General features: G+C 46.4%; 7 protein-coding genes across 14 annotated transcripts; 5 read left to right on the top strand and 2 right to left on the bottom strand.

Moving 5' to 3' along the window:
* Window positions 1-4,447: 4,447 nt before the first annotated feature.
* LOC143426354 (uncharacterized) lies at window positions 4,448-15,835 on the top strand. Of its 3 annotated transcripts, none has more exons than XM_076899770.1 (10): window positions 4,448-4,574; window positions 6,186-6,424; window positions 8,155-8,351; window positions 10,510-10,647; window positions 11,331-11,637; window positions 12,597-12,845; window positions 13,201-13,432; window positions 13,522-13,755; window positions 14,543-14,823; window positions 15,425-15,835. In XM_076899770.1, the coding sequence occupies exons 2-10, from the start codon at window positions 6,323-6,325 to the stop codon at window positions 15,710-15,712; spliced, it is 2,028 nt and encodes a 675-aa protein (XP_076755885.1). In that variant the 5' UTR covers window positions 4,448-4,574; window positions 6,186-6,322; the 3' UTR covers window positions 15,713-15,835. The 3 variants fall into 3 exon arrangements, with proteins under 3 accessions (XP_076755885.1, XP_076755887.1, XP_076755886.1); XM_076899772.1 differs by having other exon boundaries at window positions 15,316-15,432; XM_076899771.1 differs by lacking the exon at window positions 4,448-4,574 and adding an exon at window positions 5,656-5,705.
* Window positions 15,836-20,254: 4,419 nt separating this feature from the next.
* LOC143426352 (scoloptoxin SSD14) lies at window positions 20,255-25,939 on the top strand. 6 transcript variants are annotated; one of them, XM_076899769.1, is made up of 10 exons: window positions 20,255-20,270; window positions 20,724-20,884; window positions 23,168-23,401; window positions 23,486-23,709; window positions 23,790-23,982; window positions 24,062-24,262; window positions 24,342-24,591; window positions 24,672-24,865; window positions 24,973-25,213; window positions 25,427-25,939. In XM_076899769.1, exons 2-10 carry the CDS (start codon window positions 20,832-20,834, stop codon window positions 25,688-25,690), a joined length of 1,854 nt encoding a protein of 617 aa, XP_076755884.1. In that variant the 5' UTR covers window positions 20,255-20,270; window positions 20,724-20,831; the 3' UTR covers window positions 25,691-25,939. The 6 variants fall into 6 exon arrangements, with proteins under 6 accessions (XP_076755884.1, XP_076755882.1, XP_076755881.1 ...); XM_076899766.1 differs by lacking the exons at window positions 20,255-20,270; window positions 20,724-20,884 and adding exons at window positions 22,037-22,204; window positions 22,412-22,608; XM_076899765.1 differs by lacking the exons at window positions 20,255-20,270; window positions 20,724-20,884 and adding exons at window positions 22,037-22,204; window positions 22,409-22,608.
* A 3,947-nt stretch (window positions 25,940-29,886) lies between these two features.
* Window positions 29,887-31,313, top strand: LOC143426370 (nuclear protein 1). The gene is made up of 2 exons (XM_076899805.1): window positions 29,887-30,202; window positions 30,688-31,313. Exon 1 carries the CDS (start codon window positions 29,990-29,992, stop codon window positions 30,197-30,199), a length of 210 nt encoding a protein of 69 aa, XP_076755920.1. The 5' UTR covers window positions 29,887-29,989; the 3' UTR covers window positions 30,200-30,202; window positions 30,688-31,313.
* Window positions 31,314-31,612: 299 nt separating this feature from the next.
* Window positions 31,613-43,137, bottom strand: Mu2 (mutator 2). Its single transcript, XM_076899748.1, has 7 exons — window positions 43,021-43,137; window positions 42,758-42,856; window positions 37,580-37,678; window positions 36,961-37,143; window positions 32,334-36,705; window positions 31,940-32,251; window positions 31,613-31,878 (listed from the first exon to the last, which is right to left on the bottom strand). Exons 1-7 carry the CDS (start codon window positions 43,120-43,122, stop codon window positions 31,667-31,669), a joined length of 5,379 nt encoding a protein of 1,792 aa, XP_076755863.1. The 5' UTR covers window positions 43,123-43,137; the 3' UTR covers window positions 31,613-31,666.
* Window positions 39,833-42,506, top strand: Jhe (juvenile hormone esterase). Its single transcript, XM_076899773.1, has 8 exons — window positions 39,833-40,055; window positions 40,230-40,530; window positions 40,691-40,888; window positions 41,016-41,194; window positions 41,279-41,444; window positions 41,518-41,853; window positions 41,926-42,052; window positions 42,280-42,506. Exons 1-8 carry the CDS (start codon window positions 39,861-39,863, stop codon window positions 42,476-42,478), a joined length of 1,701 nt encoding a protein of 566 aa, XP_076755888.1. The 5' UTR covers window positions 39,833-39,860; the 3' UTR covers window positions 42,479-42,506.
* Window positions 43,138-44,546: 1,409 nt separating the features above from the next.
* On the top strand, window positions 44,547-46,903 carry Est-6 (venom carboxylesterase-6). The gene is made up of 8 exons (XM_076899819.1): window positions 44,547-44,747; window positions 44,813-45,107; window positions 45,200-45,397; window positions 45,456-45,634; window positions 45,847-46,012; window positions 46,086-46,421; window positions 46,503-46,626; window positions 46,705-46,903. The coding sequence occupies exons 1-8, from the start codon at window positions 44,547-44,549 to the stop codon at window positions 46,880-46,882; spliced, it is 1,677 nt and encodes a 558-aa protein (XP_076755934.1). The 3' UTR covers window positions 46,883-46,903.
* Window positions 46,904-50,206: 3,303 nt separating this feature from the next.
* LOC143426371 (uncharacterized) lies at window positions 50,207-100,281 on the bottom strand. The gene is made up of 9 exons (XM_076899806.1): window positions 100,152-100,281; window positions 72,661-72,764; window positions 62,859-62,906; window positions 62,041-62,514; window positions 61,656-61,937; window positions 57,175-61,557; window positions 52,513-57,060; window positions 50,904-52,374; window positions 50,207-50,803 (listed from the first exon to the last, which is right to left on the bottom strand). The coding sequence occupies exons 2-9, from the start codon at window positions 72,740-72,742 to the stop codon at window positions 50,701-50,703; spliced, it is 11,391 nt and encodes a 3,796-aa protein (XP_076755921.1). The 5' UTR covers window positions 72,743-72,764; window positions 100,152-100,281; the 3' UTR covers window positions 50,207-50,700.
* Between the last annotated feature and the right edge of the window lie 2,283 nt (window positions 100,282-102,564).

The raw sequence follows: 102,564 nt of genomic DNA, 5'->3' as shown, positions 1-102,564 counted from the left end.
TCGCATCAGAACCAATCTATTAATCAACCCGTCGGATCGCATCTGAAAATAATCGCGACTGGCTCCTCTAAAATCCGATTCTCCTCGTAGCGGGACATTTGTTAGCACAACCCGTTCTGAGATCGTCTGACAGGTACACATTGTCCTCAAAGTGAAATTGCGTGACGGCACGTCCCCGATGCCGATTTCTGGGTCACGAGGGACGCATTAAGGCTTTCGTATCTCTCGTGACACGATCGATTTAATTCGTCCCAGTCTCGTCCGATCCGTTTCTTCGGATCGGTTTGGGGCGTCTCGTGCGGACTCACCCCCATCGCCGCGACCACGCGAGCCGCGTGCACGCTCGTCGATAATGTCGGCACGACCCTCATCGGAGTTGGTCGTTTTTTTCGTCCTCTCAGCCCGCTAGCTCGGTATAAAAATCCCATCATTCATACACGCGAGGGCCAGTCTTCTTTCCTGTTTCTTCCAGCGTTTGTTTCATTTTTTCTTCTTCTTCTTCTTCCTTTTTTTTTTTTTTTTAGCACCAGCTTGTGTACGCTCGAACGCGATTAATCATGCGCTGTCGTTTTGGGACGATTTTAAGGAGAGGCGAATATAGATACCACCCTCTGGCGCAAAGTGAATAACGAAACAAGATAAACGCTCCTTTCGCGGTTATTTGCCGAGTACTTTGAGTAGGGGTTGTTTTCTCCGCTCGTTCCATTAGTAACGGACTATTTTTACTCTTCAACCCCTTTGGAGCAGAACAGTTTCGTTCCTTTACTTGGATTACAACACGGTTTCAGGAATGATCATCTCGAATGAAACCACTGTTCTACCTCTGTCTAACCAAGGAAAATAGAAATGATTTATCATGAAAGGTGTAACCCTTCGAGTCGTTAATCAAGATACGTGGCAAGATTAGTTTGGTGGAATTTCATTGAAGAATATTTTTTAACTATTTCAAGAACATTTTGAAACTAATTCTTTTTTTAAATTGATATAGCCTGTCCCATAAATCCTCACGAGTCTCGCATCTAGACAGCTTCTCGGATCCATTTCAGTTCATCGTTCCTTCTCGACTCTCGAATAACGAAATCTGCCGAGAAGCTTCATCGAAGGGAAATCGAACGGATCGCCGTTCGTTTCGTTAGTGGAGCGGAAAACGTGGAAGACTGCACGAAGGGAGATATCATTTCGCCCGGAGGAAGCGCGCAGTCTTATTGGAATGCTCGAAACCACGGTCAAGTGTCGTTTGTCGTTGGAGTACTTGTTGCGCGGAACACTTTCAGCGGCTGGCGAAAAGGGTGGAATCGAAGGTGAGGAAACGTCGAGGAAGATCGATAGGACCACTCGACCGCAGAGGCTGCTGATCTTGCACAGGGAAATATTTGTCTATCACTGATAACGTGAATTGGTTCGAGCCGAAGTAGAATATTTGTTACCCGGATCCACCTGTCGAGCTATTGGAGAAAGGGAAAATTCTCCATTATTCCCAAACTTTCCACTCTGAGCAGCGATATATTTTTTTCGAGGTAAACAAACGAAGGTCCAACGCAATAAAATTTGACGGGAGTTTCGCGATGGCTTTCCCTTTATATGTACTCGTGTATACAACCAGCCTCCCTCGCATAATCACACAGGAGAACCCCGGTTTGCTCCCTCCGGTTTCCGCCCAGCGACCTCCCCGCGGAAGAAGAAGAAGAAGAAGAAGAGGCACGAATGAGAAAACTTTCAACGACCAGCGTTCTCGATCTTCCGTTCGCCGTCCCTATCCGACGTTTAAAATTGCCTCCTGACAAATTGAAAACGGCTCGATATTTGCGACACGTAGCTCGGCCTGTCGATGAAACACGAGTTTGCGGAACTTTCAGTAGTCGGGAGGCCATAATGCAGAGAGTGGAACAAGTTTTATCGAGGGTCGTTCTGGGAGCCTTCGGATCGCTTAACAATTCCGAACCCCAGTTAAAGTTTATTCCAAGAAAAATTCGGCTGGTCTGAAATTCGTCAAACTTATCGGGAGATTGTTAATTCCAGCGTAATTAAACGTAAACGGGTTTAGTAACAATTATGCCGGAACTTTACGCAGTGATACGTAAAACTTTGTACAGTGCGGCAGCCTAATGAAAACCAAGTTCCCTAAGAGCAATAATTTTCGTTACATTGAAATTAGCTAAGGTGGAGGAAGGTACGAGACGCCATGATCCTTTGCATGAGAAAAGACACCCCTAAGGTGTCGTTAATACACCAAAATATATCAAGCAGGCAGCACAAAGGAAAAGGGTGGTTCTCGAAGACCTGTCTTAGATTACGCCTCACTGTTAAAATCAAATTAACTTTCAACGGCCGTTGAAACAAAAGCTTTGGCTCGTCGGGAATTCTAATTGCGAGCCATTCAAACATCATTCGAAGGAACGTTCGCCAGTTGGGAGTCCCTCTCGTTCTCGTGTTCTCTTTCTTCGCTAAAGCTGGGGCCAGACATCAACCAGGTTTTCGTCAATGGACTGAAGACCAACCAAGCGCAACGCTAACCGAGCCGAGCACTTTGCATACCGCATTAACACGGTTAATTTCATGGAAATCGCATTCCTTTCATTTCTCGCGGCCGTGCAACCCTGTCTCCGCTGGAACGCACCGTGCGCAATCTCGCGATACTCGAGCATCTATCGCCTCACCATCCCGAAAACGCTGACTCGAACAGGCTTCTTAATTGAAAACCGCGAGGAACGCCCCGTTTACAGCTAAAGTAATTGATTTTTCGTTACGAGAAAGAGAAGATTCCGAGCGCCCACGTAGTTTCAACTGCCTCGGTAGTTCGCTTCCTGAATTGGATAGAACTTGAAAAGAAGGATACAATCCCCGTCGTACCTCTGGAATATATTAAAATTTTTACGATTTCCCGTTTCAACTTTCGAACTTTCCGCGGATTATTCGGTCCCTTTCGGTACGTTCGTCGTTAATAATCGCGAGCCGTATTTTTTCGATGTTCGTTAATTAAAGAAAAAGTGAAAACTCGAATCACTTCGAGGATGGAACAGGGAAAACCAGTTAGGACTTTATGACATTTCGTGTCATATTTATGTATTTTAATCAAGTCGAAATCATTTTCTCTCAACATTTCCACTGGCTTTTATCCCGTTTAATTTGTACGGTTTTCATCGTAGCGCAGTTTTAAAAGTGGCACGTTGCGCGAAGCAAAAATTGTTATGTATTAAAAAAAGAGGACAACGAGGCTCGTCTTTGTTTCGCGAGGGGCGTCGAAAATTTGTTTTCCAGGCGTACAGTTTTCCATGGAAATCTCAATTTTTCAATTTCACGCGCGAGCAACGGTACTTAGCGTGGGGAATGAATGCGAAAGCAAAAGGCGATTAACGCTGCGTGACTTGTCGCCTTCGTCTGGATTTCTCTGTAACATCACCGTTCAAGAGTTTTGTTTATCTAGAAATTCCAGCCGTTTCTGCGCTCGATTAATAGACTTTTAACGACTGCGTTATCGAGCGCGGCGCAGATGTTTCAATTCAGCTACCGATTATAGCGTAAAATATTAGATAAAACGCGCAAATTACAAAATCGAAACGCGTTAACGTATGCTATACCTTCTCGCAATTTATGATAAATTATTCCACCAGAGAAACGTGTAATTCTATTAAATGCGTAACGATCGACTCGTTTCACATCGATAAAAAGAATAAAAATAAATGCGACGATAATTCACATTACGAAACGATGTAGAACACGAACAAAAGCGTAGTGACGAATAATGAAAATAAAAAACGAGACCACAAGGTTCGAGTACGCATTAATGAGCCAGAAATTAAATTGGAGTACTCTGTACTTTCATAAAATATTCAAACACGCGTGTCTAAAAGGATTCAGACATTAATTGCCGTAGCTACCCCCATGCGCCACGCACTTTCTCAATTACAATGGTCTCCAGAAACGGAACAACATGGAAACGTCTTCGCGATACCTGCTAGCCTAATTACTCCAATTGTTCATCTTCGTAGAGTGCGTAAAATTGAATTATCGAACGATATTCATATCTCTTCGTCTAAAGAAAGATGTGAATCTTACTTCGATCTGCTAAACGCGTTTCCTTTTTTCTTCGAACGATAACAACAGACTGATATCAGAATAAGAACGTACATACAACGTGGTATAAGTGAGCGAACAGCTCTATCAGACTACCGCTCGGTTGTACTATAGCACATTAAATCTCGAGGCTGCTGAAACAAGGAACTAAACGATTGAAGTGGACAGTGCCGCGAGTTGTCTCGGTATAAAGGTTGGAACTGGCTAATGGTCGATAATGGAACTGCCTGAATGGCAGCGTAACTAAATTATGCTGCCGACTGGCTGTTCGTGATCCGGAAAACAATATTCTGGAGGCGGTTCAAGGGGGAGAACGCTGGTCATTATGCGTATAATTCAACGGAATCTTCTCCCGTTCCGACTCTTCGTTCTCTATTAGCCTCCCTGTGCCACGCGTGTCTCGCAATCAGTCAGTCGAACGATCGTTCTTCGCGATTTACCACCATCCGTCAGATCTGCCTCTGTATGGGGCTTCATATAAATCGTGTAACTTCACGCTCGTAAGTAAACGTGCGCGTGTATCTTTTTCCATATTTATTTAGAATCGTCCGCGTGTAAATTGGTTCATCATTCGCGCACGAATCCTCCTCGGAAAGAGCAACAAACTGTTGCGTTCATTGAAACCGTGGAAAGATTTTCTAGTTCCCCTTGAACCGTCGCGAAAGTCTGGAATTCTCGTTTCGCTGTTTAGTTCGCGAAACCCTGGCACGAAGTGACGCCGTGACGGACGATGTTCATTGACAAACCGATAGCAGATGCTTCCTACTCACGTCGTGCAACGAGATAGAAGACATTAGCGGATTAGCCAGCATTCGAAATTACCTTGAACCGTCAGTTGTAATTTTCACTGGCGGTACTTATCGCCCCCGAGGATCGACCGTGTTTGTACTACGCCAACCAGGGGCGCTTCGTCTCTGTTTTGACAGTCTTAAAGCGTGTTAGTCGTGGGCTTTGATAAACCGCTATTAACTCTGCTTCTAATCCTTTAATTCGTAGCAGTAAGATTGGCTTTTTACGATGAAAAGAATAAAGGTAAACGAAGGCTCGCGAGCGTTACTTAACTTGCTTGCTCAGAGATCTGTGCTCCCCTCAGTCGCACAATTAGAGAATAATTTACGAGGACTGTGTTAAAAAATGACTAGTTCAAAAATTCCCTCGAAACAGAAGGTAGAAACCTTCCATTCGTTCTCTCAGCGTTGAATTAAGACTGAAGTGGAAATTTGAAAGAAGTATGCGGGCGATCCCTGAAGACGTTGGACGTAATCACGACACGAGCAATAGAAATCAGCTCTTTCCTCGATCCTGTACCACCAGGGATTAACGTCGCGATGCATCCGACCGATCGACAGAAATATCTTTTCCCCGGCTTTCTATCTGAACTTTGATTCGTGCTTCGAAGAGAAACGTTCCCGTAAATCGATACGCGACTGACTTTGCGAGACGCGGAGGATGCGAGTCGGGACGCGACGTTCAACATCCTGTTTCCTTTATCCCGTCGAGTTAACGATCAGAATTAGAATGCGATATTCCGTTTCAATCGTAGACAGTCGTAACGTCACCGTGTTTGTTTCCGCAGTGGCTGATGTAACGACCTTGACCAAACCGATGGCTTCTTTATCAATCGATACCACGTAGTGGTAAGGTAAATGTTGTAAAACTCGAGCTGACCTCCTTACAAGACCTGTCTATAAATATTATAATATAGTATCTCGGAGGAAGTGTTTCGCGCAAAAATTTATAGACAGCTTCGAGGGACACTTTTCCCTCGAATTCATGAACGAATTGAATTTTGAAGTTGTACACAATTACGATATAATATTCACTATGCCCATCAGCACACGTTACCACTACCTACATCCCCAGAAAACAGAACACTGAAACCTGATCGCAACTCTAAAGATTAACCATTAACACTGAAATTGAGAAAAAGAGATCGATCGCCTAACATTCCCAGCGACGCTACTCCATTTTCCCTCGTCGAGATTACACGTCCTGCTTGATAATAGCGTTAACCTAATCGAGTCACCGTGGTTCAAGCTCGAAGCCAGCACGCGTCGCGATCTGGTCCAGTTGTTTCGAAGGGTTGATCGATACGCGTGTCTGGGCGGCAGGTGTTTCAGGTGCGTCCACCGTCATGTCGGCGTGGATCACGGAACAGAGGCACGACACCTGAACAGCCGAGGAGCACGCGTCCTCATCTCGGAGCCAACATCTTCGAAGGCGGCCAAACCACGCGGGAGAAAGAGGAATGGTCCCTTGGGCCTTTGGCGTGCCTCTCGTCCTCGTTTCTGCTTTGGGTCTACTTCTCAACGGTTACGTTCTGCTCGTGGTTCTTGGGCTAGGCAAACAGGTGACTACCAGACCGTTCTCTTTCATTCATTTTTAACGTCGAATCGGGGATTGCGCAGGATTTCAGCTATCAGCGTTCTCAGGCGAGGCGAAGACGATCGTTCGCGGACGATAGATCACTGACACTGCGAGTATTATTCAATAGGCTATCGGTCTTCCCCGATGGTCGCGTTATCGGTGACAAAAGACGCGCAATGAAGGTTGATTGTGTACGAAGGGCTGGAGTGATAAATCGACGCGAATTCATTAGCTCTCCGTGGAATAACGGACGATGAAATCACTGCGATCGGTCAATGAATTTCTGGCTGGTCTCGGAAAGTGTCCGAGGCCATAATGAATTGAACGCTCCCGAATGCAATCGAGGCAATTATATCAGCCGGGAATACACGCTGTTCCGTTAAACTGTTGAACCAGATAGCTGTCACCATCGTTGTATTTGTCTCGCAAACGTTCGCGCGAGCAATTGTCCGATTAATTTTGGGAGCTGCGCCGAGTTGAGATACACTCCGGAGCAATTTCATTTATCTATTATAGAGACTGCAATAAATCGAGTCTCAACGTAAGATTCTTCTTCGAGGAACCAGTTTCAGAAGGTAGAACATTTCTGAAGAAATACGAAATATTACTGAAACAGTCTCGTTGAGAAAGAGAAAGAAACTTCGAGGATACTCTGAAATCGTAATCCTAATTAATAAAGATTGCACGGACGACAGAGTATTATACGTCTAATAATTCGTAACTCGGAAAGGATATAAAATCCATCGCGTGGCTGAAGCCTCCATTAGAGAAATGTATAAGATCTTTTTATATTACACGGAATCCCTTTCAATCTCTCGGTGTGAAATTAATATCGAGGCTAACATCACTCGACGGGCAAGATCCACGGGTTTCGAGCCACACGATTTTTACGATCGCGGTTAATCCCGCCTTTTAAAGCGGTTTCCCTTTGGAGGAGAGATATAGAGGCGCGCCTCTTTCGCAACCACGATACATTTCTCGACGAAGGCACGGGGGTTGTCCACGAGAGGAAAGTGGCCACCGCGGAAATAGCTTTGCGCTTTCACGCGAGCCTTTTTAGTGGCCGCCACTCGCTGACTCGTGGCAGTTTGAACAACGCGAGACTGGTCAGAAGAGATCGCATGCTTTTCGATATAATATCGAAGTCTGCTCGCTGAATGACAGCGGGCGAACTAGGTCGCATAAAATATACTCCCTTTGTTCACGATAGTTCCCGTTAAACGCGCTCTGTCTTTCGAAACAAGGCGAGTGAAACACGCTTTCATCTGAAACGTATCTTCTATTGACAAATTTAATGGGAACTCGATAACGATTCTTCGCGAGAGAAATTGCCGCGAAATGTAAGATGGGATACTCGTTTTATTTCCTTCCGCGCTTAACATATCGATTCTTTCTAATTGAAGTATGTAAATGTAGATTTTTATTGGATACTGTCTCTACGCTTTATTTTTACGTCGCTGTTTAATTTTGTTATCCCTGAAAGGGTTGAAACGACGCGGAAATTCATATTTCATCCGCTGCACTCGTTTCGCACACGACGCGAAGTGACTGGCGATAGATAACCGCGAAGAAACAGGGGGCGAAAGATCGCGCGGAATCGTCGGGAAGTTTAAATTACAAGACCCCCCCAGCTGGAAATTAAGATTAGACTGCGTACAGGAACTTTTGATCGCCGTGGCGAAGTTCAGTTAACGAGTTAACCTATGTCCACAGACGCAGCAACCGCAAACTGCCAATACTTTGTTGCTGATACACTTAGGCGCCGTGGAGGCAGCTGTGTGTCTGATATTACTGATCTTTACCACTGGTTCGTGGCCCATCGCCGGCACCTGGTGCGTTCTCCACGGTTTCCTATTGGCGCTATTGCATCCGGTTGCGCTTTGGACCGTGACGGGATTGAACTGTGACAGGTAAATGACATTCGACATCCCGTTTCTTTCTATCGTACCCTAGCGATAATAAATTTCATATCGAAATCGATTCGTTCGCCGTCAAACGTGGAATAACTTTTCGGGTTCGCTCGAGTCATCCTTTCTCACCGTGCTGAAATCTGTTACGTGTATTTTCGTGTATCGCGAGATTTCGTGCCAAATTTCAACATTGTCATGCACAGAAACTGTAACGCAGGTGTTTCTTTCGGAACAGATTTGTAGATGCATCCTTGGCGGTTTCGGTACATCGGAACGTATTTATTATCACGAGCAATGTAAATGTAATAACCGAACGTTTACGATATTGATCTGGTATTCTTTATTTTCGTTCTTGATTCCATCTGCAATGCAAAGTATCTGGTCCGTACATCTTCGTCTCTTCGATTTCCAAGTTACCATTCTCGTGCTCTTTACCTTTTTCATAGAAAAATTGGAAAACACCAATCAACTATTGTACCAAGATCTCTAATTTTTTGTCAGTTTCTTTTCACGATATCGTCGGTTTCTATGTCTGGTCGCTGATAAGGGAATAAAATTATTTATCAGTTCCTCGTCAGCAAATTCCGTCGAGTAACCACCTCTGCATCCTTTCGCGCATAAAACGGAGGACTGATCGAATCGGAGGTCCTTTTGTCTCCCGTATGTCGCGATCGACAAATCGAGTTCGATGCAGCGCCACAGTGGCATTCGACGCGTCTCACGCAGCACAAAGCCGGCAAGCTTTTCAACGTAAGATGTCAATGGAGACGTCGACGCATTCAGCCCTGCTATCTCTTTGGCCCGATATCAACCGATGTCAGATCTTCGATTCAATCGGAAACCCTTCGGCGGATCGTCCCGCAGCTGCCGCGTCATATCATCCACGGTTCCAAAGGGAGAAGAGGGCCAACGTCCCAACAAATTACACCCTGGAAACGCGTGAATAACGCCGATATCTCCGCTACGCCACGTTCGTCGATAATGAATGCTGCTCGGGACGTTCTACCGTCCCGTTACCATCGCCATCGTCAGCAGAGTGTCTTGCTGAATACGTGATAAAGTCGCGGGACATACGTGGGTGTCATTAACTGTACGGGGAACACTTTCAGTCGTGGGTAATAATGGCTGATAGGAACGTATCCCCGGTGTGGGAGGAAAGTCTACTAATTGTGTAGCGTCCAAAAAATATCGCCTCATAATGTTTCCTCAAACGAGGAGTTATTTAATTAGGTTCTACATTCTGTTTCCACGCTATCAAACTTTTATGGCCACGTCTTATAGCGCGTTAAAATAAATGCAGATTGTCTTGGTAAATACGCCCACTGTATGACTAATTTAACTTCATTGGTTTAAGGCTTTGCAAAAATATCGGAATTTATCATCGTTTCCGATTCAATTTAACATTCGGGAATTATACGGTCCATATTATTCTTGAATTTTCTGGGTATAATCCGCAATTGATATATTAATCCTGTGGAAGCTCGTTGGGATAAGCGGCATTTTACCGCGCAGCACCTATCTTCGCGCGTAGGAATTCCGCGAGAATTTGCAAGTCAAGGGAGCATCGTCACGCCATCCGTGAACTTTACATCAGTCCCTCGACACCGTTCTCTTGATTTCATACATGATGGAAATGACTAGCCAAATATAAAATGACACGATCCTCTGCGTCAACAGCAACCAAGCTATACCCACGTCCGGCAAGACGCAGCCCTACGTCACTGACCAGAAATATCTTGAGTCACGTTTGGCGTAACAATATTTGCCGCGTTCAATAATCCAAGAGAGAGGCTCGTGGCACGGCAGTGGGTTGCGAATAAAAATACAAGAAGACACGGAGTCCCCCCGTGGCGTCCCAATTTCAACCCAATCGAACACGCCCAATATTTTATTCACCGTCCTCACGGATTTAAACCGCCGCGTCCCTCCCCGACGGCGTCGCGACCTTTTCTCTCCGGTTCGACTCCTCTTCACCACCGCTACCCTTTTCATTATTCAACCGTGGCGTGTTGCGTTCGAGGAATCGAGCTTGAACGTTTAAGAACGATCGTTTCGAACGGGACGAGGCTATAAAAAGATTCGATTTGAAACGTAGCCGACGATCTCTCTTCCATCCGACGCTTGCGATCGTTTATTAATCGTGAAATCCTTTCTGCAGGTATTACGCGATCGCTGCGCCGCTGCATTACGCCGCGCTGGTCTCGCCGCGACGCGTGGCTGTTGGCCTGGTCGCATCCTGGACGGGGGCTCTGCTGCTCTGCCTGCTGCCCTTTTGGGGCCTGGTTCCACCTTACAGGTTCGTTTGTCATTCAGGGAAAATGATTAATCTCCGCCGCTCGCTATTTGAATTTCTCACGCTCGTTTTCGAATTCAACGAGTTTTTGTTTCGCCCGGGTGTTAACGTTCCCCGTGTGAAGGACGCGCGGTTCCGTTCGCCGTTTTTAACGAATCAAAGTAGTTCTTTCTTCTGCCGGTCAATTTGCGTGATGAATGTTTCGGTACAACCCAGATTCCTTTATATCGAGAGTAATATTTCACTCGCACTTGATTGTTGTTGGTCATACGTAAAGGTTGCAATCGATTAGACTCCCCTTAAAAATGCGAAGAAACGGTCATATCGTTGGCCATTTCAAGCGTCAAATAGTGTTGCGAGTTTTACAAAATTTAAAGAGATTCTTCAAGTTATACGTCCACGTTTTATGCACAATTTATACCGTAGCCATGAAAATACCACGAGATATTGAATAAACCTTATCGAAAAGTGGCAAGGAAGGCGATCAACGCCCGTATCGTTCCTTCTTATCCAAGCCGTTCGAACGCGCCATGAATCCGCATATCGGTTCCCGGCATAAAATCTGAACGACAGGATCGCGCCGCGTGGCGCTCAACCGACTAAACCCCTTTAACGTGACCTCTTAGAGCGAAGCAAAGTCGCAGCCGGGACTCGTAGCCTTGTCACGCTTGTTCTGGTCACCGCAGGTACAGTCCAGGGTTGGGCTGTTGCGCTCCGGATTTTGGGAACGACTCGTGGGGCTTCGCTGCAGCACTTTACGGGGCGGTATACGCGATCCTGGGCCTGGCGTTGCCCGCCGTCCTCGTAACCGTGTGCAATTTGCGCGTACTAGGCATCGCCCGTTACCACCGTCACCGCATCGCCACAGCAATTTACGAAGTCACGCTGAGCGCCCAGGCGACCATCACCCATCAACGGAATCCGTTTTTCGTCCCAACTGTCACGGCCTCCACGGTCGTCAACCCGCCGCGCTTTCACAGCGCGGCCAAAACGGTTTGTACATTACTCCGACTCGCGTAATTTCTGTCTGCGTTACATAATCCCACTGGCAAATGAGGGTAATGGACACCGTTACCTCGTCAAACAATATCACGCGTGCAAAACCGTGCCAAGCAGGGAGGTGAGTCGGTGTGCGTGGCCATTTTTGCTGGAACTCGCGCGGTTGACACGCGGTGCTTCCGATGGTTCTTTTAACTCTGCGTTTGTGTTGCCTTTGCGATTCTTACGTGTCGTCCTCGATTCTAGACAGTAATTTCTGTAATCGGAGTTAACTTGTCGGGATACTCTGGTCAACGCGAGTCAACGTGGGTATTTAAAACGATTTATGATCCGTTCGATGCATAATCGCTGTCTCTGTCCCATCGAGACGTTAAACGTGAAACGAAATTTATCACGTCGTAAATATTTGACACATCGGTCTTTGGCACACCTGTTTAGCGTAAACGTGATCATACATTGCGCGTAATATGTAAACGAGGAGCACCGCGTGTTTCAACCAAGCATTTCATTTTTGGTCGATCGTTATCGATTAAATTTTCCATTAAAGAGGAACTGATTAGCGAAGTTAAATCGAACGTTGCCTGTCGGATTAAAAATCAATGATTACTGATTGAATACTGATTTAAAATCCGTGCTCGGAAACTGGATTATCAGCGCGAAATTACTTGAATCGAACAGGTCGCCACGGGCTACCACCGACCGATTACTTAGCTCGGTTTTATGTTCGATTAACTTTCGCATTCTGCTCGATAACGCGATTGGCCAGCTGGCATCAACAGCGAGCGATCCATTTATGAATTTGCCCGCGTTAATTCTCCGTGTAATAACCTTTCGATGCCGCGATCAATGCCAGGGGTTGGTCGCGTAATTCCACTCGGCCGTCGACGGTGCGCCCTGTTTTACTGCGATTTAAATGACCCCCAGATGTGCATTCTCCGTATTGAATTTTCCAGGTAATGCAATTGGTCGGCTCCCTCTACTTGCTTTACTTCCCGTACTGCGGTCTGATCATTTGGCAAGTCTGCGACGTCGGGAACCAGCCGCATCTCTACGACAATCCGAAGCTGGCTTCGCTGGCCTCCCTGCTGCTCGCTTGTTCTCCACCCATCAACGGCCTCCTCTACGGACTGAAGTCGCAGACCCTCAGGCGATCCGTGCAGAATTATTGGCGGAAGAAGGCTACTAAGTCGGAACTTCAACAAGTAATCGTCATAGATTCCATATATGTTTCTCTTGAATTGAAAATTCTGTTGAAAAATTCCTTCGCGTGTCCAGTTATCGCTGATGACGGGGCCTTCGGGTGTATATCGTGTCCTTGCGGAAGAATCATTAGCGCAGCATTAATGTAGCTTTCAATACACGATGAAACTGGTTTTAACTTCTTATGCTCACATTTTCTTGTTCCTTTTCGTCCTTTCACTTTTACACATATTTTGGACACAAAAAGAGCACTTTTTTTCACCGGCTGACTCAACCACCCATCGCGTCACCCAAAGATGAATGTTCACCGATGAATGAGACATTCGAAAAACAGCAGAAAGTGTTCTCTAAATTTAGGAGATCCAAGCGAGGACGCCGAGCGTCGCAGGATCCCGAAGACCGTCCGGAAGCGGAACAGGCTCGTTCTTCCCGTTCCCGCCGTTGCAGCGTAGACTGAGCGAGGCGTTGCTGGTGTTGGGCTCCTGCAGAACAGGGAACAACTTCGACAGCAACAACCTTGGCTTTCATCGGAACAGGCTTCAACCAGCCGCTTCGTGCAACACTCTTCGTGTGCCTACTTCCGAATCAGGTTAATGCCACAAACGCGGCGTCGCCTACGATAATGGTACCGTATCGCAGGTCGAGGGGTGCCATTGTCATTTCGATTCGTGTACACAGGCGAGAGCAGCAAATTGGTGAGATCGAGCGCGAGCGCAGCCAGCCTGATGGGTCCTCATTACAGAAGCGACTTTATAGGCGCGGACGTCAGTGCCGGTTGTTCCATTGCGTTGAACGAGACGCCAAGGAGGAGCCCGAGGATACTGATCACGCGGGCGTGCAGCGAGGAGAGCCAGGATGGCGGCAGCCCGTTGCTGAGGAAACCTTTCATGGCGAACGCACTTCCGTCTGATAGTATATATTATTATTCTTTGGAGATTCGTTGAATGTTGTCGTTGAGGGGTGTTTAAAGCACACACTGAGGCTTCTGTAGAATACTGGACGATCAATACGTGTGTGTTGCTTGATGAAATTTGATGAATGATATCGAGGCAATTCTGTTCGTTGTTTTATTCATATCTTTTTCTTTTCGTTGTCTTATCTTCGTGTGCGTCCAGCCAAAATGGTTTTGCTAATTTAATAAAAGACTTTATTCCAATAAATGTTACGGACTTCTATCCTTATGTAACGAATATTATCTAAGCGTTTATTATACTGGCCAACGATTCTCTGGTAGCTCGAGCAATAAATCGATGGTGGTCAAACTTTCGTTTCCCGTAACAGAAACCATATGTCGCCTACCACAAATTGCTGTGGAAAGTGAACATTTCCACTCTACGTTTATACGATACGCGCGTGCCAAGTTTATAAAAAGAATTTGTATAAATATACAGAGACTTGGGTGAAAGTCCAAAGGAACCGCAGTTTGGCCATCGTGATAAAACATAGCTACTTCACCGCGCGTAGATCGAAATAGAGGCAGCGATTCTGGAAACTGAAACGAGACAAAAATCAAAGTGCACTGTAGTTTATGGGCTTTCGGTACTGGCGAAAGCCAGTTTCCTCGCTCTTGCTTTTCGTCTCATTTCACCTCCCAGAATCGCCCTTTCCGCGACTGGCGCACCTGCACGTCCCTGTTCACGTATCGTGCATCGTTAAAGACTGTCCCACCTCACGCTGGCTGTTTCGAATTGTTCGCAAGAGCGAAGATGGCGGCATTGCAGCACCGGAAGCGACAGCAGCACGGGGAGCAGCGAGGCGAGCGTGTGGACCACTGGCGTCGCGCAGAAGCTGGCCAAGGCGAACGCAAAAAGTGCGTCGGACATGTGGCCGGCATCGAGGCGATTCGTGCGTGCAAAAAACTTGGAGGAAGGGGCGCTTTTGGTTGGCGCCAGACCCAGCAATAACAGCGAGAGCAGCGATACCACGGACACCACGGCCACCACAACCACCACGACGATGGCCAGCAAATCCGCGACGGTGGTAAGTATCCGTACACGACCAACGCGCAACCGGATTGAAAAACTTTTACACGATGCCCGACCACATGCGTACAGACATGCTCGTAACCTTGAAGACCGTACGCACAGTGTCACTGTCGGTCGAACCGGTTCTTTCGTTGGTAGCTCTTTAGCGGGGATGAGGGAGGCTTTAGGTATCTCTTTAAATATCTCGCGGGTCAAGAATATGGTACGAAATAACAAGATCTTTTTAAGTCCAAGGGCGACTTAAAATGGATCTTCTTCAGTTCCAGATCTTCGAAATTGTTCGATAACAATGATACTCTTGTTGATATTTCATTTTTTCTGTTCTTGGCAAGATCTTGTTAAAGTATTAGGCAGTCATTTAACGCAGCAACCTTATACATTTTGATCAAAAAGTAGAATCTCACAGTTAGACACAAAATGGTCTCAACTTGATCTTAGAAACTCGAAGATGGCTATGTACGAATACATTTGTTCCATCCTAGTATAGATTAATGAATCAATTTTGAAGGAAGTAGAAATGAATATCTCGCTAAAGAAGACGGCAAAGAATCGGCAGTTCCTCGCATAATATTCACCGCAATAAATGATGTGCGCAGGAAAACGGTGGCTATCGAGAGAAAACGAAGGTTGAATTAAACGGCAGTAAAAAGGTGCAAAATCAGAGCGAGAGCGAGAACAGCTGGAGCAGCGTCGATGAGATCGAGTCGAAGGAAATGGCGGACAAGGGCATGGAAGAGGATAATTTCGAGAAAATCGAAGAGGAACCGCGAGTAGAAAAGTGCAAGCAGTTAAGGCGGAAATCGAGAACGATTCGCAAACCGGACGTACCTCAGGATTGCAAAGAGGCCGCGCAACGCAGGCCCCTCCTCACCTCTTCGTCCTAAGTTCAATCAACGCGAACGCACCACTCCCATCGCTTCAATTTGTTATCCGTACCCTTTCTGTCTAAATGATTTCGAGTTCGACGCAACGATCATCTAATTCCGCCTCCGAGAGCCGGACTAACTCGAACTCTTTCGGCGGATAAACGAATCCGACATCGCTTTAACGAACCCCAACATTTCCAATCATAAGATGAATCGATTTTAACGAGAGAAACGTGCTAATCGCTCTTCTCTTTTTACTCGATCGAAGCGTAACGAAAGTGGGCTTGGCCTCGTTAGTCCATCTCCCGGACGCAGGATCATCGTCGTCGCTCCGAAACGGTCCAAGTGATTTCAGTATCAATCCCACGGCCCTCCCCGCGTCCAGACAGAACGGTTATTTTTTTACGAACCCCAGTTTCCGACCTCCCCTGATCGATTGTCCACGTCCAAAACGTAATACGGGAATAATCGCGGGAACGAAGCTCGACGTGACCCCGTTATGCTCGATATCAACCGCGACGTATCGACATATCCTGAAATTATATTTTTATACTTCCACCGAGCTGGCCAAGCGAGCCAGCGCAGCGTTAACGAAGAGGGGTCCGCGTTGCGAGGAGAGTCGATTTAAACGTGCCACGGCCGGGCTGACCTCGGCGGAAAACTGGTCTCGCCCGTGGAAAGTCCGCGAGCAGAGGAAAAGTCGATCGGCTGGATCATCCGCGCTGGGAGCGTCGCGCCGCTCGCACCGCCTCGGAAAAAGTTTCGTCGATGTAGTAGCTCGTTTCACCAATCTCCCTGGTCGCCTAGCCACCAAGTTTCACCGCGGATTCCGTGAGAATCCGCGACGGAGTTCGCGAGCCGACAAACGACCGCGTCGACACCCGAGAAAGTTCTCGGCGGAACGCTTCGCGAGGACGGACGCGGCCTGATGGTGAACCTGATGTCGAAAACTCGACGATCCTCCCGACGAATCTGCGGGATCGATTCTCCTATCGTTTCCGCTGACGTTTCTGATTAGCGGGTTCGCGGAAGGCCTGAGTCTCGCGAGGGATGCGTCGTTCGTGAGGATCGACGAATTTTTGAAAAATATGCCGTCGAGAAGTCTGTAAAAGAACTACTACGCGTATAGCTTCGAGTAGCGAGCGTGCTACGGGGAGCGTTCTTTGCTTTGGAGACATTTTTTACGTGTACAGAGACTTCCAGCGTGGGAGGTTGTTTTACTTAGAAGTGCTTGAAGATCGCTAAACAATTGATAGGATACAAATCTACGATTTGATATCTAATCTTTTCGTTTTCGCTGTATCATAGTTGATCTAGGTGTTAACGGTGGATCATAAAATTGAGTAGGTTTTCATTTGTTGAACGAAACAACATCCAAATTTGGCTTTAGGAATTGCAAGGGATATATCTACGTCTATTTCGATTCTAAGCTGATAAAAAAATGTTTCTAAGGGAAGAGGACAAAGTACACTCGTCACTCCTACGTGAAGGAGAAGGCATTAAAAGTGGAAAAATCATGCATTGTCGGATAGAAAAATGTTCGCGTGGGAGTCGCGGAAAACTTTTGTTGCTTATATATATAGGGATCGATTAACGTAGACGGCCGTTGATTCGAGTTTATTAATAGTGAACGATGCGGCTACGTGAAAACGATCACGTGGACGAGCGAGGGTACCGTAATAAAGATTGACTCTTGAATGAATCCTTTTTACGCTGGCAAGTTTGTACAGTCGTTTGCGAATCGTGGCCAGCTACCGTGTTTGCACCGAGACGATGGATCGTTCGCAATTTAGGCAACTCTCACCCGGAAGTTAAATCCATATTGTCGTTGGTGGTTATTGGAATTCATGTTCCGAATTTGGTAGACGACGAGTGAACGCGCGTGCCTGTGTGCAATAATTTTTAACGATCGTTGAAATGTAAAGAGAGAAAAGAGAAGTTATTTATCGTTCGTTGGGGCGTGAACAAAAACTGTAGAGAGAAAGTACGGTTCGTGTAACGAATTAGCTTGCAACTCGTCGATGAGATCCGCGTTTGAACGAGTAATGGCCGATTCAGAGTTTCTTTGGCTCGACTACGTTAAGAACAATAAATTCGATTCTGGTATCGCGCTCTTCTCAGAAGATAATTTCCTCGATTTTTCTCAGTTTTACGATTGATCGTGCACTGTCATGCCGCTATTTTATGTAACGAGTCGCAGGAACGTGTTTACGTACGGTTGTGCGTGCTCGAGCTGTTGCTGTTGAATTCGTTAATTAGAACATAAGGGAACGATCTCATCGTTCGTCGATCTCGTTGACCGAGCGCACGTATTTTATCATTCCGTGAAGAACTTTGTCGGGTTCGCGTGTTGACATTAATGTTAGTGATGTTAAAAGATATCGCGATGTCTGAGTGTATGTCGTTAGTGCAAATAAAAATGAAATATGTTCTGAAAAATTAATCGCAACTGTGCAATTAACTGCCTCGCCTCGAAACTTCACCGAACCTGCAACACTTTCGACACTCATATAGAAAATGTATCAGAAAATTGTAATAAGGTGATCGAATTCTAATTAACAAGGACTTTCACTCTCGTTTCACGTTTGCCTGATATACGTAGAACCTTAACTTGTTTCCCGAACGAACGAGAGTTAAACTAGTTAAAAATTCTCAGAATACTCTTAATTTCAGACGCGTGAGGCAGGCTTTTCTGACAAAAACTTCTTCGTTTGAATTATTACTTGCATTCCTTATGAGTGATATAGGAGTACATAGAAATATCACGTTTAAATAGCCTGTGGCTCCAACGCTATCGACCGATTTATTTGCTCACCAGATTGGAGTAGATACCCAGTAGGCTTTTTGCCACTTCTAAAAATGATAAAAAAATCTTTAACTATTCCAAACACAAACATATGTACGCGGACTTTGTCTCGAGTTCAATGAAACGTACAAATATGTGCAGACGAAGATCTAATGGCACCCAACTAAATATGTACACAAATAAGTGCACACGGACCGTGGTGCAACCACACGGGAGTGATCGATACGATATCGTTGGCAAATACTTGAGGAACATCGACGTTCATCATTTAACAGGACGTTTGCGTCAACGTACCGATACCAGAGCACGGGATGAGTAACTCGTAATGGTATTTTGGAGAAAGTTGAGGATCGAGGACAGGACCGCTTTCGTTTCGTGTCCACGTCTATTAGGGATAACTCCCGGAATTCATTTATCCCTAAACAGCTGGGAAAGTTAACTTTGACCGGTGGACTTTCAGCCTGGGAACTTTAAATTTCAATAGGTACCCGAAATATATACTTTCCGAGTAATCTCCAAAATAAATTCTAGAATCGTAGGAAAGTGGATAGAATTTTCATCGACTGACTCGTCAGAAACATTCCAAATTTCGATCGGCAAGATTTGAATTTTTTGCGGAGCTTTTCGTTTCATCTCACGTTGAATCAGAACCAAGAGAAACACGCTTCTTTTATCGTGAATGTTGCGTGTAAAAATAGCCATAAGCTAGTGAAATTAATTTTCAACAGCAGCCTTTTTGCCAACAGATGCTACAAATGTATAACCTTCCTTTTAAATACTACATATCCTTACTAGTCTCTCAAACTATTTTCAGCTGAATAATAAATTAGCAATTTTTTATTTAGTAAGATTCGCAATTTTCGAAGATCCTTTCGTTTCGCTTAATGCTTAATATCGCATGAGAGAGAATCTACGGAAACAAGCTTTTTATCGTGAATGGTGCACGTAAAGAAGCCATAAGCTAAGAAAATTAATTTTGTCCGGCATATTTTTTGCCAACGAAAATGATAAAAAAAGATTGCGCTACTTTTTCTGAACTCCGCTCTTGAAAAAAAAACTTTGTGTATTAATAATATGCTTTCACGTTACGACTAATTTATATAGAGAAACGAACGACAAGCGCAATAAAAACGTGAAGTAATTTTCTCTTATATATACCAATGCAATTGTAAAAATTTGCATTAAAAAAAGTTTAAGCTTTAGGCAGTCAGTGGCATTTAGTTCGACGGCGAATTTCTCGCTGGAATTAAAAGGGGCAAACATTCGTGGGGCCGAAAAAAGCACAACGAGCTCCGAAAAGAAGCTGCACACGTGTACCATATCGTAAAAGAACGCTTTCTTTTAGTATCCACAATCGTTCGGGCCATAAGCGCCATCCCCTGTCGTCTGGAATCCGACTAAGGGGAATTAAATTCGTTGGCGCAGGCAGAAGAAACAAGAATCCCTTCTCTACCTCGCTGTCAGGCCTCACAAACACGTTTCCAGACGTTTTCGTCGAGAGTCGAACCGATCGTAGCATTGCGCGATAAACCGTGCGCCAGAGAGCGACGCGTGCTCGATGCAGCGCGCGACAAGATCCGTTTCGCTCGATCCTCGATCTACTTTCATCGATCGTTTCCACTAATTACGCGTGCTTCCCCTCCTATCGTATTTTCATTTTAAACATCAGTGAACAACCGTGCAACTAATTAAAGAAAGGTGAACAATAAGAAAGATGATACGAGGATTAACGTTCAACGAAAAAAAGAACAGAGACGGTGTCTGATAGAGGTAAGGCTAAATAGATTTTTTACGTAACGAAAGGTGATTCCGCTGGTCACGTTGAAATTGGCGTAGGTCGTTACTGTTATTGTTATTACGTTTAACAGTCGGAATAACGAGCGGGTACCGTCGTGTCGAAGGTTTCATTCAGCCGGTGTTCGCGCGTAACCATCGCGAGATCGTTTCCTTCGAAAAATATATACGTATGCCTTAGTCTTTGCGCGCTAATTGTATCAATTCAAGATCGTGGAAATAATTTCCGCATTATGCCCGTGCAAAATCGTAAGCGCGCGTGCTGTGTACGCGCGCGGGACAATCTTCTAGCTCGAGCCGCGGCTATCTTTCTCATAAATATGTGCGAACACCGTTCGTAATGATTCAGACGTCTGTCTCGTGTTCTTTCCGCCACGTTTCGCGGTTAAATACACACACAGTTTTCGCATCGTCCGTTGGGATTCCTAGGTGGCCACGAGGTGATCAAATGATTCGCATTGGATAACAGTTTGGGAACGTGGGCGTTTTGATACGACGTGGGATTCGAGAAAAAATAATCATTGCAAGAACTTCGCGATGACCAGGAGGAACAGCTTGGTGGAGGTTGAAGAAACGCGGAAGGACTTCTGGTAAGAGCGAAAAACGAATATTACGTTTCTATGAAGTTACACTGGCGATATCTAGGAATAAGAAAATTTTGCTTCATATTGAATAAACGGAGTGCTTTCAAAAGAATTACAATTTGAAAATAAGAATATTTTTGCCTAACAATAAATTTTCAGATAAGTTAATGATTTTGATTTTTTTTTTGTATGAACGAGAGAACGCGATTACGATACAGCATGAAACAGGCAAACCGCGACAGTTATCCAAGCAAAACGCGCGATTTCATCATTTTGTGTGTACGTGTCTTGCTGTATCACGCATAAGGCTTAGCGGTTCCTATAATTGTCAAATATCCGCTATAAATTGTCGCAATTGCATGCCACTTCCCGATAGTTCACCCCGCGCGTACTACGACCTAGATATATAACTCCTCTTAATTGTACATTTCATTGTTTCACTGTCATATCACGTTACTATGAAACGATGTTTAATTAAGTAGTGTAATATTATACGATTTATCCGTTCCTCTGAATACCTTCCGTTCTAATTTCTAGTGACGAATCAAAAATTGAGTAAAAACTCAAAACTCTCACGGGATCTCATTTTTATAGATCCTGATGGTTGACTGTATTTGTTTGTAGTTCTGTAGATAGCAGATACTACCTTTCTAATCTTTGAATGTGTGAATGTGTATAAAAAGTAGCAAAAACCTATTACATAACTATAATTTCTTGTAATCTAAAATTGCTTGGTACTTGAGACCATAAGAAATTCATTTATCGTCAACATTTTTATTGTTTCGCTTGCTGGTTAGATTTGAATATATCGCTCACGTACGTCGATAAATAATCATGAAATATAATTAATTCTTACGATTACTAAAATTACTAAACATTTCGCAACTCAAAGTCAAACCATTTAGATAAACACTCAGTTCTATATCATAATCGTATCACTCGAACTGTATTAAACATGAACCAACGGTGTGGAAAAGTGCAAGAAAAGAGTATAGTAAGAATGTTAGAGAGATCATAATTGAAAAGGAATAAAGATTGCAACAACTGTTCGTTACTTGTCGAATGTTCAAAACGATGCACGTGATCCTGGCATGAGGGAATAACTCTGCGACAGTTGTGTGAAATGCGCAAGTCCAAATTGATTTTTGTCGGTCAGCTGAAGCTGGTCGTCTTCGGGTGATTCGGTTAACATTCCGCATGATTTTCGAGGAATAAATCACGCTGACAACACGAACGATATGAACCAAGTCCTTGCTGAATCGCGACAAAAACCGGTGCGAGAAAAAACGAATGTGAATGGTGATCAAGAATCGTCTGCCTTTGACAGTGAGTGTTCAATGATGCGTTAAACCAAAGAAACTATAGATCTACGTGTGTATGGTAGCCTTGTATCGCAATGGGTTTAGACGAAATGTCCAAAGATGGCGATAGCTGTTCCTTCGACATCTCGATAACGGTTAACGTCGATATTGATGATCAATGACTGATGAATAACGTGGTCGCTAATGATACGATTTTTATGGTCCCTAGCAGAGAAGAAGCATAATTTCCTCACCATCGTCCAGTACCAGCTCCGCGTACGCTAGTACCGACGATGTTCGCCAATACTATAGTAACGATGAACGAAACACTTTCGATTCGGACGACATTGGAACAGCTCGACTATTGTGTTCGTACTCGCCTCGTCGCAACAAAGCGAAAGGGTTTTTCGCGAATCTACGAACCGACAAGTGAGTTTCGCTTTTGCGCGAGCTGCCACGAATTTGAATGACAGGAGAAAACCTAAAATGAAGAAATATATCATAGCAAAGTCGATGTAATTTCCATAGCTTTTAGGTAGTAGATAAAGTAGGTATCGAATCTCCCTCAGGCGCATGTGTCCAGGCACAATGGTCCAAATAATTTAACCACAGACGACGTGTGCGGTTGCATGTATCTCGCCTAAGATTCCGTTTTCATTTTGATGTATAAGAAGTTCACAAAAAATATTTTTTCAAATGAAGCGCGATACCTTCGTCCGCAGATTTTAACAAGTATGTAGGTGACCGATCAACGCTACCAGCGTCAGAATTACAAATGTATCATACGCCTTTGACTTTTCATTAACAACATTATTAAAACTCATGACAATCATTAATAATACATTAAAAAGTAAGTATGAAATTTAAAATTCCAATACTTTTTTGTATAAAGAACACATTGGGAACGCACAATGGGAAAGACACGTTGTTTAATCGGCCCTTGAATTGGTAACACAATCGTAATCGATTATTTTTGTTCCACTTACAGGTCCTATATTAATGCAAAAAGTATTATAATAGCCAGCATAGTATTAGCCGTGATAATACTTTCGATAATAGCGATCTGCAGTGTTTTTGGAGCCAGTAAGGATTTAGAAATTCAAGAGAACGAGGAAATACCACCCGATCCGGAGGAACTATTGCCACCATCATGGAGTAAATTAAGAATCTTTAAGCACGGTGCTGTTTGCGCAGATGGTGCACCATGTGCCGTCATTGGAAAGTATGCAGATGACTATATAAAAGACACATATCTTATCTTAAAATGTACCGTAGAATTACTAATTAAATAAATATTTTTCGATAGATCCATCCTAGAGAAAAATGGCTCTGCGGTGGATGCCGCAATAGCCGCGATGATTTGCAACGGCCTCGTGAACATGCAAAGCATGGGTATTGGGGGTGGATTTTTAATGACAATTTACAACAGAGCATCGAAACTTGCTTACACGTTGGCCGCAAGAGACCGTGCTCCGTTAGCTGCTCATGCAACAATGTACGAAGGAAAACCTAAGGAAGCGTCATTCATCGGTAATGATTGTTCACTTCACCTTCCACTTTCGATTAAGGAATCTGCAAGAAACCGTAAAATTTGTATGTCCACGAATTAGGTCCGTTAGCTATCGCTGTTCCTGGAGAACTGGCCGGTTACTGGGAGGCTCACAAACGTTTTGGTAATTTGCCGTGGATTGATTTGTTCAAACCGTCGATCGAACTATGCGAAGAAGGATACAACTTGACAAAAATACAATACGATGGATTCAGATATAACGCGAAGAACATTTACAATGACCCTCTGTTAAAGTAAACGCAACGTGACAGCATTTAATCGTTTGTAATCTGCTACTATGAAACGGACAAGCTTCGTTTTTTATTGTTCCAGGAAGTTATTCGTAGATCCAAAGACTAACGACTTCTACACACCGGGTACAATTATCAAGCCAGGGGTACTCTGCAAGACTTTACAGAAAATCGCGGAGAAGGGAGCCCCAGAATTTTACAATGGAACGTTGGGCAAGCTTTTAGTTAAAGATTTAGAAGAGAAAGGGTCGATAATAACAATGAAAGATTTGAACAATTATAGGTATTTACTATTTAAGAAATTACAAACGGCACCGTTCTTAATTAATTGGACGTTGAATTTTAATTTTAATTGCTTTTAGAGCTACGTGGGAGGAACCTCTGAAATCTAATCTTTCTAATGGAATAAAAGTTTACACGATGGGTTTACCAGCAAGTGGAGCCCTTCTTACCTATATTCTAAACATTTTTGACGAGTTCAATTTTACGTCTAATAGCATATCTGATTTTAATCAAACCACTCTTACATATCATCGGATGATAGAGACCTTTAAATATGCGTACGCATCGAGAACTGATATGGGCGATAAGGACTACGTCGATATGGGGGAAGTTAGTACACAATAGAATTTAACGAAAACGTTGGACCAAATCAAACGTACAACTCATCATTGTAATTCTACTTGTTTAAGTTGGTGAGGAACCTGACGTCGAGGAGTCACGCGCGTAAAACTCGAATGATGATAGACGATCATAGAACGTGGGATGATCCGACCCATTATGGAGCAACCACATTCAGCAGTGCGAAAGATCAAGGAACTGCTCATGTTTCAGTATTAGCGCCAAATGGGGATGCAGTATCAGCTACCAGTACCATTAACTTTTAGTATGTTTGCTTTCCAAACACATTACAAGACTTCTTCGCAGAATGCAGCTAATTACGTCAAATGAGGACCGTTTATATTGACATATTTAGCAACTGTTTCTTTTTAGCTTTGGAAGCGGTGTAGTTAGCCCCAGCACCGGGATATTATTAAATAATGCGATGAATGATTTCGGCATACCGTCAACACTTAATTATTTCGGAATACCGCCCAGTCCAAACAATTATATCGCTCCTGGTAAGAGGCCTTTGTCGTCCATGGTACCATCGATCCTTGTCGATTCAAATGACAATGTAAAAATGGTTATCGGTGCTTCTGGTGGTACAAAGATCACCACGACAGTATCACAGGTCAGAATTCTTCCACTGATTGCTTTATTCATTCTGAATTGCAGCAACCGATAAAGACTCATTTCTTTGTTTTGTTGTGGCGATGAATTACTATATCGAGATTTCCAATTCTTCTCCTTATTTTCATTTTTTGAAATGATTAGCGTTTGTTAGAAAGAAATTGGTCAAATGCATTATTTTTCATGATAATTTTTGGTCAAATGACACCTCTAGATAATTGCAAAAACTATTTGGATGGGGCAAACGGTAAAAGAAGCAGTGGATGCGCCTAGAATACATCATCAGTTGTTCCCAACTGAGATGGCCTACGAGTACGGTGTGCCAAAGCAGGTGATCGATGGTCTGAAGAAGCTCGGCCACAAAACGGCGCGTTACAGGATTCGCGGCAGCGTGGCCTGCGCCATTTTCACCAAGAACGATACAATATATGCGAACGCGGATTTCCGTAAAGGAGGGGACGTGTATGGGCTCGATTAGATTCTATTAAAACGAATAATTATTGACGAGACGTAAACGGAATCTTCCAGTATGTAAATTCTTGATCTTATATCATTAAGCGTCGATTATAATAAGTGTTACTCAAATCTTCGATACTAAGTTCTTCAACATTTGATGGTGAAAATATAGAAAAGTTGTTTTAACGAGAAAACGTTTTGATAGTGTTGTAATGTTCTATGCTAAATTGTGTGAAACTAAACTTCTTCAATAAAACTTTTGCACGTGTTACTTCTTCATACTATTCTATTTTTGTTTTTTTTTTTTCAGTTAAGTTTACGCGATCGTACACAAGCGATGAAAACTGTTCTCTTTGTATTTCGACAACGTAGTTGTAATCTGATTACGGTTTAATCATTGGCCGAATGAGTAATAGCGATAGAGCAACGTTCCGGCAAACTTTTACTTGAGCAAGTGGGATCCAATCTAGCGCTATCGATCCGTGTAGAAATTTATACGAGAACCTTCTACTGTTGAGTAACCATTAAACTACGCGACAACGAATCCAACATTTTCACAAAGTCCGCCAACACGGACGAGAGAAAAGTATAAAGGGCCACATAGCAGATGGGATTGATCAAAAGGTATCGAGGTGAAAACTCGTCCGCATCCTTTGCCACTGGTACACTCGTTTTGTCGGGTATGCCCAGGTGTGCGCTGCGGTAACAAGATCAGATCGATTAACGGGATTTCACGCGCATACTACATCCTCTCAATCGACCGTAATTTCACGAACTCGACAGTTTTTATAATTTCAACGGGTCTTTCGTTTGGTACAATGCGTGCCAATTTTGTGAACGTACACCAGTATGAATAAATACGTTCGGTACAGGCCCGTAATCGAGTCGCACGACCCATTGTCATTGGGGAAAATGAAACGTAGAAGATGAATTAGTATAGATCGAAATTAAATACCACCACAAATGTTACACGCGAAACATCTGTCAGCAGTGTTTGGACAATTTTTTATTGTCAACCTTGGGAAACATACTGTATTCTTGTCGATAATATTATTACCGTGACTCATGAGTCATAACAACATTTGATAAGTAAAAAATGGAATTTAAAGGTCACTGTCAATTGTAAATCCATCCACTCTAATTGTTTTAAATTCTCTTTTGCCCTTCTTCTCGAATAATGTAAAGAGCGTATCTGTCACGCATTTTAACGTAACGATGTTTGTTTAGAGGAATTAAAAGCTATCCACGTGTATCAAGTATAATAGACACTTAAGATCAAAGAGAACGTATTTCATGACACTTGCAACTACACGCGATGTAATGTGCCATTGTCCACATCGAAAACGTGAGACGTAAATAAACGCTGTCGTGCCACGTATTTTTACGTGGGAAATTTAGTTAGCATTTTCTAACCGCGAAGGATCCTCGATAATTGGAGCATGTCGCTATTCGAACGTCAATATCACTGGTTTGAAAAATATGAATCCGGTTATTCTGGAATGTATAATAGACACATCTTCGGTAACGTGTCATTTTCGGTGACTCGTTAAATCAGGCTACTAAGATGTAGCTTAAAAAAGGATACGTGTATATGCGTATATTTAATATCTATTTCTTCACCACATTCCTCAAAGATATTTTTGCGGTTTGCATTACGTCCTTTGATGTATACCAACAAACGATAAGTGTAAAATATGCATGCAGCAACGTTTTGCTTACGACGATAGGGAGCCTTCTAGAAGTCAATGTAACGAGACGTTGACCGCGCATGCGTAACAAACTCAATGTTTTGTTTGTAACTAGTTGGGAGAGATTTGTTTCGCGTGACAAAAATTTAATACAAAACTTATTAATATTTATCATGTATGCACAGGAGAATGCAGTCTCCACAAGGTTCTGCGTATTATTAGAACTCTTGCAATGCGAAACAATGCCTGAGAATATACAGTGCTGGACAAAAGTATTGGCACAGCATGATTGTTATGATAAAAATGCTTATAACTATGAAACAAATTGTTAAAAAGGAAAAATTTGTTTACACGTTTATTTATTTATTATTCTAGATTATTATTTAACAGAAACAGTAATATAAATAAAGTGATATGCGAAATAATAACAAAAACATATTTATTGAGCGTTTTAAGCATGGACAAAAGTATTGGCACAAATGATTGAAAGTACTTAGAAATTAAAAATTAATATTTGGTTGGCCCTCCATTCCTCATGATAACTTCCTTCAATCGTTTTGGCATTGAAGTTACCAATTTTTTTGTAAAATCCGGCTCTATATTGTTCCATTCTTGTAAAATAATAGCTTTTAATTGGTTTTTGTTTGTTATATTATATTTTCTAATTTTTTTTTCTAATTCATTCCAAACATGTTCGATGGGATTCATGTCTGGACTCTGGGGTGGGGTATTTAATGTATGTGCGGTATTGTAAACGATCCATTGTCGTACAATATAGGCAGTATGTTTTGGATCATGGTCTTGTTGAAAATAAAAATCACGCGGGAGATTTAATTTATTAGCACTTTTAAATAAATTTTCCTTTAATATATTTAAATATACATATTTGTCCATAATCTCATCTATGAATACTAATTCGCCAACCCCAGACGCTGCAATGGAACCCCATACCATGACTCCACCTCCTCCATGTTTCACAGTGGCTTGTAAATGTTGTGGATCCATTTCCGTATTTGGCTTTCTCCAAACTAATACTCTGCCATCTGATTTAAATATATTAAATTTAGTTTCATCTGAAAATAATACGTTATTCCAGAATGTGGGATCCTTTTTTATAAATTCTTTTGCAAATTCTTTTCTCATCTTCCGATTCTTCTTGGATATGTATGGTTTCCTTCTTGCGACACACGCAGAATATCCCGCATCTTTTAACACTCTCCGTATAGTTTTCGAACTTACTTCTTTTTTATTTTCTTCATTTAACTTTGCTCTAAGTTGTGATGAGTTTAATTTACAATTTATTTTCACTTCCTTTACAATTTTCCGTTTTTCTCTAACTGTTAACTTTGAGGGACGTCCACTTCGATTCCTACTTTTGAAATCTGATTGATTCTCAAATCGTTTTACGACACTTCTAATAGTGAATCGACTTCTATTAACACTTTTTGCTATTTCACTATAAGATTTTCGCATTTTGTGCAAATTTAATATTATTTTTCTCTCTTCACTTGTAGTTTCTTTCCCTCTTCTTGACATTGTTGCTTGTTATATTTCCTATGTTGCTAATCGACTGAACTTAAGGATGACTGTTAGAAAAAATGACTATCAGGGAATCCCCTACCTATACCATCAAGTGACAATCGGATTTTTTTCGGAGAGATACAACTACACTAAATTTTGTATAATGTGCCAATACTTTTGTCCATGCTTAAAACGCTCAATAAATATGTTTTTGTTATTATTTCGCATATCACTTTATTTATATTACTGTTTCTGTTAAATAATAATCTAGAATAATAAATAAATAAACGTGTAAACAAATTTTTCCTTTTTAACAATTTGTTTCATAGTTATAAGCATTTTTATCATAACAATCATGCTGTGCCAATACTTTTGTCCAGCACTGTATATACTTCAAGATTGTGATTAACGTGTGTACATATGTACATATTCACAGTTACCAAGCTAAGATGACACGTTATCAGGGCTGTCTACATGCAGTATAAAATTAAGTATTTTAATTTCACACATAAACTCTCAGTAAACAATATTAAAACACTTTCATTAGCGACCGACTTACGTAAGATTTGCGTATGCAATGACACTTACATTCAAAATGGATTAGTATTTAAAAAATACTTGGTTAAAAGTGATATACGATTTTTTAACGAACAAACAGATCGTAAAACACTATGTAGTGGTTGTAGATATTATTCTTAACATCTGCACTCAATATAAACGATGTCGAAAGACTTCTAGAAATTGGCAATTCCAGTACATTCTCTGATACCGAAATTTATTGGAATTTCATTAACTGCCAGCGTTTAAGAATACCAGGAGTGTCGAAATTGATATCTTATTACACGCAAAACAAATGAAATTGGGATACGTGTTATAAAAACGTGTTAACAAAACAGCTTTGCTCATTAAATATAGTTCTTACATCAGGCATTCAAAATGCTAGAGACACTACTGGGTACTGCGCATGTGCAACAGTACTCGGGCAGGCTATATAAGGAGCTGCGGTGAGCGGCGTCCAGGACTATTGAAGCAAAAGTGTGACACAGTGTGAGACACTTCGGCTGCGTTTGAGCTGTTATTATTTTTTAAACATTTTGCAAAATCCAAGAGCTATGTCTGACTACTACGTTGACGAATACGAGCACTTCAATTACGATTACGACAAGCACATTTTCACCGGTCACAGCGGAAAGCAACGAAGCAAACGCGAAGCTCTTGCACACACGAACCACTTCGACCCTTGCGGCCATTCGAGAAAGATCCTGACCAAACTGATGAATTCTGAGCACAACAAACGGAATGCCGGAAAGGGCAAAGCGTAAGCTGTAAGTAACCAAATTTCTCGTAAAATTGCATTATTATCTCTAACGTTTTATTCTATGCATCTGGTTATTGATTTATTTGCGACCGGAAAATTTCACAACCTTGGCCGAGATGTTCGTGTTTACATCGTTTTCGTATCTACGCGCAATTTCAGTCGTAGATACACATATTTGTACTTCTAATCGAAAGCTAGACCGATTCAAGTTAATCTCTGTTTCAAATTAATCTTTCATTTTGTATTATCCTTTGTTTGTCGTTATCGTTTGTTCGTATTACTGTATTTCAGTTTTTTTCTCGTCGCTGCGCAATAAACATTTGATACATGACTCATTTGTACGAACACTTGTTGCTTTTTTTTGTTATTCCGCAAAACGTGAAATATTTTTTTTTTTCGATATCTTGAAATTGTGTATTTGGAAATCTTTGTGATATTGAAATAATTATTTTATGAATTATTTATTAATGGTCATATTTCTGTCTGTTTCAGGTGTTCGGAGTTTTATTACGTTTGAAAGACGGACTTTTCATCTCCATCAGAAACCACTCCAAGAAACTTTTTGAATGTAATAAACAATTTTTTCCATTTCCTACGTTATCAGCAATGCATTTAGTCGCTGAACATAGACCCTTACTTAGGATAAGATGATATAGCTAGTACTTAGTACAAAAATTACATTTTGTAATCATCATTGTTACTCATATCATATTGTGAGTTATAGAGTAAACTAATTTCATATCCAAACAACTCTTGACTACCCAGGATCACCTGAGTTTCAAGCTCTCATGACATATTAGATGTTAAGTAATTATATTCATATTGGATTCATACACAGTGTACAAATTTTCTAGTGATATTGAGCATCAATTTAGACGCGTTTCAGTTAATCGGTATTAAAATAATTGCTCAATTTAGTACCTAGGAACTTAACATTGTGAAAGTATTTTAATCAATATGAATATTCAAAGGATGCATTTGTTTTTCGAGATAGTTTAAAGAACATTTTCTTTTGTAATTCAGAACATTAATTTGAGTTCATTGAAAATCAAAAGTATTAATTAAGACCTGACTGTATGATTTTTATGAGCAATAAAGTTTATAATTACTAAACGGAAGGATGAGTTTATTTTCGAACATCAATTAATAACCCGTCTTCGCGTTTTAAAAAGGTATTAAAAATAGTTATTTTCCTTTATACGAATTATTGTTCAGTTATATCAAGTATTACTTATGTTATTTTAAAAATAAACTGCAGTTTGAATGATGGTAAAAATTCTGATTCATATAAGCATAGTTTATGTGTAGTTTGAAGTATTTGTAATATATATGCATCTAGATAACACAATTTATTTGATTGTGCATAACTTGGATTATATAAAAATACTTCAGAAATACATATAAACAATTTGCACATATAGCTTCTTGCAATGTTTTTGTTTCCTTATTAAAAAAAAGAATGGCGAAGGAATTAAGTTAGCTTAAATTCGGAAAAATCTAATTCTTGCCGTAAAATACCAGTTAACAGAAATTCTGTCGACTGAATAGTAACAGTTTTAGGCGCTTTTGCAAGAAATTTCTTTGCGTTCGCCATATCTTCCATTCGAGATATAATTACTGCTTTCTGAGGCCACGACTGTGGCGGCCGAACCAAAGGTTTGCCACCACATGAAATAATCATACCTGTAAAAAATACACGTATATTTTAACAATAAAACAAAAAATAAGCAGTTTTAGAACGTACTTTTCAATTCTGGTAGAGGTGGTGGTGTTACATTGGAAGTTAGAACAATCGTATATCCTTCTAGAAGTTTGTGGTCTTTTGCTTTTTCTAGGCTTTTGCTTAATGTGAAGCGGAAATTAGCCTCAGCAGTAGGATCTTTTAATATATAACTTTCTAAGTCCATAAAATGGCCACTCTTTTCACTGTCGACCAACCAGTCAATTGAAACTATTGGTATAGATCGTGCTAGAGCACACAGAAATTTGAACGTTCTTCTAACTTTATCCGTAACCAGCACAGTACACTTTGCTGGATCTTCTACTTGAGATGCGCCTATACGAAAAAGCAAATATTAAGTAAAGTTATAATATCTTCCTAAATAATTAAAATTCCTTCACAGGTATCTAAGACGTACCCAATTTTTTTAATAATTTCCCGTAATCATTGTTTGAAATACCCGTAAACAAGACGTGATGCTTCATCTTGAGCGGTGACGCCATTGAAAACGAGGAAGACATACTTCTACGTGATCTGCTAGGTGTTGAAAGTACCGACGCATTTTCAACACTGGAACTCGTTTCTGTGTCTGTCGTCTCGTTTATGAGATCTTTCTGTTTTTCGATCTTAGCTTTTCCCGTTTTTCGTTTACTATGTTTGCCTCTGGTAACATTAGCTACAGCAGTTTCATTAGCAGTAGTTTCCGTGTTTTCTTCCATGGATGAATCCGTAATTGATTTTTGATTATGTCGAGTAGATCTAACTGGAAGTCTGCTGGTTCTTTCGGTCTTTTTAACGGACTCACTTATTGAAGTACTCGAAGTGTTTCTAGTAATTCTCGCTCGTTTGGCTTTCGAAGTAGGCGCCTCGAAGTGTTGATCATCAGATTCGTACACAATGGAGGAGGAAGCGCTACTGCTGTTTTCTGTGGTATCATCTGCACGAACATTCGTGTTTCCGCGTTTTTTACCTCTCGTTTGGGCACCTCTGCTATTTTTACCAATACCCGTTTCAACGTTTGAAGCAATACTTTGTTCTTTAAGCGAATTGTTCATAATCATTTCTACTTCCTGCGATTCCTCGCCAACTTCAGAACTGATGTCTTCCGAGGAGGGCTTAATTCCACTTGTAGTTTTTTGATTCACATTGTTTCGCATTTGTACGTGCTGATCAATTTTCTGATTTCTCTTACTTGCAACATTTGATACAACTTGGGTATTCACGAGACTTGAACGTCGACGTAGTCCAGCTGTTTTGTTACTACCATTTTCTTTAGTCACCAATTCCGTTGGAGTACTTGGAGACATCGACCCTGTTGGAGTATATCTAGGAATTTTTATGACCACCTCTTTATCCAAGTTTGCATTACTCGACTCACTCAAATTCACTGGCGGATCTCCTCGAGTGACAAAGTTCAAGATACTCGAAGACAGTCGTCTGCCAGAAATACCGTTCTCTTTTCTATCTGTACTACCAGCAGATACATCTACCTTAACGTCTTGCTTACGCTTTTTCGGATCGCTACTTTCAATGGTATTCACCATACTGTACGACCGTTTCCCACCGCGTGTCGTTCTTCGTACATTTCTTTTCGCAGGTTCTGCAGCTGCTTTTTCAACCAGTGCTTCTTTCCCAACCTGAAAAACAGATGAACTATCAGCTTTCTCCTTGGGGGAATTACATGTCCCTCGGTTGCTCTCAATAGAACTCCGCGTCCTTTCCTTCTGTAAATCCACAGAAGCTATAGATTTCGATTGTGGAACAGAATCACTCCCTTTAGATTTGCACGAGCTTTCAGGCATCAACTCCTTTACTGATCCTTTCACTATTTGATTTACTTTTTCGTCGACGTTCCCGAACGCGGACATTTTGTTCACTTCGAAATTGTTTGAGAACGAATTCAACAAACTTTTTAGAATGGCGGAGGAATTTAGCTTATTGACGGCACGATAAGGTTCGCTGTTTTCCATGTTCTTACGAACCGCTGATTTCCGCGTCGATTTTCGCGAAGCCTCTCTCTTTGGCGCGATCCGTACAGACACCTGTCTCGGTTGATTGCGGTTAATGTTTATTCTGTATTCCGATTTAGACGAGTCTGGACTCGCTGGGTTCGATATAGTACCTGAAATTCGAACTTCGGGTAAACCAGCTAAAATATCCTCGTCGTTTTCTAATATCGTACAGAGTTGCTGACGTTGCTCACCATCGACCGATCCGCTGGACGCTTGGCCATCTGTATTTTTTGAACACTCGCCAGACTCTTCGTCACGTTTCGGTATATTAGTTTTTTCCGAAGTCAATTCAACTGCCTTTGACTCTTTATTTTTCTTTTTCTTCGAAGATGTAGGCGTTGATAAATGCTCAAGTTCGGTTGATTGGTTTTCGAGTATAGATTTTGGTGTCGACGAACATTTAGGTACAGATTTCGATGATACGTCGCTGATGTTTTCATTATTCGCAGTGTCAATGGACTTTGACGTTGTTTCTTCATTTACCGTCTTCTCGTTAAGCTTTTTTCGTTCATCGGGTTCAGAGGAGTCCTGGAAGTCCAACAAAATCCTTCGCTTTCGCGTTGAAGTAAGAGTAGAGAAATAATTTTCTGAACTTTGCGATTCGTTATCATTGGACTCAACTACCGGTGTTTTCCTGCTTCTTATAGATCGTCTTGTAGATTTCCTTGTCGATGAGTCGCTGTCTACATTGGCTGTCTCCCGCTCTGGCGATTTCGATGCGCTTTTAAAAACTTGGGGCGACTTTTGTGGTTGTTCCTCGACGCGTTCTTCACTTGCGTTCTTTGCATCGAGTATTTTATTCGATATCAAATTCGAAGGAGATTCAGTTGCCGATTGTTTAAGTTTTCTCACTCTTGTAGACTTCCTTGGTTTGTTCTCTGCTGTCGGTTTACCGTCTACACTAGATTCATTTTTATCAGGCAATTTGTCCTTACACTGTGGCGACTCCAACACATTTTTAAGAACCTGAGTAGATATTTGTGGTTGCTCTTCAATGCGTTCGTCGTCCACATCCTTAAACATCGCGTTCAGATTTCTTTCAATACTATCGCTCGACTTAGAACTTTCCGATACATCCTTGCAGGTATCAGAGATCTCTTTCTCGATGTCGCTGATTCGTTGAGTAGACGCCATTTCATAATCGATATCTACAATGCCAGGATCTTCTATTTCGATTGCTTTCAGCGGATCTAAAGTACTGGATGATTCATCGGTCTCGTGTGTAGCTTTTTCCGCAATGTTGATTATTTGAGTGGGCGCGTTGTTATCTATTTCAGAAATATCTTCCTCGTCTGAAGCTCCTTTCTTTCTCGTTAAAGACACAAGGGGATTAATTTCTTTTACAGGGGAATTACTCGACCTACGAATAATTTGCGTGGGCGCCATATCAACGTCTTCCATTGTTCTTGTATCATCGTTCGTTTTCTCATTATTCTCAGGGTTCTTCGCGTCAATCACTTGAGTAGGTGCATCGAAGGATACTTCCTTAACCGTGTCTTTTTTATTCGGCGTCCTCCAATTTACCGGTTGCGTGAGCTTGTCAAAGAGGTCCTCTGAGTCTTTGCTGGTACTGGCCTCGCATTTACCTCCTCTACTTCCGTTGTGATTTGCGAAGCAGTTGGACACGTTCTGCTTTTGCTTCAAAGCGATTTCAGCGAAGCGGCCTTCCTCGTCCGTAGTCGAGTCTTCGCTATCAGACAGTTGACTTTTCGATGACTTTTCACTATCTTTACGTCTGTTATACGAGTACATCTGAAACACGCAGTCTTCGTCCGTATCGTTTGAGTCGTCTACCAGCGATCTAGCCTTAAACGGATAATCGACGCTCTGCGGTGCGTCTTTCGAAGGACTTTCGTTGACTTTGCTCACCTGCGTCGCTGCATCGAATATGTTTTCATCGTCGGTACTTTTGTTGCTCGTGTCGCGGTCGTTCGCATCCGAAACTCTTTTAGGACTTGACGATTTCAAGTTCGCGTCATTCGATGGTTCGTAGTTATCTTCCAGGAACTCTACCAGAGGTTGCGAGCCAAGTAAATTTCGACTTTCATCGCATTCCGTTAAATTGTCATCGTCAGAATTTGTGAGCGACAATTGCAAGTCTTTTTGAGGACTGTCAGCTGTTTCAGTATCCTCAACTTTATCTTCAACCTTATCAGCGTCATTAGGATGCGATGTACTGATATTAATTTCACCCTCTCGCGTTACCGCGTTACGAACGTCGTCCTTCTCATTTGTTAACTTTTTCCCTTCTTTAGTTTCCGATGTTTCAAGGTTCGCGATATTCGACGCACTATCGTCTCCAGCTGTGTCTTTTCGAATTAAATCAATTTGTTTCGATGTTTTCATATCGTGGATGCTTATATCGTGTTGCGTTTCCACATTGTGAATATCAGAAACTTCAGCAGGTGCATCGTCTTCTTCGCACTGCGTTTCTAGATCGTGAATATTAGTCGCCTGGCTGTGCGACGATTTCGCAAGCGCTCGAATCTTTTTGGTCAGACAGATCTTCTGCGTCTCGACGTCGTGAATGTCGTCGTCTGTCTCATTGTGGGACTCAATCGAGTTCTGCGTTTCCATATCGTGAATACTAATTCTGTGTTCACCTACACTGTGCTCCTTTGTCGCGGAACGCGAGTCGTTCAGGCTGACATCGATGGAGGAGTCCTGTAGACTGCTTTTCCGAGTGCTGCCAATGGAAGTTTTGATTGGTAAACTTGGGTATCGAAACATGGATTCTTTATTGTCGCTTTGAGTGGCGGGTATTACAGAGACGTTATCCTGTAAGACGGATAAATTGTAATATGCGCATATATTTAAATATGTAATTGATATACCAAAAGCTATTGATGTAACGGTGATAATTTGATACAAAATGCACAAAATAAATTACAGATTGTAGCAGTTACAGAGCGAAACAAATAAACATTCAAGTTCCATTTTTCAAGTCAGTTTCTACAAGTATAAAGCTGAACGAACAACCACAGTCTAGTGATCGTTAAATGACGAGTGCCTAGAAGAGTAAATAGTAATTACCAACGACGAGTCAGGTGTTGCAGGAATAATTAGATTTTGTTTCTTAAGACGATTCGGCGCTGGAGTTTCTGGGATCAGAGATTCGTCCATTGAACCACAGACATTATAAATTGCTCTTACCATACCAAACTCCAATACGTTTCCATCTTTCAGCTCGTAACACCGATTTGGCCTTAAAATTATCTATGGGAAAAGGTGACATAAAATTAAATTGAAATTCTGTTTACTTAACTATAGCGCAGTGTCGATATTCTGTATAAAGATGAAAGCATGCGGTTTACTTAGTCGAATAAATGCGGTTGCCACAAGAAGAACCGGCAATTATTGCCATTGCACTTGTTTTAGTATTTTTACTAAAATTTAATTCTACAGATATAGAAATAGAATGCAGAAATGGAATGTATGCCTCCATGTGAGAACCTATTTGGCACTTCACTTGAAATTGAATAGTGCACTGAATGTAAAATTCCCAAAGAAAGCCTTAATAGTTCGTTTTAATCTTACTTTACTAGCGAAAGCTTAACAACGATTGGTAGAAGAGATAGTAATCGATTCTGAAGAGATTAAAATTAGATAAACCGATATCGATTACGTATTTCATCCATACGATTTACTTTACATTATTCAGTTTTGTTTTGTTGGAAGAATCCAAATCGCAGATCCATGCTGATGCCTCCCGGCTGTTAGCCTCGATCTCTGCATGTTTCTTAGATACCGTCTGTAAATTAAATTAAGCTCTTTTACTATCCAATCACTTTCATTATAACTTAACTATTTCTGTCTTAATAACTATTCCTTTCCTTAAGCTTCTATTCGATACTCGATATAACCGTTTTTATAACTTAACTGTACACGTGATTCCGATCGATAGTGATTATTTACACACTCTTATTTACTGCACTCGATCAATTTAGATACACGGTCGGTTTGTCTACCATAACGTTCTTATTTTTATCACGCTTATCTAAATGGTATTATTCGAATTGGATACATATACTTCACGTGTCATGTACAATTTTATGAACTCTTCAATATTATTCCACGATGTATAAATTTCGTGTTTGAAATCGGTAATTTCTCTCAATGTTTGCGATTACGATAACTTTAAGGCTTTGCAGATGATTACTTACCTCATTTTAGATACGATTATAAATGCAATAAAAACTACATAAAGTTATGAAATTCTTTTATATAAATACCGACACATGTATACATCAATGCATAATTTTTGAACTTCGTTATCAGTGTTATTCAGAAACTTTATATCTTAATGTGCATCTCGTTCGCTTGCCACGAAAATCGTATCTCGAAATTAGATTAGATCGGACAAATTGTTACGTAGTTATGAATAACGAAATTTCTAGAAATATCACGAGTGATAAAGGGGAACGCAAATAGGTGCTTATCATATGCGGCTACTCCGGAGAAAATATTATCAATGTAGCCACTCTTTTTTACTACGCTTATCATCATACGTAACATCATCGTATCAACTGTACGTAACAATTATATACGTGTGTGAATACATGCATCAAGTCTTTTAGTCTTCACATCTAACTGTCATTAATCGCACACACCTACGACAGGAGCATCTAACTGTCTTTAGCGACGATAATAAAACTTGCTGATATTCTTATTTATAGATTAATTTAAATACGACTTCCAATTGTCTGATAATCGACGGGCATTTTTATTATCTGACATTGTTTACCTATATGTACTTCATTATATCTTATCATTTGCAACGAAAAAATTGCTGAAAAATTGATAATAGCTTTGCTTCTGTTGGTTTAGAAAACGAAGAATAAAGATAAAAAATAAGCTACTCTTCTACTCTCCATTTCCATTCAATTATTCTCTTACGAGATTTTTAAGATATAAAATTATTATATTCTTCTAATATCTGTTGGTCAAAGGTGCTTTTGCAAATTACCATTGTGTAGTTATCACTCTTAAGTTTTTATGTAATGGTTCCAAAGTTTCGCAATAGCGTTGAATCAGGGGTCGAATGACATAAGAATAATCACTATACATAATCAGTTAGTTACATTACTTGCAAAATGTTGGGATTATCTTTGAAGGAGATATGACTTATATAAAAAAATTTAGTTACTTTGGTAAAGACACACCAACTAATTTCTGACAAACTGATATTCAATATCATCAAAAATCTTTGGTAAATGAAATCTATCTAATTTCTTATAATTAACTAATATTTTGTGTTCTTATAATAAACTTAATATTTTGTGTCTCCCATTAGAGAACAGTACACTGTTCGTGCCTTGAATCACAGAGTTATTACGGTAGACAAATGAAATAATGCCACTGCTGTGATTGCAATCTTATCATTATCACGCCTCTTTACTATCCTTGCAGTAACGTAATCGCATCTAACGATAGTGCTTCATTCAAATATCCAAATAATTCCAATGGTTCTCTACAAAAATGACTAATACATTTTTTATCTTTTTCTTTTTCTCCTGTGAATAACATTGTACATAGTCCTATCTTATCATAATCGGCGGCTAAAAAGAAAAAGACCTACATCAACGCACGCACACCTTCTCTGTCTGTGCATACGTGTCGATGACTGAAAATGGTCGCAAACGTCACGTAATCGAGCATTTATTTCAAGTAATTAGACTATTAGCAATCGTCGAACAAAGACTGGACTACAATCGCATATTTCGAACCGTTAGCGATGAAGTTTAATAATAAATTCCTGGATAGGGAGAGCAATCGGTTAATTTATGAACGCGATTATGTTTCTGTATGTGCGCGAATGTTACAGCGATTTGCTTGTGTTGTGCATCTATCTAATTCAACACAAGTAAGTTGGTGTTCAAAAGAAGCGCAATAAATAAGTGGGAGACGATCGAGCCGGTCATACTTCGTCGAAGATGTTGAGGCTACCGGTCCTTCTGCTTCTGTTCGCTCTGGTGACCTTGGCGTGGTCCTCAGAGGACGCGCCCAGAGTCAGAACTCCTTTGGGTGCGGTCAAGGGATACTACAAATTGTCTCACAATGGGAGACAATACGAGGCCTACGAGGGAATCCCTTACGCGTTACCACCGACCGGCAAACTTCGTTTCAAGGTAAAAACCACATGCGTGCTAGATTCTTCAGAGTGGAAAAGTTATGTAACGTTAGAAATTGTTATCGATAGATAGAGAGTATTAAAACGATTGAAATGTGTAAGAAGAAGAAGTCTCGAAGGACATTTGTGTATTTAAGAAGTCGATGGAAACGAATTTACGTATCTTTTTCAGCCTCCTCAACGGCTACCACCATGGATGGGCGAGTTATCCGCGACGAAGTTTGGCTCTCCTTGCCTACAATACAGTCATTTAACTGTAGTGCCAGACGAAAAAGTCGAGGGTGCTGAAGACTGTCTCTATTTGAACATTTACGTGCCAGTAGACAGAAGAACGAACGGTCAATCGTTGCCGGTTATCTTCTGGATCCACGGTGGAGCATTTCAATTCGGTAGCGGAATGCACATGGGTGCAAAGTATCTCATGGATCGAGACGTTATACTAGTCACTTTTAACTATCGTCTGGGAATGCTGGGTATGTCTGTGACAATGATTTTTATTTTGAGTAATTTTGATCGTTTACTTATGTCACTATGATGGTGAACGGACGAAACGATACGATTGTCATAAGTAATAGCAAGAGGGTGGAAAGTGTGATTTGAGAGATGAGAAACGATCGTTCTTTTCCTCCTTAGGTTTCCTCAGCACGGAGGACGAAGCTATTCCCGGTAACATGGGATTGAAGGACCAAAGCATGGCACTGCGATGGGTCTCGGAGAACATCGAATGGTTCGGTGGCGATCCAAAAAAAGTAACTTTAATCGGTTTGAGCGCGGGTGGTGCTAGCGTGCATTATCATTACTTATCTCCCATGAGTGCTGGTCTTTTCCAAGGTATGACGAGAAGTATCTCATAACTTTCGAGTCATACGACTAGAATGTTACATTAGATGATAGTTTGGTTTTGACGATAATTTTTCTAAATATACAGATATATTTTTCTTTATATTGTGTATCGTAGGCGGAATCTCGATTAGTGGTACCGCGTTAAATTGCTGGACACAGACAGAGAACGCTTTGGAGAAAGCCAAACAACTGGGAGCTCTTATGGGCTGTCCTACACTCAATATCAGAGACATGGTTCGTTGCCTCAGATATCGGCCTGGCAGAGTTGTAGTACAAGCTCTTGATGAATTTTTGGTGAATATATATTTCTATTAATTCATTTAAATACTAGCGACATGTTAGTTTAATCGTTATGATCTGAAATGAACTTAATCATAGAAATTCTACTATAACCCATTCACACCGTTTGGACCAGTTCCGGAGAAATTCGGCGACGAACCATTTATCGATCGTACTCCCGCTGAAATCATAAGCAGCGGTGATGTTCACGACATTCCATGGGTTACTGGAGTTACCAGCGAAGAAGGATTATATCCAGTTGCTGGTAAGCGATAATAGAAATTCAACCGGGGTTTCATTTGAGTTTGGATTGCTATGTAATGTCGCAAATTTTATAGATTTCATTGCTAAGCCAGAAGCCTTGAAAAAGTTGGAAGATAACTGGGATCTCCTTGCACCGCATTTCCTCGACTACAACTACACTCTCCCTAAGGAGAAGCACGTCGAAGTTGCTAGACTTATTAAGAATCACTACTTTGGATCGAAAAAGATCGATCAGACGACAATGAAGCCGTTGATTCAAGTAGCCAGCGATCGATTTTTTATCGCAGATAGCGAAAAGGCTGCTAGATTACAAGCTAAAGTCAATCAGCAACCTGTCTGGTATTACTATTACACCTATAGGGGTGCACAGAGTCTTAGTGATGTTATGAGTGGAACTACTGTCAATTATGGTATATTATTTAAGATTAAATTGTTTTAGAGAAGAAAGGAGGACAGTTATATACGTTGAATGTTTTTTACAGGTGTGTCCCATGGAGACGATGCATACTTCGTCGTAGACACAATTTTCATAGATCCGACAAAAACATCGAACGATATCAAAATGCAAAACATTTTAATTGACTTATGGGTATCATTCGCAACTAACGGGTAAGTAACCCTAGTGGTATATATTGAAATAATTTAAAGCTTTTTACAATGTAATAAAATAATAACAAATATCAGAGAGAATTTTTCATATGTAATAAAATTTTAAGTATAGAATTTATGCTACCATATTTGATAGCTTGCACAGATTACTAGTATATTACACTGTGAAATGATAAAATGCCAATGTATATGTTTGATTTTCATGTATTTCTTTTTAATTGGTCCAGAGTTCCTAATGTTGCTAACGCTCAATGGCCAAGACTGAATCCAAATGAAAAGCAACTTCATTACTTACATATCACAGGGCCCGAAAAAATTTCTATGGACAGTGCTACAAATTTTGGCAATAAGGATTTCTGGAATTCTATTAATTTCAATGAAAATGTATTAAATACTACGTCTAGTAAGCTAAGAGAAGAACTGTAAAAATGTTTCATCGTGATGTTTACATACTCATATAAGTTACAGAAATTTTGCTTTTCAACATTTATAAAATTGTACACATTATATTTTTCAAAGCTCTCTTTTTACCTCCAAATTCCCGAAGATATGTAATTCTTTAAAAGTATATAGAAAATAAAAATATGAAATCTTGCAGAGTATTATAATGCAGTGTTAAGAAGTATGGAAACTTTATTTATTTTAGATCCGTTTACTCTCCAGGTATATTACGACATATATAAATAAAATGATATAATCACTTACCTGGTCGTTTAATACTATGTCGCTATGCGGATGCCTACCAATTTTATTAATACCTCTATTAATTGGATACGTGTTGCAGTTGATGGTTAACACACCGATCTAAAACATTTCAAATTAATAAATTACAATTTGTTTGATATGTGATAAACGATAAAAAAAGTAGTACAATCGTAATCAAAATAAATTATTTATAATAAAAGAAAAGTAACGTTAACGCTAAGAAAATGTTCACGTTGTAACGATTATAAGAAAAAGTATCTTACTTGTGTATGTTCTTGTATCGCTTCAGATTGAGTAGAAGGTACAAATCTCTGCGTTGGCATGAAGTCATTATCTTCACACATTTGCGTCGCCAGAATATCCATCACGAAAGTAACTTATTTGTGGGCGACGTATGTTATTCATAAAATTTAAATGTATATCTTTTTCCTTAAAATTTATGTTTACGACGAGATAACCTCATTCTACGTGTAGTAGGTTAAATAATTTAGACGTAACCAGGACGAACGAACAGATTTTTAAATAAATATGAGACATATACGTTCACGCCAATCGAACGAGCAAACACGCGCATATTATTTGTAACAGTTTTATTAAACAAACACTTGAAAACAATTAAGACGAAACATTGCACAGCGACTTATAACATTCTGTCAGGATATACACAGGAACGGGTCACGCAGCGTAACCGACAGCGAAGTAAACTACTGAAATACTAGCGCCATCTCTGTGAAAAGTGCTGAAACTAGTCGGGCATTAGTTTCACTACTTTCCGCAGAGATGGCGCTAGTGTTTCGGTAGTTCACTTCGCTGTCGATAATGCTGAGCGACCAGTTTGAGCACTTTTCGCAGAGATGGCGCCAGGGGTTCTAAAGTAGGGTGGTAACATCTGTCTCACTCTTTCTTATAGCTCTCTTATATATATCTTTCTCTCTCTTACTCCTAAAGCGCTAAATATACAAGAAATTGAAATAAAACTATTAGAACGTACAATTTATTGTACGTTAAAAGCTTAATTCAACTTATAATTAGTACGTTTTTATTTCTGTACTTAATACAATATATTATTACGGTTATGTATAATTCATAATGTATGTAACGAGTAATAAATAATTAATTTATTAATGATTCCTGAAATTTCCCATTGGTTTATGGAATCGTTTATTGACGTAGTCACCGCTATATTCACCAAATAACACAAACAGTACAATGATAATATCTTTCCACTTAGTATATTTTCCATCGCATTAATAACTGTGACGAGGCAATAACTAGATTTTTCTATGTTAGATTGCCTTGTTGTGGATTTCGTTTCGACAATAATAATATCCAGCGAATGCAGATTAAAATATGTATGCACAATCTCATATTATCGAAAAATGAGGCTTGTTATTGTATAATATCGTAATGTAATTGAATCTGAGCGTATCTGTTTGCGTACGATGTAACTTTAACAATTAACTCAAGCGAGGAGGCATGTCTAGATCTTCGGCTGTTATTCATTTCCATAATATATTTCTAGTCAGCAAAATATTTTTCTCGTACCATGGTATTGTGAAAAATTCCACTACACTGATAAGATTTCACCACTCATGTTATTGGGTTAATCACTCACAAAAACTTCAACAGGCGATATCAATGACCGGTTAAATATAAAAACTCCGAAAGCAACTTCACGCATAAAGCAACTTTGCGTGTCTTTACACACAGACGTGCGCGAAGACACACTTAAGTCGCTGAGAATTTTATAAAAGACAGATCGCCAGACGTACTTACACGTAGTTCCGATATGAGCACGACGAAGCTGTTGAGTGCATTGCTCTTTCTGGGATCAGTGAATCTTTCGTGGCAAAATGCAGGAATTCCGAAAGTGGACACACCGCTTGGGAGTGTGAGTGGTTATTATAAAGAATCTTGGCACAGAAAAAAGTACGAAGCGTACGAAGGTATACCTTACGCGCAACCACCTGTTGGAGAACTGAGATTCGAAGTAAGTTTTTGGGTATTTCGTTTATTCGTTAAAGAACGATGCTCGAGCAATGTGCGAATTTCTAGCCACCTGTACCGGTGCAAAAATGGGACGAAGAATTATCCGCGACGGAGAAAAGTTCGATTTGCCAGCAGTTCGTTCCTCCTCATTTCATAGTAAATGGATCGAGAGTCACAGGTTCCGAGGACTGTCTTTACTTGAACATTTATGTGCCAATTGGTAATAACGATTTGTTACCAGTGCTGGTTTGGGTACCTGGAGGAGCTTTCCAATTTGGCAGTGGGAATAAAATAGAGGAGAAACTTCTCATGGATCGTAATGTTATATTGGTCACATTTAATTACCGTTTAGGGCCATTCGGTAAGAATAGAAACTCAGGATCATCATGAATCAGATTTTGCGTAAATTAATGTAACTGCGAGGCGATCTGTTAATTGAAATATTCATTTGAGGTTTCCTTAGCACCGGAGACAGTGTGGTGCCAGGAAATATGGGTTTGAAGGACCAGAGTATGGCTTTGAGATGGGTATTCAACAATATTAGAAGTTTCGGTGGTGATCCTAAGAATGTAACTATATTTGGCGCGAGTGCGGGCGGTATTTCTGTTCATTATCACTATTTGTCACCGCTTAGTGCTGGTCTTTTCCAAAGTACGTCCTCTGCTCTACCGTCTTCTGTCTCGAGTTGGCTGATTTTTATTTTACGCAGGAGGCATATCAATAAGCGGCGTCGCACTTAATCCCCTGGCATTGGTGGAAGGTGTTCCTGAAAAAAGCAAAAGATTAGCGGAACTTGTCGAATGCCCAACGAGCAATGTAACCGAGATGGTTCGTTGTCTGAAAACTCGACCTGCGCCACTCCTATCTCAAGTTCTCAGCCAGTTTCTGGTGAATTTCCGGCTCTCTTTCTTCCTTTTGTTATAACATTGGGTTACAGATGAATCGAAACGAAAATCTATCAATTTTCCTAAGAAACAAACTTGTGCATTTTTTTTATTTTCACTCGCAATAAAGCAGAAAGAATTATTTCTTTCGGTTCGTCTGTAGCCAAACATCGCGCGCAGAGAACTACGTGTCACTTTTAAATACGTGATTAATAGATCTGGATGGAAAATCCACCAACTCCTTTCGGTCCTGTTATCGAGGAGCATGGACCCAATTCTTTTATCTCTCGTTCTCCATTCGAAATTATTAGCAGGGGGGAGGCTCATGATGTTCCATGGGTTGCTGGAGTCGTTAGCGAGGAAGGATTATTTTCAACCGCAGGTACGCGAACTTTTCATTTTTTCAGAATAAAGTGGTTAACCTCAATCGTGAAACAATGATCTGATTTGCGCAGCATTTATTCTCAAGCCTGAGCTAGTGAAGGAGCTAAACGATAATTGGGTTGATATCGCGCCGCATCTGTTGGATTATAACGATACCATTCCAGTTAGCCAGCATAGGAACGTGGCACAAAGAATTCGGCAACATTATCTAGGATCGAATGAGATTACCAAAAACACACTGGTGCCATTGTCACAGATGATCGGTGATCGAACGTTCGTCGTCGACTTTGAGAAAGCTGCCAGACTACAAGCGAAAGCGAACAAAAGTCCAGTGTGGACTTACTATTATTCGTATAAATCGACGCACAGTTTTAGCCAGAAATTGAGTAATTCTACTACAAATTTCGGTAACATTTTCTTACATTTTTGTATGTTAACACTAACAGTGGAATTTCTTAGAAATTGGTAATAATCGAAACTTGTGTCAGGTGTCTGCCACTGTGACGATATACTGACCATAATCGACCAAACGATTTCGAATACCACGAAACCGATGGACATAGAAATGCAAGAGCTGTTGATAGATTTTTACATGTCCTTCACCACTCAGGGGTAAATGAATCAGAAATTTCACAGAAATATCGCTGTCACTTTTCGTTCATACATTTTTCTGTATCAAATATTTTTTAGCGAACCACGTATCGGTGATGCTGAATGGCCAAGACTAAACCCTGACGAAGAACAGTTTCGATATTTGCACATTGCCAGTCCAAAAAATATAAGCATGAGCGGTAACTATAATCTGGCTGAGAAGAGCTTTTGGAATACGATTGATTTTATGGAAAATAAAATTGGTCTTGAAAAGTGATTTAATGGAAATAAAATAATTATATTTCGATCTCTCTATCTCTCTGTCTATATCATTGTTTAGACACTACAAAACGTGTATTATATACAAGTATTTATGTCATTATTCCAAATTTTAATGGCACAGGAGTTCAATTTACTATCAATTATTATACTATGTGTAAAATGCAAATATGTAAAACGAAGCACGAACGAAATATCCTTCAGTTTTGATATCCGTATAGAGGATGGAAGTGAGAATAGGAGTAGATGGATGTTTCACATACAAAATCGTTTATTCATATAAAAGGACACTTTATACTAGCACGTACTGTCAAAACTAGCCTACTTCCATACAGTCGGGATCACCGAGTTATCTTCGGCTCGCTCGTTTCTTTTATGTATCACATATTATTATACGCGGCAAAACGATAACGGATTATGCTGAGAATAAGGGAATAATTGTCATTGTGGCCATTGTAGTCGAATACGCAAAAGTAAAAAAAAAAAAGAAAAAAAAAGAAGAGACAGGGAGGAGGAAAATACAAAAAGAAAAAATAATAGTGTCTGAGAAATCCATCACGAGCATGTTGAGTATATTCGCGTACTGAGCGCCATTATTCGTCTCGCTATTCACAGCATGATCAATTTTAATCCACACTCAGCTTCCGTTTAATTGATTGCTAAATCGAAGGACGCTGTCGCGATGCAATAAACGATCGCTCCAAGAGACTATTGGCACCAGATAAAAATTGGTCATTCTGTGCATAAATATCATGCATTTATATTTATCTATATATATTTATATATATATATATAATATGTATAAAGTCGCGTGGTGTTTGCGCGCGTTGGTAAAATGCACATCCGTTACGGCGGGGAAGATTTTGCCAACGCCGAGCACGCGTTAATTAATTACATGCATCCTATGTGTTCACCATAATTAATATATCTTACGTTAGAGTTATACATATATGTATCATATAAACGTACCATCGTAACACTCGATACATATTACTTTCAGTACGCTATTGTTATGAGTGTGAAATTGATATCAAGATAAATACTAGGCTCGACTCTAAGCTAAGAACCATTAGCTTTACCAAGAGCCGATTCGATTGCGCGTAAGTACAGAATTACGGTTGGCTCGGTGCGCAAATGCGAGAATCGTTATCAACGGAAGTTATTTTAAAACTTCAATCAAGAGTTCCTTCGATTTTCGATACCTCCAATGCTTTGAAAATACGGATCGAGAGAATATACTCTCTCTCGTAAATTGCATATTTTAAAACGAATTACGTCTGGCTCTTCTTTCGACTAAAAATTGTCTGTTGGCTCTCCGATCGTGTGAAATATACAAGCAGTGGCTAAATTGGACTTCCTATTAATTATTATGAACGTCCGTCTGAACTGTCCGTCTACGAGTCGTTTGGTTAGATGTGATTTAGACTTAAATCGAAAACTGCGAGAGCTGCAATTAATTCTGATAGCGTTACCGTTTTTGTATCTCGTATAGAATTTTGAAACTTTGTAAAGTTCGCGTAGCAATACGTTAAGGGCAATATGGCCACTGGTACCACGATCGAGTCGCCATGGAAGCACTATGGTTACACATCGTGTTCTTTAAACCGGGAGTAATCTCCTCTCGTTTAATTCCGCGTTTAAAAATCACTCGCGCTCGATTGCAAAGTATCGTGCGACTGTTTCGTCCGCGTGGACGAGATAAATTAAACAACGAACGCTTACAAAGAGATTCGTCGGGTTTCGCTGATGTCGGGAAGACACGGGACGCGCTCGACACGACGGTCCGTTCGTTCGATTATAAATTACAGAGACAGTATGCGCAGTATTTTGTGCGACCATAATAGCGTTCGTTTCTATTACACCTAAAACAGCCCCCAGTTCCAGAGTCTCAAAGCGTGTATGGCAATGTCCCAGTTTCGGTTCCCTCTCGCTAGCAGATCGAGCAACAACAATTGCCGATCGCTCTCCCGATTTTCACGGCTTGGCAGATGGGACATCGAATTCCTAATTGACTGTGTGTTTACGGATATATAAAGCGGGAGGGAAAGGGGAACAGCAATTTCCCATAGATCAACCGCAGCGATACCCGCGATACACTTTGAGACTGGAAAACCAAGAACGATCGTCGTACAGATAATTAATATACTTTCGTACAAACGTATAGAGCATTGTTAAGTATTATTATTTTTAGGAGGGTACAGTGTGTATAAAGAATCGTATAAATGTATATATTTATATTTATATATATACATATATATGTGTTCCCATATATATGTATATATATACATATATACATATGTATAATGACGCCAGCTCGCCGGAGAAGCAAATTCGCGATCGGTCCTCCGCGCGAGCCGCTGTTTGAGCTTTGAGATACGCGTACCTTTCGTCTTCTTCTTTCTTCTTCGTTTTTTTTTTTTTTGTTCTTTTTTTTTCTTTTAACTTTAAAACACATAAATGTACCATGCACACGCAACATGCACGCACACACGCAGGCGCGCGTGCTCGAATACGATCTCGGTTTATTGCACGGGTTCGCGATAACGGAGCAGAGGTTCTCGCGGGTATCACGTTTGCGTTGATAGGAAGACGAGGATTGCAGAAAAGAGGAAGTGCGAAGTGCGGTTTGAGAGAGGAGTCGCCTTGCAATGTCGGCTGGATAATTTGTTGCAGGTTCGCGACGTTATTGCATCGATCGATCGTATTCGAGCACGCGTGAACGTCAGCAGACGCGAGTAAATGTGGACTGATCGTTAGCGCACGACGCGTGTCAGCCAAGAAACGATCCGGATCTAACACGATCGTGCGATAGACTGCCGTGGATCATCGTTGTTTAGGTTTGTACAGTGGTATTACAAGAGCAACGTCCACGCGCGTTTCTAACTCTCGCGCGTTCGATCGCGCAGGAAAAATCAGCGAGGCTTTAAAGCTGAGCTCTCGTGATTGTCGCCCGTGCCATCCTGATTGCTGTTACAATGTCACTGTACCGGAAATCGCTCCGCTAGTACCAAAGATTTGCATATTTATGCATATTTGCTCGCGTTCGACTGGAACGCTTTTATCGTTTGTTTCCCATCACCACGTTTAGTTCCTAATAACGATTCCCGTGCGTTAAAACCCCAACGACGATGATCGTGGCTAAAATCCACCTTCATTTGGCTGCCACGGGACGTAAATTTAGTGCCGCTGTTGTCGGCACTGACGAAGGCACAGTCATAAGTCTCGTACGTTCAGCAACTTTTTTATGTTTTCTTTCCTTTTCTCATTCGCTTTCTCTTTCTCCTCGTAATCGTCGATTTTACTTGTAAAAAAAAAGAAAAAAAAAAGAAAAAAATGGCGCGAGAACGTGGAACTATCACGAGACATATATCTTCACAATACCCATTCCCGTTCCACCGGTTTGCTTCTTTCCGTTTCACGTTTGGCACCAGAAACGAGCCTTTCCTCTTTACGTATCTAAACTCTTCATCCCTTAGTCCATTCCCCCGGATACACGTGCTCATCGATCGCTCTTTCTCCCTTTTTCTCTCTCTCACTCTCTCCCACCCTTTCGTTCCCTATTTCTTATCTCTATCTCATTCTTCCTCTCATCTTTTTTTTTTCTCTTTATATAACATAATATAATATTATAATATAAACGTTTACGCGGTTTTGGCCACTCAGTTCGTGATCGCGGTAGCACATTGCAGTCTGTGTCTCCGCGGCGTTTAGGTAGTTTAGAATATTTTTCATTCACTTTTATACAACACTGATCCTGCTCTAGACTCCCATCTGCGTACGGTTGTTCGACGGATCCCCGGGATCGTGTTGGCCGGCTCATCTCCTCCTCCTTGCTGTGGCCGCTGCGATCATTTGCCTCAACATTGGCTCCGGACTGCACATTCGTGGGTCGCACTTCATGTTACCGTCACCACCGCAACTGAAAGTATCAAGAAAAGTCGTTCGTTCAGTAATACCGCGTACCTACTAAAATTAGTCACGCGCGGAAGAGAAACGATTCGAACAGGAAAACAACTTACGTGCACTGAAGACAGGGTCCTGACGCGGACCTGATCACTTCCCCGACGCGGTACGCTTGGCCGCGGATTTGGCAGCCGCTTCGCTTCGCGGCACCCTTGTACGCGTGGGCGAGGAAGTGCGGCGGTAACGTGGTCGTAGTCGTGGTCGTGGTCGTCGTGATGTTCAGCGACGTGGCCATCGACACCGGACACTCGTATCTGGGGCAACAGAATCCGTTGATCGGTTCCTCGTGGCAGCCTGGTATAGGCGGCGGACAGCTCTGTTGCAGACAGATGATGTCGCTTCTGAAGCAGAAGCAGAAGTCGCACGGGTCGTCCCTTGGTATCTGCTGCGCGGAGACGTAGACCTTGCCGCCGTATCGGCAGGTGCCTGGTCCGTAGATCTCCCTGTCGTCATCGTATTCCTCCTCCTGATTTATGTGCGTTGGGAAGTGAGGATTATCTTCTTCTGTCACTGATTGCTCGGGGTATTCGGGTACCTGAGGAGCATGCGTGCTCATCGGTTGTACTGGTTTTTCGGTAGCTTCGAACGTTTCGTTCACTGGTTGAAGGTGTTCCTGGATTTCGGTCGTAGGTGTAGATTCTGGCAGTCCAGCCTCGCCGCTGGAAACTTTCTTGATTCCTCCCTCTTGTTCCGCTTCTGTAGATTCTACGACAGGTGTTTCCGTTGAAAGCTCGTGGGGTTTCGTCACGGGCTCTTCAACGGGTGCTTCGGTTTGTTCGGGTTTTATGGAAGTTTTCTCTTCTTTGGGCTCTTCCGGTAATGTTGGTTGCGTGGTACCCATTACTTCAGGATGTTCCGTTGTTGCTTGGACTGGGTGCTCTTCTTCTGGTGTCTTTCCCGTTTCCGGGTACTTCTCTGGCTCGTGTTCAGTGGAGGCTTCCGTTGGAGCTTCTGTGAACGCTGGAGCTTCTGACGCACCAGGCTGTGCTTCTTCCGGTGGTTGGCTTGGTTCCGCTTCTTTTGTCGTAGCTTCGTGTTCTTCAGGCACAACTGGAGCTTCCGTGGGTTGCGCGGGAGATACTGCTGGCTGTTCTTCCTGAGGAGACGTTGCTTCAGTTTCAGCTGCTGATGTAGTTGGTTGCGGTGATTCTTCTTCGCTGACGGTAGAAATCTTGGTCGTTTTTTCTTCTCCTTGAGGAGCCTCGGTCACGCTTGGTAATTCTTCAGGTAGTTGCCCCTTCAATGAAGGACTTTCCGTAGCTTGAGAAGTTTGAACTTCTTCTTCGGGAGAGATTGTTTGTTGTTCGCCTCCAGTAGGCTTTTCTTCTGCCTTGACAGTAGCCTCCTCGATTGTTCCAGTAGATTTCTCGGTTTTCTCTTCTGGGAGTGGAACTTGTTCTGTTACTTCGCTAGGTTTTTCACCTTCAGCGAGCGGTTTCTCTGTTGCTTCAGCAGGTTTCTCAGCAGGTTTCTCAGCAGGTTCTTCTAGAGGCGTGACCTTTTCTGTTGGTTCGGTAGGCTTTTCTTCTGCGGTAGAAACCGTTGTTTCAGCAGGCTTCTCAGTGGGTTCTTCTTGAGGGGGTACCTTTTCTAACATATCCGGAACCTTTTCAGGTTGAGGAACTGCTTCAGTAACTGCAGCAGGTTCTTCAGTGATCGTCCCACCTTCGGTAACAGCCTCTTCCGTTGCTTCAGCCGGTTTCTCAGTGGATGCCGCCAAAGGAGGGACTTGTTCTTCCGTTTCAGTGGGCTTCTCTTCTGTAGGAGTAGCCTTTTCTGTTACTTCAGCAGGCGTCTCCTCTTCCGGAACAATTTTCACCGGTTCTTCCGTAACTTGCGCCTCCTCAATTGCTTCAGTGGGTTCAACTTTCTCCAGAGTCTGAGTAGGATGTTCTTTTTCTGCCTCCGCGCTGGTGACCGCTTCTTCTGGCGCTCCAGTTGGAACTTCTTTCTCTGAAATCTCTGGCTCCTCGGTAACTGGTTCTCCAGACACTTCAGGCTGACGTTCTTCCTCCGGTGCCTCAGTTACAGCCGCCGTTTCTGGTGTTTTCGAAGGAATTTCCGGCGCCACAGATGTTTCCTGTTCCGGTACTTGATCAAGAGCTGTGACTTTCGGTGCTTCGGTGGAACCAGCTTCAACGGGTGCCTCAGAAGCGGGTACAGTCGCCTTTTCAATTTCCACGGCTGCAGTTGTTTGTTCTTCAGGCACTTCCTTCTCTTCTGCTGTCGGTTTTGCTGTTTCTTTTTCCAAAACTGGTGCCTCGGTCTGTTGCGACACTTCAGGTTCTTCGGGTACTCCTTCCTCCGGTTTCTTTTCCGTTGTAGAAGGTTGTTCCTCGGGCGTTGGGCTCACTTCGCTTGACAGAGTCGTCGCTTCTTCCACGGGTGCGCCTTCAGTTGCTGGCACAGGTGTCTGTTCCTCTATTTTCTCCTCGGACGAAGGTGGTACAATTTCAGCTGTAGTAGGACTAACTTCCGCAGCTGGTGAAGACGTTTCGCTAGGTTGTTCTTCGCTTGCAACTGTAACTCCTTCACCTTCTGCAGCTGGCATCGTGGTTGTCTCCGCAGACGGCAAACTTGTTTCTTCGCTTGGTTTCTGAGTTCCCTCTTCCGGTTTTTCTCCCTCCTTTGTTTCCACAGGAGTAGCAGACGTTACAACTTCTTCTTCAGTTGGCACTACTGGTGCTCTCGTTCCTTCAGGCACTTCCGTCGCTTGTTCTACTTTCTCAGTAGCTTGTTCCACTGGCGCTCTAGTCTCTGGTATTTCACCTTCGGTAGGGCCAGGAAGTGCCTTCTCGGTCACTGGTTGTTCCTCAGGGTGTTCCTTAGCTCCTTCTGTAACTGTTTCTTCGGTTGTAGGCGCTGCTGTCTCTTGCTCGACCGCAGGTTGCTCAGCTTCAACTGGATGCGATACAGGTTCGGGTGCTGCCTCCGTGACTGCCTCCTGAGCAGGCGATGTAACTTCCTTTTCAGCAGGCGAAACAGCTTCAGTGGTTTGTTCTCCTATCGACGGTGTTACTTCCGGCTGTTCCTCCTCAGATGAAGTTTCTGCTGATTCCTCTTCAGGCCTTGCTTTAACCGTGATCAATTGCTTCTCGGTGACTCCCTCTTCTTCCATCGTTTCCTTAGTTTCAGTTGGTACCGATGGTTGTTCGGTGCCTACTTCAGCAGTTTCGGTAGAACTTGGCGCTTGCTCTTCGTGTGTCGTTTCAAGTTGTTGCTGAGGTGTTACTGTGTGTTCTTCAGCAGCCTGTGTAGTCACCTGAACTGGACTTTCTGGGGCAGCGGTTTCTTTGGTTTGCTCTTCTTCTACAGTAGTGGGCATCAACGGTTGCTCAGTTCCAGTGGGCTGCACTTCTTCTAGAGGAACTTCTGGTTCCTCAGAAACTGCTGTGCCTTCTGTCGACGGTGCCATCGTTCCTTCAGCAGGTGCTTCGGTACTGATCGGTGCTCCTTTCGTTATACCGGAAGCTGTTGTTTCTTCAACTGGTATAGATACTGGAATTTCCGTGGATTCTCCCATTTTCACCGTTACGGGTGCTTCAACTTCGGTAGGTTTGACAGTTTCCTGTTCCCCGCCTGTTGTAACGCCTTCTTGCGTAGTAAATGCTTCTTCTGTTGGAGGAGATGGTTTCTCAGACTCTGCTTCACTTGGTTGGACAGTTTGCAATCCTCCCTCTGTGGTTGGCTGTTCAGGTTGACCTTGTTCTTCTTCAGGCAACGTAACTTTCGTCTCTTCTTGTTCAGGCTGCGCCACTGTCTCTGTACTTGAAGTGATTCCCTCTTCCAACGGTTTCTGAGTTTCAGCACGCTCTGGACCTTCTGACACTTCCGCCTCTGGCGCCATCGAAGCGCTTGGAATTTCGGGTTCCTTGCTCGCAGCTTCCTCTGGAGCTACAGGGGAAACCGTTGCCTGTTCCTCGCCTTCTACTGGTTTCTGTTCTTCTTCGGATGGTTGTTCGATCGCTGGTTTAGCAGTAGTTGGAGCTTCTTTTTGAACCTCAAAGGAAGTTACTTCTTCCTGGGTTGCAGTCGTCTGTTCTTCGCCAGCAGCTGGAGTCGAGGGTTGCTGTTCCGACACTTCTTCTTCGACTGGCTGTTCGGTCGATGGTACTCTCGTTACCTGTTCTCCTTCTTCTTCTACGCTCTTCATCGAGCTGCTCGGCAATTCTGGTGAAGTTCCTTTCGCTTCTTCTTCAGGGATTTGACTGGAAGACTCGACCTCGACTGGTGGTACTGGACTAACAGTATGCTCTTCGGGTTCTTTGGCAGCTTCTGTCGGTTGTACGAGCTCAGGTTCCGTAGATTTTAGTGTCGTCTGTGTTTCTTCGGTCAAACCAGGTGCAACCGTCTGTTGGCCGGTTTCCTCGCTCGGTACGTGCATTTCCGGTGGTATGGTAGTTGGATGTTCTTTAGCTTCGATAGCTTTCGTTGTAGCTTCTGCAACTGAGATTTCAGAAACAGGAGGCGATACAGTTTTCTCTTCCTTCTCCTTCTCTTCGTATTTGGGCGTCTCGTGATCGATCATGTGATTATCGGACTCGAGACCAGCTGTAGGGACTGACTCGCAAGCGTACATCGGACAACAGGAATCTTTGCCAATGTGGATAGGCATGCAGTTGACAAGTGTACTTGGTGGCGGTGGACACTGTACCAGTTCGCACTGAATAATGCTGCTGGTGCATCGACAAGAGAGTTGACAAGGATTGACAGGTGGGATAGCGGAGTTATTGCTGTAAGATTGTCCGTTCACGAGACAGTTACCCTCTCCTGGAATTGCTGGTGGAAGATGGGGAGGTTGAGGCGATGTTCCTTCGAGCACCTGTTCAGGTATCGTCGATTGCTCTACAAGTCCTTCAGTGGTGACTTTTGGCGAGGCTTCCGCGAGCGGTGTAGTTTCTGAAACTTCTCCTTCCTCTCCAACTGTGGATGCTTCTGGAAGCTTCTCGATAGTTGGAGTCTCGGGAGCCTTTTCTTCTGGTTCCTTTTCCCGTGGAATTTGCGTAAACTCTTCTTCCTTAGAAGATTCCGTTGTCTGAGCTTCTTCAGGAGTAACTACTTTCTGTTCTTCTTCCGGTAATCTCGTTTCTTCGTAAGGTTCGAAGGTTGTTCTGACAGGTGAAGGTTCAGTTGGCGAAACTTCAGGTACTGCAGTCATGGTACCTTCCTCAGGCTTTTTACCTTCAGTTGTTTCTTCACTTGGAACAGCGCCGGTTACGACAGGCAATTCAGGTTGTCGAGTAGTACCCTCTGGTAATTTTTCTTCGAAAGGTTCTTCAGGACCGGGTTTAGTCGGTCCTGTGGAAGGCTCTTCGTAGGTAGTGGGAACCTCTGTTGATGTCTCTTGTGGTATACCAGCCTCTGTACGAGTTTCTTCCGTCGGCGAAACTTTCTCCTCGACTGCTGTTGTAGAAGATTCTGGAGTTTCGCTCGAAATTTCTGTCGATACTTCAGGTACCCCTTTAGGAGCAGACGGGCTTACAGTTTCTTGTATGGCAGGCATTTCCGTAGGTAAAGCTTCAGTAGTTTCAGATGGTTTCCCTTTAACCACGGGACCTTCCGTTGAAATTTCTTCAGTTACTGGTACAATTTCCTGAGGTGGCATGGTTTCGCTCGGTTTCTCTACCAGCGGTTTTTCAGTTATTTCCTCTGCTACACCAGCTCCTTCAGTTGGTTTCTCTTCTTCAGCAGGTCTTTCAGTCAATTGTTCCTCTTCGATAGGCTTCTCTTCCTCTGAAGGTACAGCAGTTGATACCTCTACCTCAACAGGTCCTTCAGTCGGTTTTTCTGCCTCGACAGCTCCTTCAGTCGGTTTCTCTTCCTCAACAGGTCCTGCAGTAGGCTTCCCTTCTTCAGCGAGTCCTTCACTTGGTGTTTCTGCTTCGACTGACTGTTCAGTTGGTTTTCCTTCCGAAATAGGTTCTTCAACAGGTTTTTCAGTTTGCTGGCCTTCTTCTAAAGGCTTCTCTTTTTCTGTAGGTTCAGTTGGTTTTCCTTCCTCCGTAGGTCCTTCCTTTGGTTTTCCTTCTTCTGCAGGCACTTCAGTTGGTTTTCCTTCTTCGATAGGTCCTTCCGTTGGTCTCAGCTCTTCAGTAGGTCGTTCACTTTCTGTGGGTTCTTCGGTTGGTTTCTGCTCTTCAACAGGCTCTTCTTCTGGTTTCTCTTCTTCAATAGGCTTTTCTTCCTCAGTAGGTCCTTCAGTTGGTTTCAACTCTTCGCCTGCTTGTTCACCTTCTATGGGCCCTTCAGTTGGTTTCAGCTCTTCAGTTACCTGTTCACCTTCTGTAGCTCCTTCTGTTGGTTTCTGTTCTTCAATAGATTGTTCACCTTCTGTAGGTCCTTCCGTTGGTTTCTGTTCTTCAATAGGTTGTTCACCTTCTGTAGGTCCTTCGGTTGGTTTTTGCTCTTCAATAGGTTGTTCACCTTCTGCAGGTCCTTCAGTTGGTTTCTGTTCTTCGACAGGTTGTTCTGCTTCAGTAGGTTCTTCGATTGGTTTCTGCGCTTTAGTGGGTTGTTCTTCTACAGTAGGTGTTTCAGTTGGTTTCAGCTCTTCACCTTCCGTTGGTCCTTCCAGTGGTTTCTGTTCTTCAGTAGGTTGTTCACCTTCCGTTGGTCCTTCAGTTGGTTTCTGTTCTTCAGCAGGTTGTTCACCTTCTGTAGGTCCTTCAGTTGGTTTCAACTCTTCTTCACCTGCTTGTTCACCTTCCGAAGGCCCTTCGGTTGGTTTCTGTTCTTCAGTAGGTTGTTCACCTTCTGTAGGTCCCTCGGTTGGTTTCTGTTCTTCAGCAGGTTGCTCACTTTCTGTCGGTCCTTCGGTTGATTTCTCCTCTTCAGCAGGTTCCTTTGGTTTCTGTTCTTCAGCTGGTTGTTCAACTTCAGTAGGACCTTCAGTTGGTTTCTGCTCTTCAACAGGCTCTCCACCCTCTACTGGTTTCTCACTCGGTGTTTCTTCTTCAACAGGTTTTTCAGTTTGTTGACCTTCTTCAACAGGCTTTTCTTCTATCGTTGGTTCTTGTCCTTCAAGAGGACCTTCTGTTGGTTTCTCTTCTTCTATGGGAGCTTCCGTTGACGCCTCAAGTGGCTTTTCCGCTTCTGATGGTTTTTCTTGTTCGCTAGGACCTTCAGTTGGTATCTGTTCCTCTGTTATTTCTTCTTCTACCGGTGCTTCCGTTGGTTTCTCCTCTTCTTCAACTTTTCCTCCTTCCAAAGACGTTTCAGTTGGTTTCAATGCCTCAGGACTTTCTGTGATTTTTCCTTCCTCGATTGCTTCTTCTGTTGGCTTTTGTTCTTCTTCTTCTGCTGGGTTTTCAACAGGTTCCTCCTCCTCAGTGAGTCCTTCAGTTGGTTTCTCTTCCTCAGTGGGCGCTTCAGTTGGTTTCTCCTCCTCAGTAGGCCCTTCAATTGGCATCTTTTCTCCACTAATTTTTGCTTCCTCCAGAGGTTCTTCAGTTGGTTTCTCTTCTTCCTCAGGTTTCTGCTCTTCGGTAGGTGCTTCCGTTGGTTTCTCCTCTGCAATTTGTCCTTCCGTAGGTTTCTCCTCTTCAGGAGATTTCTCTTCTTCACCAGGCTTTCCAGTTGCTTCTTCGACTACTGCCGGCGCGACAGTCGTTCCTTCTTCTCGTTCTGCGGGCTTTTCAGTTGGCTTCTCTTCTTCAAGAGAAGGCTTCTGAACGCCTCCTATTTCTTCCTCCTCAAGCGGTACTTCTATTTTCTCATCCTCTTTCCGTTCGCTAGGTAATTTGGTCGGCACTTGTTCCTCAAGCTGCGCTTGCGTCACTTCTTCTTCTTTTCCCTCAGTGACCGCCTCTTCCGTGGACGGCGACACAGCGACAGGTCCTTCGGTTGGAGCTTCCTCCTTCATTATCCCCTCCGTTCTTAGTTCTTCTTGCACCCCTTCCGTCGATGTCTCTTTGGTTATCGGTGTTTCAGTCTGCCCAACAGCTGATTCTTCTGTAGCTTCTGACAAACCACCCTCCGTAGATATCTCGGGTTCCACTGCCTTTTGAGTCGTTGGTGAACTTTCGACTTCCGAGACGGTTACTTCTTTCGGGATCTCCTCGGTGGCAGGTTTCTCGCTTCCTTCAGCTTGCTCTGTTTCGCTGACAGACACTTCTGGAGTGCTCGTCTCTTCAGCCTCAACTGCTTTCACAGTGACTGGAGCTTCCTCCTCGCCAGCAATTGGTTCCTCAGTAGCTTGCTCTTCAGGTGCTTCCGAACTGACAGCAGGTTGTTCTGGCGGGACTGTTGCTTGTTTCTCTTCCTCAGTGGCGGGTTGTTCCTCCGGAACTGCACTAGCTTCCGTCGGTTCTATTTCAACGTGAGGCGTTTCCGTCGAAGGAGCCATCGCAGCAGCTTCCGTTGTCGCTTTCTCAGTTTCTGCCGTCTGTTCTTCGACAGTCGGTTGCTCCGTAGGATGTTCTTCGGTCGCAGGTACCGCGGCAGGTGCTTCAGTTGGCGCTTCAGATGGGTGCTCGTATTCTTTTCCTGTTTCCTCCTCAGTCGGTTTTTCTTTCGGAGCACTGACTTCCTCGCTGGAATCAGTAACTTCTTCGGAAGAAGTCTCGCCAGATTCACCTATAGGCAGTCTCTTGGTTGGCAACCCTTCCTCGAAAGCCGTTTTCGGTGGAGATACTTCAGATGACTCGGTAACTTGTTCTTCCGATGAACCTGCTTCTTCAGTTTGCTGTGTCTGCTCCTGCGAAGGTTGCTCCGTTGACGTGACAGTCTCGACAGCAGCACCAGCCTCCGTACCTTGAGGCGCAGCTTCTGTTGCTCCTTTCTCTTCACCAGGAACTGGGCTTGCTTCAGGAACCGAAGTAACGCCCTCTTCAACCTTTTCTGTTTTCGCGCCTACTGTCGTAGGACCTTCCTGCGGTAACAGTTCCTCAGTCGCGGCGCTTTCTTCACTTGGTACCGTTTCCTGTTTCGAAGCGATCGTTGTTTCTTGCTCCGAAGGTGCGTACGTGGTTGGAACACTCTCAGGAGGTTCGGTCACCAGGCTACTTGGCACGTGGTACTCTGGTGGTTTCATGTCAACGTAGCCTTGAGTAACGTAAACCTCTGTCACTGCATCCTTATCCTCTGCTTTGCTTTCAGGCACGCGTTCTGTAATTGAAATACCTGGTGGACCTCGTTCCGGTATCACAGGAGCTTCCTCTTCTTCGTGCTCCTCCGTCACAGCCGGTTGCGCAGTTGTTTCTGGACCTTCGACAGGGATCGTGTCTGCCTTCTTGGGAAGCGGAGGAGGTAATTCTTCGGGAACTTTGTGTTCGTGTACCGGCAATTCCGTTTCCTGTTCAACCGCACCGGCTGTTGTTGCCTGTTCTTCGTGTTCCATTGGGATACCAGCTTCGGTGGGTTGCTGTTCCGTGCTGACTTCTACTGGCTTCTCCTTTTCCGCTGCTTGTTCTGGAATTTGTTCCGTACTGGGAACTTCTTGAGCTGACTTTTCAGTAGTCATTTCTGTTTCAGGCGTCGCAGCTTCTTCTGGTCTTCCCTCGATGGGTGTTACTGTCGTCAGTTTTTGTTCTGGTTCCGAAACAGACGCGGGAGTTTCTGCTTCTTTGACTGCTTCCGTCGCTTCCTCTTCGCCCAAACTCTTGACCGTAGTGATCTCAGCCTCGGGAACGGGTGAAGTGGCCTTCTCTTCAGTTGGAACTTCCGATGCTTCCGTTGGCTTCTCCGCTTCCTCGACTGGCTGTTCTTCTTTAGGTATCGTTGCTTCGGTGACACTTGGCTCTTGCTCTAAGCTAGTGACAGTTTCCTCCGTTGGTTTCAATTCTTCCTCCTTTTCAGTGGTTGGCAATTTAGGTTCTTCTTCCTTCGGCATCGCAGCCTCTGTTTGTCCTTCTTGTGGCACTGCGCCCTCGGTTTGCGTTTCTGTTAGTACTGCACCCTCTGTTTGTGCTTCTTGTAACACTGTACCCTCCGTTTGTGCTTCTTCTGACACTGCACCTTCAGTCTGTACTTCTTTTGGTACTGCACCCTCTGTTTGAGCTTCTCCTGTTACTGCACCTTCAGTCTGTGCTTCTTCTGACACAGCACCCTCGGTTTGTGCTTCTTTCGGTACCGCAGCTTCGGTCTGTGCCTCTTCTCTCACAGCACCCTCGGTTTGCGCTTCTTTTGGTACCGCACCTTCAGTTTGTGCTTCTTCCGGAACTGCAGTCTGTGTCTCTTTCGGTAACGCACCCTCAGTTTGCGCCTCCTCCGTTACCACACCTACTTCTTTCTCTCCCACGGTAGTAGCTTCCTCAGGTTGAACTTCCGGTTTTGGGGAAGATAATTCCGGTAATTCTTGAGGAACAGACGTTCCCGTGGCTTGTTCAATAGTTTCTTCCGCGGGTCTAGTAACCGCTTGTTCGACATTTTCTTCCAAGCTCGGTGCTTCCGTTGCCTGACCTGCTTCTTCTCGAGGTGGCTCGGTCGCTTTTGGCGCTGCGCCAGCTTCTGTCGCAGATGGCGCACCCTCAGTCGTGTATGCTTCAGTCACCCTCTCGGTCGCTGCGCTTTCTGAGACAGCCTTCTCCTCCGACGTCTCTTTCTGAGACTCTTCAGTAGACGGCGCACTTTCGATAGGCGTTTCGCTGCTCGCACCCTCGTATTCCTTCGCAGCTTCCGTTACGCTCGACGTCGTGGACTCGAGAACGTGTTTCACGGTCGTCTGTTCACCGCCCATCGGTAACGTTATCAGCTCGTCGTGTCCATCGTCTTCTGCGTAACGAACAACATCCACGTAGAGTTAATTTCGCGATTTCCAAGTAGTTCATTAGTTTAACGTGGGAAAAAGAAAAAATGATGTAAATTCTTACCACACTGATACGTGGTCGGACAACACTGTCCTACCGCCGGCGGCAGAGCCGTGCAGTTCTTCCTGTGCGTTTTCATCGGCGTTCCGCAATCTTGAACAGCACACGCGATCTCACCGCGGAGACAATAGCAATGCTGACAGGGCTGCGTCGACTGTATCAAGTCACCGTCCTCGTAAACCTTCCCGTTGTGGTAGCACTGTGGCGTCGCTCCTGGGGCTATCGTCGTGGTCATGATTAGACCAGGCGATGGTTCAACCGTGGTAGCAAGATCCTCGTCGTATTCTGCTGAAATTTTTTACAAACGAAATAAAGAAATAGAATCGCGTAAAGATCGATCTGGTTTCAGAGGACCCAGTCGCAAGCGTCGTTTTCGAAGTCCACTTACCGCAATTGTACTTGACCGGACAACATACTCCCGGTTGATAGACTGGCTTGCACCCAGCCACGCACAGAGTACACTGTTGCATGACGCAGGTGGTCCTGTTCCTGATACAGTAGCACAGCTCGCAAGGGTTCTGAGGGTCGATCGGTAATTGGGCGCCGTCCGCGTAGAACCGATTGTTCACCTTGCATCCGTAATTGTCGTGGAAGCCGAGTGCCGTGGAGCCGGAAGTGGCTGGCGCGTTAGTGGTCGAGGTCAACAGTTGCACAGGCACCTCTGGGCACTTGATCACGGGACAGCACTGATCCGGATGCTTCTCGACCACGCAGTCCTGACCGATCGCCTTGGTGAACGGGCAGACCCTCAGGTAGCACATCAGCATTCGATTGTGACACGTGCAGTTCAGGCACGGTTCGTTCGTTACGATTCTATCGCCCTCCTCGTAGTGCTGATAGTTGTAGTAGCATCCTGTCGCGGCTGTGAATTCGCAAGATGATTAGGGCCTCCCTTTCTCTCGCCGCTTCTTTTTTTCTGTTTCATTATCGATCCGAATCAATGAATTAACGAGAGTGCGACAAGCAACGTTCCATAAAGGACACGCGTTTTAGCATTGCAAATACAGACGTATGTACATATGACAGCAGGATGAAACGGTGCTCGACGTTCTTAATATTCATCGAAAGGATCGATTGAAAGCGGTGCCGTGTAAGAATCGTTAAAACGGCACGTGCCGTCTGTTCGACTGCGATACAATTAACCTCACGTCGGTCGCGTACGTGTACATTGATTAGGAGTAATAAAAGTCGCCGCGGCGTACACACCTCTCTCGTATTCAGCTACCTGCGTGGTATCCTGGTCGTATACGGGCGCTGCAACAGAAAAATAGGGGAAAAATGAAACGTTATTATCCGGTTCATCTCGGCGTGCCTGATCGCACGCGCGTACAATCCACGGTAATACACGGGCGATGATAAATCAGCCGCGTCGCGGCGCGGTACAATGCCGCGTAGATTGAAACGAACATCAATTTCGCGAGTCGAACGTCGAATTCCAACGTTCGTGTACGCGCGACGTGCACGAGGCTAAATAATCTTAGCAACTCCATTTTCCCATGAAATTCGCGGGTAGACGAGGCCGTGTCTCGTCTGCGTGGCAGTTTATCATAGTAATTACCGGCGGGCTGCGTTTGTCCGGGGGGTGAACCGGGTTTAACAACGGAGTGAGTCAAAGCGTCATATGGCGCGAGCGTGCGTGGGCGAATTCTCGTTAACACCCTCGCCCCAGTCGAACGAATTGTATGACGAGCGTGCGCTGGAATACAGAATCCTCTTTCGCCTCGTTCCCCGTCCCCCGTCCGTGTCCCCGTCTTTATCCCGCTAGATTTCACTGTCGTCACAGATGCGCGCGAAGAAAAGAAGAAAAGAGGAGGAACGCACGCGCGACACGCGCTACGTACACCCTGCTCTCGGCACGCGGGCGTTTTTCGCAATTTCTTCGGAATTGAAGTGCCGCGCGCGGTACACGGCCGTTCGATTGTTCGTGAAACGCGGGACGGCACCCTCGCGAGGGCACAATCGCCCTGTCATTCTTTCTGCTCGCACAATAAGCCTCTCTGTGCGCCGATAGGATCCTTTGTATCCTCTTTTCCCGACTTACGCCTTCGCTTTTCGCGTTATTGAGAATTTCTGCGCGAACGCTTCCTTCGAGCTCGATGATGCGATGTATACGCGTCCTGGTATGCGCCTTGTTTGTTAATTACGTTTTCTTTAGATGGTTTATTTTTATAATGCAAGAATACACGCTGTACTTCTCAAGTGTGACTAAAAAATTTTGAGAAGATTGTAATCGATAATAAGAAACGATGAAAAAGAGGGTGTCATTCGTAACGATATATCCGCCTCGTCGAGTTCTATCGAAGCGAAGGAGAATTTATGAATTCGCAAATGACACGTCGTTCTCCTTTGAAAAGTCTCTGCTCGTACTTTTTCTTTCAAAACTGTCCAGGAACTTCTTGTGATGCACAAAACGTACCCGTACGCGGATACGTGCACCGCGAGGCGAAGGATTCGAATGTCCAGTATAATCCCTTCATTGAACGTACCGAGCTGGCAGATTTATTACATGGCGCTGAAGATGCCTCGCAAACATTTTTTCGTGGCTCGTATCACGATCTCCTTTGTTTTAAATCGATTCGCTTAATAAATTTTAATGCCACCGCCTCGGAAACCGAGCAACGTCCGAAAAGCCCACTTATTGGACAAATATAATTCTGCATTCCACAGGTAGAAAGGAACAGACAGAGGAGCCGTCCACGACAAGTAATACAGACTTTCCACTCGCGAATAGAACGTGGAAGATAATGAATAAATATTAACAAATAACAAAGGTAATAACTTCTGTTCGCACATATGCGTACAAAACGTTGGACGTAAAAAAGACTAAAACAATAAACGCACACGTGCGATGAAATAAAATGATTAAGGCACAATGGATGATTGTGGTGAAAAAAGTTTCGTGCGAGAATACCGTAGAAAATAGTGGGAAGCCCATTTCCAGTGAAAAAATGGAGCAGGTCGTGTCTCGCGGCGGCGTAGAGGCAGGCACGTCTGACAGGTGACGGGCCCTGGGAACCGTCGAGGCCTGCCGATCGGAAGTCGATCCGCGACTCGAAGGCGCGAGGTTGAAATGCGCGGCGCGTGCGTTTCCGCAAGGTGCTCCCGGCCGGCGTGTACGTTCGCGTATTCGTATACGTGAGTCGCGGCGAGCCAAGGCATATATTCGTGGATCAGCGTCCCGTGGTAGGCGCGGGGCGCGAGCAGCGGCTTCCAGCGAATCGAATTGTACTGGGAAGCAGCGAACCGGGCTCCGTGAATGGAAGGACCATCCGCGGTGGCTCCGTCGCGGGTCCCACGAACGTGTACCAGCCGCGTGCCTCCACGTTACACGGGGCCCGAGCACGTACCGACGTGTGTATATACGCAGGTATGCACACGTTGCTACCTCGAGACGATTCTTGTCCAGCGCGGTGCCTGCGCTAAATTATCACGGCTTAGAGAACGCCCTGGCGAACGCTCTGGCGAACGCCTTGGAGAACGCCTTGGCGAGCGTCCTGGCGAACGCAGGGGCGGGTGTCGCTCGTAATCCTCATCGCGAATACGGTTCGAGGGGAGAGCCGCGAATCCGTGAACCAAGGAAATTTACGCAGGTTGCTCGCGGTTTTTTTCGTTCATCCAGGGAACCACCACCAGATTCTGATTAACGTTCCGCGCTGGGGAACCGTTACCGTTGTCTGCCACTCGGACGCGGTTACCCAGAGACTCGTGGACGACAGGTGAGGAAGAAGAAGCAGCGTTTTTTGCCAGCCACGATAAATGATTTGTTCGCTGACGGGATCAATGGATGGACGGGAATACCAGTTTCTTCGACGTCGTCGGCCGATTTCTTCGGGGTATCCGCTGGCGTAGAAGCGCGGCCTGCGTTTCTTGCGGTCCACGCTCTCGATTGATTTAGAGGAAACGGACGAATTAAATGGAACAAATTGACAGGCCCTAACGGGATCGCTCTCGAACCGTCCGCGTTGGATTTCATCATTTTTCCATATCTGTCCCGTGTAATTTCTTCGCCGAGCGAAAAAGAATGTTCGTCCCCCTTGTAAAATGAATGCAAAACCCCTGAGGAGTGAAAATTGCTTGTACTCGAATGTTAACGAGCGAAGTAACTGTACACGCGTGTATTTATCGAAAAAGAGGAGTTCCGCTCGTTACGTTCTCCGGCGCAGGTGCCACGACCACGGAATTCCAGCGCGCGTAATTAACCAAGGACAAACGAACGGCCTTTGCGGGTTTATCTCCGCGAACAATAATCGCGATCTCGCCTCGAGCGGCGGGCAAAAATCCACGCGTCCGCGAAGGAACGGTAATCGAGGCCGGGTCTTATTCATCGCGGAGGCTCGCGTCATTATGTAAGTCAACGTTCTCCACCGCGAAGATCGCGCTTTTTATTGCGAAACCGCCTCTTCCCGTACGGGTCGAGCGTGCTGTTCGACCGTTTCTCCGGGCACCCAAGTACGGGGCGAGGCAGCGTTGCGCGCGCGTTATGAAATCACCCCTGGCGGCCTTGCCTCGCGAAAGTTCATTACCATCAACCGCACACGCTCCGATGAGCAGCTGGCTTTCTGCTCCCCGACGCGTATCGCGTGCACGAAATTCTGCGCTACGTGTCCACCAAGGTCGCGGTTTAGCCTGCACCGCAACCACCGTGATGGAATTCTCCTCGCGGTGTCCTCGATCGAGAACTGGATGGAATAATATCGATCTCCGATCAGCCAGATGAGACGCTTCGTTACGAGACTCTTGCGGGAAAAACTCTCCTCTGTTGCAAGAAGAAATGCGGCTATTCAGATGGCGAAAATATTGCTGTTCGCGATCGCGAGCTTTATCGTCGAAGGTTTCTCATCAATGTAGAAGAACAGCGTATAAGTGTATTGGAAATTATGGTTATACGAGTTTGTATGTGGAGTACTTGTCACGAAGCTGAATACCTGGGGGGTCGAAATGGTTTGAATAATATCGTCGCTAATATAAGAGTGGATTGAAAAGCTTGTAATCTAAGTATGAATTATAGTTGATTGCCTGTCATTTTTATAGCGCGATACGTGGTCATTTGTGCGCTAATGACGCCACGATGGCTGTGTAAGTAGATCAGGCCTGTATTAGTCAGGCGAGCTGCGAAAGTGCTATCCTATTTTAATAAATAGTTCTTCGAAGCAAATCGTAACGAATGTATGTTAATAGTTACGACAGCAATCATATATTTCACTGATGTACTCCATATTAAAAAACATGACTGATAATTCATCAACTATCTCAGCAGTAATATCAAAAAATAGTTACACGTGTACTTCTCATAACGTCATATAATATAAATCCATCAAAAAGGAAAACTATCTTAATGATCTTAAAAGCTTGTATATATACATACACGTATCAAAGTTACGACAAGTAGTACGAAGTAATTAACAACCATATCTCGACAAGTTTCAGATATTTGATTAATCGACGATACATCGTTCATTTATCAAATACACGGTAATATTCGGATAATTAGATACAAAGTACATCGATTAAACTAACGTCAACCAAGAGGACCTAGTTCTATCTATACTGGTTAGAAAAACAGACTGTAGAATCACCCAACGAGTTCACGTAAATTACCATGAATAATTTATAGTTTCCACTCGGTGCGTTCGCTGTTTTTTTTTTTTTTTTTTTTTTCTTTAAGGAGTTCAATCAACTTGTCCGCTGCATAATATCGCAAATTTTTTCGTCGCCCAATCAGCGTGTACGGACATTTCCCCGCGTGACAATAAATTGCGCCAGTGGCAAATGATGATGAACGACTTCTGCATTAACGGGGCAAATTAAAGCTTTTCCAGCGGGTCGGCGAGTATCGCCACTCCGTCCTCTTCCGACGGCGAATGTCAATGTCATTGGTATCGAGCGTGTTGCGCCGCGAGAAGTTGACCGACCGGTTCTGGCGTAATACGCGGCGCGTTCGCTCGCCACCGATGGGACCGTTTCGAGGACAATCATAAATTATCTGCTATATTCAATCGAGTTCGTTGCCGTTTACAATATCACGGCGAAGCACCGACCAAGTGCCAGGTGATTGGACCAACAGCTGGCGACAAGTGCAGCTCCTTACGGTTCCATCGCGAATAACGGAGCAGCTGTGGCTCGTTCGAGGTTGAACGCGTTGGGTCACGAAGGAATTTAAAACCCGGTTCAATGTGTGCAGTTCTTTCGATTCCACTTCTGTACTTTAAATCTCCACAAATACTTAACAACTCGCACAATTATAATTCTTTTCGAATTTCTCTGCAATCGTAAAGCATAGCCGACGAAGAAGTAGTGTCACAAGTAAACGAAAGAAGAATCGCGCGCGATATACTCTTCCAGACCATCCACGTTTCTTTATTCAGCGATAAGGCAAACCAGAACAAGACGCTTTACGAAAGAACTCGCGCAGACAGCAGTCATTGAATAACCCACTAATCAAAAACTGTTACATCAGACATAAACTCGCGGAACCGAACCCAGACAGTTATCCATACGTTTCCCAGAAGAGTAGACACGAATTCCCGTGCAACGGGCCGCAAGGATTAATACGATCATTTAATCAGTGTCACGAGGAGGTTGCACCCACGCGTCCCGTTATACCCTTCGTCGAATGATCGCCGGTGACCCCGTCACCTCGAGCGGCGAAGAAAGCGCGTGAGAAGGACCAAAGGAGGCTACGCGGACGATGGAAGGAGCACGGGAACGAGGAGTCCTCTCGATGCACCCGGCACCACGTAGCTCCCTCCGTACAACAGGCCCATTCTACAGGCCGTCCCACCCCCGCGCGGATCGTAACGCGGCTCGTTCCTATCATTTGCTCTTGTTCTCCGTTTGGAAGACCACTTCCGTCTTGGAATCTGTTTTCGCTGCGCCGTGACGATGATCGTAAACGACAACGATAAGACGGCGCGGTTCGTAAACAGAGCGCGGAAAGGTAAACGTTCGTAGGGCGGGCTTGGATGCTTGAACAGCGATAGAGGGTGGAGGAGCGCGCGTAGCGAGGATGGAAATCCGCGGTCGATGTTGTTCCAAGGTCCGCGCGGTGCTAAAGAAAATAGGAATTGGAATGCAAATCGGCCAGGTGTGGCACACGGGTGTTTTAATTCCGATCTACGTACCAGCCGCGTTCTACTCGGCTGGCTTCCTCGCTCGGAGCGACGAATCCTCCGCGATGGGGTTAGATTATACGCAACCTTCGCGTGGACGCGCGGAAGGAAAATAACGCGCTAGGAAAAGCAACTAATTATGCGGGAGTGTTTGCGCAAGCCTGCGGTTCTGTGTACCTTCGTTAATGGCTGTTGACCGCCGCGTTTGCTTTACCGCTCCTTTACACGCGCCGAATTTTAAGAGACGCACGAATTCGCCGTTCGAGCGCGAGACCAGCGGAGCTTCGGCACTACTCACCCGTCTCGGACACAAAGCCGAGGTTAACGGGCAGGAATTAATCGTTACGATAACCAGCGGAGGTGGATACCCTCGAATAGGAATAAGGAACGGCAAATAAAGTGAACGCGTGTTTGTTCAACTGTTTGATAACGGTCTGTTGTGTGCTTGGCACGCTTGGAGAACGCGAGGCCTCGAATTAACCGGGCTTTGGTTAAAAATACGCGGCATTTTTATAATGCAATTACAGAACCAGGACATTCCGTCTGTACGGTACACTTCTTAAGCGTAACAAATATTGAAACAAATGAGAAATATTGTACGTCAATTGCATAATTATTAAACCCATCTACAGTGTATCTCGAATACGGAACACTCGAACGCTTCGATTAATTTCTGAAAGGTTCGGTGATTGCTGTAACGAGCGTAGATTCGATTAATCGAAGGGGGTGGAGGGACAGTTGAAATTTGCCTGGCGAAGACGCGAACGATCGCGGCGATACCGCGGCGACGCGACGCTTCCGCGCAATAAAGATTCCACGAATGGCCGGGGAACCGTTCAACCCGTTAACGTATTCGATAATATTTTCAGGAAGCGTCGAACGAGCGGCCGAGTACGAGGAAGGCGGCAGGCGCACGCGAGCCCCGACGGCTCGATGATGCTCGAAGATAACGACACTTTGGCCGGCATTAAGGCATAAATATGGAACGGCCGGAGGGTCAGGTGCGACGACACGGGCCGTAAGTGGGCAACGGTGAGGTACGCGGTCAGTGACATCCGGAGGAGCGAGCCGAGATCGTCTCTTCAGAGGCAACACAGGTTTGACCAGAATTCACAGCATCACGTGGATGCAGGCAAGTACAGGAACCGCTATTCGTGCAGCTGTGTATCAGCCGCGCGCATTTTTTACCCCCCTTCTCCCCTCCCGCCGCCTCTTTTACAGCGGTTGGCCCCGGTAGAGATCGTTTCCGCGACGATCTCGAAATCTCGTCCCTCGGTTACGCCATCGACGTCAGTTTTCAGTCAACTTTTTTGCTCGCCTCGCGTCGATCGACGTGTCACCCGACCGGAGATCGATAATCGCCGTCCGACACGAGAAGCAACGATCGATGGATTACCCGGAAAGTGAGCGCAATCCAGATGGAATCGGACGTTCCTCGCTTCTTCGTGTTCGAAGAACGTACGAACGGTGGTCACCTTTCGATCGAATGACCGCGAAGAATTTCACGCGAGATCGTCTGGTCGAAGACATCGTGGACAAGAAGCGTTGCGAGGCTCCAATTCAAAGACCCGACCCGACAAAGTGGCTAACGAAAGTCGTGGAGCTTTTTTTTCACCAGCGGACTGTTTCGTCCCGGTGGAAGATCGCGATACGTCGGGAATATCGATCCCTTTTTCGAATGCAAACGTCCGTCAAACGCGCCGATCGACTGCAGGAGAGTCACGTCGGTTGGTTGGATCGTGCCAGGATCGAGCGCGTCGATCTCGAGCACGCTCCGAACGGGGAGGGTCGCGGCAAAAACGGCTGGGATAGTGGTGCACGCGCGGGACAGGATCACCTAGTGATCTATTTGGGAAAAAAAGGGTATGGAAGGATCGCGGGGAAAGAGCACGCGGACACGAAGAGTCGAATCGTTCCTCCTCGTGCACTTGTCCGTGCCTCGGTGTTCGTCGAACCAGCCAATTGTCGAGGGGGGTAACGTGGCGGGGTGGTGAAGGGGAAAGGAAGAGGAGGAGGGGCTGGGTCGTGGCAAAAACGTTGCATCTCCAATGAGTTCTCATTGACGATGCAACGTTTTTGCACGTCGCCGTGTTCGAGGTAACACGCTGTTCCGAGAATGATCCTTGGTGGCGCGCGTTGCGTCGGGAAACAGGATCGATTCCGTACCCTGGCATTGATAGATCATGAGAAGGATGACTAAGATCCAGGAAGCAATTACAGGCGTTTGCATTTTTCCCGTATCCGTTCTTCCCGCGCGACAGAAGCCGATGGGTGTCTGTATTAACGCCCGTCGTCTGTTAAAACCGTGCGCGCGTTGCGACGCCTCGTGACAATGGACGCCCGAGAGGGGGTTAATATAAATTCCGAATTAAACGTCGACGCTTAATTGGGATTCGATACGGGCGCTGGTGAACCTTGTAGGACAGGCGGAATGAGAATAGAGGTAACAGAACTTTGATTGGTAATTTCGCGTTACGATGCTATCGCTTGGTTTGTTAGAATGGAACAACGATTGTTAACTCGTGTTCCGTGACGTCCTCGCGGAGGACCCACGAAGGATGCGGAGGCTATTAAAATTTAGTTAGCGTACAATTTTCAGGAAGGACGTCCTCCGTCGTTGAACGTCCTCCTTGGTAATCCACGGAGGATCGCGTGGCGTATAAAACGGAGACCTTCCACCGTAAAAAGAGAGAAACAAAAAAAAAGCGGAAGAGGCGAAATGATAATCCGACGTGGAGAGTGTCGCGGAGCATGAAACCGTTATGGAAGGTTGGACCAGAAACTCGAAGCAAAGGAACGACTCTCACAGAGCCAGCCGTAAAGTTCAAGGTGCAACGCGGGGGGAACGGCGAGAGATGGATGAATTTACGTCTGCATCGCGGTGCACCGCTCGTTTCCCACGAACTTGACCTCGAGTTTCGCGTGACGCAACGGCGATGCAGGTGAAAGTGGTCTCCCCGGTCTTTTCGAGCGATTTACAATGCAGCGACGCGTCGCGTTGCCACAGGGGAGCGAGATGACTAATCGGTCCCGATCGAATCTGTCAGTCGGCCGCGATCCGATCGATCGCCGGCCGTGAACAGCAGGCACGGATATGTACACGTAATTCGAAACCGGCTCGACGTAAACGGAAGAGGCCTACGCGATACCTCGAAGAGCGTGGCTCGTGATGGAGAAGACGGGGCCGCTCTGGGACGGCCGCGAGTCGCGTCGAAGAACGAATATGGTGTGCCAGGTCCATGGGAAACCACCTTCGGACCCCTCGTCGTGGCTGATGCCAGAGGTGAGCGTTATGAGGTAAGACTGTTCCCCCTGCTGGGTGGGGAGCTATGGGCAAAGATAGGTTCGATGTCCTGACGGAGCCTGGCTTGCTCATTCAGACATCGGCTGCTCGGGTTAGTCGTAGAGTATGGTCGTTTTAAAAAACGAGGCTCGAGAAGACGCGTGCGCGTGTGTCTGACGCAAGAGGATCTTCCTTTATGTTTCTTCTTCGCGTTCTTTTTTTACATGTTTGTTACTGTTTAGGTAGATCGATAGAATACGATTCGATACGTTGAAGCAATTATTTCAAGTACCGCTGTTTCTTTCTTTTTATCGTATTTCGTGAATTTGAAATGGTTGTCTGCGATCGTGATACCGGTATCTCTTTCTTTTTCTAAAGGAAGACGCGAAGAAGGAAGTCTGGCCGAGGAAAAAAGCAGCGTTCCGCCTCGTCGAGACTTCTTCTTCGCGCCGTATCACGTACACTTGTTCGCCGTCAAATGAGGTAGGTTTCGACGCGTCTAGCGTGTACGCGGCGCGTTCGAGCGGGGCAAAGCAGTAGATAAAAGTCTCGCGCAGGTTGGGGAACGGGTTCGCTCCAGAGGAAGTTCCTGCGGCGGATCCCCTCGAAAACTCACCAGAATTGGATTGCGATGCCAGTAGAACAGCCAGACAGAGTATAATCCCGGGTCGACAGGGCCCGGCGCTCAAGGCCGACATGTCGGCACACTTCTTCCGTTTCCTGAAACCATGAAAAACGTACTGTTAGTCGCGTTCGTCTCGTTCCCGCCGTTTGATCTTTAAGTCTAAAAATCCCAAACTTTATTTCGCAATTACTTTCACGTAAACTGCGATCGAACAGTTAATATCATATATCTATTCAACAGTAACACGATCGATCATCCCTTTTTTAGATACCACAGCAGAGAAGTGACAGTCACGATGCTCGTGCGATGAAAATCGATGCTTCCAAGTAGCCATTAGGCATAAGTACCGATTATCACGAACGCGGCCACGGTCTAGGAAATTGTAACAGGCCCTTGTTCATTTACCCCCGGTGAATGTTAAAGTCGCATTTATCTTGTCACGTGGCATTCTAATGTAACTGTCATCTCGTGACAGGTGGACGTGCGGTAACCAACGGGCTGGAAGCGAGCCAATCGCATGCCTTCGCGGTTCGCCCGGCTGGTTCTCGCGATACTCCCGCGCGGTATGCAGATGCGGATGAATAAGCGCGCGCGTGTTCCCGGCGTCATTCCGCTCGCATGCATCGGCGAACAAATCCGGCGAAGACAGCAGCGTCGCTAAATACAAGGTGTTTGTACGCGCGTGTCTGCGGGCGGGGCGTCAATTTACGAGGCGTGGGTGCGTGGGAATGCTGCGTGTCCGGATTCGCGCGACTTCCGGCTGCCTCGGCTACGTTCCCGGTGACGCGCGCGCAGGAATCCCTCTTCAGAAATTCAGCGGCAAGTTCAAGGTTGAGGGGAACGAGTCAATGGCACGTCGAGAGATTCGCGATCGTTCCCTTGGATTCTTCCAGCATAACTTTCTACTACTTCGAGCGGCCACTTGAACGCGGAAGCGTAGATTTAAATAGTGGGCGACAGACAAGGGTATTCGAAGAATATTCGAGTGTCTTAACGCGTAAACATCCATATTCGTGTAATTTCTAATCCCTGTCGAAATCTCTGCGATGATTTCCAGATTAAATTCCCGTCAAAGTTGACGAAGACACGTCGTTTGAGTAAAAACGAAGAGACGATCGGTGACTCGACTGAGAGAACCTGCACTCCGGCGCAAGATGAAGCACTTCCTCGCGCGATGTCAACGAACTGCGATGTGATAAGAGCCGGCGGAGAACGAATTACGTATGTCAGGAACGCGGTTCACGGGTCTAGCCAGGTGAAAGGGGAGGAAAGAGGCGGAAGGGCGGGCGGGGCGGGGGAGGAGGGGCAAAAAGAAGAATCGACAGGAAGAGAAGGTGGACTTTGGTGAAGCCGGCGCATACCAGTTGCGACTGCGGCTTAATACAAAGGGCCAACGAGATAAAAGAGCGTGGGTAGTTTCTCTTCGAGCCGTCGACTTCATCTCTTCCCCGTCCGTGCGCTTCCTCCAGCGGCGCTTTCATTGTTCGTCGAAAGCTAGAACGAGAGGGTCAGGAGGGAACGCGACTCGCGACACCTTGGCTCGCGTCTGCTCGTTAACAACGCTTGTAAATTACATCTTCGGAGTATATCGCGATGAATCCCGCGATGCTGGATGGACTTCCATCGGCGTTCCTACGGCGGCGTCGTGCGCGAGGAACGGCCAGAGGAAGCCGACAGAGGCCAGGCCGTGCTCCTCGGGAGAGCCGGCGCAAAAGCTGCGCGTCATTGCGTATTCAGGATACGGCCCATTGAACCGGGGAATTCGGTGAATGGACGCGAACGTGCATCGACGACCGCGCGCACCTCGTTCACCTTGCCGAAGTATTCGCCAACGAAAAATGCAGACACTGTGTTACGCGGAGAAATGACGGGGTCAGACTTTGGCGGCCTCCCCCTCGATTGGAAGATCGTTGGGGAGTTTTACGAATTTTAAGATTATTCAAAGGGTTTTCGATTGTCCTGCAAGTTTCAAGTATTTTACGTACGAAAACTTATAAATGCGAAGGGAGAGCGTATCGACGCGGAGTACCTTGTCGAAGCATAGATCGTTCATAAATTTCAACAACCCTTCTTACAAAGAAAACCACTCGACCCTTTGACACGCCGCGAAGTCACGCACGACGCGCGACAAAAATTTCCAAATTAAAAGAGCCGCCGCTTTCTGCCCCCGTCTATTTCCATCGAAATTCAACGAATCCACGTCCCATTGTCCCATTATCGCATCCCTGGCGAAGGCGCGCGTTACTCGACAGGGACGCCGTTACGCTGATGAGCTGGAAACGACACACCCACGAGGTGACACGTCCTGAATGAATATGCGAGCGCGCTCGTCGTTTCAGCGGAGATCGTACACGCTTTTCCATCTTCCGCTCCCTCGGCTCGTCGTACCCCTTCCATCTTTTTCTGTTTCCCTTTCGTCGCGATCGGCACACGCGTCGATTCACCCTGATTCGTCGCGAGCTGTGTTACTTTCCTTCTTGCAGGACCCGGTTGCGGCCGCACTCGTCGAACCGCGACTAATTTCACTTGCGCTCTCGGTACGGCCGTGCCGCAACCTACAGACCGATTTCACGATACGATACAGATTCGGATGAGTATCAGAGAGGCGAAGCGTAATGATAGCCAACGACGAGTAACGCGTGAGACGAGCAATATTTTCCGTACAATTTTTCAGACTACTCATCGAACGTAACTGACGCTCGAGCGCTGCAGTTTTGGTTCCGCGCGAACGATCTAGTAGGAATTTACGAGCGTAACCATGCACAGTTTAGCTCGCACAAGTAGGCAACCGTAGTTCCTAACTCTAACTATCCAATAACGTTTACAGCGAGAAATTCAGTCTTAAATTTCCATCGATAAACGATGATTTCCTACATCCAAAGCTCTCCTCCGCTAAACCCTTACGCGTGACCCCCGCGGTTCGTCGAGGCGCGCAGTTAAATTGGATCCTAACCGCAGGATTTATTAGCAGATCGGTAGAGGGGAGAGCAACCACGGGACACTTAGAAGCGGCAGTTAGAAACAACAGGCTGATAACGATCAGGGAACCTCTTCCATCCCGGATAACAGCTGTTCGCACGATAATTGCGGCAGCGAAGGAGTTTGACTCGAGTATAAAGTGCAGGTAGGTGCACCCACGGGTCCGATGAAATGGGGTGCTGGTGCCAGAGGTTCCGTTAGAGCCCGGAGGCTGCGTTCGTTCACCATTACCGTGGAACGCGGAATATGATTACCTTCACCTGGGAACAGACTGTCCGCGTCCCTCCACTCCTTTTCTCCGCCGCCGCCACCTAACGCGGGGACCGTGGGCGAAGTTTCCACCGCCAGGTCCCCTGTGTCCCGGTTAGCCATTGATACCCGACGATGTACCGTGATTAGCTAAAGACTGGCCAAGCCGCACGATTCCCGATGTTACGGGCCGTGAGATCGAGTCCGCGTCGAGGGACCGCGGCGACAAGTGGTAGCAACCACGAGGCGGAATCAGTCACGCGTGCATCTTAAGTCGATTTCGCAGTTGCGTGTTATGCAAATGCCCGATTCGAGCCGCGGCACGGCTGTCGTGCGTATACGAGGGACATCCCGGCGTTCGAACTGGTTCTTCCGCTCGGAAAAACTCGCGATAAACCGCTCTCAACTTGTTCCTAGCCGAGTACTAATTGGAACACACTCTTAATGGTTCTATGGTTGCGCGCCGTGAGAATCTCCCCTTTATTTGCTCCCGTGTGCGTTTCATGCTAATCGAAATTCCCTTCGAGAGATACGTCCCCGCGGTTATCGGACATTTTTACCAGTCCCATAACGGCGGTATTTTCGTGCGAACAGCTGAGCCACGGTGACACGCAGCTCGTCTCCTCGCTTCCGTCACGTTAAGTACCCTGAATGAGTATCGGCGTCGATCCAGCAATGACTAACGGATCTGTCCGCCTTTCCTAAAAGGCAGGCTGACCCGTCCAAGCCGATGCTTCATCTTCCCGGGGGACGACGGGCAGCGGGGCATTCGACAAACCGAATGCTGGATAATTGACAGGCAGGCTTATGGGTTATCGCGGATCCTACGCGGTAACTGGATGTCCCGCTTTGGCGAAACGTGTCCTTGGGAACCTGTTCGATTACGGATGCTTCCCACATCAGTCGGCGAACGTTCGAGGTAATTTGTATTCCTCGTGATAAATGGTAATTGGTTCCAAAAACATGCTCGGACGACCTGATCTTATCGACGAGCGGTTCGTTTGCCAGGATCGCGACTTGAACATTGTACGGGAATGTACCGTATATACCTGTTCGACGGAACTAATAATTTAAATCAATTTTCCCTTTGGAAGATCTTCGTGTATACGTGCGCGCCACGAGCAAAGGTTAAAGAGACGTCGGTTCGGTGTCTTAGCGGAAAAAAAAAAGAACGAATAGTTTTATGACCGATACCGTAAGTAGCTTTAGGAGGAAGAAGCGAACACGGGACAGGCTGCTCCACTGTATCTGATACCGGGTCGAGCTGGCTAACCGGGAGTGGACCAAACGCGCGAACGGCTGCATCGTGATCCGCGCGTTTCAGTTTATGGGCGCAAACGGGTTCAGGGATCAAGGATCACCGGCGAAGGTGGACACTGAACGGAGTCTGGCGGACGACGCTATGCAAATTGCCGGGTACGTGTACTGTAAACTTGCGTGATCCTCTGCTACCATTAGCAAGACCAGTCGACGACACCTCTAACCTTCCACGGCTCGTGGGAGCCGTCCGCGTTATTAATTATGAGAATTCCCGTTGCCGTTTCGGCCGGGTTCGCCCTGTTCCATACGGCGTATCGCGTGTCCAGAGACGAAGGTGTTTGGCCCGCGGGAAAGGCCTTGTCCCGTCTCACCCCTGCCTGGCAACTTCCGCATTGCCGAGTATCGAGCGGTCCCCGACTGGTCTCCGCGGCCTCTCGACAGGTTGACGTCGAGGCGGCTCGTTACGCGATCATCGACGAGCGATCTGAACTGCGAGAGGAGTCGTTGCACCGCGTGGAGAACCGCGTACGGTCCTCCGGTTCGTGGCGAGAATAGGGAAAATCGCGTTCGAGGTTCTCGTTCCTAAGAGAAGAGGGGTTGTTAGGGATTGTCCGACGCTGGACTCTTAATCACTTTACGCGACGCAGACTTCTGCGACGTTCGTACAGTACTTGATCGCGAGCACCAGCGTAGAAAGGAGTACCTCGTCGAGCAACCAGCGACAGGATCGTCCGATTCATCAGCGTTATTGTAACCGTGCCCGCTCGTGTGAAACGGCACAAATTGCGCTTAACAAAGGAAAGTCAGCGCGGCGCGTACCGCGAGGGAGGAACGTCCGCCGGGATGGCGGATTATTACCGGGAGAAATCATTAGCACGCGGGCCAAGTCATGGAAGAGGCTCGCCGCGGCGGTTCTCGCTCGTGTTTAGAGGCTCGCCGTTGGCGATTATATTGCGGGTTAAGGGGCTATCGGGTATTCATTACGCCTAATGACCTCTCGAAGAGGCGAGTGCTTTTGGGCACGGTGGAACGGCGGTACGTGAGGCGGCTGGCGCGCATTCCCCGGGAAGGCACTCTCGGAACAACGGGGTTCGATTACTCAGGGCCTCGACGTTCACACGAGGATGCTCGAGCAACAGGTCGGGCATCATGTACCACGGGTCTCTATTTATAGATCTACCTGAGCTAGAATTACCGCGGGGGTCGGGGATAAGCCTGCCGACTCCTCGTCTTCACCTGGATCCACCGCGCTACCCTTCTCGGCCATATTTGGTCCGTTCGCACCGATAAATCGTGTTTCACTCGGTGATTCTTAGGAATCCGCCCCGATCGACCGGTTCCACTTCTTTCTCCGACTTTTTTTCTACCCTCCCAGCACTTCCCCCCGCTCCCTCTCTTATAGAAATTTATCGATTTCACGGAATTTCGGTGCACGCTCGCGAGGATGCACCCCGTAAACCACGCCGTCGAATGAAGATTACCCGTGGCATTAACATTTTTGCTTCTCGAGACTCTCGCTAATCATACGTCTCGATCGATGGCCTAAGATCGTACAATTTTGAGAGAGCATTTTCATCGTTCATTCCAGTTCACATAATTTTGTCGTTGGAGGCACGCAACAAGCGTTCCATCGTCCTTATTAATAACCGATGCGTGACTAACATGCACGTATAAATAGGGACGCCGTAAAATAACTCGATAAAAGCACGCTGACATCCATCTGTATACGCGTATATACCAAGACGACGGCGACGCGTCGCGTCCTCGCGAGATACTGGAGAATCGAGGCGGTATCTGTTCGCCGGTCGGGCAGCCTAATCGTTTCCGACGTAATAACCTCGAACTACTATCATTCGGTTTTTCGAGGACGGCGCGGGCCGTTCGAGCATGTCGTAAGTGTCTTGGGCGAGCGCATCGGGTTATTCAAAGGTCCCCCTCGTTTATCCTGGCCATCCTCGCGGAGTTCTGCGTCGCGATTGAAACGTCCCCTCTGTGTCGATCGATCGTTCGATCGCTCAGCAGCACGTAATAACGAGTATTACCGCAAGATGCCCGGCGATTCCCCTGGTATTATAATATCTCCTCGAAAGATCGCAATGGGGGCCGGGTGCCCGCAACCTCCGTGGCGATAGCCATCGCTCTTCTCATTTTTTCACTCTTTTCTTTTCTTCTTCATTTCTTCCTTTTCTAGTTTTTTATTGTTCTCTTCCTCGCCTGCCACGGTCTCGCGGGAAACCACCTCACGGACGCGCACTCCCGGTTACTTTCGGTCCTGCTGATGTTACTGGTTATTATTACTTAAGCCTCGCGCGCATTCATTACTGTGATTATTAAATTTTAGCAATTTGCCGGTGGCGCGCGGCGATTCCCTTTCAGACGCGCATCCATTTTACGGTGTGCGCGCCGCATTCATTTTCGTTAAACGAAAGGGAGATCGTTTCGGTCATCACGGTTCGAGCGAAACGTCGAGTCGACCGCGATCGGGAGAACGGTACAAAGGATAAAGAGTATTTAAAGATAATTTCGTTCATAAACGAATAGTTCTATGTTTCTTCGCGAAGAATTAAGCCACCGCGATCTTCTTTGCTCGACGTTCTATTAAAAATTCGCACGCAAAGGTTGAATACCAGAGAAACTGTTCAAAGTTGCAGTCTGGGAAGACGCAGTTTCTGCGAGGCTCGCAAAGTTTTATCGTTACCCCTGAGTGTTGCGCAAGCAGCAGAGTAACCTTTCGCCAGCGTACAATTAAGTCGATATTATTACCGCGCACACATAACTCGGCCGTAAGTTACTCGCATTCTTCGCATCCTGCCTTCGTACGTATCTCCCTTATATATCTGGAAAAAGTAATAAAGCCGTAATCCCATCATCCACGCCAACCGCCGTTTTCCTTCTTCCTAGTTGGTGGTTCCTTCTTCTCAATGCCGCTCTACCCCCAGACCGTTCCTCGCCGGTAACTTCGCTCTTTCATTAAACGCAGAGACGGTGGAAAAATTCATAGACAGCGACGAAACAATTTCCATTCCGTCCTCTGCGTCCTCGCTCAGGTATTTCGAACATCGTGACTCTTCTCCATAATAACGGAAGTCGCTTTTTATCCAATTTGATACCAGAGTCCCCGTTGGTCCCTTCTCTCCTACTCGAGCAAAGACTTCACGCTTCTCGGACCACTATTTGCGGAACCTCTCGACACCTCCGCTACAACCCACGTTCACCCCCCGTTTCCACGGCAGAACCTCGTTATCGACAGTCCTTTCGAGCGCGCCACCACGCTTTCCCTTCTTCATCGTTCGCGACCCTCTTCGATTTTCCTCTTCTCCCCGTATCTCGCGTTCGTCGCGGCGCAGAAAGCAGGGGCGAGTTCAGAGAAGAGAAAGAGGCAATTTAGAAGCCGCGATAAAAGCGAGGGTCCCTTTTTTGTTTGACGAGAGCCTTTTTCCATCCAGGGTCCCTCGCATTCCCATGGCTCTCTATCGTAACCCGGCGCGCCGCGACCAGGGCAAACTCGGAGCCCTGGCCTTCCGCGAGTTTCCGGCGCGAAGTGCACGGGTCGTGTAAACACGACCGCACCCCTTCCCCTCGCCCTGGAATGCAACGACTTCTTCACGGGTAATCCATAAGTGGCCGTTTCGTCGTCGTTCTTGCGCGCTGTCTATTCCGCTCGGTACTCCCAAGGGGCCCGCGAACCTCGCCCACGGACTACGCGCATCCGCATCGCTCTGGTTTATTCGCGCAACGTCCCGTCGTAACTCGAGGATTCTTTCCCGCACCTCTATCCCTGTAATTTCGCCTCTCTCTACCTCGAGCCGTTTCCCGGATGAGTGCGATCCGAGGGCACGGTAATCGTGAGATTAATTTCGCCACAAAGTAGACGGGGACCGCGCGGAGGAACAGGTTCCGACGCATCTGCCTGCATCCACCCCTTCTAAGCAGCCGCGCGGTAATCCAATTACGCGGGTTTTTTGCGTCGCGCGAGCCACACGGTACGCGAGCCTGATATTAGAGATACGTAAATAGCTAAGCAGCGCCGGTCGAACGATCATCGAGGCAATTTGCACGAAATTAAAATGGCGGCGGTCCACGCCGACCGCGGGTAGGATAATCGACGGCGGATGTACGCGGCAGGAGGTACGTACGCGCGGTGTGTCGCGATCGCGATCATCCCCGGGAGAGGAGCCGATTCGAATCTCTCAGGCGTTCAGATCGCGCGGCTGCCCATCGGATCGCGTAATAACAGGAAGGGCATGCACCGTGATCGTGGTAATTAAAACACGCCACGTTGTAATCTCCAGTCGATTAGAGACCATCAATTACGCGCTGGACCGTACACGAAACGAGACGCGTCTTCGAGCGGATCACGTCGCCCCCGTTGTTGTGCATAATTCAGAACGTGTTCGGCGATAATGGCGCCCGGGACGGCTGGCGAATCGATAGGTTCTCGGAAAGGGATGTGATTTAAGGGCTCGAGCCGCGGATATCCCGTCGCTCCCTCTTTCACGTCGCGTGGAACACGGGCAACACGGTTTTCGATTAAAATTTTTTACCGCCTCGCAGCTCTGTCCCGCCGCTCCTAATGACGCGATCCCGCTGCAACCGGCTCTCATCGAGACGCGCTCCTTTCTACCTACCCTGCTTCCTTACTCTCGCCAGTCCTCGCGTCGAAAGAAGAGGAAAGGAGAAAGGCGTCGTCAGCTGTTGTTTTATGACTCGGAAGATGGAAGCTTATCGCGGCCCCTGCGAAACGCGAGCGCGAAATTTCTCAGGAATCCGACGCGTTAGGAATCAACGCCCGTTCCTACCGTGTTCCCGATGTCATTATCTCCCCCGGACATCGCCGCGAGGATTTATAACGCTACTTAAGCCGTTCTTTGCGTTCGTCGAGCGTAATGCGAGCGTAACATCGTTGCCAGGGTAATCTACCGGCGGGTTACATAATGCTTTACGTTTCCGGCTGTTTCTTCGTTTCCACTCGCTTCCTCGTGCAAGATGGGACGGGCCCACCGGTGTTAACGCTCCGATCCGAACGACGATCCAGCCGCGGCGGAGGATGCGTGAGCCGTTCGATCCCCACGTCCGACTAATCCACGACGGTGAGGTAATGGAAATTACGCTCGATATTTCTTCGAAAGTGCCCAGCCAGCCGTGGTACGCGTAGCTGTACAGGCTGCATCGCGGTCTTCCACGCAACCACCGCGCGGCTCTTCCGTTATCAGCTATTCCTCCTTTCCAGCTGCCATTATTGGCAGACGCGGTTAGTTACGATCCAGGGAGCGCCGGAAATTGTCCGTTATGAAGAATGCCGGTGATTAATTATTATGCAAACTAGCGGTATCCCGCGTTCCTCGTCCTTTAAACCGTCCGAGGGGATGCCCCGATACCCGCCAGGTGATCCAACGACGTGTCTTCGACCTCTTTACGTCTGGGACGTCCGACAGAAATAGCGCGGAGGGTAGCAGCGTCGTTCACGGCGAGAACGTGGGACGCAGATCCTGCCTGGGCTATTCTGTCCCAGGCTCAATTGCAGCCTTGTCGTCTTTGATCTCTTTGAGGAACGTGGCGTTGCTTGACGGACGGATACGTCACGGTCATTCAGAGGCGAATGGTATCACCCGCGGAGGATGGTCGTAAATTAATCCTGTCTCCGTTGCGCGCTCGCATTGTCAACGTCTGTGTATTCTACGCCCCTGGCGATTTATGATACGTCGCGGCGTCGGTTGGAATTTGAGTAATAACTAAATCGAATCGGGTATCGTAATAATGTGTTAAATCAATTCGAGGTTGAAACCTGATACTTTATATCCCCGGCGAGCAATTTCTGCGAGTGACAGTGGTGAATAATGTCGCGGATAAATCGGGTAATAATTTAATATACAGAGAAGCTCGCGAGGTCGGCAGGCGCGTTAAAAACGCGTGCTCGAACGGGCAGCGAGCTTGCATCGTTCATCTTCAACCTTGATTGATTTTTTCTGCCGATCCGCGTTCTCCACGGTGCCCGCCGCGCGGCTACCAAAGCGGAACTTGGCGTTTCTTTATCTCGTTGGGCGGGATAAAAAGGGGCTTAATGCGAGAGGGCCGAGGCGAGCGAACGCGGCTCAAGTAACGACCGCTGGACCGTCCGCGTGCAATCTTCCTCCATGACGCGCCACTTCGTCCAAAGCAAACTGAACACCGTATCCCGGGCATCGTGCCCGGGTCCCACCGTGCCCACGGATACCCGTCGACGTCCGTTGCGTAACGTCCCGCCGATTGCTCCTCGCGGACGTGCCTCGCGGCCGTTAAATCGATGCCTCTCGAAGAACTCGGGACGCGGACGAAGATTTACCGTCCGAGCGCCACTCCGGCGGAAGCCAGCGAAGAGGATGACAAACCGAGAGCCGGCGAGAGACGTATATGCACGCGCTCCGTCGTTTCCATCGTGGAATGTCGATTGGTCGTTGGTGCTAGACGCTAAGCGGTAGGTAGAACGCACAGGCGGAGGGCCTCGCGAGAGTCACTTGACGCCTTTTGCCTCGCTCGAACGCGCTGGCCCCGGAGACGCGAACGACGGCGAAAGAGGACGCGCTACGGGAACGTAGAAGCGGATAATTGCGAATATCTGCTGACGCAACGCGGAAACAGCCGCGCGGCGGCTCGATCGTTCCGCGACGCCGTGGCCTGTTTGACTTCGCTCTCGGATAACGTCAAACATAACGCTCGAAATAATTAGAGAGCGGCTGGTAAAATTGCTCGGATCCCTCGAGGGAGGAAATAAAAACACGCGAACGGGGTACGCGGCGTTTGATTCCGCCGCAATAACTTCTGCCACGGCTCGAGCCGAGTAACTTTTCCGTATTATAAGGGATTAAAGGATATCGAGTGGCATCCGATGAAGTCGTTCCACTGGATAATCCCGTAACAGCCTTCATCGGGCCGAGATTGCGATACCCTCGGACCGTAATCCCATGATCGGCCGTTCCTCGGGATAAGAATATCGCCTAGAAAAGGAAATGGTAGCGGCTCCTCGGACCTGGCGTCCTTGCATTTTTCCCGGAGATTACAGGCCACAAGGCTGACATTAGACGGCCTGGATACTGTTTCAAAGTACCGTTTCCACCCCTTTTAGACGCGATTTCTACGACGCTCGCAATCGTATATTCTCCGTTCTCTCTCTCTCTCTCTCTAATCTCCTCGTTGTCCGCCATTCGATGGAGACACCCTCGCGGCGGCCGTAGCCATCGCGTGTCCAAACAGTGAATAATTAGAATGATAATGGAAGCGCGCACTTGGCCGGCTCGATGAACGCGAAAGGATCGCAGCTGACTACGAACGCTCGGTCCTGTTTGCACATCGGGAAACCCCTCGAAGTTGCCGCGTCGCCGGCGCACTGTTTGCCCTGCGTTTACGTGGAAAGCCTGGCGTTGGGCGCGGCGTTCCACAGACGCGACTGTCTTCGGTCGGGGCAGCCAAGTTCAAGGCACCGTGCCACTTAGCGAGACAATGTTGAGGGTAAACAGGGGGCGCACGGGGGTATTCCGCGCGACGCGCGTTTGTCCTCGCCGTGGGAATGCCGCGAGCGAACGACCACGCAACTTCGCCGGGGCTACCTCTTATTCGCCTCGTTCTTCTTTGTGCGAGTCGGTTAATACTCTGCTCCGATGGTGCGCCAATATTGGGACTGCCACATTCGAGAGGTAACGCGCGACGCGATACTCTGGCACCGTTGGCTCGCGCGATTTCGAGCGTTACAGTTTCCAAAGATGCATATCTCCAGGTATTTTTTGCGATTCGCGATCCTGAAGAAGTTGGTCGCGATGTTAGAGTTTAGCTAATCTATCGTCGATCGTCGTTTCCTTCCGTTTCCTACTTTCTCTAGGTTCGCGTAAATAGAGAGTTCTACAAAGTCTTTCGATTGTGTAAGATTAAATTTTTCAGATATCCCCAGAGCGTACGTTCGAAGTCGCGGGTTCGAACGAGCTACTATCACCTTCGTCTTCGTCGTTCCTCGTAAGGTCGGGGTGAAGGAACCTTAATGACTGGATACCGTGGAGACGGGATAAGAGTTAAAGAAACGGTGATCCTGTCCTCCCTGGAACAGGCATGCGCACCTGTGTCGAGCTTTACCGATGCAACATGCCCGATCCCTTAGCGAGTCACGATGGCCAGTCTTCTTGTACAAGGTTTTCAGATCGACGCGACATCCCGACTAGGAAACCGGTACAAGGAAGTATAGGACGATCGCTGGAAGAGCTTGCGAGCTCCTGGGAAGTGGCTACGACGAATGTACATGAGATTTCGTGGAATCGAACGTGACTCGTTGGGTTTTGCCGTCATCTGGAACGCGAGCTACAGTTCTTTTCTCCGTTCGCCCTTTTTCACGTGCAATCGGTACATCTCGAAGGGGTGAGAGTGACGGTTACCTCGGAGCAGTGCTTTAACTCCTGCCAAGTCACTCTCCGCTCCATCGACTTTATTTATGCCTCGCTCGTACTTCACTCGAAGTCTCCGTTTTTTTTTCGCAATTATTTATTTTTCAGGAAACGTTCTGAAACATTCCGTCAGCTCGAAGCAAAATTGGTTTTATCGCGTTGCGTCGTGTTTCGCAAATAAATTAAAGTGCCAATTACGAAGGAGACTGTGTATGCGCGAGCAACCGGAAGCGAGCTTTCCAGGCGCTACGAACTCCGATATGGCGATACGCAAAGTGTAAATAGCGAGGGGCCAAATTCGACTAACTCGGTGGACCATTTTCAGGTCTGCGTGGGATTGGTCGGCGAGGTACAAAGCCGTGATGGCGCGGCATTCTCTCCCGTGGACCAGGGACCGCGTTCTCCACCCTCGTCGAAAGGCAAACTCGAGCCGCGGTGATTTAATATTCGCGCGACCGGCTAGCCGGAGTAATTTTTACGCGCGCGTTCCGTGCTGGACGAAACGCAGGCTGAACGGCACGCAAAGAAAAGAAGAAAATCGACGTGGCCGTGTACACGCACGAACTGGCCAACGGGACACCGTTGTTCCGGTGGCCCTCTATAAATAGAACGGTGGCGAGCTTGATGATCAATATTCGTACATCCGGTTGGCTCGACGATCCGACGGATATTCCTACTTGTATTTCATAAGTTGTAAATATTTTTTATGGCCGTGCCTAACGAAACGGCCCGGCTGCGGATATAATCACTGTGCGGGATGTTAAAAAGAGTGCATCGGACATTCTGACTACTCTGCAACGGGGCGATGCAATTCTTTTACCAGTAGAACGATCACTTTTACCATTTGTTCGTATGAAATTCAAGTAAACGAGCTGTCCTTCTTAACTGAATCATAGAAATGGTAGAATCTTTTTATATCCGTGTATTTAGAAAAGCATCGTATCAAAAATTTCCAAAAAAATTTATTCACCCCCTATTAACGTGATACCCAATTTAGAGGCGCGCACGATCGATCCAAGTTCCATCTGGTACAATTTCTACAAATTACCGAGTAATTTAGCTGGAACGTTTCCCGTGCACGGTCGCTTAAACATTTTAGTCCCCCATCTGGCAGAGGGATCTACAAAGGGTTGTGGTGTATCGCGGATCTAATTCGAAGGCGGTAGCCAGCCGTCAGCTGACGCGTTATCTTGTCTTCGATTTCCAGAAGTCGCCGGGAGGAATTCCCGCGGCGAGGAGTATGTAAACGCCGCAGACGTCTCATTGTTACCGAGGGTAGGCCGTGGTAGGGTACCATCAGAGAGATAGACCGCTCACGATCAGAATAATGCCCGTCGGTGCAGTTGAACGAGGCGAGCGGAGGTGTCGGCGGAGGAGCAACGGTTGGAGCAACGTGCACGAGCCACACAGCGGGACACTGTTCCCCTGTCGCCTAGTGGCCCAGGTGCACGGCCACCCTCGCGCGTCACCCCCTTCGCGTCCGTTTACGAGCGTGGAGATGGGATCAAGTTCAATATGTACTCACGAATCCCCGAGTCAATGTCGATGAAAAAGGTCCCGGGGCTTCGTGGGATTCGAATAACGCTCGTAAGAGCCGAGGAATGTTAATTGCGCGTATTTACATGGTGGTTCGATCGTGCAAGTTGACTCTGAAACCGTTCCGCGCACGAGTAACAAGGCTGCCCGACGGGGTTGAGGAGAAACCACGATAATCAGGTGGGGAACGTGTACTTATAAATGTAGGTGTTCAAGCAGTACAGGTTTGCAACCGCGTACAGATGCGAAAGATTCGTCGTTTTTTTTTTGTTTTGTTTTGTTTTTCGTTAAAGTAGCGGAGAGTTGATATTGCGAATGTCGAGATCGAAAGATAAAATGGAAATTTGAAGAGAAAGAGTTCGACTAACTACCCATTGAGCCTCGGGTACGGTTGGAATACGCTTGATCCCATCGCTATCGGAGGCAGCGCGGCAGAGAGGTTGCTCTCGTCGAAGAGGCCACACCGTGGCCGATCGGTGAAGATCAACTTCGCTCCGGTCGGAGGACAAGGCGCGCGGCGCGGGAAATAATGCGGCGACGGTGAACCGGATGCGAGCTTGCGAGCCACGAGCAGAGCCACCCAGCGTTCTGGGTCCGCGCCGTGCCGGTCGTCTCACCCCGTGTAAGAGGAGCAGATAGGATCGTGGTCGACTCGCGCCAATCCTGGGCCCCGAGCATCGTGGACAGGTTCAACGCGGCGACAAAACCTGTCGGGTGTCGACGCGTCAGCCTTGAAACGATGATAATCGCCGCTCACGCGGGGACACCCACGAAACGTCGTTAGACGATCGACCGTGATAATCGATATAAATGGTATCGTGCCTTTCCTATCCCCGCGGCCACTCTTTCATCCCGCGGTGCACGCTCGCGAGAGAGAGAGAGAGTAACTATTACGCGAAGTAATTAAGTTTTACGATCGACCTCTGACCAATTTAAGACATCGCCGGGGCTAATGGCACCGCCGCGCCGGCTCTAATAATAACCCTTTCGTCTCGCGATTTCCTGCGTCGGAATTGCCGCCAATCAACCGCGCGATGCGAACGAAGCCTGAAATTGTACAATGTTGATGTATCGCGCGCTCGAGAGTCGAAGTCGTGCGAAATTTGACTCGCAAACGAGTCGCAATTTCGATACGCCCTTACGGATCGTAAGACTTCTCGAACGGCGGTGTACTTAGGTACTCGATCAGAAAATTGTTTCCAGCCACCGTCCGCTATGATTCCTACGGTTTCTACTCGATTCCACCCGACGAATCCCTATCAATTCCAGCCGATCGGTCCGCGGACTCAGCGAAAAAGTTTCGTTTCGATATTCCAGTGAAACCGTACGACGTCCCAATATCAGCCTCCACCCCGTCATAAATTGGTCCACACCGGAGGAGCAGAGGGGACGACCAGACTCGTAAAGAAGGAATGTAAAGAGGAAAGCCAGCGAAATAGAGGCGAATAAAGGCGAGAAGAGGCTGTACGCGGCAGAGATAAGAAGGAAAAGGGAAACGCGGCGCTCTTCCTGTTCACCGGTTCGGATCGGACGACCAAGGTGGAGCGTACTCTGTTACTATCTTATTACGAGCCTCCGCAAATGGTCTTCATCAAGGTAAGACCGTGTTCTACCAGCTCGATGTTTCCTCCTCCCCCTTTCCCATCGTCCGTTCCGTTCCGTTCGCCCTTTTCACCTTCCCCACCCAGCCCCGTCGTCTCAGCGTCGTCAGGCGGCGGTGCAACGCCGACGAGAAGCAGCGGACGAAGGTGGTTGACTTTGGGTCGACGTTCGTCGATGGTGTCGTGCGAGAAGACCGAGGACGCGAATGAAAGGGGCAGCCCGTTCGGTTGGACTCGTTATTGATCTCGGAATGACCGTCACGAGCGGCCACGAGCGTCGTGGTGGTTTTGGTCGTGGTGCATCAGGATGGATAGATACGGCGCGCTCGTGGATGCCAACAGTTCCACGGTTCATTCTTCATGGCCGAGCGAGTTTTGCGTATACACGAATGCCGGACGATTAACGATCGTACCACGGCCGCGCTCGTTAAGCGACAGTCCCTCCGCCTCCGACGTGCCACCGCCGGTTACCCGTCGGGTAGAACGAGACGGAGCGGAGGTGGAGGACGAAACTGGTACACAGCGATCATCCCTCTGGCTCGAAGACGAATGATCCGGACTCTCGCTGGGATACATTATCGCTGGCAGCGCGAGGCCCGGTTGCACGAGCGCCAGGCGACACTTTCGTAGAATCGTGGATCGAGTACGTGACGACGATGGCGATCTGGAAGAGGTCCTCGAGCCAAGGTCGTACGACTAATAATAACTCCGCCGGGCAGAAATCGATTTCCACCAACGGATCACGAGCACGGTCTGGCTTCGAACCGGGTCGGAGATGTGGGTTGATCGGTTGCCGCGATAAACTGTCCCACGCGGTACCCCGATCCTCATTATGCATACGACGGATATTTCGCGGGTTCGTCGGACGTTGCTCAACCCGTGGTGTCTAAGAGGAGTGGCGGCGGCCAGATAGGGAAAGTGTTGGCGAGATCGGCGATTGCATCAACGATTGTTCGTTCGCGAAAGAAATTTTTAGTAGGACAGAGCGTTGCTTTGGGCGTGTACGATTGACAGCAGTCGATGTCTAGACTCGACCTTTCTTACGAAGCAATTTTTAAGAGGCAGACTCCTCACCTATGAATGGTATCGTACAGATTCCTGTTCAAAGAGTGTAGCTTAAGAGATTTTTCGCCGATTCGTAGAGAATAAAACGTGATCGCGCAAGCGTGTATCAGTGGTTATATAATTTCCAGTTAACCCATTGCCAGCCAAGTATTTCTCGTTCCTTTTCCTCGGATAATCGTGCGAAAATTCAGACAACAATCGTAGGAAGTAATGAGTAAGGTATGGACGCGCATACCAAGATGAGCGAACATGCGCCATGCGCTCTGCCGATCGTAGGGATTTCCTATGCGTCATCGTTCCGCTCCATTTTTCCCTTCCAGATGAAGCGGAAAGGAAAACGGGACAACTCAATCCAACAGAAAACCCATCGAAGCGGATATAAAAACTCGCCGAGTGGACGATGAAAGAGACGGAGGTGGAAGAGGTTAGATCAAAGGACAATTAAAACGGGCACTAAATTCGCGGTCGAATAGCTGGTCGTAAACTGAAATGAAGCTTCGATCGGGGGGGACCGTTCGACAATAGACACGCGAGCGTACACCGATCGAACGGGATCCTCGTTCGGTTTCTATCGTCGTTTCAATCTGGCTCGGCTCGCCTGTATGGAACAATAAAAAGTTACAGTTAGTAATTCGAAGAAGGAAGTAAAGGCGAGCGAAAGACGGCCGAGCTGGTATACAAAAGTCTGTTAAGGCCGCCATACATCGAAATCAGTCTCCTGGATCGCTCCGCGGGATCGCCTAATGGCGTTAAAGCAGAAACTAAGCACCGGTTAGAAAATTTACCGTTACCAGAGGCCGATTACCATTGGAGATTAGTTCTCGCTCGAGATCGCGTTTATATCTACCTCGCGAAGATGTTAGACTCTGCCTCCGCTCTTTCTATCCCGCACGTTTTTTCCGCTCCTTCTTATGCCGCGCACGATTCAAACGGCTGACCCGCGTGCGTTCCATCAAGGGTAAAGCCCGATCGATTCCAGGGGACTCTCTATCCTCCGCGTACAGGTTAGGTGATTCGGTATCACGAAGACCCTGGTACGACCAGCTCGTAAACCGTTCCTCTCATCGATCTTTGCGGAACCTCGAATCGGACAGAAGTTTCGTAATCGAACGGAACTCGAATAGCGCACGGCCGTTAGACACGTTTTCCTCGTCCGTGCGATTCTTTCTCATCGTAATCGCGATTCGAACGAGACGCCACCGAGTTCGGTTACGAGTAGTTCGTTTCTCTTTTTTTTTCTAATCGGCTATTTCACGAGACCGGGTATCGATCGTGGCACACGCGAAGGCGATACTGATCCTGAAAAAGCAATATTTCGCCTCGTTATCCGATCGTTATGTAACATTATTGATACAAGAAAGAGGCTATTCCTGATGTATCTATAAATGGAGAATGGAGATCGAACGATTCGCGGCGCTCCTTAAGTGTCGTCCAATTGAGAGCACCGAGTACGGACAAGTGATTACGGCCGGCGAGCGACGCAAGAAATTCCCATTTCCTATTTTTTTGCCACCTCGAAATTTATAGCGCACCGTTGAACCGGTTCCAGCGCTCGTCTACGTTCGACGCGAGGTGACGTCAGTAAAAATCCCAGGATCGCGATGACGCGCGTGAAACGTGCGCCTGCGAAAAGGGCACGAAATCGCGAATTCGTTTCTCGTTCGAAACGGACGAGAGAGAGAGAGAGAGAGAGGGGACACCGCGGTGAAACGAGAGGGTAGCAAAAATGGTGGCAGAAGAATGTACGCGCGCACGGCGAAGGCTCGCACGATCCGATCGCCGGCACGCGTGCTCCTTTAATTCGCTGTATAATGTTACGCGCTATTGTACTTAATCCCGACGCTCTTACGGTACCACGGTTCGCCAGAACCACCGTACCCGCCTGGCCACGGTCCCCTCGCCTCTGTTCCACGTCGATGAGCATCGATAAATAACCGCGAACAACCTTCGAGGATGCGCCGAATATGGAAGATCCGCGGGGGATTGGATCGCGTCGATTCCACGCTCCAGGCGACGTTTCTGCCTACGAACGGTTTGTCGCTTGTCAATTTCTGTCGCGGAGGATAACAGGATTGACTGGGATCCATTTTGAGGATATCGAAGGAACGAAAGAGAAAGAGAGAGAGAGAAAGAGAGATGTCTGATATTTCTTGCGGTTCTACGGATGATATTACCAGTGTACAACAGGATGTTCTGTAAATCTTTGGGTGAAGGTTGCTGAAGCGCGAAGGGAAGGACTTAAGTCTCGTTTAACGGAACGTTCGTAATTGTACGATCGATACGTATATTCAATATTACTAGTTTCCGCTTGATCTCGTACGCGTTCGCACATTTGCATACGCGAGACGTAATAAAAAAATGGTCAAGAGGTACCTCTGATACAGAATGTTTCACTCGCGCGTAACGCTCGCTCGTAGCGGGAATATTAAACGAGACAGGCATGCCAGGTAACACACGCGATACAATAATTTTAATACTTGTGCACGTTCGCGATCGCGGACCGTCACGTGTTCGACATTGGCCGCTCGGAATGGAATCTTCGCGTCACGTATGAATATCTGGCGGACGTGTTAAAAGGTAATAACAAAAATGTATGGATCCTAAAAACCGTGGTAATCCCCAGTTTCTTTTAATTTGTGGACACGGTGGCTAACGGGACCGATCGGATCGAGTCGATTATTACGTACTTCACTCGAAATCAATTAATCGGGAGGAGAGAATAAATCATTGCGTTTGACGAGATCGGTGGAAATTACGACGAATACGGCACCGCGTAATATCTTGATATTAGGCCCGTGTCGTTATTGGCAAATTACACACACATAAATCAAGATGTAGACATAGACAAACCGTTTACGCTGCATGTCTCGCGAGCGTTATAGCTACTTAATCAAACATTTACAGACCTCTTGATAGGTATATGGCATTTCAGTTTCACGATTAGTCGTAAAACGCACTGGTGAACGCTCGAGGAGGTGCCTGGAGAACACCGTGCGAACGACACTTTGGAAGACACGGCACAGCTCCGGAACGGAGCCGCCCGGTCCCAACAAAGTAGATCCATTTCTTAGCCGGGATCTCGTATTTAAATCAACGTTCTGGCTCGCCAACGCGCGACAAGTTAATCTAATACGAACACGACCAATGATAAACGGCGACAAGTTGATCCCCGGGTATTACAAGTTATGCAACAAGCGCGACCGTTTCGTTCTATGAGCCGCCAGTCAACAGCAATTACGTCGCGGCAGGCTCGAACGTTCGATAAGACCCGCCACCGTGCACCGGTGCCAATAACACGCACAAAAGACCTAGAAAACCCTATAGAGCTGTGAACCCGATCGTTCAGTCTTATCTACCATCGAATGCCACCTGTTGGAGGGCTCCAAATGGGGGGCGTTCTTATAAAATGGAACGATCTATGGGGGCCATTACGCGGCTTAATAAAACGTCCAACCTGTTACCGGTTCCCGGATTACATTTCGTGAATAAATGCACGCCACTGCCTCGTTTCTGTATCGTTCATATTACACGTGCAATCGTGTCGTGCTCGAATTCCGGTCGCTTGAATTCGAGCAACCTGGCTTCCAGTTTGCGCCCGCGCGAAACTCGAGTGGTTTCGAATCGTTCAAATTATCACGAATCGTGGAAGGCTGAAAGAAGGTCTGAGGGCGGAGGAGCGAAGTTGAAGGGGGAGAACGAAACGCGGACCGGTTGTTAGCGACAATTCCAGCGACACAACTACCGAACAGGTACACGCCAGGTCGCGCGAGAATGTAGGCCAATAGCACAGGTTCACTAAACCACCGCGACCTGGATCAGGCCGCGACGTTTCGAGTCAGCTGACGGAATTCCCGAAAGCTGCACGGCCGGGTCTCAACCTCTGATTTGCATCGAAGCAAGGTTAGTCATCGAAAAGGATCTCTTTTGTGCACGGATCACGGTGTCTTTTTATCGGTGTCCCCGAGGCCAGTGAATCAGCCGGGTGATTCAGATCAGGCGGCAACAATTCGGAGAGAATGTACCACGCGTTTCTGTTGTTTTTCTTTTCGACTCGAAAGCAACGGTGATCGAATGATAATCGTTTTAAGGTTACGTATCGAGGATGACGTAAAACGTGTTGCAAGAGTTTCGTTGGGACTGGATTCCGCATGAATAATGAAGTTTTTTTGTTGCCAAGCAATTTTTGGAAGATTTCACGGTTACGCGAATGCAAATGCGTTGACCGACCAGTGGTCATCGAACTTTGCGCGGACGTGGCGTTCATCTTCCCGAACGAAATTCGCGTGAGAAAAAAAAAAAAGGTGAGATTCGCGATAAATCGATTGAAAATATATATGGATATATATATAGAGGAACGCGGAAGGAGAAGCAATAAGAAAGACGAAGGCGGCGTTAGAAGAAGAGGAGGCTCGAAAGGCAACCTTTCGATTTACGGCCTTTGCGGGGCTAATCGGAGAGCATTCCGAGCGCGTGAACGCGAACGAAATCGAGTCGGAGTCGGTCGATTAAACGTTCTGAAAACCGTTGAGCACGGTCTCCCGACGCGATACGTGCGACGAGTCCGAAGCTCGTTGCCCTGGAGCGGCCGATCCGTGCGCGCATTGAAATTCTCCGGGACCCCGTCGCCGAGCGGAGAGCAGCCGATTTTTATCGAGTACACGACCGGTTACCGGGCAGAGGCTCATAAACCGCATTCGACATCGCCGGCACGGGGCAGCCGCGGAACGAATACGAAGTATCGCGAGGCAAATCCCATTCGTGGTATTTCAATCGAGCGGATAGAAACCGTTCGAAGGGGGCCCTATTCAGACCGCGGAACCGCGCGACCGCTCGCGGCCGTGAAACCGTGTCGCGTGAGGATTCCAACGGTCGCGTGTCGCCTGACGATCTGACCGTAATCAAAGCGTTAATTGGCCGAGTGGCGTCGTCAATCGCGACGATTAACGATAAGTGTCCGATCGCACGCTTATAATATAGGCTCGCGTGAACGATGGTTGTTAAAGGAGATTGAATGGCGTGGTAAGAGTCATGTACTCATATAATCGCGATATCTCTCCTCTTTTTCTGATTGGTCTTTTATTAAAGTTAAGTGGCAAATCTTTGTTTACAGTTACGGACCATCGTAGAGATCGGAGCGAATGATATTTTTCAGCGAATGTATGATAGGACGAGGAGTGAAAAATATTTAAAAACGAAGGATGGATAGAAGATCGTTACGAATTCTGTATTATAAATAGCAGGGAACAACCGTGAAACCCAGCGATGAAAGCGTCGCGTCAGAATAAAAATCGGTTGAGAGATCGCGACGTTTGATCGTATCTCTTTCCAGTTCCCCCAATGATAACGTCGAAACTCCCGATCCTCGGCCACAAGCGCTGACAGAACGGACAATTCTGTAATTGAATTTCTTTGTCCGCCCTTAATGGAACGGTCGTTTCCGCAGCGTTGAGATTTCCTGGCCAGGGGCAAATGCGACGCGAGTAATCCGCGATTCTGACAGAAACCCGATACAGACCCGTCTTCCGTTCGCCTCTCTCGACGCGAGAGGGCAAAAGGGACCCGGCTGTCAAAACGAAAATCGTTCAACTTCCTGCCCGCTCCGCCGCCGCGATCGAGTCAGAGGCTCGCGGGTTCATTCGCGTTCACCAGCGCGATCAGGATCGTGACGAAATTCCGCGATAATCGCAGCAGAAATCGCCGCGATCGCCGTTGTTGGTCCCTTCGAGATTCGGCTACGAGGAAGAAGGGGCGACGTCGAATTAGCGCTCCGTGTACGAGGCACGCGTGTCCGGAATACATGGCGGTCGCGTCGCGTCGGTACCGCAAGCACCGTGCGAATAGAATTTGTACGCGATCGGTGTCGGATTCGACGTTTCAAAGAACCTACCGAGCGTCCATTGTTGGGCTGGCTCGCGATCGCTGCTTTCGAGTCTTGAATGGATCCCATTGTTACGAGTTGCGAGTCGGTTAGACGAGAATTTTCTTGCGATCCTCGAACGTATCAAGTGTAATTAGCTGGCGAACGGCTGATACTCGCGATGAATTCGATGTTTCGATCTAGCGGCGTGAATAGAAATTTTCTCTCCTCGACGAAGCGTTCTGCGATCGGCCAGGAAAATTCCCAAACGAAATTGTTCGAGCGCCATTCAAATTTCGGAGCATCGCAGGCCGTTTCGGGAGAATGAATAACTGATCGTCTCTTTTGAACGGCCGCACGACGGTGAATACAGGATTTCACGGGCCGATAGGTCGAGGCTTCGTGCTCGATATTTTTAATAGCCCTTTTTCAATACCTGTCAGGCCAGTGCCCGACGAACCGTCCGCGGGACGCGTTCTTTTTTCCTTTTTTTTTCTCTCTCTCTCCCTTGAAACGCTATACGTACACACAGCGTTGTAGCTGTTGGGCGATAGGAAGAGCCCGCCTCTTTTAATGCTCGATCGCTTCTAAATAGTTTGACGTTCAAAAGATCTAGCCTGGCTACCGCACTCGTCAAACGGTGTACAACGGCTCTACATCGCACCGCACTTATAACCGCGTTGGGTGACAGACACTCTCGCGGGTTTTTACGGGGACGACCGTTCGAACGCTTTCGGATCGGGTGAATAGTCTCTAAATATATAGGCAGCTATATTTGCCACCTCGAAAGGTGCACATTTATTGGATATCTGAATTTAAAAATATCGAGCCGGGAGGACAATAGCCTCGATTCGAATTTAACACCGCTCGATATACACGTAGCATCGACTTGGAACGCTTAATCATCGAACCTCCGATTGGAAATCGTTGGATTAAACTTTGAAGCGGAACTGGACGCTCGATTGTAAAGGATCGTATCGTCGAGATGGATCGAAGATCTTAATCGAAATTCGATAATTAAAATCGAAGAATTTTGAAATCTAAGAACATCGTACGCTATTCGAGAGGCATTTAAGGAGTCCGTAGAGGACAGATCGAGAGGCTATTCTCTCGACAAAAATGGTCAGCGTCGGTCGTACGACTCGAATCCGTGCCGCGACACGAGCAGCATCTCTGGCTTTTTACCGTTCCGTTTGGGCCTGGTACGTGATTCGAACGGTCGGTCAAGCGAGCAGGACCCGAACGGAGGCCCAAGCGATGGCGCACGCACATAGCAGAGCACCAGTTTCTTGCCCAACGCCGTCTGTCTCGCGCACAGATACTTTCACTGCGATAATCCCGATATTTCTGGTCGCTTGGTTCACGAAAGTGGCTTCCTCCGAAACGCTAATCACCCGACGCGTGCATGCATCGTTGCGACTAGTTGAACGACGACAGAAACGGCGACGGCGAGCGGAGAAGCGGAGAAAGTCCGTTGTGTCGTGCCAAGAAATTGTGCGACATCGTTTGATTGAACTGTGTTCGAACGATTGAACGTGGTAACAGCGTGGAAGAAAGCTGCGAGCTGTTCGAGCCGAACGCGAAGGGCCCAACTTCGCGTCAGGCAGAACCTCAGTGAGATCGTACAATTGGCGACACGTTAGCGAAGTTCGTTCGAAACGATTCTCGTTCGTTTAGAATTTTTGCACTAGAGCAGGTATGCGTGTACGAAACCAGCTTACGCAAGAAAAGAGTCTCTCGCCTTCTCTCCTTCCGCGATCGATCGCAATTAACATGCCCGGAGGATATTCTCCATGGTTATTGCTCGTGGATCGCGTGCCTCGGATAGTTTCTTACTTACACTCCATTACTCTGTTTCATTTTCGTCGCCGTGTCTAACAAGGCGGCAGGACCTCCGCAGTCCGTGCAGCACACGCTACCAGAAGACGGTCTCGGTAATTAGCGTTTAGTAATTAGCAATTAGCCGTTCGAGCCGCAGGTAAGAAGAGGAGTAATCAATGTACTGTACAACGAAGACGCGATTCCTCCGTCGCGAACTAAATCTGATTGCATAATCGTAAACCAAGATACATCCATTCCCTTTCGCGCGTCTTGTGTCCAAAATATGTACAGCCATCGGTCTCGAAGTCGCGTAACAGTAACAATAAAACCCAACGAAAGGAAGATATGCGTCCAAACGATAACACAGAACCCTGGTTCGTCGGGTACCAAAGTACAGCAGACTTCGTTGTGGGATCGGTTATCGAACTCCTCCGCGAACATCGTGCCCGTGGAAACTCGCAGCGGCGGCGTGAAATGAAAACGCCGTGCGTAGTGGCTCCACGGGCCGCGATAATTAGCGGGCGATGCATAATTAATTGGTCGTTGTTATTATATAGCTGGCGTAGGAGCAAAGTGAATCGTTGATTAGAGAGGCCGCGTTTCCTGGCGGGCAGGTGATTCAACGGATCGCGCACGCTCGCCTCGGTGCCTCGTGATCGCGGATCGTAATGCAATCGTAACTTCTCCGCGGTGTACCTCGACCGTGACAAATTCGTTCTCTTTATCCCGGACGAGGCAGCGCGGGATCGCCGCCCCTCGAACGATCCTGCGTTCGTTCGCGTGCGCGATTCCTCGAGAACCCTCGCGGTGGTGCACGCTTTCGGTCCCCGGAGGGCCACTTCGTAGCGTTCCAATTCGTACCCCGCGCGCTTTAATCACGCGATACGTCACGCTGATTTTTGCCTCGCCTTGCCCTCGTCGTCGTCGTCGTCGTCGTCGTCGCGAGCAATGATCGCGACGTTGGCACTCGATCGTAAGGGAGGCCCGTTTCACGGCGACGGGACGACACAAAGGGACTCGTGCTCCTCCGTGGATTCTCCTAGTTTACATTTTTTCGTCCCCACAACCGTGCCGTTCACGAGGAACGATCCATTATTCCGATCCCTGGAATTCCTTCGGAACTCATTATGCCGGCGCGCGTTCTACCTTTTGCGCGGGACCCCGTTTTATATTCCGGCGGGCCCTTCGTCGCACGGAAAAATCGATACCGTTTCGACTGTTCTCCTCCATTCGTTTGTTCGGGACCACGGATCGGATCTCGGTTGAATCGCTCGATTTCACCCCATTCTCCGCGTTCTCGCGAATGGCCTTCGAAGTTTCAAGTGGAACACGGTTCGAACTCCGTTCTGTCGAACCCGTACGCGGGACAGAACGAGCTGGCACGACAATGATTCTTCGTTCGATAACCAGTGCTCGCATTTGAATAACTGGTTTCGTACGTATATTACATTTTTAACAGGAGGCGATATTGTATAATAATTGGAACAATGACTGGCGGTTATTTCGCGGATAATGAGACACTTCGTCGAGAGTAACGGTACGTTAAGCGTCGTAAGGGAAAATTTCGCTTCGACTGATCTAACGAATTCTAGCGTAAAAGCATCGTTGGAACGCGTAGCTTCGACTCGATCGGAGAGAGTCGTAACTTGCGGAGCTGTTTCCCTTTCTTCAGCCGATTTCGTGGTTTCGTAACGCGAATGATCGTCGCGCGCGGATGTTACAGGTCGCCGAGATTCGCCGGCACCTCCTTGGTATTCCTGTATCGGCGGCGTTTTGCCTCGGTATTCAGACACTGTTTCTTAATTGTACGAGGTGTCCGTGCACGTTCGGCTAGCCTTCGCCGGCTGCAAGTCGGCACGCATACCTATTGTAACGTCGCGTTGAATTATTTAGGCCCGGGCCTCTTTGACTCCGTTCCCGTGTCGAACCGGTCCATCCCTCGCGTGACGCGTCGCGCGCGGCTCACTCGCCCTCGCGGCCGGAAAAACGCTGTTAACGCACCGTGACGGGATTGAAATTCTCATTGTTCAGAAAATCGTTCCTTTCTCTCTCTCTCTCTCTCTCTCCCCTCGTCTTTTTTTTCTCTTCTATCGAGCTACGATCACGGTGTTCTAATCGATCGACGAGGTACGCGGTTACAGCGTTACCTCGTCGCTGGCCTACTCGAGAGTTCGAACACGTAACAGGTGTATTTCGATCGGACGCGCTGCGTTACCAGAGGCGAATTCCTCTGACCGAATCTATCGATCCGACGAATGGAAACGAGTAGCGGGTACGATCGCGTTTCAGAGCTAAACGAGAGGGGGGGCCAGAACACTTGGCAGCGGAACGAGCCTTACGTTTCGGAAGACCTCTCCTGTCTCTTCTGATACATGGTACGCATGTACTTCCGGTGGGGAAAGCACTTCGAGATCAACGTATCCCTGCGGCGAGGCACATGTTGCTTTTAACACAGTTCGTAAAATCCACGTCTAGCGACGACGGCGACGAGCGGTGATCGCGAGGCGAGAAGCACAGTGCAACAGAATCACTGATCTTGATCACTTGGTATCACCAGATCGCGAGGTTGATTGCCCGGTGAGCGGCGAGCGTGGCGTACCGCGTTGCCGCCTCACAGATACAAGTGCCGTGTATATTCCACCCTGTCCCGCCGGCGTTCTTTTCATCGCACCAAGAATAAACTCCACACTGTTCTGAGATGAGACTTACCTATCCAGGACGGTCGTCAACGTAGGACGACCCTGACGATCCTGTCCGGCGACGTGTTCCCCCGTCCGTACGGTGCTCGACCCGACTCGACTACGGCTGGGGCGCGGGTTAAAATCGTCGTGGCCTTCCCTCCGTGGAACCGACGAACCTCGTTCGTTCACTGCTGCGAAAGGGTAACGTCTCTCGCGACCGATCCGGTCCAATTGCACAACCGAATTTCCCAGAGCGGCGCTCTCTCGCAACCCTCGAGAAACCGAGCGTGTGCGAGTCACGGACCGCGTTCTTTTCTCTCCCGTTTCCCGGTCCCCCGTATCTCTTCTGTTTCTTTCTTTCTCCCTCCCTCTCTCTCTCTCTCTCTCTCTCTCTCTTTCTCTTCTGTCCCCTCAAAAATCACCGCGACACCGCACCGAACAGAAGTGAACTACTCGTGCGCCGCCGGTTCACGGTACCTTAAATACCTTGGCAGCCGCGCCGCCGCCACCGCCGCCGCCACCGCCGCAACACGCCACCCGCCACCACCGCTGTGCGTCGTGCGGCCCCCTACCTCAAACTCGCCCCACGCCGCGCGCGCCGATTGGCGAGGGAGAGGAGCCCGATGTGTGCCCGCCGGCTACATCGGAGCATCCTCTCTTCTTCTCGCCGCGTTGCTCGCTACTCGCCTCTCATCATCCGTCTCTCTTTCTCCCTGGCTCTTTCTTCCTCCCCTCTCTCTGTCCTCGCTCGTCGCCCCGTACCCACGACGTTTCTCTCCCTCTTTCACCGTCCCCCCTCGACGGTTTCTGCTATTTCTCTCTCGTCTCCCGTCCGTCTTCCTCTCTTTCGCCTCCCTTCGCGACTAACTCTCCCTCTCCCTGTCTACGCGCTCTTTCTCTCTTTCCGGTAATTCAACCACCGGGTTCTAGCGTATCCGCAGGACTCCAACCAGCGTACGCGTTGCTCGTCTCCTAGCGTGTCTCTCTTTCGACGAGGTTTCGAGTGTTTCCCTCGGTTTTTCTTCGTCCTCGAACGGGGAACCTTGCGCGGGTTAATTTTCGCGAACGGTTTTCCGTTCTTCCGCGGGGTAGTTCGAAAGAGGGCGAAGTCGAGGTTGCGCGATGGAATTGTTGGCCAGGCGAAGTTGGAGCCGCGCGTTCTCGAGGGTCGCTGCTGCGGCAGCGACGCTGAGGAAGAGGACGAGGAAGAAGAGCTTCTACGTAGAGCCGGTACAAGTGCGGTGCGCGAACACCGCTGCGCAGAGGCGCAGGACTCGCGGAGTGCGCCTGGGTCTCGCGCATTCGCGCTCCGCACGCCGTTGCGAGCGCATCTGTTCACGGAGGGGGGTGTCGCTCATTTTTTTTTTATGCTCGAGAGAGAAAAATTCACCGTGATTGTTGGATACGCTATCGAGGAATTAGTCTGCGATCTGTACACGCGTAGCGTTGCACGGTACCAGGGTATGGAATGTAAGAATTTTGAAAAATTTCAATTCCTTTCGAGACAAGTAAAAAGTCTTCATCGAACGTCTAATTGTAATCCTTTCATAGTGTAGTATTTGGATGACCGCTGGGTTATCATTCTAGTGATTTTGGTTAGGGTATATAGTGTACTATTTGTGTGGACTTGGGATACGAATGAAAGTTGATAGATTAGTCGCTGCGTCGATGTAGAACGATGTAATCCGCCGAATTTATAGATTTTTATAACACTAAAGGACGATGTATTTAACAAGACGGCATAATAATTATCGATGTTACGTGTTTTTACGAAATGATAACAATTTACAGTATGTTATGAGGCGAGAGTCAACGTTTATTCGATTGCACCTTGCGTCAGTATGGATCGCACCGTTTCAGAAAACATTCCTCAAGATATCCACGTTTGGTATTCGTATTAAAACGATCAAATACACGTTCGAATTCATTTCGATACACTTTCCACGTCTCGCGTATCGTTGTGCAAATTTCAATGCGTATAGGATCGAGGAACTTTAATTATATTTGCAGAATATTAAATCGTTAAACAGGGAAGCGGTTAAAATTTTGCAAATGAACGTAAAAAAGTACTTTGTTGAATCAACAGCGCAACGCTTCGTGTGCTCGTTTCGTAAACGCGGTCTACGACCGACGTCGCGAACGCCAGGATGCCAACGAGAGCCTGGCTCTCCTGGGAGGCGCGATCGAAGCATAATTTCTCAAATATTTGAATGGTTAATTGCACCGTATTACGGTATCTCGCAATGTGATTCAGAGATCGCGTATCCGGCACATAAGGACGATGTTGAAATTATGTTAAGGTCTGTGCGGCAGCTCGTTTCGAGATATTTGCCCGACTGGTCAATGCCATTGGCTATCCCAATCTGCTGACTCACTATCGGTCAGCGTATGAACGGGGAAAGATTCTCGCATACGTGTTCCGAGAAGATCTCTTCGAGACT

Source organism: Xylocopa sonorina, chromosome 8, assembly GCF_050948175.1.
Source record: "Xylocopa sonorina isolate GNS202 chromosome 8, iyXylSono1_principal, whole genome shotgun sequence".
Classification (NCBI taxonomy): Eukaryota; Metazoa; Arthropoda; class Insecta; order Hymenoptera; family Apidae; genus Xylocopa; species Xylocopa sonorina.
This window is presented reverse-complemented; position numbering and strand designations above follow the sequence as displayed.

What these genes read in the sequence shown, in the direction of transcription:
- LOC143426371 (XM_076899806.1), bottom strand. Translation starts at nt 72,742, where the DNA reads ATGTCGGCCTTGAGCGCCGGGCCCTGTCGACCCGGGATTATACTCTGT. An exon ending in GGCATCGCAATCCAATTCTG is followed by an intron (nt 62,907 to 72,660) that starts GTGAGTTTTCGA and finishes TTTCTGTTGCAG; the next exon opens with CGCCCGTATACGACCAGGAT. An exon ending in GGTAGCTGAATACGAGAGAG is followed by an intron (nt 62,515 to 62,858) that starts GTGTGTACGCCG and finishes GCGAATTCACAG; the next exon opens with CCGCGACAGGATGCTACTAC.
- LOC143426352 (XM_076899763.1), top strand. Translation starts at nt 22,275, where the DNA reads ATGGGTTTAGACGAAATGTCCAAAGATGGCGATAGCTGTTCCTTCGAC. An exon ending in AAAGATTTGAACAATTATAG is followed by an intron (nt 24,263 to 24,341) that starts GTATTTACTATT and finishes AATTGCTTTTAG; the next exon opens with AGCTACGTGGGAGGAACCTC. An exon ending in ACTACGTCGATATGGGGGAA is followed by an intron (nt 24,592 to 24,671) that starts GTTAGTACACAA and finishes TACTTGTTTAAG; the next exon opens with TTGGTGAGGAACCTGACGTC.
- Mu2 (XM_076899748.1), bottom strand. Translation starts at nt 43,122, where the DNA reads ATGGATATTCTGGCGACGCAAATGTGTGAAGATAATGACTTCATGCCA. An exon ending in CGATACAAGAACATACACAA is followed by an intron (nt 42,857 to 43,020) that starts GTAAGATACTTT and finishes GAAATGTTTTAG; the next exon opens with ATCGGTGTGTTAACCATCAA. An exon ending in GAAATTATTAAAAAAATTGG is followed by an intron (nt 32,252 to 32,333) that starts GTACGTCTTAGA and finishes TTTTTCGTATAG; the next exon opens with GCGCATCTCAAGTAGAAGAT.
- Est-6 (XM_076899819.1), top strand. Translation starts at nt 44,547, where the DNA reads ATGAGCACGACGAAGCTGTTGAGTGCATTGCTCTTTCTGGGATCAGTG. An exon ending in TTACCGTTTAGGGCCATTCG is followed by an intron (nt 45,108 to 45,199) that starts GTAAGAATAGAA and finishes TATTCATTTGAG; the next exon opens with GTTTCCTTAGCACCGGAGAC. An exon ending in ATGTCCTTCACCACTCAGGG is followed by an intron (nt 46,627 to 46,704) that starts GTAAATGAATCA and finishes AATATTTTTTAG; the next exon opens with CGAACCACGTATCGGTGATG.
- Jhe (XM_076899773.1), top strand. Translation starts at nt 39,861, where the DNA reads ATGTTGAGGCTACCGGTCCTTCTGCTTCTGTTCGCTCTGGTGACCTTG. An exon ending in CTATCGTCTGGGAATGCTGG is followed by an intron (nt 40,531 to 40,690) that starts GTATGTCTGTGA and finishes TTTCCTCCTTAG; the next exon opens with GTTTCCTCAGCACGGAGGAC. An exon ending in GAGTGCTGGTCTTTTCCAAG is followed by an intron (nt 40,889 to 41,015) that starts GTATGACGAGAA and finishes TGTGTATCGTAG; the next exon opens with GCGGAATCTCGATTAGTGGT.
- LOC143426354 (XM_076899770.1), top strand. Translation starts at nt 6,323, where the DNA reads ATGGTCCCTTGGGCCTTTGGCGTGCCTCTCGTCCTCGTTTCTGCTTTG. An exon ending in ACGGGATTGAACTGTGACAG is followed by an intron (nt 8,352 to 10,509) that starts GTAAATGACATT and finishes TCCTTTCTGCAG; the next exon opens with GTATTACGCGATCGCTGCGC. An exon ending in CCAGCAAATCCGCGACGGTG is followed by an intron (nt 14,824 to 15,424) that starts GTAAGTATCCGT and finishes TGATGTGCGCAG; the next exon opens with GAAAACGGTGGCTATCGAGA.
- LOC143426370 (XM_076899805.1), top strand. Translation starts at nt 29,990, where the DNA reads ATGTCTGACTACTACGTTGACGAATACGAGCACTTCAATTACGATTAC.